The sequence below is a fragment of the Cupressus sempervirens genome, chromosome 2 (genome assembly GCF_028749045.1).
Source record: "Cupressus sempervirens isolate cs-2001-9-10 chromosome 2, ASM2874904v1, whole genome shotgun sequence".
In the NCBI taxonomy this organism is placed as follows: domain Eukaryota; kingdom Viridiplantae; phylum Streptophyta; class Pinopsida; order Cupressales; family Cupressaceae; genus Cupressus; species Cupressus sempervirens.
The window spans coordinates 733,166,690-733,310,868 of NC_143119.1; the positions used below are offsets into that span (position 1 = coordinate 733,166,690).

Here is a 144,179-nt window from a genome sequence, read left to right on the forward strand (position 1 = left end):
CTGCATTTACTTTCATTCTTTTTATATACCATTATGGTGGATGGTTTCATTTATTTTTATTGTACTTTGTATCATGGATTAGAGAAGGATGATGTATTTTTGTTTCTACATATGTATATTCTTTAGCCTTTCATACCCTGTGACATGTACAGTGGATGATTGAGCATTCTGAATTTCATTTGCCAAGAGGCATTAGGAACAATTGTAAATTATTATATGGACTTTGGCCTTTCTCTTATTCTTTCATATGGATGTGGTAGTGGTTAGACTTAGTATTAATTAAATTTTAATGTGATTCAACGTCTTGGGATCCTTAAAGAATGTAACCTAAATTATGTATGCTTATAGTTGATTGTATGTTATTGCTTTCGCTACTATGTGTTTGATGTGTATGTTTTACATTTCTTGTTAAAAAAAAAAATATTTGGCAAACTTAGTTAGAACTTTAGGTTAATTCTTTTGGATCCTTTGGTAGGGCATTACATCTGGTATCAGAGCCCAAGTTTCTATATTGGGAGTTCTGGGTATATTGGAATGCCACTAGTTGTTTACTAGTTGAAAAAAAATGAAAACTTTAAACTGTTATGTATATCATTTCAAACTGAAACTTGAACTTAAACTTTTAGTTGTATATTTTTCATACTTCAACACTTAGACTTCAAAACTGAAATTATATTTAAACCTAAGAATAGGCAAACTGAAAATTGAATTTAAATTATTTTCAAAACATGTATCTTTTATCTATGCTTTAAGATAGTATGCCTTTGATTTTCTTTGCAAGCATTATGTTATTCTTGTTTAGAGTGTTTAGGAGGTCTATTTCAGTATTTGTTAAAAGAATGAATGTTGGATCAATATGGTTTTCGATTTACTATTAAATCAAAATCATATTGCTCTAAGTGACTAAAAGTAGTATGTTTTATGGTTATTATAGTGCCTTGTTATTTCAGGTATTATTATAGTGTTCTCAGTAGAGTCATATCTGTTGGAGTTGAGGAAAGCCAACTTCGAAGACGCTCAAGATCACCTACATGCGAGAACCTGTCAAAGAGAAGCCAAGAAGAGGAAGAGCATGGAGTAGGGGAAAAATCCTAAACGAACATAAGAGCAAATATGCAAACACAAAAAAAAATGTATTTACAATATGCACAATAAGATATGTGATATGATATAAAAATACAAAGAAGGAGCCCAAATATAAAGAGCTCCAGGAATCTTCTAGAACAAGCTAGAAGATGCTAGGAGATAAGTGTGACAACTAAGTATACATCCACTTAAGGTGGAAAGTCCTCGAACAATGTGAGAGGATAAGTATGACTTAGGAGAGAACAAACTCCCATATTGTCAACAACTTATAACTAACTCCTAAATTATAATTAATAAATAAATGCATCTACCTAAGTAAGCTTAAGTAAATAGAATAAATAATTAGTAAATTAATTATTTACTCTAACACCCCCCCTTAAGTGCAACTAAGGGAAATGTCTTAAGCTCACAAAACTAAGAAATGCAGGAATGGGTCCCAGCAACGAGGCCATGTTAGGTACCCATGAACAATGCAAAAGATGCAACCTCTATAAATGGGGAAAGAGAGAAAACCACATGGGAAAAACCCTCCCCCAAAAAGAGGTAAGAACCTAGTGAAGAGCAGAAGAAGCCTCCAACTAGGGAAATGTCCCCTAAAATAGGAACAAGGAGTGATCATGAAGAAGCATCGCTGAAGCATGAAGAAGCCACAAATCTATCAACAAAGCATGTTGGAGTTGATGAAAGCCAACTCTAGAGATTCCCAAGATCACCTACATACGAGAACCTGTCAAAGAGAAGCCAAGAAGAGGAAGAGCATGGAGCAAGGGAAAAACCCTAAACGGAAATGAGAGCAAATATGCAAACACAATGAAAATGTATTTACAATAAAATGTGATATGTGATGTTATGAAAATACAATGAGAGAGAGGTCGCTTATAAAGACCTCAAGGAAGCTTGTAGAACAAGCTAGAAGGTGGTAGAAGAGAAGGTTGACAACCAAACACACATCCACAAAAGGTGAAACATGCTAGAAGGGAACAAACTCCTGTGTTGTCAACAACTAACCACTACATGCATTAAATACAAGATATTAAATAAATTCATTTACCTAAGTAAACTTAAGTAATAGAATAAATAATTAATACATCAAATCGCCTTGTACATAGGATCAACCACTGAATACATAGTTCACACTATCGAACCACGAATGCATTAGAACAATAGCATAACCCCCCCTTAATGCAGACGGGGTGTGTTGACAGGCAACTGAGAAGCTGGGCCAAAGTCTCGTGTAAACAAACCAAGAATGACGAGAGAGGGAAGAGGTACAGACACCTATGAAGACACGATCAAACTGACTCTGCATGGGCTAATGTCATGGAAGGGACACTCACTTAACAAAGGGAGAATGCCTAAAATAGCAAACAATTATCCCCCCCATGGTGCTTTATAAAAATAACGCATGTACAACTAACTCAAAATAACATTCATGACCCCTAGAATGCAAGAGTGGCACTTTATCTTAGTGCAATACATAAAATTGCTTCAAAATGATAGCTACAATGATCAAAATCGAAAACAAATTGTAACAAAACATAGTACAGCCGAAAATAAGAGAATCCTTGCCAGGAAAATGATCCTCGGGCCTAAAACACTCAAGATATCCACCATATAGAAAAAAAGCCAAAACTATGATAGAAAGAGCATAGGCCAAAAACTCAAGAAAAGAATCACATTTTTGAAAAGTACATAGAACTAGCTTTCAAAAAATATAAAGTTTTAAGAAAAGGGCATGGGACGCAAAAGGTATGCATGGCGGAGTCAAAAATAGGACTTCAGATTTCAACTAAAAAAAATAAGCTATAAAAATGCATCAAAATTTAAAAATACTTGCAGCAAAGTCTCTGTCTCGAAACTAGCTTTTCGACGCTTCTTTCGGATCGAAAAAATACCTCAATATGCTCATGTTATGGCCAAAAAATTGAAGGTAGGTCCAAAGTGACCCTGAAGGAGAGGTGCAAGCAAGGTCTGATGACATCATTCTGATGTTAGTAAACTGCTACATTAAAATTGATGGCCGGTCAACCATCATTGCAAAAAAGAAGCCATGTGGACACCACATGGCAAGACGGATGATGTGGTAGGGACCACGTGGCAAAGTGCCACGTGGTAGCCCTGCCACGTGTCACGTCTCACGTGCAGACTGGCTGTTGGGTGCTGACTGTGCATCCCTATTGGCACTGAGTCTACATGGAGCAAGGCGGCAGTAGACTGGCTATTCTGCCTAGTGGAGATGGCACTGCACTGGCAGAGGTGCAGGAGGCTAGGGGCGCTGCCTAGTCGTGGTGGCCGGTGGGTGGCCCGCCGGTGGCGACGGTGCTGCGGCAGCACGACCGCTGCAGGCGAGGCCATGGTGGCGCGGTGGCGGTGGCTAGGTGGCCACCCGATGGTACTATTTTTTATTTTTTTCGCTCAGAAATCCGTACGGAAATGGCCTGCAACAATTTTTTTTTGGCTCCCAGAGCTCTATCTCCAATATCGACAAGCTTTATATGAATCCTGACTACAAACGACCTTTCAAATCCAATGGCAATGTCTGTTTGGCCCCAATGTGCTCCAAAAATTCGTTGATCCTCAGATTTGAAGAAAAAATGCACAAACAAACTAGGGTTTGTGACTTCAAATCACGGCTTCAAAATTTTTCAACGAAGCAGCAGCAGGAAGGCTCTGATACCATGTTGGAGTTGATGAAAGCCAACTTCGAAGATGCCCAAGATCAACTGCATCACATAGTGGCATGTACTTGCCCTATTGTTATAACATTTATATAACTAATAAGTTCTCTAAGCATAATTTAAAATGAATAAATAGAATAGTGTAAAAACTCATTATACTCTTATTATTTCATTGATAGTTGTAAATAAATTTTACTAAGATGTATATACAATTTTACTCATATATATTCTTTTGATGAAAATAATCTTTACAAAGTACACAAAAATTGACCATGTTATTATTATATTTATTAAGATTTATTTGATTGTTTGTAAATTTGATTAACCAAAACTTGTGCATAGAGAAACTAAAACTAATACAACTATTACCATGTAATAGTTTTTTTGATAATTTTTTTTAAATGATTATTTTTTCCATATTTGATAAATTGAATTTAATTGTAAAATCTTGAAATTATTGAATACGTTTCTTAAGCAATATTCAAATTTCCTAAATATTATAAATTCTATATCTATGTTTTAATCTTCAACTTTTTTATTGTTGTATTTTCATTTTAAAAAAACTTATATTTACATTATTTAATGTTCATTCTACATTTTTTTCTTAAATCTCATCTCCTATCGGCACACTCGTTGCATGTACAAAAGCATGCGACTACTAGTACTATAATATTTTTAATATTTCATATTGAAATTATCTTAGTTTTGAAGGAGCCTAGACAATTTTGTTAGAAAAGAGAAAAATATGGATTTATTTTTATTTTTATGAAAGAGGTAGAGTAGAAATTTAGAAATAAGATTCAACAAAGGTATCTCAACCAACCAACCAAAAACAAGAAGATTAACAAAAGATTACAACTAACAAAACATACAACCTCTCAACCTATTACTATACCAATAAAAAATAAAGATGCTTGACAATGAAATCATTTTTATGTCACCTCTCTTTTGTTTGGAGTGATTTGTTATTGACCTCCTAATTTTATTTTTTTAGGTATTCAAGATCTCACATCAATAAGCACTACAACACATCAACAAGCACTACAAATCATATTATTATTATGTACAAATATTTATATAGTAATTAATGAAACCTTTAAATACACTATGTGTCACTTTTATCTTTAAAAAGTACTATGATGCTAGGCAAAATTTGAATTTTTTAAAGACGTATTTCTATATAGTCACTGTAAGCAAAACATTGAATAAAGTATATTAAATTTACTTAAAAGTTATATATCAATTAAACAAGAGCTCTGATCGAGCTTTAGTCCCTGCCTTATGTGGGGAGAATGAGGGTTATACATACCGCCAGATCTATTTTTTAGTTTAATCCATGGAACTGTAACATTGATTTCAAAAGTTGTTGCAATTTTATAGAAAAGGAGGAAGTTGAGGGTTAAAAAAAACTAGAACGGTGGAAGTTTTCTATTTGTATTTCGAAATTAGCAGATTTTCAAATTGCACAAAAATAGCACATGTAGCATATGAATAAGTATGTTGAGAAGACTGTATATGTAAAACTATCATATTCTATGCATTATAGAAGGAGTAATCTAATTTACATTGTTTGTAGTAAGGACGACTGTATCAAAAGAATAGGATAGTTTGACATTGATGTAAAATGTAAGATATGTTTCAATAATTATGAATTTGTGTTTCCCTAGCATAACTTCAAATATAGAAATAATTAATAGTATAATAATAAAAAAAAAAGTTTTATTTTAAATAACATTTAATGAAAAAACTATATTCATATGGTGTAATGTTTGATCATTTTCATTAAACTAAAGATAAATAATGTTTTTACAAATTATTATATACGTCACATAAATAATAATAAGAATTGATATTTGGTATTTTTCTGTTATTAATTTTATTCCGTCAAGAAAAATTAATATAGAAAATAAAGTAAATAAAAAATAGTTTTAAAATAAAATAAAGATATAAACATTCAAAATTTTTAAGATTAAGAAATTTAAAATATTTAATATTTACTATATAATATTTTAGGACTTTACTTCATATCAATAATTAAGATGAAAATTACAAATAGAAGATATGATGTTGTTAGGGAGGGTAGAAAATTAGAAGAAATGTTGTTTTGTTTGCATGGAGAAAAAGATTTTGGCGTCGAGAAGAAAATAAATTCAAATATTAAAAAAATATTGTTTAAAAATTAAACATAACATGTAAAAATTACATTTTTAATATATTTTGAGAAAATAACTATTATATTGTTTAATTTGAAATAAATATAAAGCATTTTAAATAAGTAATTATAAATAGAAAATATATCTAATTATTAATTTAGTCATATAATTTTAAAAAAATATTACTTCACTTACTAAATTTTTAGAGTAGGAGTCCCTGTCTATTGTGAAATAATTAAGTTCATAAATTTTAAGAAAACTATTACTTATATTTTGAAAATTACTGGACCAAGTAATAAAAATAAAAATATAAGTACAAATATTTTAAATTTATTCATGTATAGGAGTGATTAAAGCTTATAATTTGTAATTTGTTAAATATATTTTCTAGAACTCAAAAATATAATACAAATAAATTTAATTTGAAATAAATTATTTAAAATTTTATTATTTGTAATTTAGTATCTTGAAAAATAATTAAGTGAAGATTTTGGAAAAAAATAAATTTAAGATTTTTTAAATTATTAATCTTTAAAAAATAATAAGAACTATTATTTGTGTGTTACTATTTTAGAACTTTTTAGAATTTTAAAATACACTTATGGCATTTGAAAACTTTGCAATCTCCAAATTTTTAATAATTTGTGAATTAATGAACAAAAATAAATTTATTATTATATTTTATTGAAATATTTGATTTTTAACTAAATTTTAATTTAAAATAAAAATGTCTTCAATTGATTTTCTTAAAAAATAATTAAAATAGAATAAAATTTTAAATATAAAATATTTCAACACAATTATTAAGTATAATATAAAAGTAAATTATATTAGCATTCAACTGAGTTGTCATCAACCTCACTTGCATGGCACATAGGTGTTCTAGTACAGAGGCCCCTATTTCCTTTCCATTAATATAAATATAATTAATTATAACAATAATTACACTCATTATGTGACACTTTTTAAATTTAAATATACAAGATTTCTATGTATAGATAACTTGCAATTTGAATTCGATAAATGTTTTTTGGTTCTAGATTTAATTGTGATCCAAAACGTTGAATTTTTTTATTGTATTATTATATTTCTTTACAAAAATTCATGCTAAATTTTAATATAATTTATTAACTAAAATTTTCATTTAACTTATTTTAATAAAGTTATCTTATGGTATCTATTAAAATTAAAAGTATTTCTTTTTACAATAATAGAACTTAAATGCATCAATATCTAAACATTTTATTGAAATTTTCTAATCACAATTTTCCAATTTCAATTTCATTAACTCAAGATCAATAAAGAAACTTTCTATTTAATTTCACACTCAATGTTTCATTAAATCTAGATTTATTCCAAAAGGTATGTTTTTAAAAGAAGTTTCCAAATAGTTGAAAATTAACTCAAGATTAATAAAGAAACTTTGTATTTAATTTCTGTCATGCCCAAATTTTACAAGATAAAACTAAACCAACAATTTTTTTAAATTTTTTTTTAAAATTCTTTTGTGTCAAGTGAACTTAATAGTAAGGTATATAAATCTCTACTTGCTTATGAACGTTCTAATGATGAATGGTGACCAAATCATTTTAACCTATTTTAAAAATTTTTAGCTTAACCTTAGATCTATCATTTAAAACTAACATGCACCCACATATTAGACTTAGACACTTCCTTGATATAATTACAAAACTTAAGTCATCATTCATAATTCTAAAAATATATAAAATTCACAATCTAGTAAGGATTTTAAATAAAATTAAAATCCTCTTTAAAAGGAACAAATCTTAATATTATCTCACATAAATTGATAGTTTAAAACCTTTAAGTTAAAACTTTGAATTTATGACATTATGACATTATTATTTTATTATTATTATATTTAAAATTAGATTAATCTTAGTTGTTTTATCAAGCATTAGAACAATTATTATATCATGATTATTAATCAACACACCTCTCTCAAATTCTAACTTCAATATTTAATCTTCTAGTTGATAAAAACATCATTACTTTATAATAAATAAGATTACCTTACAGAAAATCAACCCACTTAAAATTACTTGCTAATCTGCAACTATTTAACCCACATTTTAAAATTTAATATTTCCATTCAATATCACCCCATCTTACTATATTTTAGTTTCTATATTTTAAGTGACCTTTTGGGAGAAAACTTGTTAGGAACATCCTAAAATGATCTTCAAGAAAACAAAAGTGTGGAGGGAAACTCTATTTCATAAATCTTCATTAGGTTTCTTTTTCAATTTCCTTTTTTTTTTGAAAGTTTCTTATTTCTCTTCTCATCTTGTTTTATGTGCTTAATAGCTAGCCTGATATATATATTTTTTCTTGTATGTTCTTTCTTATTTGGTTTGCCTTGTGTTGCAGATTTTATGGAGTGCTAGAAAGTGGAGGAGGCAACCCTTATTTTGTTCTTCTTCTTTTTTTCTTTTAAATAGGATCTTAAATCATTATGGCTTCCCTTCTGTTTCTTGATGCAGGTTGAAAGTGGGGCTTTAATGGAGGATTAATGGTATTGAACATCTAAATCAGAGAGCCATGCTTGTCCATGCATGCACTCTCTTTTACCCCCCCCTTTTGAATTTTTTTCATGGCATCATGATGCCTATATTTTTGTTACTGATTTGTATGCATGCTTGTAAGAGGGATTTTAATGGTTAAAATGTAAGATTAATTATTTTTTTTTTTACACAAAACTAACCTTAATGTTAAGACATAACCTATTTATTTTTACACATACCTATTTGCTTGAGTATTTCCTATGTTCTCACTTCACTCTATATAATTACACATGGTTTTAGCTTTACACATGGTTTCAGCTCCTTCACCTAGGCATATTCTCTTTTAATCCTAGGGGCATGTGTACATACATTCACCTTCAACCAAAAATTTGTATTTTACCTCCTTTCCCAACACTAGGTTTTTAGGTGGCATAAATCCCAAAGTCTCCATGTGCATATTTCCCAACTCCAACTCCCTCCAAATCTCTCTTTATTCCTACCCACGACTGCATACCCTCTACTTCCCAAGTATAGTCCCCACCTAGCTCACGTGAGCCTTGAGGAAAATTGAAATTCATAAAGTGGCCCATCATGGGCTCTTTCTCCCAAATTTATTTGTTCCTCCACCATGATGTGTTTGAGGAGGGACTAAACCTTTATCACTCTATTCAAGTCAGCTAATAGCTAGGGGAAAGGCACTGACAAATTAATGTCAGATGTTCAGGTTGCAATAATCCCAAAACATGTACGCCCAGAAGGAAAAGGAGACATTTCCAAAAGATGGGTTTCTTTTTTCATAATTTAATATGAAGGTGACTTGTGTTATATGCAAATATATGAATTGTCTTATCAAGGGGACGGGAATGTCTTGGTGAGCGGTCCTGACTTTATGTTAGTGAGCAGTCCCCTTTTTACGCCTCACCACATGTGCCAAAAAAAATGCAAGCGCCAAGACTTGGGAGGTTTCTTTTTTTTTTAATATATTGTGTTGCTTTTTGACCCTTTTAAACTTTACTTTCTTATAGGAAGATGAGCGCCTAGTTATGAAGTGGGAAAATATATGTTTTGTTTTAAGGCTTGATTCTTAGCTTATTATTAGTTTATCACCCTAGGATAAACCCTCTAAGTTTATAGGTTCTTTCTAGAAGCATCAAGGATATTCCTCTAATATTTTATTGCTCTGTATTATTGGCAAAATATTATTTCCTCCTTCCATACATTTTTCAGAGAGAAAATGTGCACATTTAGGATTAGAGTTCTAGTGGTGAGTTTCATCATAAAGTTATTAGGTTTATTTTCTTTCTATTTGAATCACAATTTAATGATTGACTTGATATTATTATCTACCTTGCAAATTAGTATATCAAGGTTAATATGTTAAGGTTACTTAAAAACTTTGGAGCATAAGCTTGCATCCTAAAATTTATTCCTACAAGTTAATTGCAAGACTACATCTATCTTACCTATTTCGATTTAATCAAATCAATTCAAAACACATCTGTAAGATCAATTCCTTATAATAAAACTTTCAAACTCATCTACACAATGGAGTTTTATTTTCTTGTAGAGCAATCATAATTGAGTGCATTTTCCACCTATGACTCAAGAATGAACATTACTCAACAATGCATAACCTTTTTTTTTTTTTGGGGGGGGGGGGGAATTATTCATTAAACTACTTATTGAAGTGGATCAACTTGTTGTGCAATTATGTCATCAAACACATTCATCTCTTCATGTCATTACATATGAATTCTCATCTTAACATAATGACCCAAGCTATACTTTCACAAGCTTTACATTTCTAATATGAAATAATACTTCAATGAAACAAATAAGATGTAGATTCCTCCATACAATGAAATACACAATGACTAGTTCTCCTTTAAGTGATGTCATCATAATGAGCAACTCCAAGATTTTCCCATGAAACCATTGAGCACAAAACCTGCAAATGCATAACAACAAATAACAAAGACCATGGGTGCTTTCCACCCAACCATAGGCCTCCAAAGAGACCACCCCCGCGCTAGGGGAACAAGGCTCAAACCAGGTTATACACATACATCACAAAATTTTGCATGAAGACACAACACAAAACACAATCAACACCCTTCCATGGCTTGCACAATGATTCACCATTGGAATCACAAAACGTTGGGTGAAGGTGGGCTATTCAAGGAGGAGAAATTCTAACATCATAATATCATATTGCTAATGCATTTTGCCTCTCAAGGCCACCACAACATAAACAACATATTGCCACTGCATTGCCTCTCAAGGCCTTCAAAACAACCATCTTCTCTTCATCCACCACACCTCCTTGTACCTCCCAAACAACAAGATTCATGGCCATGATGGAGCCCATGCTCCATAATAATAACAACCTCATCATGAGGTAAAAACAAAATTTTCTTTTCTCACTTGCAATGTCAAGCCCAATTTGTGCCCTTCACCCAAGGCTTCTCTGCCCTCCCAAGGGTGAGTGAAGCCTTCACACCCATAATCACAATCAACACTCACATTCAACAAGAACAACAACAAAACAAATGAAGAACAACAAAACAAAACCAAGAAAAGATCTTCATGAGCACAAGGCACATTCACTTCTCTACAACACAATGACAAAGATCATAATGCAACAAGAACACTACATATTCTCACAACAATACAATATCCATCCAAGATGCAAGACTTCCACTATAATGCATATTCCATTGACACACTCCTCATACTTGCAAATCTACTCTGCAATACTCAAGAATGAGAATGAAGCATGGTTTGGAACACTAACCTTGGTCCAAGCTAGGGTAAGGATAGTTGTAGTAGAGCTCCCTTCATCTTCCTCCAAAACTTATCTGTCTCTAGAATTAGAGAGTGGGTAGACACCCCACTAGTTTGGCCAAGACCCTCTAATAAAGCCTTCCCACTAACTTATTTTAGCAAAAACACTAAGCCACTACTTCTTACAATCTTGTCTCCTCTAACTTTTCTATTTTTGACTTAATGAAAACTCCAAATTCGAATTGATGGAAGAATGCATGGGTAAAGGGGCTCCCTAGGCTATCTAGGCACTCACATGATCAAAATTAGGTCCCTCACATGATGTACTATCATATGGGTAACTTATTTTCACATAAAAGACACTTTGAGACCACCTAATGACCCCTAAAAACCCTAGCCAAGTCCAAATTCGAATTTCCATTGATTGAGACTCCTCATGGCATTTTCTATGTGAGGTTAACTTGGGCACTACATTGGGGTTAGGTTTAGGTTAGGTTACTTCTTGCCAAACCCTGAATGACATGACATCTCCACATGGACAACACAAGTGTCAAATGACACACACAAAACAACACATTAAATTAAAAGTGACTTGACTCCAATAATACATGAACTAAGCTATTACACACATATACAATAAAACACATTACAATGAGGTTTGAATCTTTTCCACTGATTCAACCTTGGCTATGTCATGTTTGTAGTAGTTTGAGCCTTAATTCCCCCTTTAAACCCATGGTCAAATTCTTGCACACTAAACTCGAGTGTCAGTAGTCCAAGAAAATCATATAAGCATATGTAAAATAAATCATTATCTCATTCAACATTAGGCTTGCATATATTTCATCATCTCAAATTAACTTTCCCTTTCTTAATCATTTCAAATATAACCTTCAAAATATTAAAATATCAAAACTTAAATATCACATTCGACATTTGAGTTCCATACTTCATTCTTTTTAATTAAATTGCTTTTTCTAATAATTTCCATGTAAAATGCTCAAAATACTATAACATCAAACTTTACTTATCAACATAACATGGTCAATTTAATATTCTGAATAACTTCATAGTCTATTTTTATCATTGCAACAAGATGTTGAATCCACAACTATTGAATCCCTAGGAATGAGGGTTAGGTCTCAATGCATAACAAAAATTTATCTTTTTACTCTAATTTCCACTTTAAACATTACATTCTTACATTACAAGCATTTCCACCATTCAATTTCTATTAAAGAAATGTCAATAGCTTAAAACATGAATAGAATCGTTAAATGCATCAATTACGTCATAATATGCATAAGTAATTGTGGATCATCAAAATCCAGATATCAAAATAACATAACCCTACAGTCTCAAAAGTTTATCAATACATAGGATTAAAATCACCGTAATACAATTATCTCATTGGTACTATGACAGATTGGGTGAGGCCTCACAATTTCCCACCCAATATTTTATCAAATTAAGATTTGATTTGAAGGTTATATCTATAAAAAAAGTTTCAAAAAACCACTTCTCATTTGTCAAAGCTTCATAACTTCATTAATCCTATAAAAAAGTTCATATGATGGCACGCATATGACTTCAAAGAGAAGAAAAGATATCACGAATCCGTATGACAATGTCGGTGTGGTGTTAACAAAGCAGTCCAGTCGTCGAAGGCACAACAATTAAGGGAAGATTTGAAGGGGCGGCTAATGCCGTGGGATTCCATAATATCGTCCACTGACATAGACAGTTAAACTTTATTATAATATTCATTCGTTGCGGGAAGCGAGTTAATGCTTGCGTCGGTGGCAGTGAAACGTGGCGGAACGGGCCAATGAGAAGAGCTATGCGACACATGTCTGCTTTTGCTTAATTGGCTTAGTTAATAATAAACATTAGAATTGTATTATTGAGTTAGGATTAGTAGAAGAGTTGTCAACATTAACATGTTATGATGGTTAAGTTATCATATTGTTGTTCTTTCTATAAAAGTTCAAACTCTGTTGAGATTCTAGCGTTGAATGTTCAAATAAGGATAAAGCTGTCGTTCCTCTTATTAAATGTTCAACAAGATCCCCATTTATAAAAGTCTTTCAAAACAAATTGTTGACATCTTTAAACAAACAATTTTTTTAAAATTTAGTTACTTCAGATTCTCATAAGTAACACTTTTTAAATTAAATATAGATTATCAATAATAAAAAATTCCATCAATATATGTTGTTTAAAAACAATTGATAATATAAAATCTAAATATATAAACCATATAAGATCTTAAGAAAAAATAATAGAAACTTAATGTTTGCTACAATGACCTTGCAAGGCCTATGTAATAGATAATCAGACAATATAATGTTTTCAGATTGCTTCTAGCACAATATTCACCTAAATTGCCATAAATTTAATATTAAAAAAATTATAAAATTACAAAATTAAATATTTTTTCAAATATTCCTCTATTTTGATGACAAAATTATGTTAAGAACTTAAACATTGCTCCCATACTGCAATCTCATTGAAACTCTTTTTAACGAGTGGAACAATTTATTGCTGTTCCTGACGTTCTATAACGGCATCTTCATTAAACTGATTTTTCCTTTCATTAAACTCTTAAAACCCTAATCCTAAAAATTTTTATACAATTTTCAAACGTTACTCTTAAAAGAAAAAACCCTATTTTACTTTGCTCATTTGATGCGTCATTTAAAATACAACATTAGAAATTAAGAAACCCTTTTTTGCGGATTTTTTGCTAATCTTTTGTAGAGGATGCGTTGACTTAATGTTTATTATTAACGAAGCTATATATGGAGTTTCAGCTTTTGCGCATTAATTTAAGCTGGCCTCTGTAAATTTGTAGGATTCAGACTTATACGTCCGCGTGTGTTGAGAAATGGGAGGATTCAGACTTATACGTCCGCGTGTGTTGAGAAATGGGAGGATTCAGACTTATACGTCCGCATGTGTTGAGAAATGGGAGGAGAAATGGTGCATGTGTTGAGAAATGGGAGGATTCAGACTTATACGTCCGCATGTGTTGAGAAATGGGAGGAGAAATGGTACTGAAGGAAACAGGGGAAATGGCTGCTATTTCTGCATGTTGCGACTGGATAGGGGCATGTGTAAGGATTTACATATAGCAGAGAGGTAATTCTGACTTGTTTTCAAGAGCGGAGGCTAAATATAGCTTATGGCCTGAATTATTTAAGAAAAGAATTATTATCATATGAGCGGATTCTTCTTCGTAGCACAGGAGGAGGAGTTTTTCTAAGCATGGGAAATGTCATATTAGTGCTAATAGTATTCGCGTTACCTTCCGCCCTTGTGTGGATTTGGGTAACATCTTTCTGCTTCCATTTTTTCATTCTGGTTAAGTGATGTAGCCCTTCTGATAGCGACATAGGATCTTTATCTTATGCAATATCAACAAGACTTAAGTAAGATAGTTAGGGGACTCAAGAAGATGATAACTTTCCGACACGTCAATTGCATCATGGAAGCCGTCGTACATTTCTTCAGATGCACCATTGCTTGTGCAAGTCATAATGCCCAGGTGCTGTACACAATGCTGAGGGATTTGTTGTGAAATAATTTTAATTTTACTACTCCTATTTAGTTTTGTTCTCATAGAATGCTGGATCTTTGTGAACTAATTAGTATATTTAAATAAATGATATGTGGATTTTTAAAAAATAGTCATCTTGTATTTGTATGCTCTATACGAAAATTCATTCCTACTGTATGCCAAAACATCCCCTCACCCCGTACAAACTTAGTCCATCGTACACTCTACATGGCTGTATTGTACGGGTCCCATCGTACGTCAACACTCCCCCACACAGTAAGGTCTTCCTTACTCTAACTCTGTACACCCTCTTAGCAATCCCTTACATCGACTCTATTTCATACCATATGATCTTGTATAGAAATAATCCAACACTCATCCTTCTTGCATGGATAGGCTTTGTGATTTTTCAAACACTATGATCGCCGACAAGGTCAATGGGCCTTTGGAATATTACAGATCCATCGAACAAGGATCCCCTTCTAGTGAAGACCTTTGAACTAGTTGGAAAGTTGTAATGATCCATGTGACAAGAATCTTCGTAAGCTAAAATTGTGTGATTTACATGGGATTTTAACTCTTGTTTTTCCCACGTCTTAATAACATACGTGCACTATTGCCAATGAAATGTCATTCCCAACATTGTTTTAATAAATTATGTGTATTATGTTTTATGAAATTGATATAAGAGATCACTTTTTATCTTTTTTTTTTAATAACTTGAAATCATACATTGGGTGTGAGCAAGATAGATTTATTTATGTCTATCTGCAACAAATGCATATTGATCATACACTTGGGGGCCTAAAAGAATGAACAAGTATTGTTTATATTTGAAATTTGGAGCTTGTAACTCAATATTTTCCCTTTTTGGGTTTGATTGCTAATATTCAATTAATCAGAGTCATAGGATTTTATACATTAAATGCATTAAAAATATCACTAGAGATTTTACTTTGAAAATAAAAAAAACACCATGGTTGATGGAACATTTTGAAAGCATTCTATTTACAGAGCAATTGAAAAACTAATGTTGTGAATTGTACTTGCAAATATTTAAATAATAGGATTACAGAGCAATTGAAAAACTAATGTTGTGAATTTGTACTTGCAAATATTTGAATAATAGAATAGAGTAGTTGTGGGGCATTGAGGATGATGCTGCAGAATGTTTTCTCTTAAAATTTGTTTGTCTAACTATCCTATAATTTCAATATTATTCTCTCTTTTTTGCCTTTCATGTTAAACTTTTTTTTTTATATGTTATTTGTAATTCATGATTGTGTGCTCTCAATACATTGTTGACACCATTGCCTCACCTAAATCCAGTTTAGAGAGGATAATGAAGCTGGTTTATGCAGTTTTCTAAGTTAACAGATGAGATTTAATTAATAAATTAGGTAATTCATTTTCTACTTATATATTTGTTTGAGTGTACAACTACAAACAATTGGTGACAATAGGCCCCCTTTCATATAATAATGGTTACATCAAGGGGAAATTAATTTTTTACTGAATAGATTTCTCTTTCTCTATTGGGTGAAGTTTACATGAAAATGAATTTCATTGCAGCACATTGTGTAAAGGTGATAATAAATATCAGAATAATATTGTTGGTGGGGTAAAATCTTCTTCCCATTATGCCTATTTAATTTTTTACATTGGCTCTCATGTTTAATTTGACCCTACAACCGAGTAACCTATAATTTAAGTTTCATAGTCATCGCTCTATATAGTTTTATAAATCAATTTTATGTATTGATATTCTTTTCCTCAATGCAGAAAAAACATGTACGTAAATATACTGCTGTTTCAATTTTTGATATGGTGTTAGGTATATTTGAAACATGGGGTCGCATTGCATGAGGTTGCACATAAGGAGTGAATACAAAACAATTATCTGTATACAAAGAGACGATCTTATTATATTTGTCCCCGATTCTTTATTTTTAGTAACATAAAGTGAAATTTGGTTCATAATATTAATACAATGAACAGTAAAACTCTAACCATACAATGTGGATGCAATTTGTTTCATCACGATTCAGTTTCAGGAGGAACCCTACCATGTACAGTTTGGAACTTGGTGACTGTGTTAGAATTTTTTTGATACATTCTGGAGGCCAAGAAAATTTGGAAGTCCTGTAATTTTTTTTAGGATCTGAGAAGTCTGGACTGAATTAGACAAATCTAGCTTGTTCAAAATGTCTAAATTTGAGCTATATCTGGCAGGATGTGACAAAAATTCTTTGGACATACGTTCATCTTTAGTATGACTTAAAGTAAAGACATTTGAAACTTTCTATCAATTGCCATGTCATACATCCAATCAGAATTCCATGAAAAAAGGGAAGCTTGTGAAAAAACCTTGAATTGCATAATTTATCTGCATAACAAATCCCAATTTGTATTGAAAAGCAAACAGCATGTATATTTCAAATGGTACTAGTAGCAAAACACATACATAAATGGGCCTGAATACAGAAAGATGTAGAGAGTTGTGAACATGGAGGTGGGATATAAGTAGGTGCTTTCCAACATACGTGGAATAATGGGCTTCAATTGGAGCCAATTATGACAGTCAAGCTTGCATTTTTTATCAGTAAAATCAATCAGTTGATTTCTTTGGAGAAGTAAGAGCCATGAAGCAGTTCTTAGGCATCAAAAGTTGGAAAGCTGGAGAGAGATTGAATATTTGTGGCCTCTGTGAGTTGCCAGATATAAACATGCAAGAGTTTCATAAACACTAGGCTTGCTTTGTCTAAGAAGTAGCAATTTTATGAATATTGAAAGTAGGCGATTTTGAATAATTGGGCTGGTTTTGAAATATAGGTGTTAGTTTTGTCATGTGACAACAATGGCTGAAAAAGACCAAGAACTCTTCTACTTACTTTCCTAATTGGTTTCTAGAGACTTTGGGTATCCTAACTTATCACATGTAAATGTCCATTGAGGCAATTTAGAAGCGTTCAAGTTTAATTTTTTGAACCGTAGTATTTATAAGTTAAAAACCTACCATAGGCAAAAGAGCAGAGTTGAGTGTGTAAAAGAGCTGCTGTAGTGATCTAGAGATGGAAATAAGTTGTTTCAAATTTTCAAGCAATCTAAGATCATTATTTCCATTCAAGATAGTGGAAGGTTTGTTTTTAAATTTTACTCACTAATTGATTTAGTTTTCTCCTGGGAATTACATCAGATATATAAGCAAAATTGCATCAGAATTATGAGCAGAATTACAGTAGATTATGAGCAAATTTATAGGAGACCTTTCAAGTGATTTAAGGTATATATGGGGCAAAATTTTTAAAGAAGTTGAAGGCAGATTTCTAGCAGAACTTTCAAGGAGATTTGAGCAGATTTATAGCAGACCTTTCAAGGAGATAAAAGGTACATTTATAGCAGATCTTTCAAGTGATTTAATTCTGATTTTAAAGGTGATTTATAGGAGATTTGAGGTAGAGTTGAAGGAGATTTGTTTTCATGATGAGTATGATTCTCTTGTGTTACCAGTTGGTGCCTCTCAATAGAAGAGATTGGCGTCTCTTGCTGGGTTGGTGCTCAATGGTGGGGATTGGTGTATCCAGTGAGTTAGTTTCTACAAAGTTTTGTATGGACTGCTGTCTCCAATAGGTTGGTGCCTACAATGTTTGTAAGAGGAGTCTGTATTAACAATATTTTGCCATGGTTTTCTCAGGAAAGAATTTCCACATAAATCTTGTGTTCTTAGTTGCTGATGTTGCATGATTGATGATTATTGTGATTATCAATTTGGAAGAGCAAAAGATTGCCTTATACTGATTTACCACACCTTTAGTATAAGCATGTGCTCATCACTTTGTATATAGACATTTTTAAATTTATTTCTTAGACAAACCTCATACAATCCTCAAGTTCTGAATATAGCTAACACCATACCAAAAATTGAAATAGGGGTATACTTATGTGTGAATATTTTTGCATTGTGAGAAATAATATCAATACATATTGATATAATTGATTAGCACACTATATGAAGCGATGTCTATAATGCTTGATTAGATGTTTACTCAATTATGAAGTGCAATTAAATATGATAGCTAATGTAAAGGCCTAAATTGAAACAATTTTATAAACTTTTTACTTCATCAACATTGTTATCCTCATATTGAACTGTCACCATTATATTTGTGTGCTGTAGTGAGACGGATTCTCATGCAATCCTCACACAGTAGATAAAGAGCAATTTGTTTAGTAGAATTTTCGTTTCCCCTTGAGAATAGTTCTGATGAAGCTTTGGTAGTCTCTGCATCAAACACAATCTGTGACTATATAATTTGCATCCATGCAACATAATTGTTAACCATATATCACATATCTCCTATGCAATTAAAACTTGATCCAATATATGATCTCCTAACCAAAAACATAATTTCTTTCGGCTTCTAGAATGAAATGTGTAGAATCTTTGACCAAAACAATAAAGCGATGATAGCCAATCGAGAGTAAATAACTCTGATGTTGGCTCAACCAAAATATATCATTTATGGAAATGAATTCTCCAACCAATGCATCATACTGGTAAATCATTGCCAACCGCCCTGTTCTTCACAGAACTGTCAGCCCAATACTCAGAAATGAATATCTCCATAATGCAACCACTTCAAACCTTGCGATGATCGTATTAGACATAATCATGTGTACCACCATGCCCCAAAAGCTCATGCTGTAACTAAATCTGCTGATATTTAATTGGTCTTTCTGACTGCCTGAACACTGCTTCCAGTAGACTAATTTTTTTTGCAAGTGTAAAACTTCCAGTAAATCCTCTCAACTCCAAAATGACCATGAAAAAGAATATTAGTTGTTATCAATGACAACTTACCATGCTTTGCTAAACACTCTTGCCCAAACAACATGGGTGGCCTATGTAGACAAAGAACTTGTCTTTGTCCTCCCAATCATGTCTCAATTCTAAGCCATACATGATTGTTTCTAGTCTTTAGTTTTACTTCCAACAACCGACCATTATAGGGTTTGTAGAACATTTACTGTAGCTAAGCCCAAGGGCATTTTATAACACCCCTTGTTCCACAAGTGGCAGGAGTTCTTGTCCATCCAACATGGGGTGGCCTACTTAGATAGGGAATCCATCTTTGCCCACCCAACCGGGTCCCCTTACTAGCCCTTACATGATTGTTTTTATAGTTAATACTATAATATTGCATACCAATCACTTTCTTTAATATTTTAGATTGTTGTACTATTTTCTGAGTTCTATTCAAATTATACTTGGTCATTTGATTTATGCCGATTGGTTGATATTTGTATGAATGTTTGATTGATTGAGTGAATTCCTTTGATTGTATAATTTGAGGTATTGGTCAGTGATGATTAAGTGATTGCTGATAAGATGATTGACCAGTGATAACTTAAGGAGTGTTGTTTGATATATTGGCAAAGATGATTGAATGAACACCAATTTGATAGAAAGATGCTTGATTTCTTGATTCCAAGATGAAGGGATGATTGATGTGGATTTGATGATAGTTTTCTTGATCTTGTTTGCTTGATTTCATGATGGATTAATGATTGATGGATAAATGAAGGATTTCTTTTGATGGATTTATTAGTGATCCTTGAACACTTGGAATAAATTCTCTTGTTTACTGTATTGGTGAAATGTCTCTACCTTTTATAAGGATTGAGACACGACTTTTCATTGTTGCCTTTGGAAAAAAAAAAAATGTTATTCCCCAAATCATTTTCCCTTGGATTTCATCCTCAAATAAAACTTTATCTTCTTTATATCATCTAGTGTGAGGATGAGTCACATCTCTTCATCATGTCTTCCCTTTGCAATAGTTACAACCTTTCACAGTTAACACTTTTTGAAAGGGATACAATCCTTCATCATTTTCGCTCTTTGAGATAGACGACCTTTTATAATACAACCCTTTGCCCTTTGAAATAATTACTTATTTTCTTCCCCCTCCTATGCTCCCTTTAATCCCTCCATAATTCCTATGCTCCATTCTTGTTTCCTCCTCCCACATCTCCTTTAAAATGATTTTTTGCTATTCCTTTTGTATCTCATGTTTGAGGGACATTTATTCTTTTATAATTTAATTTTATTATTATTGCTTATTATTAATTCCAATTTCAAAAAGATGACATTTCAACGAGGATAGATTGAATTCCAAGCCCTTTTCGAGTTTGTCTTTATGAGAAACTACATAAAGTGATATAATTCAGTTTCATCTCCTTTATGAGCTCTAATAATCCACTTAGTACACAAATCTCACCCTTGCTGATGAGTTTCCATTAAATGCACACTGGTAGGTTCACAAGGGAGACAACAAAAATCCTAGACATCTCTATGAAATTCCTTTTCATGTGTAGAAGCAGCCCAAATAAAGTCTTAAAGAACCCTTGGAACTGGCCCAACATAAAGAGTGATAAATATGCATGTTATACATTTGTTAATAAGAATTTTTAAAATTCCTTGTTAATCATGAACAACGTGATAAGATTTGGAGATCTAAGAAGGGACCACAATCAAAAATTGCTGAAGGGTTTGTTCCTACTCAATAGATGGATCTTCAACTATAAAGATTTGTTAGTAATGGTTGACAAAAACTTGATGTTACTAGAATCTATCAACCTTCAAGTTTGTTTTCGCTTAGTTATAAAGTACTTGCTACCATCTTGGAGCACTAGCTTGCAAATTTCCTCGTTCTGACATCATAATACCATAAGGAATCAAAAGCAATATGCCCTTATTTAGTGGTGAAATTTCAAGTGATAAAGTGCTATGAAGGCCAAGTGCTTTTTTGAGATAACGATCTAGAACACTGTGTGAATTTTTTAGGCAACTCTAAAGATGAGGTTTTATCTTCTCAACAACATTGTCTACAGGGATTAGGCACAAGAAAACTGAATCGTCCACCTCAAAAATAAAATTAGCTTTGTGTTTATCCACAAAAGAACTTCTATTGATTCTGTGCACTTTGAAGATTATTCTTAAGTGACTTAAGGATGTCCCGACTCTCCTTAATCCAATCCTTGGCCTTGGGAGTTATGTTGTCTCCAAGTTCCAATTCTATGTAGATGTAGCATCATATCCATACAAGCTCAAAAATGAGTCATCCCAATCAACCAATGATAGGTGGTATTACAACATTGCTCAATTGAATGCAACAACCTAATCTAGGCCTTCTACTACCCCACAACATAATTGGGTAAATACCCTTCCACCCATTCGTTTGACCAACTGTTTGTGTATGGTAATTACTGCTTAGGGTCAGCTCTATGCCAGCCATCCTAAATAGCTCTTGGTGGAAGACATTGAGAAACCTATTATCTTGATAATTTACAATGTTATTTGGTAGCCCATGGGGTCAACACACCTCTATGAAGAACAACTTTGCAATGTGAGGTACCTTGTTCCTAGATTATATGGCAAAGAAATGTGCATGTTTGGTCAATTTGTCAATTACTACCTAGATGCCATCTCTACCATGCACTCTAGGAAGGCCAACAATGAAATCCATGGATATGCTTTCCGACTTCTGCTCAGGGATGGATAATGACGACAATACGCTTTCTTGGAAAGTATTCTTTGACTTGTCTTGTTGACAAGTCATACATTCACAAAGGCTCCAAAAATATTTCTCTCGCCCCACTCCATCTTCCTTTATGCTTTCCAAAATATTCATTTCCTTAAAAGACATGCCTCTTCCAAGGGAAGCAATTATCTTAAGGGTCATCACTGTTCATGAACTTAACTCCAAATGAACAAATTGGTCCCCTATGCATGAATTGATGCTTTGCTAAATGTTTGTTTGTTAATAAACATGATGCAATAGAGTCGCAGCCGTTTCATGTAAGATGAAGTCACACCTATTGGGAAATCACTAATTTTCATTAATAAGCTTGTCTTCTTGTTAATTGCCGTTGTTAACAAATTGCACCCTTTTACTGGACACTAACTATTTACCATTTTATTCCTTTAAAAAAAATCTAAAACAGATCGATGTATTATGGACATTCACTCTAATACTATTATTGTATATTGCTGCATTATTGAATACACAACATTGTATGTGTAATATTGCCAATTTTACAAATAAGAATGATTTTTGTCTTCATTTGGTTGGTGATCTTTGCTATTATTCTATGCTATTTCACTACGTTACACAGAGTGCTTCTCTCAATTGTGATTGCTGCCTATGATCACTATTTCCATTTTTAATATGGATCGTCGCATATTGCACTTTGCAGTAAGCTGTCATATGTATATATATGAAACATTGTTTTTTTGTTTGGATTGGATGGGAAAATCACAGTCTCCCCTCCTTGAATGTGCTTACCCACAAGCAAGATCAGATGTTCATGATGATACTAGGGTCTCAATTACATTGGTAGGTCGCCTCTACACATACTCATGTCTTGAACTTACAAGGTTTGTTAAACTTAACCATATTATTAAAAAAACTATCCATCATATCAGTTCTAAGGTTCCAAGGGTGGCAGCACACTCTGCTCATAATGTAGCTAGGTTGAACAAGGGCAACAACGGTCCTTTAGTAAGATGAGTAATCCAATATTGCACAAACTCTTTAGAAGATGGTCATTTGAGAAACCCAAACCCCACAATAATAGGCTTCTGAAATTTCATTATAAGTTAAATTATTTCCATAGCTGTTGAATCTCAATTGATTGAGTTAAATTAGTTCCATAGCTGTTGAATCTCAATTGATTTCAGGATTCCAAGTTTTCCAATCTATGGCAACCATCACGATGTTATAACGTGATTTCTGGAGGTGAAAATCTGAATGGTACTTGTAGAACCTCTTGTAATTAGCTTCCATAAAGTTGGCAATGGTTCAAGCCATTTGGCCTTGAATTGATTTTATCATTATGGGAAAACAATTGCAGTAATAACAATTTTATGTAGGACATAAACTGGAAGTGTTACTTCTCCTTTCCATTGAACTCAAGTGTTCAACATATGGTCTTTGAGCTATGGAATGATTCTTCTTCATTAACCTGATCTGAATTGCAATCTTTCGTAGTTTGATTGAAGAGTGATTGGTAATAGCATCACTATTGTTTGTCTCACTACTCCAAGCTTGTATCCACAGTTCTTTGATAGGAAATGTGCTAACGTCCCAAGTTTTATGTTCGTTTTCAACCTTATCATATGACTCCATAATAGCTTCTTTATTTGATTTGAGAAACAGATTATCATAGGTTACATTAGCTTCAACCTCAAACAAGGGATTATTAACAAGCTGAAAGTTATCCTTGTTTCCGAACCTATCTTTTTTCCAAATTTTATTATCTGATTTCTGCAGACAATAGTTTGAGTCATGGTGCTTCGCTATGTTTTTGATCCCTTAATCTCATCATTTCCTTCTTTGACCTCTTTTTTTTTTGAAGTGTCCAGTTACTACACTTTGATTTTCTATGTGTAAGGTTTCATGAGCATCTATCAACTTATCCATTTCTTGCTTATGTTGATTAGGCATCTCATGACATCTAGCTGCTGATCTATCTTTGCTTACTATGTTTGTTATCTCATCTTTATGTGACATTTCATTATTTATCTTCCTCAAGGTGATCAAATTGGACACACAATGACTTCTTATTTATTATCATTAGAAATGATACTCTTCTCATCCACAGCCACCAACTTGTTAGTGGATGCCATGTACTTATGAGGATGAAACGGGTAATTATGAATGCCATTTTGACTTATAAAATCATTAGTTATCCTCAATACATGATCCTTAAGATGGAGTAATAGCAATCTGATAATCTTCATGAATGTATGTACTCAATTTATTTTGATAGAAGAAACATGTGAAGAATCAACTGCTTCTTGTAATGCTTGATGATTATCTATTGATTCGTCTTTTTCCAAGGTTTCGTGACTTGCAACTGTCAAACTCTTTACGTTATCTCCCCTTGGTGCAACAACCTTCAAGGCCTTAAATGACTGATTATTGGTTAGATGAGTCTGTGCGTGTGTGAAACTCTTGATGCAATATTTGAATCATAATCATTCCTCTCTTGTACATTCAAGCGTTCATGCTTTCCAATTTTACTCCATAGGTCAAAGTAATGATCTCTATGCTCTTTGGGCAAGTGCTTCATCCTTACAGGCATATCGTGTTGTAATCCTTATCTATCCAATCCTGTTGAAATTGATCTTGTAGATCTACCAATGTGGGTTCATTGCTTTCTTCATGTTCCACTCAGGTGGGAATGTTAGTATCATCAGTATCGAATTTGTCGAATGCATATGTCTAGTTGGAGCATGATTACTGTTGGATTGATCTCCATTTCCTTCATGGCCTCCTTTGTTGCCATTACAGTTGTTATTATTGTTGTTGCTTAACATGGATTTTGTTAGTAAGTCCAACAGTCGAGCCATTCTTTCTTGACTGATTCTTTGCTCTGCCACTGTTTGATTCACGCAGTTGTTAATTTTTCCATGTCCCCCCATACCAGTTTCTTCTTGTTTGCTCTTCTTTGAGGAGGACTTGAATGTTATCTTTTGTAGTTTGGTGGATTTCTTTCTGTAATAGCACTTAGTTTCTTTATGATTCATAACCTTCAAAAGTTGGTGATATAGCTTGCTCTAATACCATTGTAATGTCCCTTATATGATTTCTTAGGATCTGGACAAATTCTTATAATGCAAATTGCAACAGACTTCTTTCTATCTATAACATACACACAACTCTTTAATTTGCCACAAATGAGTTTATGTAATGTGACTTGCTAATTTGTATAGTATCAAAATCCCTTTCTAATGAATTTGACAAGGAAAGATTGATCAATGCAATTGTCTGCTATCTTGATGTAAAAAATAATTCTGGTATAGTTCTCAAATCAATGATTGTATAATTGCTATATTATAGAAATTGTCCTTGATCAACAAATATTGATTATATCATCCTTATATCCAAATGCTCTGTGCAAGATAACCACTTATATAGTAGATATTGATCTGAAAAATGGATTGAACAAACAACTGCAATATCTGATTTAACTTTGGTAGGAATGTTGTTTATGAAGATTGTTCTGAACAAACTAATGCAAGATAAATGTTGATATGACAAGGGTTGATCTGATTATATATAAATAGGTTTTAAATATTATACTGATCTGAATTTGACAAAGAGTTTTGTGGTTCTTTATAAGAATCGAATTGATTACAAACCTAATTGCTATTATAGTGATCGACAATGGATACTCTTACCACTGTTCTTCATCTTTGTGAATCTTGCCACTGATCCTTGCTGCATATGATGGCTTGATATAACAGCCAATCCAAAATTCGCTATCACTGTCTCTGATATGATTCTTATAGCTTATGTGATGTTCTTATGAAACTGTCTCTGCATAACAATATCTTTTAAAAACATTAATCCATAACATAACAATATCTTTAAAAACATTCATCCATAACTTTAGTCTGTGGCTCGATCTGAGTACCAAGTTTGATATGAATATTATAATTAAATCTTCATATATATTCCTCTCACCCTCCATTTTCCTATATATCTTTCAAAATATGCTTTTCCTTAAAAGGTCTGCCTCTTCCAAGAGAAGCGATTACCTAGGGTCATCACTTTTCATAAACTTATCTCGAAGCAAACAAATCACACCTCTCCATATATTGCTGCTTTTTGAATGTTTGTTAATAAATACTGAGAAATAGAATTGTACCCCTTTCATGTAAGATGCAGTCACACCTATTGGGAAATCACAGGCTTTCATTAATAAGATTGTCCTGTTGCTAATCGCTTCTATTTGTTGCAGGTTCATTCTAAAGAAGCATACACATCTGGCAAATACCCTTAGCTGGATACTTTCAGCCTCCACTGCATCCGAATGGTCTCTCATAGTTGTGCCCGTAAAAGCCTGCACTTCTACCATCGCCTATCTACCTGCCCGTACAGTTTGACTCACACCTGTGTTGCATCCCTTGTATTGCAGGAACACCATATGACATTCTTGCTTAGAATCCACATACCTCTATACATAAGACCATACGACATTCTCCTTCCTGCCTCCCATGTACAAAGACACTATTGCGTACAACTTCCACAACCCAACAATATATGACTTATTACGAAGTAATTGGTAAATATTTGCTTGATATTAACAAAGACCGAGTGGTCAATATATACAAAATAATGAATGATGTTTCCTTAGAAAACAATCATAAAGAATAAAAACATTCTATTCTAGCGAATAGAAAACTAACAATTAACTACATGCAAACTAAATATTAGAAATATTCTAATATTTACAATAGATTACAAATAGATAACCATTAGATAATAATAGATGCTATTTATTATTGTAATACCCTCCCTTAATGATTAATCTATTTACAACACCAAGCTGTCCTTTGAATTTGACAAACTTATCAGAACCAAGAGGCTTGGTGAGAATCTTTGTAGTCTGATCTGCTGTAGAAACATACTACAAGTCTATTTTCCCATCTTCAACCATCGTACATAGTGATAGTGAACATCCACATGCTTGGTTCTTTCATGGTAGATTGGATTCCGTGCTAATTTGATAATGCCTTCGTTATCAACAAACAATGTGGTTGGTCCTATTGGTGATATTTGCATATCCCCAAGCATCCGACAAAACCAAACAACTGCACATCCTGCCTTAAAAGCCCCTTTGTATTCAACCTCTGTGGAGGAGAGAGAAATTGCCTGCTGCTTCTTATTGGTCCATGGGATGACACTAGATCCCAAACCAAACACATCCAAAAGTTGAATTTTTATTGTTAACAGAGCTTGCCCAATCTGAATCTATGAACCCATTGAGTCTAGGATTAGAACTCTGAGAGTAAAGAAGTTCATAATCTGTAGCGCCCTTCACATAATGAAGCACATGTTTTTCTGCCATCCAATGATCAACCTTGGGAGATGTCATAAAGTGTGAGATGTAGTTGACTGCGAAGTTGATATTAGGCCTAGTAGTAGAGAGGTAGACGAGGTTGCTTACTAGTTGCCTATATGTAGTATCATTGACGGGAGGAGAATAAGACTTGGGTGATAACTTGAGATCTTTCTCCATGGGTGTAGATGTAGGCTTGTAATCTTGCATACGAAATTTGTCTAATAGAGCCCTGGGATATTTGGACTGAGAGATGAATATACTTGAAGACTATTGCCAAACCTGAACACCTAGGCAATAATGCATGGGCCCAAGGTTAGTCATATCAAAAGACTGGCATAAACTTTGTTTGATTCCTTGAATTAAAGATATTAAACTGTCAGTGATGATAAAATCATCCACATAAATAATCAGAAGGATGATGTCACAGTCAATAGTCTTGATGTACAAATTTGAGCTCTTCTAGAAGCCTTGATCATTGAGGTACTTAATAATTTTCATGTACCATGCCCTAGAGGCCTGCTTCAAGCCATAGAGAGCTTTCACTAATCTGAGAAATTGATGATCTTTACCAACAACCTTGAAACCATGAGGTTGCGTCATGTACACTTCTTGTAGGTCACTATTTAGGAAAGCACTCTTGACATCCATCTGATGGATCTTCCAGCCAAATTGTGCTGCTATGTTTAGAACTAATCTGATTGTGCTCATCTTTGCAATAAGAGTAGAGGTCTTCTCATAATCTAATGCTAAGAAAAGCCCCTTGCAACTGAACGAGCTTCTTTCTTATCCAAAGTACCATTAGATTTTGTAAACCCATTTGCAGCCAATGGATTTCTTCCCTGGTGGAAGATTAGAAAGGACCCAGGTGTTATTCTTTAGTAGGCTCTAGTCTTCAGATTTCATGACTTGTTCCCATTTTGGAATTCTTTTAGCCTCCGAATATGTTTGAGGTGTTTGAGGTTCAAACCCATTGTGAACATTTGCCATGAGAGAAAACTTAACTGACTCTCGGAGCAATTCTCCCATCAATGAGCCCATCATCTCAAAAATCAACAAGTGTCTTAGCCCACCACTTAGGCCCGAGAGGAGAGTGACCAACATTAGTAGAAGGAGATGCTCTATGATAAAGTTCCTCGTTAGAAGAATTTGGATCAAACTCAGGTGAAACATCTACAAATCTGGGTGATCTTGTAGGAGAAGCTAGAGGTGTTTGTACAAGGATCATTGGAGTTATAGGAGCTGCTCGAGCCCTCCCATCAGGTGGACCTAATGGAAGCCTAACTCCCAAATCATGAGCCTTCATAGGATGATTTTCAAGATTAGGAAGAGGAGAAACAGGCATGAATAGTCCTTGCTACTCATCAAAGGCTACATCATGATTGTACAGAAGACGAGATGTCTTAGTGTCGATCAAGTGATAGTCTTTGTGAAAACTATTGTATCCATAAAATTGAGTTTTTGACTCTTGGCATCCAACTTGGTGCGTGACGCATCAGGGATCCAAACAAAAGCAAGAGAGCCAAAAATCGCCAGGTGGCTAATTCTGGGCTTGCGACCTGACCAGGCCTCTTCCAGAGTCTTACCTTTGACCGCCACTGTAGGTGACCGGTTCAAAAGATAAACTGTAGTGTTTGTCTGCTTTTGCCCAAAACTTCTTCAGAACATGTCTGTGTTCAAGCATGGATCGAGCCATCTCGGTGATTGTTTTGTTCCGATGTTGAACTGCATTGTTTTGTTGTGGTGTGTGGTTAACTAGCATTTGATATCATTAGTATCTAAGAATCTAGAGAATTCATTAGAACAAAATTCCCCCCACTGTATGACCTAAGAGTAATAATAGATTTCGCAGGTTCTTTTTCAACTAAAGATATAAACTTCTAAAATACAATAAATGCATCTGATTTCTTTTGAAGAAAATATACCCACATTTTTCTATTGAAATCATGAACAAACAACAAGAAATACGTGGACCCAAGAACATAAATAGTGGCCATAGGGCCATAGATATCGGCATGAACAAGCTGAAGTACTTGAGAAGCTCACCATGAATTGCCATTGGTGAAAGGTGTGCGATGTTACTTCCCAGCCTGACATGCATCACAAACTCCAAACTGTTCTAAATTTCTTGCGACCCGAGGACACACTCTTCCTGAGAAAGATAAGAGAGATAATGCACTTTTAAGTGCCCATATCGCTGATGCCAAAGTGTGCTAATAAAAGACCGCCAAGCAGCCATAGATAGAAACCAAGAATTACCAGAATCAATAAGTCTGAAAAGACCATGATCCTTAAGACCTGCTACACCAATAGATTGTCGCCTTATCAGTGATGGTACACTGATGTGAACTGAAGGTAATATCCAACTGTGGGGAATGTCACAACAACTAACTAACTGAGAGTAGATTAAGTTCCATCCTTGGAACCTAGTACACCAAAGAAAATGAGATTCCCCTCAGTAGACTGAATCTGAATGTTGCCTTTGCCGACAACAGTGTACTCTTTTCCGCCACCAAAAATAATAGAATATGAATAAGGCTGGTAGTTAGAGAACCAGTCTTAGCGGTGAGTGAAATGACGAGAGGTACTTGAATCAATATACCAAACAAACAATTTCACATGATCTGCAGACCTTTTAGCCATGAAGGCATAAAAGGGGATTCCGTTGGCTCGGTGTGCTTTGCACTATTTTCTTTGGGCTGCGAACTTGATTGCTTAGATTGTGCAGCTAAGGGTTTTCGACATTCAACCTTCATGTTACCATACTTGTGGCAATAGTTGCATTGAATGTTTTTTTTTCTTGTAGCCTTCTGAAGTTGGAGTAGAGAACTTTTGCTGAGAAGACTAGTGAGACTTGCCTTTATCCTTTTGAAAGGATTTAGCAGCAAAGGCTTTCTTTGTGGAGGTGGAGGTGGAACTGCTACTAGAGTGTTGTTTCTACCAATCTTGCTGAAACATAAGTGTGTAGAGATCTGTGAACTTCAAATCAACACTAGTAGAAGTGATGTTGAGAGTTTCAATAAAATGCTCGTAGGACTTGGACAAACTTTTGAGGGTTATGACCACAATGTCCTCTTCCTCCATCTTGTGTCCAATGGCAAACAATTGATCATGGATATCCTAAATCCTATTCAGGTGTTCATGGAGCATTTTCTGCTCATCCATGATAATAGAAAACAGAGTGTTCTTGAGAAAGAAGGCTTTGCTTTTGTTTGATGTCTCATGAAGTTTCTTTAGATGCTCCCATATCTCGATAGTTGTTTTGTCGAATGAAATTTGAGGGAGTTGATCATCAGGTATGGATAATTTGAGAAGCATTACCACCTTCCGATTATTTAGGTCCCATATATTCTGATCAGTACCCCTTGCAGTCGAACACTTTGTAACACCCAGAACAATCTGATCACTATTTCGATAGTCCAAGATTGCTAGTATCCGTTGCTTCCATGCGCTGTAATTCTAACCATTGAATTTTGAATTGCCTTCAAGCAGAATATTAGTTAGAGTTGCCATAGCTGAGTTTTTAGTGAAAAAGCATGAAGATCTGTGAAGGCACATACTTTGAGGCAAAAAAATGGAAGACCCAAAAAATTGAAGAGTTACCCAAAAGAGAGCTCGAAAAACCATAAAATTATATTTTGTCGGTTTTCGGATCCGTTGGCTGAAAAATTGAGCCACTTGAAAAAATCTGATGACAACCTAGTTGAGCTCTCAAAAAACCCACCAAGAATCTGTAATCAGAAGAATATTTCGAGCCAAAAATATAGGGTTTTCAAACAAAACCGTAGTCAGCGGCCATGGAAGGAAATAGATGCAAAAAAAGTAGTTGTTGGGCGTGGATCTTATAGAATATTATAAGATAGAATTTTAATAATAATTAGATAATACAATATTAATAAATAAATAATGATAATAAAGTTATATTAAAACTAATACTAAAATATAAATATAGGAAATAATGATTATTTAATCTATATTATCAATGAATAATTGCTATGATATTTTAAATTATTAAAAAATAATAAAATTTCAATAAGTAAATAAAGAAATAAAATTAAATACAAGAGACAATATTGTATAAAGTATGTTAACTTTCTAAATAGAATTTAATAATAAATACAAACAAGTAAATAAATAATAGTGGGGACATTACATTCTGCCCATCATTTTTGCAACCATATCTATTGTTATGAATTGAAGTTTGGCATTTAGAAAGAATGAGAATTTAGATCAGCAATATATTCCTTGTGTGCAAAGTGTTGGACAAAATTCTCAGGTCAAGTAATCAGGAAGTTGAATTCAAAATTGCTAGGGATATTGCAGTTTGATCTCCCTTGGATAATCTACTCAACCTTCACCATCTTCTTGCTAACCTACTTGATCTCTCGATGGTGCCTATTAAAATTCAGACCTTACAAGTTTAGGGGTAGTTTTGTTGGCGATCTTGGAGTTATATACCAGTATGTTGTGTTATTCCACTCTCCATGGTTGCAATCATTCTCATTTTATTGCCATTGTTATCATTGTTGTCATTGTTTCCATGGTTATCCTGACTTTTGTAACTCATTAGCTAAACCAACTGATGCTATCATCTAGCCAAACCGTTTAAAATCTCCATGGTACTAAGCTTCTGCTCATCATGTCTACCACCTATACTTATTCAGAATTTGAAGTAAGAATCTCTCTCTTCTCCAATAAGTGATAAACTCTGTATTCTCTAGACTCGTGAAACAATTTTAGACATACTTTTCTCACAACCCTCCAGGCTGGCAAGGTTGCTCTGATTTGATTGTAAATGCATGGACCCAAATTGCTATGCAATTTTTTTCACTTCCCTTAATAATTAATTAACTGCCATTTGATCAACAGTTAACATGATTGTTATTTGAAGAATTCTTGGTTGAGGCGTGCTATGCTTATTTTGGTAACATTGCCATTTATAACATTTGTAAAGTATTCATGGGACTTACTATTTCAAGTAAAAATTTATATGACAGTTTACATTGAGCAAGATACCAAGGTACAATGTAATTTGAATGGTGATTTTTCTTTAATAAAGAGTATATGTTCAGGGCAATGAAAATGAATTTTTGATCTTTGAAGCAGTAGGAAAATACTTTAGACATAGTATAAAATTCTCTAAGTTCTAATTTTCACTACTTGAAATGTCAATTAACCATAACAACATATTATCTCCTTTTTGATGTTAAATCACTATATTCTCCCTCATATTGGGCTGCAGGAGTTTACCACCAAAGAAAATACCATTGCCCAACTATATATTGATGAGGCACCTAGGGATGTGAGTTTAATTGCCCAATTAGGTTGTTAACCTCTCATGCCAACAACAACCACCCTTATTACCTAACAAAGTGATAGAATACCTTCAAAGCCAATTTCCAACTACATATGATGTGTTAAACATGTTAGAAATATTGACTCCTTGACTAAGATTCTGTAGGTCAAATAACTTGACCTGCTTTTTGTTCTCTTTTGCTTAGTTTTGAACAAAAACGATGGGTAGTAAAAATACTTATATTGCCACAACATCATGCAATAACTCATTGCCCAATTTTTGGTAGATTGGCGGTTGGATTTGAAAGTCACACTCACAACCACCCCACAAGTCTGAAATTACATAACAAACTGTTATTTTGTCTTTCTTGTAAATCTATGCAATGCTCTAATGATTTGTCTTGCCTGGAAGACTTAGCGAATTGCCCAATATATTAGTCCAAGCCTGAAATCTGTATGCTTTCACCTGTAACCAACTAGGAGGATAGTTTACCACCAAAACTGAGTTCCCTTAGGGTTTTGATCCAACAAAAAGCTCCAGATCCACAATAGAGGAAATAAACCAAGCATACCAAACGGACTCCCAATTATTCTTTTTATATTTACCTTCCGAAGGGCTTTTCAACTTCTTTCTTAAAATAATTTATTAAAGCACATTTATAGAGTGACTTTCTTAATTTCCCTTCTAATTTCACTCAAATGACTATTTAATTTGTTAAATTTAAGCTATTAGTAAATATTATTTTATTGGGCAACTTTTAATTAATTAAACAAATTGATTCCTTGGTTCCTTAGAAGTTTCCTACTAGAATTAAACAGGCTAAATGGGTCATCTTTGATTTTACCTGAAAGGGGACACTATAAATTCCCAACATTTTAATTATAAATAGTGTATACTATATTTTAAGATGTATGCTTTCTATTATTTTTTACTTGAGGCTCATATATTGGGTGTAAAGATGATTGATATATTTCCGACTCTCTACAATGAATGCATATTAATGATACTCCTGGCAGCCTATGATAATGGACAAGTATCTTTAACACTTTAAATGAGCTCTAACTTGGTTGTTTTGCCTTTTTTGGGTTTGATAGCTAGTATTCAATCAATGAGAATGAAGCAGAGTATTTTTTGTACATTTTAATGCCTTAAAACATCACCAAAGCAATTGTAAAACCAAATATAATGAAATATATCTACAAATATTTAAAGAACATAATAGAGAATTTGTGGCGTAAATGGTTCTGAGAATTTTTATCACAATTTGTTTGACCAACTATCATATAATTTGAACCTTGTTATCTATCCTTTTCTCCTTGGTTATTTGTCTATATACTATTTCTAATTCAATATTGTGTTTCTCTCATGTACACTATTGACGTCAATGCTACACCTTAATCTAGGTTTAAAGAGGAGAATTTAGTTATGTTTTACATTTTCCTAACTTGATAGATGATTTATATTAAGGGAGCTAGTTAATGCATTTTCTGCTTATATATTAAATTGAGTGTAAAACCAATTGGTGACTACAGGCCCCTTCTCATCTAAGGATGGCGACATCAAGAGGAAACAAAAGTTCTACTGAGGAAAATGCTCTTTCTTTGTTGGGCAATGCTTGTATGAGAATGGATCTCATCACAATACACGATATAATGATGGAAGCACAATATGAAGATGATAATGTTGGTGAGGTAATTGTTTTTCCTATTGCTCTAATTTAATTTTTCTTTACAATTTAGTAAATATCTAATATTAGTGTCAGATATGCCATTCTATGTAGTATTCTGAATCAGTTATCGATATTTTTTTTTCCATGATGCAAAAATATATGCGTATAGCCGTATACCTATTTCCCCTGTTTGAATTTTTGGTATGTTGGCTATATTTGAAACTGGGGGTTGCACATAAGAAATGAAGAAAACAGTTTCCTATACTCATAGATGATATTATCTTTTTCTTCCTTGTGTATTGTGTTTTGAAGTAACATAATTAGAAATGTAATTTCGCAATATTAATAAAATATGAATAATGAAAACGTGACCATACAATGTGGATGCATATTTGTTCCATCATGATTTGGGTTCATGAAATATTCTTTAATACTTTTGTAAGAAGCAAACAATTAGAGTTTGGACTGTGGTTACTATGTTTGAAAAAATTGATGCATTTGAGAGGCCAAAAAAGTTTGGAAATCAGGTAGAATTCTATTTGAAAAATCTGAACTCAATCTGAGAATTTAGGTGGTTTAAAAAATGTAGAATTCAGCCATACTTGGATGGACGTGTGAAGTTGTCAATGATGTTTTGGACTTGCGTGCACCTTTAGTATGATTTATAATAAAAATCCTTGAAAGAAAAATAATATCTCTCTCCATGAATTGCTTGTGTGATACGTTTGTCTATGTGAGTTTGTGACCATCCTAATGTGCAAGGAAGAACACTAGGTATCCAATTTGTTAAGTTTGTAGTTCAGTCAAATTGATATGATTGTGAGATTCATTATTGATGATAAATCATCTTTAGATAAATATTCTTATATATATATTGTAGATATATAATATACATAATAATATATATATATATATATATATATATATATATATATATATATATATATATATATATATATATATATATAATATGGTTATTTATATAATTAATATACTAACTATTGATGATTAACTATAGAGACATGTCTCCTCTCATATTTATGAGTCCTCAAATCTGCATTTGGAAAACATCAATTACAGTGGCCATGTTATTACATTTGTAGAAATCGATCCACAAAACTCAACATGGTATCAAAGCAGATTCAAACCTCTGGAAATCTTAATACTTGTTTTCCCTTTTGAATGAACTCTTTATCTCATTAAGATTTGTGGTATTAAAGAAAGATTAAAGTCCCCAACATTAGAAGGATGACCCATAAATATGCACAGAAAATGCTGAAAATATCAGGTCATCTAAGTCATAGATCTTGGCGTGAGACTCTTGCACGAATCTTCAGATGTATGTATTCAATGTTGTTTTTTGTAGGAATAAAAAATTGTCACTAATGTTTAAAGATAGTTCAGGCCAGGCAGTAGCTCTCGCCAGATTCTGATGAGTAAACTAGGTGTCAAACCCCGATAAGAAGTTATCAGGGTTTGAAATAGTTGTTGACATATCTAAAAATATCAATGTGGAAATAGAAACTTCAAACCTGATGCTAGAGCTCTTGGCAGGCTGCAGTTAACGAAAAAAGGTGGGGCTTCAGAGAAGTATCTCCCATTTTACCATATTGAGTAAATAAATAAATAAAACTGAATTCAATACCAGACATTCGCGATAAGTGATAGGCTTCATCAAAGACAATGAGCTTGGTTCTTATGATGACACTCATGGAATGAAATTTTTTTTTAACTATATGTGAAACTGGAATGAGCTGATGGTGCATACATAAACCATTAGTTGATGTACATTTTTGCAAGAAACATTGCCACAAAGACCAACTGCAACTGGTAGAAACATTAATCTGTGGTCTCAAATGTGTTGCTGACCAACTGTAGTAGTAAGAAGGGAGATTGGTGGAGTCAAACAAAATAATGTTGACACTAGACAAATCAGGGATAAGACTCAAAACAGAATACAAAAGCGACATCCACAAAGGTAGATCAAATAAGGTGATTGCGAAAAACGTTAAAGTGCAACAAACTTCAAAAATGGGGAGTCATTAGACCCCAAAGCATGTAGACATATGAGGAGGAAGTAATGACTTCCTAAGGCTTAGGCGGACATCGACAGTAATTTGGTCACACTATCATTTATAAATATATCTAGTTGTTCGTCATTATCTAATTGTATTACATTGACACTCGTAGACCGCTTTAGAGAGATATGAGAAGGGACATGAGTGCATAGTTATAAAGTGCTAGAGGCATCAAACTCTTAAATGGGTAATGAAGGTCCCACCATATACGTTGAGCAGATTCATTTTAAAAGTGAATGTTCTATGAAACATAGGCCTCAAAAAGTAAATATTGAAATTGTATATATCCTTGGCAGGTCCTTTTGGATTGATCACATTGTAACATTAATAATGTGCAATAAAGGAGGTAAAAGTCATTTCCGCAACAATCACCTTCTAAGGGATTTGGTCTAAGCATAAAGACCATGTTGTATATGGGTTTCATACAAGGTAAAAAGAGGTATGCAAATTATTTCAAATTAGTTTCTATGAAAAGGATACACACACACACACACATATCTATATTTATATATATATATAATTTTATATATGTGGTAATATTATGTTGAAAATATAGATTAAACATATATACATAGAAGACAGAATGTATATATGCATATATGTTCAATATATATATTTAAATTAGATATCTTGGAATAATGGGGATCATTCTCAAAGTAAGATTAGAGGGAATGGGGTTAGGTTATAATTATCTTTATTATATTGAAATGATCTTATTATGCATAATTATTATCCTTGGGTATTATTGTAATGGCCCTTGCCAATAGGCCACTAATAACCACTAATACAGGACTGTGAAATTTTCTCAAGCACTTGACATGCAAACTAAATACATTGCTGAAAGTAAAATGCTGAATAAAGGAAATTGTTGTGCAACAAATCTACTCAAATAACTGATGTAAAATAGTGCCAATATATTCATTCAATGATAACCAAATGCTTTTACATATGATATGCAATTTTCAACTCAAAGCCTTAGTTACCAGATTCGTGAATTAGACCCTGGATTCGAATTCGGGTCCGATCCGGATCCGGATTCGCAAGTGGATCCGTGAGGATCTGGGCAGGGTCCGTGATCCTACCTATGGATCTGTCAGGATTCGTGGCCCAAGGATCCTGATGGATCCATAGGCAGAATCAAGGATCTTGCTCATATCCTCAAGGATCCAAGCACGAATCCTGAGGATCCAGCACAAATCCATGGCAATACAAGGTCGGGAACAAAACCCAAAGGAAACCAACCTGAGGGTTAAAGGTGGAACAATGCTGATTATATCATTGTATTTCCCTCTATCTTTCTGCGGTGTAGTTCTGGTTACAAGATGGATCTCAGTAATCCTGTTGTGAACCCAGTTGCAGTTAGTTGTTGGTGCAAAACTTGGGTTGAAAGTTGAAACCCTGTCTGAAAATTGAGAAAACTGTATGAAAAAACCTCCTCTATTAATTTTATATCTGAAAATTCCAAAAGATGAACACAAAATCTATGTTGCAGGATTTGGAAGGTTCCAAGGATGAACCTGCTTTTAAGAATTTTTATATGGGTCATATCTGAGGTATGTTTGACTCAATCTCTTTTTCCTCCTATGACTATGGATAGGATTTGGGAGAGGTCTCCTATCCACCCAAAGGCTAGTAGCCATAGGCCAATGAAGTTGTTTGATTACATACATAACATGAGATGAGTGTTGCAAACTGTTTAGAGTAAGGTGTACCACTAGATGGATGACACAGTTCCCCAGCTCTACCCTAATATTCTTAAGGTGTAGCCATTATCTTAGGGTCTCACCCTAGATATTAGCAAGGCAAATAAAAATATATTCAAAATAAAAAATTTCAGCACCCAAAGAAAAATCTTCTGTGCTGAAAGTGATGTTAAGTTCCATAGATTTTCTATCCATAAATGTTTGCAATTTCACATTCTCATTACTGTTTCCTAGGACATAGGCAAAATGTTATTAGAAAAGAAAAAAATGACATTTTTCAACTTCTTCAAATGTGTACCCATCACCTTTGCCTGTGTAAAATTGACAATAAATAAAAAGGATGATAATATTCGTAAAATAAAGCTTTGATCTTGATTTCTAAATACAAAGAATGAATGCATGTAATAATTATTGATAAATTATGAAAACATAAAATCATGAATGTGAATGTTCTGATTTTTTTTATAATTATGAAAGTAGATAAATTATTAAGTATACTAGATTCATAGATGCATACTAGAATCATAGATTCATACTATGAAATAATTTCTCTTAGTTATATATATATATACACGAATCCTCTACGAATCATTATTGGAAAAAAAAAATCCCGAATCCACGGATACGATTCGCATGCCCGAATCGGATTTGTTTCACGAATCGGCAACTAAGCTCAAAGCATTACAACATAGCACATTACAAACAAACCCTTATTGGTTCAATGCAACCGAGAATTTCTTGCAACTACAAACTGAAATGAAAGAACTTGGATTGAGTAGATGTTGGAGACTGAATGCTAAAGACGAAATGATGAAAATGAAACTCCAACCTGCCCTCAGATTTGCTGACCGTACGGCCTGCAGGTACAGCCGTACATGTACGAACTAGTACGATACCTAGCAAAAATAGATACTGGGTTGAAAGGTGCCAAAAATGGTATAGAAATAATCGCCAAGCTCCAAGGAAAATTATCCCAGAAAATAAAAATCAAACTCCCAGCCAACAATTAGATATGAGCAAAAATGTATGTCCAAGTTGAAAATCAAACCTTGTTGGAAATGTCTAAATACCAAATAAGTCCAACTTGAAGTAGCTGAATACCACTTCCAAAGTGCAACCCTTCAAAGGATATTTCACCTCCTCAGTTATGCAAATCTTTAGGTGACTCCATTCCTAATGATCAAATGACAACTTGTAGACCAAGATAGCACCACAAATGCTCAAAGAGAAAAGTTGTGTAAACTCAAGTCTTGGGATGTCCAAATGAGAGGCCAAGCACTCTATTTATTCACTTTTTGAAGAAGCCACTAAGAACTTCTAGAAGTATCCATAAAATATTCTTATGAAATCCCTTTGTAATGCACTTTTATATAAAAAGTAACTTTATAAAATAAAAAGTGCGACTCAACTCAAAATTTTAATATTTTGGCCCCGTATAACACATAAAATAAAACTATGATAAACCCCATCTCTCCAAGAGCAAATAAGACCATCCAATCCCCAAATAATCATCAAAATGACTTTCACCAAAATCATCTGCCTACGAGAGTCCATGATAGGAAAATTCACTGAAAAATAACATGTCACTAAAAAGAGGACATGACAATTATAGTAGTCTCTTTCCTTTTATATTTCTATACGAGATATATACCTTGACCTCTTCCTCCAAGAATGCTCTTGTAGAAAATAAGAGGGAGATTGAGATTCAAAGGGAGTTTGTCATTTTAAGCAACCTTGAAAGAGAGGGAGTGGATAGAGGATATGATTTAGACAACTTTCTGTGATCTCGGTCATATTGTTTCAAAGGGAGTAAACCATGTTGAGATGGATTCTCTAGTGATTAATAAATTGTAGCAGTCAAGAGGACCATGATTCATGAATTTACCTTAGGTCTACATAATTTCAACATATGATATTCAACAAAGATATCAATTTGGAATACACAGATTGCAAGATGCACGCAATATAGGTTTAATCAAAAGATCAAACAAACACTGTTGCATGAACAAAAAATATTTGAGTTGTTGTGAGAGGTTAATGAAGATTTTAAGAATTCATTTGAACCATCTACAAGTCTCTCTTTGATAAATAAAACTCGGCGTATGAGTTGTAGATTCATTCATGTGGCACAATCATACTCAATCAAGATATTGGCGTATCATGGATAAGTTTAAGAAAAGGGAAGGACATGTTTGCTTCTACTGTTAATTTTAATGAATGTTTGGACCTTCAATGGATGAAAAGATCAAGTTGGAACTTACAAAGAATTTGATGTGATGCAAAAGTGTTCAACGATATAAGAGTGGGAATTTTACATTGTGGGGAGAATAATAACCAATGTTTCATTCCCACTTGAACCATCTTTAAAAAGGAGATGTTCTATGACCCTCATGGGAAAATAAGTACATGCTATAAGAGTTATTTTCCATGATTTTTTCCTTTATGTCTAAGGATGTTCTTGCAGGAAAAGAAGGTTGGTACTTTACACATGCTACCAAATATTGTGCAAACTCAATCTTATGATAGTAGCTCCAAAGATGCTAATGATCAAGATGGATAAAGTGAGGCTCTTGAAGAAAATATCTTTGATGATTGAGGTTATGAGATTCTTCTATGCTAAGGGAGTATGACACTTCTTTTGAAGCAACGCGAGAGCTTATAAGATTGATACTCAGTGGGAGTCTAAAATACATGTATGTGACTGCATGATTTTGATGGGCCTACTCCTATATACATCATGAGTAAATAACAACTTATCATTGAAGGTTGAAAGATTAATATCAGATTTAGAGAGAGTCTGAGAGGCATCCTTGGGTAAAGAGAGTCTCAAAGGGAGTAACTACAGGACCTGACTTCCTAGGATCATTGTTTAAAGGGAGAAATCTTGAGATGCAATCCTTTGTGGATGATATCTTCTTTACAAGAAGTTCTATGTGAGATTCTTTGTAATATGCTCTCGTCTATGAGAGAGAAGTCTGAGGTGAAAGGCTTTGTTGCACCCTCTAGTAGCAGCTGTGGTGGGTCTACCCTTTGACTTGGTTCATGGTGGATATCATGTGAGTTACTACATGATGTTGTTGTGATTATGTCATGAAAGGTGACGATCTTTCATTGATGTATATATTTAAGAGGGGAGCTATTGAAAGGTGATAATCTTATTAATAGTTGGACCTGTTATCATGAAAAACTTCATTAAATTGTTGTCCCAGAGTGCTAGAAGTCATGATAACAAACAAACAGAAGGTAACCATTGTAAGGTGGCGATCTTATAAATGGTAGACCTGTTATTATGGTTCTTTGGACCAGATTTTGTTGGACACCATGATAACCAATTTGTTATGGTTATTTGAGCCGGATCTTGTTGGACACCATGACATAGTCACTATTATAAAGCATACTTAAGGTGGTATTTAATCTTGTATTATATGCACTTCAATTCCCTCCTTGTTAAAGAGGGAGTATTGAGAAATTTACTCTCATTGTGAGTCGAAGCAAATTCTATATGTAATATATGTTAATATGTATATGTGCATGTTAATGGATTTATGTTGATATCCTTAAATATGTCATTCTAGGAATATCATACTGAGATGATATCTCTTCATATACTCAAGAGTATAATGTGTTCTATATCAATCCTCCCTAACTAAGAGGGTGTGTTAAGTTTGTAGTTCATTTAGATTGATATGATCATGAGATTCATTATTGATGATAAATCATCTTTAGATAAATATTCTTATATATATATATATATATATGGTTATTTATATTATTAATATACTAACTAATAATGATTAACTATAGAGACATGTCTCTTCTCATATTTATGAGTCTTCAAATCTGCATTTGGGAAACATCAATTACAATGGCCATGTTATTACATCTGTAGATATCGATCCACAAAGCTCAACACAAACCTCTCTTGAAGAAGGAATCTTCAAGTGTTGAACAATGCAATGATATCGTGTGGTCAAGTGAAGTGACCCCAAGGTTTATAATGCATACTAGCATCTTTATGGTGGACACATCTCAATTTTATCATGTGATTTGTTGATAATCATTTGGGGACCAAGTTTTTTGTGGAGGATATATCAACTTTCTTAATGTGAATGATATGGCTATTTGACAACAATTAAAAATAAATTGTAAATGGGATGGCAGCTTATGAATCTAAGCTCTTTCTACTTCCAAATCTACTAGTGCAAGACACTATTGATGTTGTGGTGAAACAAAACCAATCCTTGCTTCACCCAATTAAATTATGCTAACGAGGGTGCCATCTTCTAAGGGTGTGTGTATGATTTTAAGATTACTTATTCTCATCAAAACCATAAACTATGCAAATCAACTAAGTTACCAGTTTGGATGTGGGTTTGACAGTCGGGTTTGAAATTTGTCTATTTATTTTGGATTGAGGTTGGTTTCTTTTTGGGTTCGTCCGTACACAGACATATGTTGCAGCAAATAAGTTCATACACCACTATGCTAATATTAAAGAAAATTAGCAAAATACACCCCCACAAATATTAATGGTTTAGTTTGAATGACATAACAAAATCTCAAAATACCCAACCATATCATTGTTTCAGTTCAAAATCCAATTATGTCAACCAGTGTTCCAGGAGTCTGCGAGTCTGAGGTAGAGGCAGCCTTTCCGAGGCAAATGGCCTCTGGACTTTGACTCGGCCAAGTCTTGGTAGAGTCCACATGGACTCACCGAGTCAAGGGACTCTGCCGAGTCCTGAGCCAAGGACTCTCTTGAATTTTTTTAATTAATTTTTAAATTAAAAAAAAAAAAAAAAAATTTAAAAAGATAGAGATTTCTGGAAGGTGTTTTTTTTCTAGTGTATATTAATTTTGAAAATGATGTTGTGGTGTGTTAGGAATTTATTAAGAATTGAATCTTAAATCTTCAACTTTATATTTTGTTATTCAGTTTTTTTGTTTCAGAAATTCGCTGTTATACTTATGTGATCTATGCAAAATTGTGTATGAGTGTTAAGTGGCTTCTATTTATCTCAATTATTGTGTATTTGATGTTAATTGACTAAATGATGCATGAAAAAATCATTAAATCCTTAAAAATCTTTGAATCTCATGGGCTTTTCAATTTTCCGAGTCCTTGCTAAGTCCTGGTTGAGTCCAAGTCCGAGTTAGATTTTGACTTTCCAAGTCGGAGGCGAGTCTGATTCCTGTAACTATGATGTCAACGCGGCCTGTTAGTGTTAATTAAACTTATGATCAGACTGTAATGGCAATGGTTATTTGCAGATTTAGGGAATAATAATCTATATTTATCTTGCAGGTGATAATAAGAACATAATGGATATGAATCAAATCAATACTGAAATCTGTCAGTTAAGTCTGAATACAATTGGATCACTGGTCTTGATGTTCCGATCTGCAGAGATAGAATCATTTATCGATTTCAATGTCTTTCCTCTTACAATCGGTCAACATAATTATAGTACTCAAGGGGCTTAATCACGAACAAACATGACTGTTTGGTGAAGAGTCTTGTTGAAGATACATGATGTCTAAACTTAACTAATTCAAATGCCCTGATTATGATTGGGTGTGATCATACATGAAGTGAACTAGTAAGCATTATCGGGCATGTTAATGTGCAATAAGATAATCATTTAGCCCCTCGTCGATCTGATGAGAAAATAGAATTATTTGCTCAATCCATATAAATGCATTCAAGATCGAAATATTCAAGAATCTGCAACCTGATTTTAAGAGAAAGATAATCAAATATTCATACTTGATTCGATCATATTGATTTCAAGGAAAAATCTCTAAGAGTTTTATGAAAGAGTAGATCATATCAATGTGTATGCGTGTTAATGTATATCATTCCACATGCTGAACTGATATACATGCACACACATACACATATTTTTTGCTAATTTATATTTCTTTGAATTCTGACCGATGTTGCAGTTTCTCAACAGTTCCTCTTAGCTAGGGAAGATAACAAGGTATGAATAGGTTTAGATATCACCTAACATGTGATATCAAGGAGTATACAAAATATCAAGTCAGCATAATATTTGTATATCCTAGTTATGGTATATGCACTGACACCACGTCGCATGATGTTTACCATAACATGTAATGGCATGTCCATAGACATTATGTCACATAATGTCCACCACGATTATCACAATAAGACCATATTGATCTAGAATAGATATCAAGTCAGCATGATATCAATCAATTTGTCCAAGAGATATCAAGTTAACATGATATTTGTCATGATAGTGAACTTTGTAAATTCGTCACCTTACAATGTTGAACACAAGTGTATGTTATTAGAAAGATCATCACCTTTCATTAATGTACATAGGGGGCTTTAAAGTCACGAAGTCACTCACATGAGATCAAAAGTTTGCATAAAGTCACCATGGATTTTCTCACGTGGTGTCGCTATGGAATTACACACATAACATCCACCATGAGCCATATCAGAGGGTGGATCTACCATAGCTACTCTCAGAGGGTGGAATAAGGATTTTCACCTCAAACTTCTCACATAGAAGAGAGTAATGCAGCTTCAACTTTTTCTTAAAGAAGAATGCATTAAGGTATATCTCAAGAAATCACTGATGTTGAGACTCCTCCTTAGTACGGACTTCATTTTCCACAACTCCAAGCTTGTCTCAAAGAAATACACAAACTTCACTTTGGCTTGATGAGAATATTGGTCATTCGTGCTTCAGTCTTAAGGAATAGTATTGTAGGTGTTCATTTATGGTTTATGTTGTCGGTAAATTCTATATTGTAGTTGATGGGTAGAATTGTATCCGAACGGGTTTGTGACGGTTGAGTCACCCCTTCGGGAAGGTATATGTACACCGTCCGAAATGGACTTTGGATAGAAAAGAAAAGAAAAGAATTTGTATGTATGTAAGATAAGTAAATGTAATAAAGAGTCGAACACAAATTCTAAGTATGGAAGTGATAAAGAATAGTATTATTTAAAGAAGTACGGCCCTTGAGATTCATCAATATTATAAAGAGGAAATAAAAAACATTGTATGACATTTTCTATGAGATTGTACAAACAAATAAGGAGGGAGAATTGTAGCCGTATGATTGATAAAAGAAATAGACAAGACAAAGTTTACACCGTATGGCAAGAGTCAAAGGTTGACACTGCACATCGTATGGTACTGTATGACAAGCAATCCCTGTACGGAAAGGTCCCAAAGTTGACACTGTACGGTAAGTAGACACCGTACGGCTGGGAGATTACCTAGTAAGCATTGATGACCGTACGACCTATGGGTCCTAAGAACACTGCATGGCCAAAGAACAGACTAAAATCGACATTGTACGGCTTTGAGTATGGTCAAGTGAAGCATCGTACAACTTGATAGAATCACACATAGCAACATCGTACACTGTACGGTCTGTACGGACATAGGAGAAGACATTTCAGCATTGACGTACGGCTATACAAATACACTTGGAGTCAATTAAGAAGGCCGTGCGGTTGTGAGTAAAGAACTGTACGACAGCAGGAAAAGAGCATAAAAGATACCTTGCCAAACATTGTAAATCAGTATTCACTAGGAAGGGATTAGGCTGTACAGACAAAAGGACAACATATACACTAGAGAAGCACTATAGCAATACAAAAAGGAATCCGAGAAGCCGTAGCAAGAAAGGAACCCTCTAAAGGTTGTACCGGAGCATTAAGGCAATAGAAGCCGTATACCCTTTGGAAAAGTAACCGCACATTGCAAGAGAGCAGCCCTACCAAGGAGGAGCTGCACTTTTCATAGCTGTACAGTCACAGGAGGCAAGAGCCGTACGGATTAGTATTGCAAGAGAGGGGTTTTGAAACAGGTTTATACAGAGGAGTACCTGACATAACGGTTTGTATCCTATTCCGCAAAATGACAAAGAAGTGCTAAGTATGCATTCAATCAGAAAAAGGGCTTGGAGAAAGAAACTAGACAAAGATGCAACCATGAGTTAGAATATGTAGACATTGCCTTCAGGAGTTAAGGTAAGCGGAAAAGACAAGGGGAAACAAAGGGCCAAAGTACAAAACCAGCTAGATATACAACTAACACCGCAGAAGATAGCATTTGAAGGGTTGAATGGGCTAGAGTGCAGAAAGTGGTGGAATGAAAGTCCCAATGACCACCTCGTCAAAGAAAGCATACGGAAGGCACACGTAGAGTGGGTAATCCGGATGCTAGTCTTTTGTATTTGGGATTTTGAAGGTGTTCTGCATATCATGATTGAGGCATATGACAGGCATTCCCAGAGGAGTTCTTTTCCATATTTGGGACAGGACTTAGTGATTTCATTCTGGCCAACTGACTTCACTAGGGTATTCGACATACCAGGGGGCGACATAGAGAGGAAAGAAAATTGACAACAAGCCAAAAAAGATGACAAAGAGAGAAAATTGCAGTTGGTGGAATTAGTGTGCAAGTAACAAGCATAGCAGAAGAAAGATGCCCTTATTGACACTTCGAGGGGAAGAGGGTTGCGAAAATCAGACATCAAGGAAGGCCATTGGAGGTGTCTCATGGACTTAATAAAGAGTCAACTTATAGGGTCAAGTAGGGCATCAAACATCTCTTTTTTGCAGGTTAGTATGATGAACAAACTCATGAACGGGAGGATTTATGACTGGGCTTCTCTATTGGCTACACGCATGGATGAGTTCATGACATTGCGGCACAAAACATTTTACATGCCACACTATGCCATCGGATTTTTTTTGGAGGCAACTGTGAAGGTGATGCCAAACGAAAGGCTTGAAATCCAACCTAGCCCAATAGTACCTAGCGAGCCTCCAATAATGCAGTGTAGATATTTAGACACACCTGGAGGGCAAAAAGGTGTTGGTCAGAAGAGGATGCGGTAGGAGATAGATGAATCCAGAAACATGGATAATGGCCGGTAGGAAATGTCTTTTGAAGAGGACGAATAAGAGGAAATGGAGGTGGAGCAAGATGAGGAGGAAGACGACGAGGAAGTCGGGGTGATTACAGCAACCCCACTTCTCTTTTCGTGTCAGTTGACGGCTGCACTAGTGACAACTACACGATCTCTTACAGCACCACATGTACACACTATGGAAAATGTTCACATTCTAGGGGTCGGCCAATTTAGACAACCAGTGGTGATGACCCGAGTCACCTTAAATCCTAGACCACGGCCAACAGCAGGAGCATTTTCACAGCTAGTGGCCGCCCAACCCTTAGGAAGCCGAGGGACAACATCACTGGTAGATACACACACGGAGACACAACCATAGCTAATGGTTTAGCTAGAGGAGGGGAAGGAAGAACTAACTCCTATACCACAGGAGCATGGATTACCCCGGTCAGGTACATCAAGTAGTACAGTTGATAGTTACAGAGGGAGGACATAGTCAGGGAAGGGCATAGGAGCAGGTTCGATTAGAGGTGATTGGGACAAATGCAGTAGTCATGATAGCTGACACACTGTTGGATGATGCAGTAGATCAGGGTGCTGATTTGAACATGCTAGAAGCAGAGCACCAGGTGCCAGTAGCCGTATAGATTAGCTCATCGAGTCGTGCGAGTATCTGGGATGACGACTACTTTCCCCTGTTGCCAGAGGCCCTTCCATCCAGTCTCCCATGAGAGAAGACCTACAGTTAGAGGCAATATGGTTGAACAATGAGGTTGTTGAGGTTTCTTCATTGCCAGAGGTAGGAGATTAGAGTACAACGGCATCGGAGAAAGCAGAAAGGAGGATACGGATGAAGGGTCCTATACCAGTAGTAGAGGAAGGGAGGGAAGAACTAACTCCCGTACCATAGGAGCATGGATTACCCCGGTCAGGTACATCAAGTAGTAGAGTTGATAGTTACAGAGGGAGGACATAGTCAGGGAAGGGCATAGGAGTAGGTTCGATTAGAGGTGATTGGGACAAATGCAGTAGTCATGATAGCTGACACACTGTTGGATGATGTAGTAGATCAGGGTGCTGATTTGAACATGCTAGAAGCAGAGCACCAGGTGCCAGCAGCCGTACAGATTAGCTCATCGAGTCGTGCGAGTATCTGGGATGACGACTACTTTCCCTTGTTGCCAGAGGCCCTTCCATCCAGTCTCCCATGAGAGAAGACCTACAGTTAGAGGCAATATGGTTGAACAATGAGGTTGTTGAGGTCTCTTCATTGCCAGAGGTAGGAGATTAGAGTACAACGGCATCAAAGAAAGCAGAAAGGAGGATACGGATGAAGGGTCCTATACCAGTAGCAGAGGAAAAGGAAAAGGATATTCATTCATGCCTCATTGACATCACAGAGAAAAGCAAGCTCTTGGCAGAGTTGGTACTTAGAGAGAGACGATGGGTAGAGGCTACGCAAGAAGCTCGAGAGGCCATAGAAAAGGCTTAGGAGGAGATGGCCAACTGACTTGCCACCCAACAGATTGCATGGAAAACAGAGTGGACAACATTATTAGCATAGCTCGAGGGAGGCGTACAAGGGGAGCAGGAGGCAGTATAGCAACTTGCTGCTATAGGAGAAGGAATCAACAAAGTCAGCCCATCACCAGAAAGAGGCTGAATGCCAAGAGGTCACGATGATGCTAAAGGAGGTAGTGGAAGAGAACTCCTAGATCAGAGCTGATTTATAGGTCCATACTAAGCAAGTGTATCAGCTGCGACGAAGCCGGTGTATGCACTCAGGGACACATCATTCAGTTTAGTATTTGTGCATTAATGTAATTAGTTGTTATTTTTGAGTTTTCTTGTATTGTCATCCAAAGACGACTTTTCTTTTGGGGGGGATGACGTTGTCGATAAAATCTATATTGTAGCTGACTGGTAGAATAGTATCCGAACGGGCGCGTGACGGTTGAGTCACCCCTTTGGAAAGGTATATGTATACCATTTGAAATGTATTTTGGAATCATCATTGTAATCAATCACATCAAATATTGTAGTATCTTCTAAATACATGCGAATAATAAATACTTTTGTGTTGCATGTTCTTGTCTATTGTCCGAATGCATTAATAAACTGTTTACCCTGTATGGTAAACATTTTATGCATTCACATAAAGGCCTTTCACTTCATCTAATGAATCATAGTCCTTTGACTACAACCATTTCTTGATCACACAAGAATCTATCTCTTTATAGTCTACTCCTTTTGGACCAAGGTCCTTGAAGTGAGGTCCTCTACGCTGCTCCTTCTGAAGCAAAATGTCCAAGATCCTATGATGTCAACTTAAGTAGATGCTTTAGTTACTCACTTTGTCATAGAAGCTTACTATGCTTACATGATCTCAACCATGGGAGATATATTGATCCAAGAATGCAATTATTGTTCCTTTAAATAAGGATAAAACAACTTGTGAGAATAACACCTCAATCTCTTCATTCTGACCTTATATGAAAAATGGATTAGATAAATTTGATCTCTTGCTGGATGCCTTCTTGGATTCAGCAGAAATAATTCGTTCCACAACAAGCCATTGCTTGTAGTCCTTCAAATAACTTGCAGCTTCACCTTTGATGTGATATTCTCATAGTAGCCATGGTGAACAGTTCTATACAGTTTGTCCTTTGCATTCATTTTGGATTCAACTGAGATCTACCCATTGTAGATTCATTGCGCCTTACATGCTTGTACAACACTTAAATGTGGAAGGTTATTCATAGTGTTCAGTCTCTTCCAAACTCCAACATAGAGTCATCGCTTATTATTCGGTAGTTACATTTGAGACACAAACAACATAGGTTGTGATTTCCAACATGACGTGGCAGTGCGAACCTCTTAAATACAATCAATATATATTCCCAAATACTGAATGTGCATCAACTCTTGTGATGGCTTATAAGGTATCTCTGCAGACATAAAATATAGCAAATCTAATCCTCTACACCATCAAATCTATCATTCACAAGATTAGAGGTCTACTACCATGCGAGCATAACCAGCGATTTCATGTATGAGATTTAAGGTTTCTTCCAACACTGTGTTGTACTACAGCTTGTAGTGTTAAGGTTTGAAATTTATGACTGCAACACTATATTGCACTACTATGAGGTCTGAGCTCAGTGGCTCTAGCTTGGCTTTAAAGCAGTCTTATGTGAGCTCAACATGATCCTTAGAAGTAGTTGTTTGTCAAAAAGTCCTCTTTGCAATGTCAACAATGTTTGTAAGGTTCATTTTATATTGTTTGCGCCTCTATCAAATCCAGCAATTCATGTTGACTTAACTGGTGGCGGTTTCTCAGTCATACTTCGCGAAGATGTTATTTCTTATGCATTCCTTATTATCGGATTTCACAAGACTTTTAATCATCATGGAGATATTGATAAGAAGTCAACCTCTTCAAACAGATAATATTCATGTATGGAATGTATTGCAAATGACTGGCATGGAATGATCAAACTTTCCAACCCATACTCAAATTGACTCTTTTACAAAGAATCATTTAAACATCAGGGGCTCTGCTTAGCCTAGCATTAAACTCAGTTAGCAAGAAACTTCCTGTCACACAAAAGTGTCGAGCATTGCTAATGCGTACCAGTGATGGGATTCAACTCCCCCTCACAATCAAATGTATGGATTCATGACAATTTTATGTTCAGTATGGCTCTTATGATATAAGCAATGATAAAGATCCCAAATACTCAATTTTAAGATTATCTGATTACAACTACAGTCTTCTCAGGAAGAGAGCCTTCAAGTATGAGCTCCCCAAACTGCCAGTATAAAGATCATTATTACCTTCATCCTTCATGATGAGGCTCCATATAACATCAACATTTATCTTCATGTCCATGCTCTGCACTTCATGCCCACCATGATGGCCTCTCACTGGCAAGCCATCTATTTCATCAACCCATTTTGACAAATCAAGGCAACGTTTATTTGAGCAGCAACAGCCAAAACCTTTCTTAGCTAATGGATGAAATGTGAGAGCAAAAATGTCCACCCTTGTCTATTAGAAATAGTTGCACATTTTAAGGAAAGATGCTTGTCCTCTACCTCCAACATCATTTCCAGCAGGATGGCAAGGGCCTCTTGCACCTCTTCAATCCCGGGGATGCTAGTGCATGACTCAGAGTTAAAATTCAAATTTTGCAGAAGAATATCTTTACTTGGAGTGATCAAAAGATGCAGCTCCCTGCTGACAAGAAATATCTGTTTGCCAGTCATGCCAATCAAGAATAAGGTTGTTGGCACTTTTGTCCAAACCAATCAATAGTCACTGTCAGAAATACCATTTTTTCTTCTCCCAAGTAATATTCAGTAGAGGAGTTCAAACAAAATAACAAAGTAATATAGATCACACAGCTTCTTCAATAACCAGAAAGCCATAAGATTTCCCTCTTTTAGCAATAATCATCAATAGGAATCGTTATACAACCATTCACAAAAGTCCGATCTTTGCAATCTTCAATGTTTATTATAATGTCTGCATTGTGTATATCTCTGTTATATATTTTATAATCTAAAATCTTAATATATCTTCTACATTATAGGATATATAATCTGTGGTCTCAATGTTTATCCTTTGTGACCCATTGAAGTTCTCTGTAGTTATATTGAATGACATGTTAGTATACAATAGCCTAATATCTCAAATTTAATTTGATCTTCTTTTACCAAGGCTCTGATACCATTTTTGTGTTAATTAAACTTATGATAAGACTGTAATGGAAATGATTATTTGCAGATTTAGGGAATAGTAATCTATATTTATCTTGCAGGTGATAATCAGAACATAATGGATATGAATCAAATCAATACTGAAATCTGTGAGTTAAGTCTGAATACAATTCAATCACTGGGCTTGATGTCCTGATCTGCAGGGGTAGAATCATTTATCAATTTTGATGTCTTTCCTCTTACAATTGGTCAACATAAATATAATACTCAAGGGGTTAACCACGAACAGACATGACAGTTCGGTGAAGAGTCTCATTGAAGAGACACAATGTCTAAACTTAACTAATTCAAATGAAACTCTTTGATCAGATGTGAGCATACATCAAGTAAACTAGTAAGCCCTATGATTATCAGGCATGTTAATGTGCAATAAGATAATCATTTAGCACCCCCCACTCTCCCCCAATCTGATAAGAAAATAGGATCATCTTCTTGATCCATATAAATGCATTAAGGATCAAAATAATCAAGAATTTGCAACCTGATTTTAAGAGAAAGATAATCAAATATTCATACTTGATTCGATCAGATTGATTTCAAGGAAAAATCTCAAAGAGTTTTATAGCATAGTAGATCATGTCATTGTGTATGTGTGTGAATGTATATCACTTCACATGGTGAATTGATATACATGAACACACATACACATATATTCTGCTAATTGATACTTCCTTGAATTCTGACCGACTATAGTTTCTCAGCAAAGTCAGTCACATATCATCAAATAAAGCATCATCATTCTGCTGTTGCAGATTAGAAGCACAAATAGTGCCACTAGCATTAGTACTAGCAGCCTTAGGCCCAATCTTAGGATTGGCCTCAACATTGTTAAGTATATCATGATTGCCATCATCAATTGCAAGTGCATGAAAGTGTGCTTCCAACTCCGCAGACTCTTCTTCAACATCCCAATGCTTTGCCTCCCCATTTTGGTAAGTATCTTTTGTGTGTTGTGAGCCTCAAGTTTGAATGCACAAAGAACAAGTTATCTGCCTTCTTGGAGTTTGGTCAATTGTGTTTAATTGAGCGGATGGAGTATGTACTCGAGTTCCTCTTAGATGATGATGAACTAAGGGGATGGAGCTTGTTCCAAGCACCAAGCACTTCCATGAAGCTCATGAATGAAGCGCTGAAAGAATGTTTGGGTAAGTTTGTCATAGTATTGAGATGCTTTTTTGGATTTGATTGTTTACCAATTTTTAGATCAACATGTCAAATCACTCTTAGTGATCCATCACCAATATGAGAATAGTTGGAGGAGAAAAATGTTTCAAATAACACTCATTCTTCTCCTCCAACTATTCTCATTCTGATGATTGATCAATAAGTATGATTTGAGATGTTGATACAAAAATTGGCACACAATCAAATCTAGAAATGCATCTCAATACTATGACGGATTGTGGATACCTCTTGACATTTAAGTTTGTCATTGTTTACCTAGATGATATTTTGATCTTCAGTAGGACATTGGAGGAGCATATAATGCATATATGTAGGGTGTTTGAGAAGTTAAGGGAAGAGAAATTGTTGATTAATTTGAGGAAGTGCAGCTTTGTGAAGGAGTTACTATATTGAGAATTTCTAGTCTCAGCAGAAGGTCTAAAAGTGGACCCATAATTGGTGAAGGGTATTGGCTAATGGCCAACTCCAAGAAGTGTTATTGAGGTAAGATCTTTTCATGGTTTGGCTAGCTTTTACAAAAACTTTATCAGAGATTTTATCTGTGTTTGTGGACCCTTGATTGAAACAATAAGAAGGGATAGAAATTGTTTAAGTAGACTACATGAAAATATAAGGTATTTAAACTGTTAAAACATAAAATTACAAAACAACCTGTTTAGCACTTCCATATTTTAAGAAGGTGTTTAAAGTAGATTGTGATGATAGTGGTACTTCAATAGGAGTTTTTTTGAGCCAAGAAGGTAGACCTGTTGCTTACTTCAATGAAAAGTTAAATGATGCCAAAAGAAAATATTCTGTTTATGATCAAGAATTTTACGCTATAGTTTAGGCATTGAAGAAGTGGAGACATTATCTTCTTCCTAAGGAGTTTGTTAAATATACTGATCATTAGCCTTTGCAATATTTGAATAGTCAAGGAAAGTTAAATTAGAGACATTTGAAATGGGTTTAGTTTTTGTAGAGTTATACATTTGTTTTGAAACACAGGAGTGAGAAGTCTAACCAGGTTACTGATGCTCTTAGCAGGAGTCCAATTTTGTTGACAAAGTTGCAGACCCCAATTTTGATGAAGCTTGGAAAGCTTATACAGAACTTGTTACTCTAAACAGAACCAAGTGGTTGGATTTCATCATCTACGATGGTATGCTATTTAGAGGAAGTCAATTTGCATTCCAAGGAGTTCTACGAGGGTGAATCTCGTCAAGGAGAAACATAGTGGAGGGTTGACTGGACATTTTGGTCGAGATAAAATAGTTGCTCTGGTTAGTGACTATTATTACTAGCCACAATTGCAACAAGATGCCAAAAAATTTGTAGAGTTGCAGAATATGTTAGATGGCAAAAGGATCAAAGCAAAATACAAGGTTATATCAGCCGTTACTTGTACCAAAGAAGCTATGTGAGGATATCAACATGGATTTTGTTCTTGGTTTACCAAGGATTAGCGAGCACCCGATTCAATTTTTGTGGTGGTTGACATGTTTTCAAAGATGACACATTTCATTCCCTACAAGAAGACTAATGATGTTCATGTTGCAAAATTATTTTTCAAAGAAGTGTTGAGACTACATGGTTTACCAAAGAGCATAGTTTTAGATTTAGACAAGTTTGTTGGGTATTTTTGACACACATTGTGGAAGAAGTTAAAGACAGATTTGAAGATCAACTCATCACATCATCCACAGACTGATGGATAGACAGAGGAGGTGACCAAGAGTTTATGGAATTTGTTGAGATGTTTGGTTAGGGATAAGCCAACGAGATGGGATTTGATTTTACCACAAGTAGAATTTGCATATAATAATTTTGTCAAAAAGAGCACTAGTAAATCATTATTCCAGATAGTGTATAGAAGTAGGGTTATAAATGGTTCTGAATTAAGGAAGTTTGGTAAAGGAAAGATACGTAATGATGAAGTTGAGGATTTTGTAGAACACTTGAAGAACATTCACGAGGTGAGGAAACACATTACCAAATTGAATACACAGTACTAGGCTAAAAAAGATGAGAAAAGGAAGCATAACAAATTTCAGGTTGGAGATGAAGTCATGGTTCATTTGAGAAAGCAACAATTTCTGGTAGGAACATATAATAAGTTGAACATGAAGAAGTTTGGACTATGTAAGATATTGAAGAAGCATGATTTAGGAAATGCCTATGAAGCAGAGTTGCCCATTGAATTGAATATTTCACTAGTATTTAACATTTTTGATTTGAGAAAGTATCATGGAGGTCTTGAACATGTGGTCATAAAAGCACAATATAGTATTCTACCATCTACTTCAGCCACAAAAGAGTTTAAAGATATATTAGATAGTTGTGTTGGCAGAAGCATAAGAAACATGACATATGAAGAATATCTGGTCAAATGGAAAGGAAGACCTATAGAAGATTTATCATGGTTGATAAGGGAGGAGGTTAATCATCTTAGTTTCCCTTTTGAACATTTGAAAAGTGATGGGGCCAATTCTCAAATTACCCCAGGTGTTTGATGTAGGAGTATCTTGGGTGTAAGGAAAATCTTGCATCGCTCAAAAATATTTTTGTTTCTACCTTTTTCAATAAGGGTTGTTTCAGTCCAGAGTTGCTATTAGTGGAAACTTACCAATTTTAATAAGTTGGTTGTACGAGCTTAGAATGTTTAGATTTCATAGGTGGAGGTTCATCTTAGATATATCAGCCTGCCAATTTAGTTTCATTGCCATATCATCCGTATTGGTGAAGTTATTGAGGATTTTTGGTACAAAATCTTTGATCTCAATTTTGAAGGCCTCAGAGGCTCCAAAACAAGGCTGAACTCCAACTGATGACGCCTACACGATCGAGGTGTTGTAGATTAGGAGCTACCGTGTTCAAAAAGTGGTGATAATAGCCAATCAGAGCTACGGTTAAAAAGTTATGGTCTTTGGAAGTTGGACTACTTGAAAGTAAAATTTGAAATTGTTTTGAGCCGACTCTAATGTAATAAAATCTGAAAAATAAAATAATTTAGGGTTGGTCGGTCTCAAGAGTTGGGGGTAAATTTCTAGAACCTTCTTTGGCTTCAAACCCTGCTCCAAACCCGTTGCAAATTTGCTTCAAACCCGCCTCAAGTTTGCTACATATCGATCAAAATCAATTTGCAAGTGTTTGGAAGAGTTTTTGCTGAAGAAATGACAAATGAAATTGATTTGCGCCAATTTTTGCCTTTAATTGCTGTTATACAACTAAGACCGAGTTTATAAGAAAAACTCAACAAGTAAACGACAAGCTCTTGCCAAAAATTATGCAAGTTTATGGTGCTAGTAAAAGTCATAAAAACTTTCCAAGCCATAAAACTTGGCCAATTTTTGTAACTTGGAGAGTACTTTGCCAGTAGTCCATCTATGGTGGTGGCGGTAATACAAAAATGGGTGGCAACTAGGTCATTTCCTCTATATTAGTTTACCAGGTGAGTTTCATTGCCATACCATTTTACATTTACCCAATAATGTTTTCAAATTTTATTGAGTGCTTGAAAATTTTCTCCCCAACTTCAAAATAAAAAGCCAAACTATGAAAGTTTTGTCATTCCCAACCAATCATGAACAAACCACAGATTTGCCTTCCTACGTCTAGATGACTAGAAAATTAATATCCTATGAGACCAGATAAAATATTTTAAGACTGTAAACACTTCAATTTCTTGACTTCACAGGTTGGCAGGATAAATGGCTTTGATACCATTGAAATATCTCCAATAGATATTTACTCGATTTTTACCTCGATAATTCTTAGAACATAAACATATGTTATTACATTATACAACAGCAATACAACAACTTGCATTCAAAGATCTAATCTTAAACACAGTTTTACAGTTAGATTGGAATACTATGAAAGAACCTGTAAGCACATGTGAGGCACCTAATGTGATGTTTCCATGGACAATGGGTTTGCGTCCACTGCCTACCAGCACGAGGGTTTATGTCCTCATGCTGGATGAAACCTGAAGCTTTCCAAATAACTCGTGCAAGAGAGAAATTGAAGTCTGAATCATAAACCAAACATATATCCGAATGAATGAGTCTCTCTCTTTTTAATCCTCAAAGCTGTGACTCTTCGACTCCCTTCCTGTCCTTTCGTCTTATCCCTCCTTGTCACGTTTAGCCCACTTTATAATATTAAATTGACCTATTATAGTTTTAATTCATGCTCTCATAGCCAATTTTAATATTATACGAGTATGTCTTTAAATTTCCTGATGTCCCAAAAAGGGGACATTACACTCTTAAAAGCTGCTTATATTCTTCAATATATTTGCTAATAGGTTTGCAATAAATCATCTTAAAAGCTGCTCATGATCTTCAATATTTTATGCAATAATTCACCTTAAAGTCTACTCATATCTTCAATAATTTTTGATGATAATGTCTACTCTAAATCTGTTCTAGATGAGAATAATATTCAATGAATGCTTGATCAAAGAAATCCCTAATGATTGTTTTTTCATACATGCAAATGTGCCCCTACAGGGGATGCAATCCACAATGCTGGTCGGCCAACTTCTGATTTAAATATTTTATTTAAATCTTATTTGCTTGCTTAAAGTGGATGTTTAAACCTAGGGGGGTTGGTCATAAGCAGAAGAATTTAATTTAATTTATTTGCAGCACCCAAACTTAGCAACTCTTTAGGGTTCTGCCCTCTTGAAATAATATTGAAATCTTAGTTACTGGGCATTGCCCTTAAGGTGTCCCAAAAGTTAAAACTGTGCTAGGTACACGCAGGTATGGGTTTGCTTGGGGTTATGCCTGGGTAGGTATCCAGGAGACTATTATGCCAAGCATACCCGAGAGTATGCGAAGCCAAAAAGTAACAATTTTTTTATTTTATTTTTGACTTTGTTTTACATAAAATGCCCCCTTATTTTGTTCTCTTCACTCTATTTTCTCATCCTGCTCTTGCGATATGGTTGTTGTAAACAATTGATGCTTCTGTTATATCACTGTGTGTGAACAACTCTATTTTTCCTGTTATTGCAAATTGCAAGATATGGCATATGCACATTGTTTGGTTCATCTCTTTTAGTTCTTACATTACATATTCTATTCATCTGTGATTCTGCGATTTGTAATATCTGAGAATATATACCATTTGAATTATCCATTTTGTGGGACATTACTTGTAACATCTGAAAATTTATACCATTTGAATTATCCATTTTGTGGGACATTACTTGTAACATCTAAAAATTTATACCATTTGAATTATCAGTTTTTTGAGACATTCCTTTTAACATCTGAAGTATGTGCTGATGGGAATAAAATTAGCTTGAGCTAGTACACAATTTAGAGAAAGTACACAGACTTGCTTCTCCACGTTTTCATCAAGAAATGAAGCACTAAAACCAGTGGAAGTCAACTTCTAATCATCGCTTTGTGCTTTCTAGTGACCACTAGAAGACAGCACAGGGAATTTGCCTTCTTCAACTATTTGGGTTAGCATTGATGCACATTCATATGTTTTTTGACTAACCTAAAATGTTGCCTCCAATTTACATCCATTCAACATAGCATTGATTTGATTTGAGGATCATAAGCCCCTAATTTTCATGCATATCATTGCTGCCCTGCAAGGCCACCTTCACTCCCAAATCCCCACTAGTTGGTGGAATCTCTTGTTATATAAGAAATTTGTTCACAATGTGGGGGTCTGGTAGTGGATGGGCTCTAGGAGTGGATACCAAAATCAAGAACTTAGACAACTAAAATTATCACTATTAAATACCAATTGATAAAGATAAATATTAAATACTTAGCTATCAATTATCGGGTGCCATAAAATATTATCTTAATTTCTACCATTTTGGCATTTGGCAATGATCAATGATGAAGTATCATGCTATTCAATGTATTTAGTTCTACTATTCTGTACATTTGTTTAATATATATAATAAATAAAATTGCCTGTACCCATGTATCTGGTTCTCATTTCCGTCCATGCTTGTACCCATACTGGTGACTTAGATTTCAATGCATTTTTACTTTCCATAATTGGTTTGGCTCCAAGAGAGGGGTTGGTCACAACAAGAAAAATAATATTTTGCAATATTGAACCCAAAACTAAAAATGCAATTTATCTCCTTCATGCTTGATGGCATCTCAATGGTAGTGCTGTAAATTTAGCACAAGCTAAGCTCCTTCAAATATGCAATGAAATGCTCTTTGACATCAATGACAACAGTCCAACATGCATAAGGGACACCTTCATTCATTAAATCGTGGGCACATTGGGTGTAGTGAATGCTCATATGCAGGTCTGGATTCATTCCCAGTTGGTACGTTGGGATTAGCCTGTGACCTGAGCTTCAAAGGCAGCAATATTAGCCAATCATTCTTGGTGGGGATGTTCAAAGTTGCCTGTGATCGGAGCTTCAATGGCAGCAATATGAACCATTCTTTTAGGTTGACTTTAGCATTTACATGCACGAATACACTAATAGGCACGTGCTGGAACCTGCAAATCATTGTTTGACCGGGTGCATGACTTAAATGCCACTGTGTAAAATAAGCAAGGAAGCTAGGACTTTGCTCTACCTTGCTATTGCATGGATAGACTGCACCATTTCATAGCTCAGAAAAATAACATGTAAATATCTTTGGACTGATCTTTATCTCAGAACTATAGCATTCACTATTGCATCTCAAATATTAAATATTCAAGGGTTTATATCTGCATATTGTTTCTTTACATCAGTGGTTTATCATATTGTACATTTAATGAATGTATACGATTGTATTTTATTCCCTGCAATAATTTCAGTTTGAAAGTTGGAAAGTACATTACTGTTAAGAGCATATTTTATTTAAAATGCAATAACAAAAACTAAAAATTGCAAACAAAAAATACAGTGAAAGGAAACCATTGAACAAATTAGAAAATTATATAAACAAGATTTTACGGTCAGTGGACAAGGGAAGAGCAATTTTTTGAAAAAGTGGAAAAAAATTGGGCTTGTGATTTTACGTTATTGTTTTAAAACACTCTTGAACTGTGATTTTATCTTGAATTCTATCTTCTTCAAAGTTTTCTTAATACATGATCATTCCATTTTGGGGTCATGGGGTGACTTGATGACCTTAACAAGATATCCTTCTTTAATATCACTTTGTAAGTTATTGGTGGAGAGATCTTTTGATGTCAAATTCTACTACTTTTGGATGATAATGCCGCTAACATCATTGTAATAAGCATTTTGTGATTTGCATACTTACTATATTTATTATCTCTAGTGTCTATGTCTAACAACATTGTGTGTGATATTACATGCCTTATGGTAGTATCAATGGTGGTATCAATATCTGACTGGCATGTGTTGCTTGGTCTGTAGTTTGACCGGAATTTATTGTTTTACTAAACTGCATGTGTATTTGCCTAGAAATATGTAATTTTAAGGCATTAGTCAATTTTATGATGCAAGTTTCTTCTCTTTGTTTTCAAGATTGCAATTGTACACTTTGGTGGTTTTATAAATATACTTTTATTTATTTTTTAAGCTTAGCGAGTCCTACAAACTTCTCCAATGTGGATGATTTTCTTTATTACATCCTTCTGAAGTGTTTCCAGTCCTCTGTGTACAGCTATCTTTCAGGGGATGGACAGTTGATATGCAGAACATACTAAATACAAGAAAGCACGGTGATCTGGCTTTCCAAGATAAAGATTTTGGAGTTGCTATACTGTGGTATAATCGAGTATGTATATCCTCATTTGTTTAAAGTGATAGAGTAACAGAAAAAACCAGCTGTATTAATATACCGAGCAATGTGCTTTCATTTTAATAACATCTTAAGCTTTATTGAACTAAAATGTCTAATGATTAGGATTCTGTAACTGAGTTCATAAACCAGAGGTTATAGAATTTATATTTAAATGCTAATAAGTAAATGGAGCCAGTATGTATCTTCTGTAAAATGAAAATCTGAACATATTGAAGCATGCAAAGAAAACTACAATTGTGCATCTCATTGATGCTTATATAGTTGTCCTCATAGTAGCAAAAATCTTTCTCAGGAATAACTTGGAAAACCAAGACATTAATTTTTTCTTTTAAACCAACATTTAATTTGATAATGTTTTGAGTTGGGGAAATTGAAATTTGATTTGTTTTGGCAAAATAACTTGTGGAAAATTTAAAAACACTGCAAAAGTGAGCAATATGACTGAAATGCATGTTTCATGGACAAAAATTGCAATCCCTTAATAATTTTATGGTTATACAGGTATCAATGGTTTTTGATTTCATCACTGTGAAAAATGCATCCACAAATCAGGAAATGTGGCTATCCAAAATTCAGATTACTGCTTTGGATGAACCTGAATTAATTTTGATTATTTTATGATTTCTCCACCACAGTACTTGTCACCATAGATATTCCCCCATTGTTGGCAGCTTTTTTGTAAGATTTCTATAGTGCTGCACATTTTTTATTTCCTTCTCTTTTCAAACACCATTTTTAGGATACCTCATCTAAGTTATCCCTCTTGGACTCTCTTGTTTGGCCAACTGTTCTTTATGGCTCAGTGGTTTGGGGGCCTTCTCTCTTTGGATCTAACTGGGCCTCGATTGGGTGGGTTCAGACATTGTTGTTACGCAGCATCAGTAGATGTCACAAGTTCACTCCTCATAGTATCATCTTTGCTGAGTTTGGTGCTCATCGCTTCAGTCTTGCAACCATATTCAATTTGATCTGGTTTCTTCATCACCTACATGGTTTTGTGAACTTGGCTGGTGATCATGATAGATAGTCCTACCTAGCATATTCTTCTTCTGTTGCTATTGCGAGTTCAGATACTAGCTCTCATGCTCATTGCTGGTATGCTCAGGCATCTTCTCTACTAAGCTCGATAGAGATTGATATTGATTGTCTCCCTTCTTATCAGTTCTCATTGAATGCCCTTGCTCATCTCCTCCCATCTCGACAGGAGTTAAATGAGCATGTCAGACTTGATATCTACAGATAGTATATTACCACAACATGGACTAATCCTTAGGGTTGCTTATGGCCAAGGATGGCCTTTTATGCGGAGCACTTTTCGGAGATCAGTAATGGGATTATTGTTCATCCTAGTTACTTAGCTCGTCAGTGGTGTTATGCCCTGCGTATCTTTTTGGGGTCTTTCAGATTTGGTTCTCACTGTCTTTGTGCTTAGATTGATCATCATAGAGGTGAGCATATCTATAAGTCGTGTAATCTTGCTAAGGTCGAGATGGAGACTCACTTTATTTTCCATTGCCCTATCTTTTATGAGATAAGAGGGAGATTCTATTGTTTGTTCCAAGACTGTTCTTCTCTTTCAACCTTTTTCAACTATTCTGACTAGCGGTGTCTAGTGCTTTATCTTTAGGAGGCTACTTTGCTTCGTGACAATACTTTATAGTCACTACTTCCTTACCGGTATACCTTTGCTCAGCTTTTTACTGCCTTTTTCACACCTTTATCTCCTTTTCTCGGTATGAAAAGACTATCTAGTTCTACCAATTCTACTAACCATTCAAGATCTATCAAACCCTGCAATGGTTTCTTGCATCGGCGACACCCTTCTACAAGTACACAGAGACAGTACTGGCCTCCTCCTTGCTCACAGTCTTATCCTTCTGTGACTGATTTCTTTTTACCAAGAAAAGACTCTTAGTCTTTCCTTGGCCCTTCTCTTCTTGGTTCTTGTTATTTGCTTTTCTTGGACACTGTTTGGTGCTCTTGCTGTTGTCAGCTATCTAGTTGTAAACTCTCAGTCCCATAGACCTTTTGTTTTTGTTGGACATTAATAATTTTATCTTATCTCATCTTATCTTTGGTATAATGGGAGATACATGTTGATCTTGTTCCTACATTTCTTTTGGGTTGTTTATGCATCTTTTTTTACTCACTTTAGATATAACTATTTTATTTTTGTGTTCCCATTATGATTAGGAATATTTCTCATTGAGCATGCCCAAGCTCTCTAGGCCATGCAGGTAGTAAAGGATGTGGTATGATAGGTAATAAAGACTTTGGCAAGTAAAAATCGTGGTTCTTCAAATTATTGATGTGTTGAAGGGCTTGCAAGAGATTCATCTCTGTCACAATAAATATGGATCATTATTATTGTATTGGACCTTTGAAGCTTTTATAGACCAGACTTGGAGATGTTGACTTTTCCTGCTTGTTTACCACGGGCAATGATTTGTGCTCCCAATTATAGACAATCCGATTGTCACCCCCAACCACTGCATCTGCTTAATAAGGCAGATTGTATTTTTCATTCCCTCTATAATCAAGACAGGAATATTAATCTTCTTTTGAACAAATCAAATGGGATTCACAAAGGGACACCAGCCTTCCAAAGTTTGGTCCCCCAATTAATTAAATATTATGATAAAGTTGCCCCGCCCCGCTACAATATAATATGATAATTATTTTATTATTATTATATAATAATATGATAATCAAGGTTGCATGGGTACTGGGTTACTTGGGTACTTTGGATATGAGTATGAGTGTGGGTATAACTGTTTTTCAAAATAAGGAATGGGGGCACGTGGGTATGTCTAGTTTTTTTTAATATAATTTTGATATTTTATAGAATATCTGAAAATATGGGTCATGAGTCATCATGCCGAGCTTTCAAAACAAGAGTTCTGAAAATATGAGTCCTGAGTCATAATATATATGCTGAATTTTTAAACTTTAGATGCATAGCAAAATATGGACAAGAATATCATAAATCATATAATGACATACTTTTTAATGATAAACTTCTAGTTCTAACTTGAACAGTGAAAATCAGAAAAGTTTAGTATTTTACTATTAATCAATATTATATTGAAGTTTCAAACAGATTACATATTGAATTAAGCTAGATAAACAGCAAGCTGATATGCAAATGAAAAATTGAAACAAAAATCAGACATCTTAATCTACGTGGCAGTTTTTTAACATTTTGCAAAGGGACAAATTTGTGAGCTGACATGGTGTTTCTGGCTGCAATGTGTGTACCCAGCCAAGTACCCGGTACATGTACCATGGGTCTAGGTGTGTGTACTTGTGCCACCTTGATAATAATTGTATATTATAATATAATTATAATATCATATAATAAAATAATCTAATAATTAAATATTGTTATAATTATTGTATTGTATCACAATAATCAATATAACTATTGTATCACAATAAATATTTTTATTACAACCTTTATGTTAACTATGTCGGTTTGAAGGAATCCAACCATAACTACAATAACGTTAATACTCCCTCTTAGTTGTTGAGTAACATGGATCATTTTTTGCAAATGTACTAACATTGCCATTGTAATTGATATATTCCAAATGCAGATTTGAAGACTCATAAATATGAGAGAAGACATGTCTCATGAAGAGACATGTCTCTATGGTTAATAATGATTAGTTAATAAATTAATAATATAAATAACCATATGTATAATATATATAAGAATAGTTATTTAATGATGATTTTCCATCAAGAATATATCGCATGATCGAATCAATCCAACTGCAACTACAAACTTAACATAACTAGGAGGAATCCTTCTCGATAACTTTAGAGTTACAATGTCTAACTTGGCTAGTCTCAGAGGGTGGCTCCATGATGTCTGTTCTCATGAATTCAAAAGCAAATGACCACAAGTGCTCATAATGGAATTACTCAATGTGATTTCGTCATGATGTGTAGCATGGCTACTCTTAGAGGGTGAACATGCACAAACATGAAATTTCTTCCATGACATCCACCATACCTACTCGCAATGGGTGGATTTGTCATGCCTACTTGTAGAGGATGGAAAAGGTCCTAGACCTCAAACTTCTCCTAGAGAAGAGTGCATTACCACCTTGCCTACTCGCAGAGGGTGGCTTCACCTACTTGTAGAGCTTGGACAATGAGGTCTTGCACCTCAAACTTCTCAGAGAATAATGCATCACCACCATGCCTACTTGTAGAGGGTGATTCCACCATACCTACTTGTAGAGGGTGGACAATAAGGGCTTGTACCTCATACTTCTCCTAGACAAGAATATATTACCACCATGCCTACTTGCAGAGGGTGGAAGATATACCTCAATGTAGCACTGATGTTGAGACTCCCTCTCAACCAGAGCTTCATTCTCCACAATTCCAAGTTTCTCTTGGAAGTATGTGAACTTCACTTGAGCAAGAGGGTTGGTGAGAACATTTTCTGTCTGAACATCAGTGCTAATGTATCTCAATTGAATACCTTTCCTATACACCATATCTTCAATATGATCTTCACATGCTTTGACCTGTCATGAAATACCAAGTATCCATCTATTCAAGAATATCTATGTGTCCGCATAAAGGCTTTTTGACTTACACATAGGACCATCCAATGAATCATAGTCCTCTACCACAATTTCCTGATCACTAAAGAAGCCATCACAACATGGCCTATTCCCTTTGGTTCAATATGACCAAGATCTTCAGAAATCAAATGAAGCAGATCCTCTAGCTGCTCCCTATGAAGCTCAAGTTCTGACCTCTTGACACTTCATCCAAGGATGCCTCTAATGGATTGTCAGACTCCCTTTGAATGTTAATTCTTCCTCTATGAAGAAACTGATCACAATCTGTATAGATTCTTCCCCCTTGAGAGATGTCTCAAGGATAACATGGGCAGGTCCCTCTCCTATTTGAAGACAATCATCCTACTATCATGTCCAACAACATTTAGGTTCTTCTCAGGATGTACTGCAAGGATCTAGAGTCTATCATTCACCTTACAAAATGTTTGAAAACTTGTATGCTTTGCATATCTAGACTTATAATGCATTTACCACAATGTCTTCTGGATTGAGACATAATGTTTGCACATGGAATAGTGTGTGCATTGTTAATTTTTGACCTACAAGAAGATATAGAAATATAAATGCAAGACAAGTGCACAACACAATCAAAATATCCTGAGAAAAACAAACAACCCAGCCCACCAAAAATGTTCCTTTTATTGAAGTTTGCAATAGAATCAAATACAATGCCTTAGTTTCTTAAAATTCAAAGATAGAATATATGACTTCACTGAAATAAAACCGATATGAAGATCACTGCAAAGCTTATGCAGAATACCTAATCAAATTTTCAGTAAGAAACAGAGCTGTAAATGTATAAATTACTGATGATCATGAATACTTCAGACATGAAGCCGCCACACACAGAAGAACTCAAATAGGAAGAGACCACATAAGCAAAATAACCCTTTTAATCAAATATGTTGGAGAGAAAGGAAAGTGACGGAACCAATTCATAACTCCTGCAAGATAAAATCTTCAGAGTCCATGCACTATTGTGGTCTCTTAATAATATGAAGTATGCCATCCATGGTAGCATGAGTAAATAAATCTGACTTGGCAAATACATATGACGAGAGAGAGTCGATACTGAATAAAGCAACATGAGCTGGCTGCCACGACATCACCCATGGGCAAGTCGGATATGCAAGTGACGTGCTATTTAAATATGTTGAAAACCATCGAAGATAAAAGGAGATATAAGGAATAGACTGCCTTGAAGAAAGATAACAAAAATTATAAAATTGGCTACCATGGGAAGGAATACTAACAGCCCTAGTGACAATGAAAAGAGGACCATTGGGTGCCTTGATTGTTTCAACAAAATTAAAGGTAACGAAAGGTTGAAGTTGAGGTTTAGGTTGAACATTTTTAACTTGATTAAAAGTATGATTGACTTCAACTTTCCCATCATAAGCAATGTTTGTAGGAGAAGGAGGTTCCTTAGTAGCGTTGGTTGAATGAGATGGCAAAGGATTAGTGTAGATTTGCAAAGTCTGATTAGGAGGTGCAACTGAATTATTTCCATGATTAATATCAACATCAACAAATATAGGATTAGAATCAATAAGCTCTTGCACCACATTCTTCAAAGAAAGATATCTTTTAGTATCATGACTGGTTTGGCGATGGAATTGACAGAAAGATTTCGGATCAAAGAATCGTGAAGGTGGTTTAGATGGGTCAATTGGTTTGATAAGTGGAAGTTCCATCATGTTTTCTTTCATTAACTTCAAAATCACATTATGCAAAGATTCAGAAAGTGGAGTAAAAGTACAAGAAGGCCTGAAAACAAAGAACAAAGGATCCACACCTTTGGATACTACTGCGACTTGTTTATCTATAGTGCTGGATGATTAGTTGATTTTGATATACATGTTAGGTTTATGAGATGTTGGAATTGCATGTAGCACCACTCTTATGAATGGAAACATGAACCATTTGAGTGTTTCTCTCAAATTGACTCACTTGAAGTTGATAACAATGAAACACTGCAAACAATTGTGAGAAGGAAGAGAACTTAGTAAGCAGTAAGGAGAACCTTATCCCTAATGTCTTTTTGTAAATTAGAAACAAAATATGCCATATATCAATATTAGGAATAGGATAAAAATCTAAGCATGCAAATTCTTAAATCTACCAATGAAGTCACTAACTTTTTCTTTTACACCTTGTTTACAATGCACCAAATCTAGTAACATGGATCTTTTTTGCAAATGTACTAATATGGCCATTGTAATTGATATATTTCAAATGCAGACTTAGATCTCATATAAATATGAGAGGAGACATGTCTCATGAAGAGACATGTCTTTAAGGTTTTAATCATCATTTAATTTATATATTTAATAATAATAATTTGTATAATTTATATGTATTAATATATAATATAATATATATTATATATTATAATATATATAATAATATATATTATTATTACATGAATACGTATATATAGAAAGTGATGATTTACCAATAACAACAATGTATCTTAGATCAAATTAATTCGACTGAAGCAACAACTTTAACACTCTATCTTAGCTAGGGAGGATTTATATAACATGTTAAGCTCTCAAGAATATGAAGAGATATTATCTTAGTATGATATTCAATTCAGTATGAGGCTAAATATCTTAACACTCCCTCTTTAGCAAAGAGAGAATTAGAATAATTATAATACAAGATTTGAACACCACCTTAAGTGTGGTCTATGATAGATTTAAGTTATGGTGTCTAGCAATATCCAGCCTAAAGAATCATAGCAAATTGATTTTCATGGTGTCCGGAAAAATCCGACCCGAACAACCATGATAACACTTGCTCCAACACATATTGGTGTTAGGAGATAGACCAACTATTGATAAGGTTGTCACCTTACAATAGTTACCTTCTAGTTGATATGTTTGTTATCATGACTTCCAACTCTCTGAGACAACAACTTAATGAAGTCTATCATGATAATAGGTCTACCGTTTATAAGATCGTCACCTTACAATGGTTACCTTCTGTTTATATATGTCAATGAAAGATCACCATCTTTCATTACATACCATATGTGAAATAGTAATCACCATGAACCTAGTCAAAGGGTGGTACAAAGGCTTTCACCTTAATTTTCTCTCATAGAGAAGAATGCATTACAAGGAGTTTCACTTAGAACTTCTTATAGAGAAGATATCATTTACAAAAGATTGCACCTCAAAAATTCTCCCTCTGAACAATGATTTTGGGAAGTTAGGTCCAATAGTTACTTCTTTAGAGGCTCTCTTCCCCCAAGGATTCTTGTCAGACTCACTTTGAATCTGATATGAGTCTTCTGATTTTTTAGTGATAAGTAAATACTTCCTCATGATGCACTCAAGAGTAGGCCTATTAAATGCATGTAGTCACACACATGCATTTCTAGACTCCCTCTGAGTATCAATCTTATAAGCTCCTGCATTTCCATAGAAGAAGTGTCATACTCCCTCTTAATGTAGAAGGATCTCAATCATAAAATATTTGCTTCAAGAGCCTCACTTTATCCATCGTGATCATCAACATCTTTGGAGCTACTATCATAAGATTGAGTTTGTACAATATTTGGTAGCACGTGTAGAGTACCAACCTTCTTTTCTTGCAAGAACATCCTTAGACATAAAGGAAAAGATCAAGGCAAATAACTCTTATAGTATGTATAGGATTACAATAAATGAATATATAAATGTAAAAGATACAAGTACCTATCTGCCCATGAGGGTCATGGAAACATCTTCTTTTTAAAGATGGTTCAAGTGGGAATGAAACATTGGTTATTATTCCCCCCACAATGTAAAATTCCCACTCTTATATCGTTTGAACACTTTTGCATCACATCAAATTCTTTCTAAGTTCCAACTTTCTCTTTTCATCCATTGAAGGTCCAAACATTTATTAAACTTAACAGTAGCAGCAAACACGTCCTTCCATTTTCTTAAACTTTTCCAAGATACGCCAATATCTTGATTGAGTATGATTGTGCCACATGAATGAATCTACAACTCATACGTCAAGCTTCATTCATCAAAGCAAGACTCATAGATGGTTCAAATGCTTTGGCAACCATAACCATACAATTTGGATAGTTTGCCCATGTTGTCCATCATATAACACATTCATGATACTGGAGCTTTGTTAGACATTGACATAGGCTTCTTGTCCTCGATCCTTACATCGTTGATAACAATCACAAACTCTTTTTTCGTTGTCCAAAAATGAACAATACAATGAAATAAGAAAAGTGATTCTTTCATGCCTCGATATTCATAACACTTTAGATCATCTTTTAAGAATCTTCTTTAGACTTTGTAAAGCATGTTCAAAAATTTAATTGTGTGTATATCCTTCAATAGATGCCTTCAATAGAATCATTGTATGGTAAAGCTTCAAAGTGTGAATTTGGTTTAGAAGTAGTTCTCTATCTTGGTCATAAGATCTATGTGTAGAGAGTATGTGTGGATGAGGAGAAAATCAAGGCTATCAAAGAATGGCCAAAACCAAAGACTAACTCATTTAAGGGGATTTGTGGGCTTATGTAGCTATTGCACAAGACTTGTAAAAGGATTCTCAAAAATTGTGCCCCACTTACCGATCTAATGAATAAGAGAGTGTTCTCTTGGAATGAAGTAGCCCAACAAGCCTTTGAGAATCTAAAAGAATTATTGAGTTCTTGTCTCGTTCTCGCATTCTCTATTCTACGCTGCTATTTGAATTGGAATGTGATGCATCTAGAGAGGGCATTGAAACAATTCTCATGCAAAATAAACTTCTGTTTGAGAGTCACAATCTCACTACAATTAAAAGACCTCGTTTAGTACTCATGATAAATAAGTGTTGGCTATTATGCACACATTGGCCAAATTTAGGCAATGTTAGGTTTGCAGAAATCTGTGGTTAAAACAGGCCATAATAGTTTGCAACTTTTCCTAAGGCAAAAATATTGTAATAGATGCATTGTCTCGCAAGCCCTACTTATGTACCATAGTGGTTGTTGCAAAAGATTTCAAGAACACCATTATTGCTGAATATGCGAATGATCCACATGCAAATGATATCTTTGAGAGAAACCTACAAAATGAAAAATATAAAATAGTAGACAAATTCATTCTCTATAAAGGTAGGATATATCTTCCATAGAGGTAAAAAATGAAAGCACAAGTGACCAAAGATGTTACATCCCAAATTTGGACCTAATTTAAAATATAGCCATTGAGGTTCACATGAAGTCAGTTGACAATGAAATTTGTTATAATCCTGTGAAATGGTAAGATGGTTAGTCGTTATAATTTCATGTGAAGATAACATGCTAGTTGATTATTTATCACAGATTGACGAAATTGAAAAGGCAGCTAGTCGTTATGATTATTTATAACTTGTTATGATAATATGATTTAATTGCAGAGAATTCCTTGCAGGAAATACGTTGAAGGGGTGGAAGCATTGTTAGAAAAGAATTAGGCACAGGAGCATCGCCATCACTAAGCAAATTGGTTTGAAGGCCTAGCGACTTGAACATCAGGATACAATCGATGAAAATGTATGAGCTATTTAAATAAATAATTTGAGAAACATAAAATAATTAAGTTGAAATATAAAAACATACCTCAAGGGATTTTAATTGATCTTTCATCATATTATTATAATAAATATTTATATACGTGCATATAAATATAAAAATGAAATGACACCATTATATTATAATAACTTAATATAATGATATAACCCCATTGATATACTTACATGAACGTATGCAAGTATATATTATAATAATAATATTCATAATATAATAATATTCGAATTATAACTTTCCTCTTTTCTTTTTGAAACCAATTGAGCACTTGGCGTTTTTAAGTGCCAAGATATTCTTTATGTTTCAGAAGCCAAAGAGTCTCCTTAGACCTTTTGATATCTTGAGACGGGTGGAGACAAGGAGGCAAGAACTTTCATACCCAATTTATATTTTCATGGCACCCGATTGGCTTCTTCTCAATTCTGACTCTCTCTCTCTCTCTCTTTTATTTCTGATTTTCTTGCTTAAGTCGATAACCTGCAACTTCAATTGGAAAATTATTGCCGCCATAGCAATCAAGTTTTATTTATTATCTCGATTTCAGATTATGTGATTCATATATACTTGAGATATTGGTGCGTGAAGAACGTTTATGGGAGGCTGAATCATAGCAGCCTGCTAGGCACATACTACCTTATTCATGCTACGATTTTCCTATGATCACTTCCGCTTTCTACCACAACACTCAAATTCCTTCTTCTTAATATCTATATCCTTGCCAATACCAGTCTATACCTTTCAATAAATTCTTCCCACGATTTCATGCCCATTCAAATATTCTGTCAAAAATCGTGAAGTACTTTTATGTTGGAGCTGTGTTATTTACTTTGAAAGTATAGGTGTGACAAGTAGCTGAGCATTCAACAAGACATCATCTACAAATTATCTAGGTTATGTGGAACACTAAAATCCAATGTTTCTAATCTGTTTTCTTGAACAAATGGTGCAATAGCAGTAAACTACAGTATTTATCAGGATGATAACTTGTTGATATCTTGTTTTGATATTACATAATTGATTCTCTTTTAAGTAGATTTATTCATGGTAAATGAAAGCCAAATAACCATAAAATGAATTCATAAATCATTATGCCACTGGATATTATAATTAAACAATCAATTCTGAAATCTTTAAAGAACATAATCATGTAATCATAGATTGTGAAATGCTGGATGTATGTAATCTTGCTGAATAAATTGATAGAGCTATTTTCTCTGAGATTTCAATGCCTGGGACTCACTTGACTATATAGCCAAAGAAAAGGGTGAAGAGGCGAGAGAAATGAATTTACAATAACATGAAACAGAATCAGATATGACATAACAATGTTTATCATTTTTAGTTTGAATTATTTAATAGCTCATGCATGATCCTGTTTATTGTATTCTCCCATTGTCAAGTCGAGTGATGTGTTTAGATACCAGGATACTCAATGAGTAACAAGATGTTCCATGTCTATTTTGGTTAGAGAGGACCTTTCTTGTTAGATATTGTGTGGGGATAAAGTTATGGTCCAAGGTTGGGTGGTTAAGTTCTTGACAATGTTTCACCTCTTCCCAAGTTGTTGAATGTACAACAGACAAAGATAAACTATATGTTCAATTGTTTATCGGAAACAGGTATTTTTACTTTTATGATGAATATGCAAGACTAAAGTACAATTAATTGAGTTATATCATCGTTACAGTTATTTTACATTTAGATGCGAGAGATAGAATTATTTAATGGATTGTTATATCAATCTTTCATATATATGAATGATAAATTATGAGCATATCTTCTAATCTTATGTTATTGCCATAGTTAAGCAATCAGAAGGAAATGAATGATACAGTGGTATATGGAGCCCTAATTGATACAGTGGTATCTGATGCCCTAAATGATCCAATGGTAATTGAAGACTTAAGTGATACAGTGGTATTTGATGCCCTAAATGATCCAATGGTAATCAATGCCCTAATTGATATAGTGGTATCTAATGCCTTAAATGATCCGATGGTAATCGATGCCCTAATTGATATAGTGGTATGTGATGCCCTAATTTTATATAGTGGTGTTTAATGGTAATCGTCATTGGATTATGATATAGCAATATTGGATGGTAGTTGTTATTTGATATTGTTATAGTGGTATTTTTGGACTAACATAGGTGGTTGCAAAAGCATCCCTACAATGATTTCTTGGTTGAAATTCCATGATATGTGGATTTTAATTTCTATAGTAAATTCATTGATAGTGTTTTAAGTTCTTAATTAAGAAATTTTGTTTCATTGTTTTTAACTGTCAATCTCTTTCATATGAATGAAATTGATTTAACTGTCTTCTTATGAAAATGAAGTAATAACTATGTTTCTTTGAGTATGTTTGTTGTTAATTAAGACCTGGGAAAAGTGGATGTTACAAAAGAATACCATGATAATCTACTAGCAAGTCACCAAGGTTATTTTAGAACTTATAAACAAGGGAAAAATACTCTTCGAAGGGACTTAATAAACATATAGTGAAATATGCTCAAGAACGTATGACATGTCAGTGAAACAAAACATAGAAAACATATCCAGTTGGCCTCCTTCAACCTCTTTCTATATTGAATGAATAGTGGGGTAGTATCTCTATGGATTTCACAACAGGGATTCCTAAAGTTCAACGAAAAAATTGTATATATGTAGCTGTGGATTATCTAACCAAGCTCATTCATTTCATGGCCATATCCATAGAATACAAGGCACCTCAAGTAGCTAAAGTCTTCTTTAATCAAGTGTTTAGATTACATGGCCAAGAAAGATCATTAGCAATAGAGGAGACTGATTGATTAGCCAAATTTGGCAAGAGTTCCTCTTTGATAGGAATTGGATTGACACCCAACACAAGTTATCACCCCCAAATCAATGGTCAAACTTAAATTGTTTGTTGATGAAATAGCATCAGTCGGATTATATATGATTTGATGAATATATGTTGATATCTTAAGCATGTCATTCCAAGAATATCATATTGAGATGATATCTCTGTATAATCCTCCCTAGCTAAGAGGGAGTGTTAATGTTGTAGCTTCAGTTGAGTTGAATTGATCTAGAGTTAATTCCCAATGGTTATTGGTTTTTGATTAATCATCAATTAGACAAATATCTATCTATCTATCTATATATATTTAAAATTGTTAATAATGTCTAATGAAATTTACTTACCATAACCAATATTGATTAACATAGAGACATGTCTCTTCTACTCCTATTCATATTCATTTAGATCTACACTTGGAAAACACATAACATATAGATAGTGCCATTACATTTGCAGTGATCCTAAAAATCAACATGGTATCAGAGCAAGGCTGCAAATGCAAGAAGGACCTAGAAACCAACCAGACATAGGACAAAGAGAAATGTAATGGAGAAGGAAATGTATAATTTTTATTGATTGTAGAAGACACATCAAAGTAAGAATGTTCTCAATGTTCTTTATATTGTATCGGGTTAAATAATTGTAGAGCCCTATTTGAGTGGTATTGAAGTAACAGTTCCTACTGAGGAATGTCGAGACCTCCCAAAACATGGTGTCTTTCATATCAAATAAGCTGATTAAATTAATGGAGTCATGATAGAGTCTGTGTAATGAAGTGAATTTATGCTTCCTACATTTGAAATATGTTTAGTAAATCATTATGTTTCTTGGTAATCGATGTATGAGTAGTTGAAGATAATACAATCAAAAGTCCTTCCTATTATCGTGGAATACCCTGAAGAACCATAATGATATTTTGAAGTCCATTGTAGCTAATTTTTCTCATATTGGTTTGATGGAATGGTTATATGGTTGATTTTGATGATAATGTAATGGAGGAGAATCTGGTATGAAGGGGGAATGTAGACATGTAAGCTATATGCTTATGCTAACATAATGATAATACATTTGTATGAATTTTGATGCAAATGGTAATACTTTTGTCTGTGTCTCAATGGTAGATATTCAGATGCTCACATTTCAATCTCATGATTATGTTGTTCTTTGCAATCATCAAGGTTGGATATCACTACCATATATGTTTTAAGGAGGAGATGCAATGTGAAGGAGGTCACATCAGTGTCTTAACTCCACTAGCACTAAATAAATAATATAGAGGGAGTAAGAATCTAAAGGATTTAATCCATATGAAGGTTGAAGATGTTGAGCAAACAAAGCATGGGAGGCACACATACGAACATAGGCAGACAAAGCCTACACACACATGCAGATGTAGACAATGAAGTATAGGAGCGATTGTTATCTGGGCGAAGGAGGATGGATCAACGGGAAATTATATATAACACTTCATCAGATAATTAAGTTCCTTATCTCCAAGAATTTTCTGTTATCGAGCATTCTGGTTATGGGTCCACTACACTTCTGCTCCGCATTATGGTTATCTCTAAGATGCTCTAAGAGTGAGAGGATGACATCAATCCAGTGACAAGTACACATAAGTAGAAGATATAGAGACTGGGAGTTAGTCAGATCTTTAAAGGCAAGAAATCATCTAAGAAGTCTGAAATGTGGAGAAATTTTAGAGAATCTCTTAATATCTTCTCTAATACATTGTGTGCATCTTCATTTCTTATGGAAAATTATAACCTACAGATCTACAGAACATTTTACATTAACCAGTAATCATGCCTTTAACTACAAAAAAGAAGAAGATAAAGAAATATGCTTATAGGAATTGATGCAGTCAAAGTCGTTGGAATTGATACAAGTCAGAATTGATACAAGCTGAATAGGGGTATCGTTTTATCATGCCATTTCCACAGCCTATAAAGGTTACTTTGTGGCATGATAAATTCTTAATATAATCGTCCACTATCACTCATCTGGTTTGCTGGAATATATCTTTAGATAATTTTTTTTGTTGCCGCACCTGTTAGTAATCCTAAAAGACAAATTCCAGGTTGACATCGGGTCTTAAATATATGGCACAACATGACAAAGACGCTTTAAGAAAATGAATATGATCAGGTTGAATACTCATTACGAAGATTTGTTTTATTTGGAGCTCACAAGATTAAAGTATATTGTCGAGGCTTGAATTAGTTAATGGATTTTGTTAATAGAATGTAATTATGCATGAGGAAGTTAAAGGTGGTTTAGAATTGTAGGAAAGAACTACATATTCCAGGTATAACAAATGCTATGAAATTGATGTCTTCATAAGATATCTCACAACTAATATTCTACATCTGTAGAAATCATCATATATATAGAAATGGCGCTTGAAATTGATAGGAGTAGGGTTGGGTATGAGAATAAATAGGGACACATCAGTGAACTTGGAATCAGTGGTGTTTGTTTCAATTATCCAATCACCTTTCTATATAGTAATGCCTGATTAGCTCTAGAAATATAGTAGAACGCATATGCCAACAAAGGAGCACATTATTCAAATAGAAGATCACATCAAATGGAGTGGGTGGATCATCTAGTGAAAGAGGACTCCAAGAAACTATCGAGACCTTATTAAGCGCAGATAAGGAACTGACAAGGAGTTAAGACAAATTGATAGAAGCTACATAGAATAGTTTGGGAACTATATGTGTTTGTTGCTGGAGTTAACATTAAAAAATGCAATTTGATTTGGAGCCATTATTAGCGGACCCTAATCATTTGTAATGATAATAATGAAATCTCAAACAACAACTAATACGTTATAGTATTTTGAGATGATTTAATTGTGCTTTGAAAAAGTAACTATGATATGTGAAGAAAGCATAAATTGTTCACTGAGTACATGAAACTACTTAAATACAAATTCACAATGAGGAGATATAATGAAGTTATAAACAAATGGTGCTAATAAGGGGACATCAGAGTCATACCTAACCAATCTTGGAATTCAGTGTCGTGCCTTTGGTGATTTTTGCTTCTTTGTTCCATATCATTTATTAAACTGTTGACTTTAAGAGCACACCCATCTATAAAAACAACATGGTGTCCACGACATTGACAAAGATTTCTCTATTTTGTAGAATTGGACAATGAAAAGAATTAGAACTGATAAGAGGTTGGTGCAAGAACTTAAGCTTCAAAGGGAGAAACTCGAGGATTTACCTCAATTGAGTGTCAAATAGACTAAGGTTTTGAGACCTATTAAACAAAAACAAGTCTGTCATATCTGATGTGATGCAAAATTGTTCAACAAGATAAGAATGAAAATTTTACATTATGGGGGAAATAATAATAATGGTACATTCTCATTGTTTAGAGGCATTTTCAAACTTGATGCATATGAACCTTCATTGAAGCAACTTGTATTAAGAATGTTGATGTGCAGGGATATTCTTCCAAGAAAAGAAGAATGATGCATTAGGAATGTTGTTGAGTGATAACATATGGGAGTATGAAATAAAGAGAAGACAAGGGTCTCTTTCATCGAGAGGGAGCAAACTGCGATGGAATTTTGTTCTAAGATCAAAGATTGGTCATTCAGATGATCTTATGGCAGTAGTTGAAGGGTGAGTAACTAGAGGATTTACTTCAGTTGACATCGAAGGATCTTGGACATTTTCTTCAGAGAGAGAATTTCCAGGTGCAATTCCTTGTTAATGAGTTCTTTATGAAAGAAAAGTTCGAAGTGAAATTCCTCGTAATACATTCTTCTTTGTGAGAGAGAAGTTCAGGTGAAAGCCCTTGTTCCACCCTCTGACTTGGTTCATGGTGGTACTATTTTGCACATGTGGATTATGTCATGGAAGGTGACGATCTTTCATTGTTGTATTTGTGAGGTGGCTATTGTAAGGTGATGATCTTAACAATAGCTTGATCTATTATCATGATTGACTACATTAAGTTGTTGTCTTGGAGTGTCGGATATCATTATAGACTATATTAAGTTGTCCCAAAATGTCTTGGAGATCATGATACTACATTTGTTGTTCTTGAGTTCTTGATCTATTATCATGATAGACTTCATTAACTTGTACTCTTGGAATGTACCGAAGATCATGATAACTAAAAGATTACAATACACTATATTAAGTTGATGTCTTGGAGGGTGCTAGAGGTTGTAATACTTGTCATAATAGATACTAGTTTGTTGTCCCTGATGGAGCCCAAATTTGTATCTCCATCTGTGAAATTATGTTGGAAAGTTATTTTTTTGTGAAGAAGAAATGATAATTAGGAAATTATAAGATCCGATCATGGAATGAAGGATACTGGACTAAATGCATCCAAGTGTGCAAATACTTTTGAAGAACTCATTGCAAATTTACAGCAGACATTATGCTGGATGCATAGCAGATTGGAGTCAGAATTTGGAACAATCATAAAAAGCATTCATCTCATCAATTTGGTTGCAGACTTTGATAAGACTCATATGGAAAATTTGAGCATTCTAACATAGCGGATATGAGCCAAAAAATGAGGTACTGATTACCAGATTTATCAGAGCTTTCAAGGCAGAATTCTGAAGAGTGTTTGAGTAGATAAGTGGCCTTTTGATCAGAGTTGAGGAAGCTTCACCCAACGTGTAAAATTTAGAAATAATTAGAATATTTTAAAACATATTTGTGAGAAAATATGCAGGCTATTTGACAAAAGATATGTTATTGTATTTGCAAAAGAAGATGGGTAAATCTCTAATTATACTAGAACCAGTGTTCTTGAGGCCAAGCCACACACTATTTTATACTACAACAAAGCAGATGAAAAGAAGGCAAAAGCCACATTTTAGAATAATATACTCACGTATAAGTGCTATAGAGAATGTTTAACCATGTAGAACAAGAACAAGTATGTCTTGTTGAACTCAACGATTTTGTTGCACATAAAATGGAAGAAACATCAGACTTTGAAGACGGGAAGGATTGTCATCATTCAATATGACAAGATGTTTTCTTTGCAAAGGCCTAGATAATGGTTGCATGGTTATAAGATTTCAGCGATATCCTCCATGCACTCACGATGTATTTCAAGTATGAAAAAGTATCACATCATCTTGCATATTGCTTTGAAAAAAACGAGAGCATCAAAATAATAGTTTTTACACAGTTGCAGCAGCTTTGTACAATAATGATGAAGTTAATTGTTTGATGGTGCTACCAAATGTTTGGTATAGAGTATATATTCTTGAAGTCTATTCTTCATCCGAAAGAGGCTACAAGAGTTTCTGCGTTATCTACTTCCAATTGTTAATCTGAGTCTTGCTTAGAAAAATTTGAGTCTAATGATGTTGTGTGTTTGTTGCAGGTATGCAATAAAGAGGAAGCGCATAGAAGTGTTATCTATGAAATTCTTTCAAATCAGATTTCACATCTAATCCTTATGAAGGAATTATCCTGTGCGGAGAAGATCACTCTGGAACCAAGCAGAGAACATCTTGCTTGAAGATTATATGAGAACTTGAGAATTGCCAATTGTTAGCCGACTGGATGGTTCCGGCGGTATTTTGTATTCTATAGCTGACAGGGTGATGTCCGGCGGTATTTTTGTATTCTGTAGCCGACGTCGTCGGTAAACAGTTTGTAGCGGATAGAATATGTGGCCGAAGGACTCCTTCGGGAAGGTTCGGCGGTAGTATTTATATCCCTTCTGGGATCATTGTTTACCGTACAGGTAAAGGAAATGAACGCATATAGACAATGAACATGAATAGCAGAATAATATTCGCAATAGTAGATTATTGATGCTTTACAATGATCCCAAACGGAATATAAATACTACTGCCAAACCTTCCCGAAGGAGTCTGTCGGCCACAATTATTCTATCCGTTACAAACTATTTACCGCCGGACCGTCGGCTACAGAATACCGAAACACCGCCGGACCGTTGGCTACAGAATATCAAAACACCGCCGGACCGTCGACTACAGAATAGAGAAACACCGCCGGACCGTCGGCTACAGAATACAGAAACACCGCCGGACCGTCAGCTACAGAATACAGAAACATCGCCGGACCGTCGACTACAGAGTACAAAAACACCGCCAGACCGTCGGCTACAGAATACAGAAACACCGCCGGACCGTCGACTACAGAGTACAGAAACACCGTTGGCTAGAGAATACAGAGACACCACTGGACCGTCGGCTACAGAATACAGATACACTGCTGGATTGTCGGCTATAGAATACAAAATACCGCCGGAACCATCCAGTCGGCTAACACCATCACCCCCAAAACGTCTCCGGACGACAATTACAACATATCTGAGACAAATTAACAAACAAAATATATCATCAAAGTGACTACAACAAGAAAAATCTGCTTCTGTCACATTACTGTCACCTTCGTCCCGTGCCTGTAGCCTCTGCTAACACAACACTGCCTCCTTGATGAAGCTGACCTTGATAGCCACCTGTGCTGCTTTCTCTGTTTTCAATTCCTCGATACCCTGAGCCAAGTGTCGCTGCACTGTCTCCAACTAGATGATCAACTCCTCCCGAGCTCTCTACGCATCCACCAAGACAGCCTCACAGCCAACACCTGCTCCCACTGCCTCTGGTACACAGAAAGTCCATGCCTGCAGCAACTTAAACTGTTCTCAACTGGTCAGACTCCCACGATTGATATCCGCCACGATTGGGGGTCTAGGGGGCAACGCCCCCGACGGGGTTGAGGGGCAGCGCCCCCGCGGGGTCTTGGGGCAGCGCCCGGGGTGCGCTCCTTGTTGCAGTACAGGGCGGGGTCAAGGGGCAGCGCCCCTCGCTGCCAAGACCAAATTAGCACTTCGAAACCCACACAAAAATGCACGGAACACACCATTTCTGTCATTATCTGCCGATTCTGCACTCTTTCTGGCAACGACGGATGTGTCTCTGTTTCCCCACGGAAGTCTTTTCCCTTGCAGCGCGGAGGAGAAACTTTGACTGATGGAGCTGAATCTTTTAATTACACCCACGGCCTATCTTTCCTTTCTCGCGGTCTATGTTCTCCTCCCCGTGGCCTTTTTTCTCCTACCCGCGGCTTGGTGGAGAAAGTTTTCTCTTTGTTTTTTTCGTAAGAAAAAAAATTGTGCCCGTGGACAGCTGCCCGTGGGGCTTTTAACAGCCCATGGACAGACTGTCTGCGGGACCTTCCGCCAACCCTCGCGGTCTTCTGCCTGTGGGACTTACACTGCCCGTGGGACTTTTCAGCCCGCAGGCCTTTCTGTCCATGGCGCGGACAGCAGTTGCCCGCGGAACTTTTCAGCCCGCGGGCCTTTCTGTCCGTGGCCCTTTTTTTTTTTTTTTTTTTTCAAATATATATATATATATATATATATATATTTTTTTTTCAAAAAGAAATCAAATAACAGAGGTACCTCCAGGCGTCGCCATTCTGTAACGACGACGGAGTCAGCTGGCCATCCTGTGACAGCGATGGAGTCTTCCTGGCACCATATATTTTGAATTTGAATCTGTTGACTGCCGGAGGTATCTTCTGCCCGTCCAAAGTTGATAATCTGATCGCTCCATTGTCGCCGACCTTCCGAATTCGATATGGTCCAACCCATCTGCCCTTAAACTTTTCCACTTTGATTTCATTCTGACCGTCGTACGCCTTACGTTTGTTCTGTGCTGCCCCCGTCGCCCACTGTGCCTGCAGTTGTCACGCAACTGGATTATTTCTTTGCTGTCGGTGCCCTTCCACTAAATTTATGCTGCAGTGTAACCTTTTCTTTCCGCGTGGTCCATTCACCATGTACCGGACAATGGGATTTTTTCGTTTTTCTGTGTTCAGATTGTATGTTCTTTCCCTCAGCTTCAGCCATGGCAGCTTTTCCTTCTTCCACTTCCCTGCATTCCTCCAGAGATTCGTTTTCCTCCTTTTTCTCATCTTCGTTGACCCTTAGCATATTACAACTCGGAAAGAGTTCGTAGTCTTCTATCTGCCAGTGGTAAAGGCCATTCACCGAGTCCAGGTCATCGTCATTCGATCCTCCATCAAGTCTCAATACTCCATCCGGTTCCATTTTCCTCTTTCCTTCGTCATCACGCTCGCCTTCACTGTCAAAATCTGACAATGCTGCCTCCTCGCTAACTATTTGCGTGTGCAGGTCAATTATGAATCTTTTGCCTCTGCGCTCCATTGATAGGGTATTGCGTTTCCAATCATGTTTTACTTTTGCTTGCACCAACCAATCCCGTCCCAGAATAGCATCATAGCCTTTTCTTTTTAATGGAATGACCACAAAATCCAATAAAAATGGTTGCGTACCAATTGTTACCGATTGCGCTTTCAAAATTCCCAACGGTTTGATTCCATGTTGGTCTGCCGTGAGCAACTGAAATGCAGGTGGCCACAGCGTCGGTTTTCCCAACTTCTTCCAAGTATCCTCTAGCAACACATTCACGCCGGACCCTCCGTCAACAATTGTCTCTATCAAAACATTTCCCAAAATCCCCATCTCGACGACCGCCGGATGCCGTCCGGATGTGAGTGCCAGCAGCATTGGGTCTGTTGTCATCACTTCTCTACTATCCCTTCCTGTGTCCTCCGGTGCTTTCGGAAACAGTGTATGATTCAGAATGGCCGTCCGTAACTGGGGCATTGTGAGGAGGTCACTTATCTTGATCGGTATCTCCGTTTGTAAGATCTGTCGTACAATGTTTTGTTCTACGAAGTTCTTTTCCAAGGTATCGGTGATGTCCTTCAACTGAGATGTCCCTGTCGGCGATGCCTTTGCAATTTCCGCTTGCGCTTCCCCCAATTTTCTCTTTTCCTCCGCTTGCCTCCGTGTAATTGCTAGAACCTCCTCTACCTCCGTGCCGACAGTGATTAAGTTTACTCCAGACTTTGGACACTTGGAATCTTCGTGATCGTCGGGTCTGCACCATCTGCATAATAATTTGGGTGTGTTTGTCGCTGTACAATCCCGCGCAATATGACCCCACAAATTACACGCTCGGCATTGAACGATCGGCCGTCCATTTGCATCATACCGGGTTCAACTTCGGCTTCCATTATTATTGTTATTATTTGCATTGTTGTTATTTTGCCCTCTACTATTATTCCTATACCCTTCGGATGTGACACCATCAATGTTTGCATTTCCGATACTGCCCGACAGGGAAGCCTGCTGCGTAAGAAGCACCTACGGAGATCCTCTTGTCTTCATGTTAAAGGGACAATCCTTTGTCGAATGGCCCATGATCTGATAGATGTCACAAAATTGGTTCTTCGGACACGATCCCTTAGTATAACCGTCGGTCTTACATTCCGTGCACCACAGTTCACTACCTTTTGGCTCCTTCTACATGTTTTCAAACTCCTTCATCATTCGAACCATATCCTTCTGTAAGGCACGAACCTTTTTGCTACTACCTTCGTTGTCGCTACTATCATCTCCGTCAGGCTCGTTGTCATCCGAATTAGAGGAGCTAGTTTTCTTCTTCTTTGTCTTTTGCTCACTTTCAAGGTCTAGTGCTCTGTTATACGCGTCCACATATGATGACGGTGGCACAATATTCATTTTCCTTCACAACTTCGAGCGTAGGCCGTCGACGAACCATCTTTTCTGCAATCTGTCCACCGGCTTGCTTTCCATTTTGTTTATTAAGTCTTTTAATCTCCTGGTGTAGACACGGACAGTTTCGTGCTTCCCCTGTTTGGTATTGAAAATCTTCGCGACAATTTCATTATCATCCCGCAAGAGTTTAAATTCTGCCAGGTACTCCTTTTTAATGTTATCCCAGGTATCCAGCTTCTGTGGATTCGTATCCGAAAACCAATCAATCGCAACACCTCGTAGGGTTGCCGGAAATTGCCTGGCCCATTCGTCGGCATCTGTGATTCCATTTGCCCGCCAGATCGTCTCACATGTCTTACAATGTCGGAGGGGGTCGACTGTACCATCGCCTTCAAATTTCGGCAGCTTTGGGTCCTGCCATAACTCTGCACTCCCACACCGGCGGTCGGCACTCCCACACCGGCGGTCGGCACTCCCACACCGACAGTCTGTACTCCCACATCGGCAGACTGGTCTCCCACATCGGCGGTCTGCACTCTCACACCAGAAGTGTCGACAGCTGGAACCCTTGGTGAAGACGGACGATCCTTCAAAATTATTTCCCGCGGAAGTCTATCCTGGACGAAGAGGTCACTCCACGCTCGTGCTCCGTCGGCACTGCGAGCCGTGCGAGTTGATGCTCTCCCGTCTGAATTTTCTTCCCTCGGCGAACACAAATTCAAGAACTCCTCCCGTGCTTCTTCCACCGATTCCACCCGTTGTCGAGTCTCCTCCAACAATTCCTCCGCACTTTGGTTTCCATCGGTAATCTTCTGGAATCTCCTTCGGCGTTCGGCTTGCTGTGCCAGAATTAAATTCTCTTGCGCAGTACGGATTCCATCTTTTCCCTTCGCCTTATTCCGATCCTTGTTAAGCTAATTTGGCATTAATCTTCATTCCCCCCACCTTCCAGATTCATAAGGCAATGGCGCCAAATGTTTACCGTACAGGTAAAGGAAATGAACGCATACAGACAATGAACATGAATAGCAGAATAATATTCGCAATAGTAGATTATTGATGCTTTACAATGATCCCAGACGGAATATAAATACTACTGCCGAACCTTCTCGAATGAGTCCGTCGGCCACAATTATTCTATCCGTTACAAACTATTTACCACCGGACCGTCGGCTATAGAATACCGAAACACCGCCGGATCGTCGGCTACAGAATACCGAAACACCGCCGGGTCGTCGGCTACAAAATACCGAAACACTGCTGGACCGTCGGCTACAGAATACCGAAACACCGCCGGACCGTCGGCTACAGAATACAGAAACACCGTCGAACCGTCGGCTACAGAATACAGAAACACCGTCGGTTACAGAATACAGAAACACCGCCGGACCGTCGGCTACAGAATACAGAAACACCGCTGGACCATCGGCTACAGAATACAAAATACCGCCGAAACTATCCTGTCGGCTAACAATCATTGTAAAGCGTCATTCATCTACTATTGCGAATATTATTCTGCTATTCTGTTCCATTATCTGTATGCGTGGTTTTCTTTACCTGTACGGTAAACATTTGGCGCCGTTGCTTTATGAATTTGGAAGGTGGGAGGAATGAAGATTAATGCCAAATCAGCTTAACAAAGATTGGAATAAGGCGAAGGGAAAAGATGGAATCCGTACTGCGTAGGAAAATTTAATTCTGGCATAGCAAGTCGAACGCCGATGAAGATTTCAAAAGATTGCCGACGGAAACCAAAGTGTGGAGGAATTGTTGGAGGAGACTTGGTAGCGGGTGGAATTGGTGGAAGAAGCACGGGAGGAGTTTTTGAACTTGTGTTCGCCAAGGGAGGAAAACTCTGACGGAAGAGCATCAACTTGCACGGCTCGTAGTGCCGACGGAGCACGAGCTTGGAGTGATCTCTTTGTCCAGGATAGACTTCGCGGAAAACAATTTCAGAGGATCTTTTTTCTTCACCAAGGTTCGCAGCTGTTGACACCTCCGGTGCGGGAGTGCCGACCGCCAGTGTGGAAGTGCTGACCACCGGTGTGGGAGTTCAAATTGCCGGTGTTTAAAGCATTCTAACCAATCTGCTATAAGCATCCTGGGCTTAAGTGTTTTATTCAGGAGTACGTAACACCTGGTTTGGTTTTGCAGAGCTAGAAGTGCAGGGGATTTGGATCGCATCGATTGATTCCATCAAGTTGGCCATAATCGGTTTTGATATAATGAACACTCAAGGACAATCTTCACCATGCCCAATGTAGATTGAAATTGCATTGAAAGAAAATTTGATGCTGGAGATTTTATTTTTTTAAGGCCACAATTGTATAAGCATACTTGAATCAAGGCCAATGAAGTAGAAAAGTTAAAGCCCCAAGTTTATAGACCATACAAGATCCTAAGAAAAATAGGCGAGGTAGCCTATGAGTTAGAATTGCCTGAGAACAATAGAATTTCCAATGTTTTCCATTCATCTCAACTTATGAAAGTCCTTGGACAATAAATTTCTCCATGTATAGAGTTATGTCCACTTGATGACAAGGGTAAGCTGATTTGGGAACTAGAAAAGTTCTTACTACTTAGTATGAGGGGAAAGAGATTGAGGAATAATACCATTCTCAAATTCCTATTTAAATAGAAGGGCTTACCTAAGGAAGACACTACATGGGAAGGAGAAGAAATCTTCAGTCATCCAAACTTGAAATTGCTTGTGGAGAAGCAAATTTGGGAAGGGCAAATTGTTATGACCCTTGATTTAACCTAGTGCAGCAACAATCATCATATTTGTATAGGCCCAATCACTATCATTCAACAATTAAAAGAGGCAATTATATAAACCTTACACCAACGACAACTAGTTATCAGCAGATGATGACGTGAAACATCTGACTCTCGCAAGTAGCATTACCAAAGATTTTTGAAATGACTATTATAACCTTCTATTATAGCAACACGCTACAAAGAAATTACTGATAGTTGATTAAGATAATCAACGATTGGTTAAGCCATTGATGCAGTCAGTGATGGAGTGTGCATCAGCAATGGAAGGAAGGAAGTTAAGGTAGAGACAGTTAACAATGATGGAAAATAAATATGTTGAGGAGTTATGAAATTACCAACAACAGTGCTTATAAAGTGGTTAATCAAGATTACTATGAAAATGATTTTCTATGCAAAGGTAGGATCTTTAGGAATACTATCTAATCATTGGCAACAGATATAACTCTTCCCATAAGTTGTAAGCATCCAAGTAGATTTAATGGGCATTTAAGTCATTCCATTGGGCATCAAGGAGAAAACAAAACCAAATATGTATCAGCTGTAATCAGAAATCAAATTGAATTATGTCTGATTGCTATCAAGTATTGAGTAACAGCAAGGGGTATACTGTAACCTATGCATCACTAATGATTTGTGGAATATTAAGTCAGGATTTTATTACTGTATCATTAATATTGGTTTTAAAATGTATATGTATAAATATGTGTGTGCGTGTGTGTATATATATATATATATATATGTATGTATGTATGTATGTATGTGTATGTATGTATGTATGTCTGTATGTGTATGCATGCATGCATGCAACATTTTATTTTATTTGTACATAATACACAATATATTAATAACTATTCATAATCTATTTGAAATTAATGCACTCCTAGCCTATTCCATAATCGCTCGCTATTGCTCCTTAAGAGTATAGGTTAGTGTTGTTTAGGGAAAGGTGGATTAAATCCTTGCAAGGTAGGTGAATCCCAAGGTAGGATGCGGACAAAGTCTAGGAGCCTTGGGGAGCCTGCCTGTAGATTGGTGTCAGTCACACTATGACAAGTAAATCCCATTCTCTTTAGGGTTGATGATTAGTGAATCCCAAGGTAGGATGTAGACAAAGTCTAGGAGCCATGGGGAGCCTGCCTGTAGATTGGTGTCAGTCACACTATGACAAGTAAATCCCATTCTCTTTAGGGTTGATGATTAGGAGAGAAGTAAGGAATTGGGGCCTAAGTTTGTTAACTATCGAATGTATAAGGAATCCTTAGTTGTTTCTATCTATTTATCTATAATATAGCATTATACCTTTAGGTTTTTTTTGTTTTATATATATTATAACTTGTTTATTTCATATATTAGTTTTCTACTCATTTTTGTTTATTTTAAATATTATTTGTGGTCTTAATTTTGTTTTTATTTTATACAATTTATAATTAGTTTTCTTTCTTTTATGTTTCTAGTTGACCTGGAGATTCTCTTTTACTTTTGTCCTAGTTGCTGATTCACAGCATCATTCCTTGATTCATAAGCAGATTCGTTTTGATGCAGACACTGCTGCCCTATAGATGTGTGCAAGATGTGCATCCTAGGCACTTGGATGCTTTGATGCATGCAAGAAGTGCATCTTGGGCACCCAGATGCTCTGTATGCATCCAGAGAGCTCCAGGTATCGAGGCTGTGCTTCTTGCATGCACTAGAGGGCAGCCATGAGCTTCCACAAGCATCCGCGTACCCAACATCCAAATTGATGTTTTTTTATTAGGAAAAACAACTTAATAGCATTATGCAATGTAATTTATTTTGCAATGTAGAGTTTGATAACCTAAGATGTTGAAACTTGTCAACTTTGATTACTGTTTATGTTCAATCTAGCAGCTGCTTATATTCAAACTAGCCTGATGTAAACCGGTTGCTTACTTTTTGGAGCTTGTCAATTTTATCGCTCAACTTGGAAAGTGTTTATATGTAGACAAGGCTGATGTAAACAACTACTGGAATGAGTACAATGTCTTCAATTTAAGCTGTTCTAGATAATTTCTACCATTTAGATGTATAATGAAGAGTGGGAGATCGGGATGGGTATTTTGTATAATTCAGAATCGTATATCAGCCTGATTGGATTACTTCCCTTGTGCCATTTATTGCCTTTTCATGTGATTCAGTTGTGCTAGATCTATTACTTGGCTAAAACAGCATATTTGAATCTTTGACTTCTTTTTAGCGTCTAAATCTAGACATATTGTGCTTTATTGGAAGTTGATTCATAATCTATAGTTCAAGGTTTAATGCCCATTTAGCCAATATAAACCTTCGATAAAAGGTGAACCTTATAATTCTTTATTAATGATAATTTATGATGTTGAGCAATTTCGTAACCATTGTAAAGGCCTATTATTGTTTCAAATCTAAGTTGCTAGTGTGGTTATGGTATCAGAACCTAGTATCTATGTGTGGGCAATTTTCTTGGGTTTGGGTTTGCATGTGTGTATGTGTCTCTGACTCTATATACAAACACACAAAATTTAAATAAATCTTTCGAATTGTAGAACTAAATCATTTGATTGTTTGGTACTTCATCATTGATCTTTGCCAAATGCCAATGATAAATATTAAATGCCAATTGATAGTTCATGTTGAAAATTGATGATCAGATTTATTTTAATTTAAAATTAAATCCTTAAGTCCTTGTATTAGATTTATATGTTAATATATATAAATGGTCTCAAAATATGTTTTCAATCAATATGTAATATCTTTTCAGTCAATATGTATATTGAATATGATTAATATTCAACACTTGCATAATTGCACCTTACACCTTTTGATGTTTATTATATAATAATGGTAATAGGTATTTTTGACTTGTAAGCTACCAATAATAATCTGCAAATCGACCTACAACACAATTGTTGTCGAGAAAATCTATATTGTAGTCGATGGGTAGAATTGTATCCGAACAGGTGCATGACAGTTGAGTCACCCCTTCGGGAAGGTATATGTACACCGTTCGGAATGGACTTTGGATCAGAAGGAGAATTGTAATCATCAATGTAATCAATCATATCGAATATTGTAGTATCTTTTGTATACATGCGAATAATAAAAGGAATACTTCTGTGTTACATGTTCTTGTCTATTGTTTGAATGCATTAATAAACTGTTTACCCTCTACGGTAAACAACAATGATACTTGTAAGCCACCGATGTCGCTGTCTATTGTTTCACCGATAACAATAGAAACCCTTTTTGTTGATATGCTTTGTATATATATCCTTGAAGTAACCGACATGTATATTGAATATGATTAATCTTCAACACTTGTGTAATTGCACCTTACACCTTTTGATGTTTATTATATAATAACGATAATAGGTATCTTTGATTTTTAAGCCACTGATAATAATCTGCAAATCGACCTACAACACAATGATACTTTTAAGCTATGCATGTCGCTATCTACTATTTCACCGATAACAATCGAAACCTTTTTTATTGATCTGTTTTGTATATATATCCTTGAAGTAACCGGCATGAACTCTGTTATGTAATAAGTGTGTGAGAGGAGTGGGGGGGCAAGTACTATGGGGACATGACCTCTACGTGCATCCCTACATTCAATCGACACACCAATTGGGTGGATACAATCACGATGCTTTAATATCAACCATGCTCGGTCAACGTGGGTTCAACGCAAATCCCTTTGGCACCTAAGGTCCACATGGCATGACATTTGTACATTGAATATTTGATCACAAGCAGAACAAAGAAAACATCCGCTCGACTTAGTTGTCCAACGAGGAGATGATCAGGTGAGCATTTAATCAATTAACATCTCACACATAGGCAAGCCCCTTATAATGTACCCAAGCCTATGTCTTATGTCATAGAGAATAGTGCTAGAAACTATGTATAGTTTAGTTTTTATAGGTATAATGTATATATCATTTATTAAATATTATAAATATAAATATAAATAAATAAATAAATAAATATATATATACACACACACAACATAATAAACTATATATTCATCTAATTAAATCAATCATATTGAATCATCATCCGATGAAAGCTATATCATTAACACTCCCTCTTAGCTAGGGAGGATGATACTGAGATGATTCAAACACAAAAGAATGTCATAAATTACCTCAATTGAGAGGATATCTCTAATCAGAAGTTTTCTACCATTTGATATCACATTTGATATCAAGAGCATTGGCCTCCTAGGATATCGACATTCGATATTCACCAATTACTCAAAAGTTTTGATATCACAAATTACTCAAATTTTTTTATATCACATCTGATATCATGAGCATTAGTCTCCCAGAATATCAATGGTATTAACCAAATACTCTTTGAGTAATGGGCTTCCAAAATGTTGAGATGAAAGATATTCACCAAGTACTGTGAGTAATGGCTTTCTAGAACATCAAGTCGCATGATATTCACCAAGTGCTCTGTGTAATGGTCTTCTAGAACATCAATTTGCATAACATTCATGATGTAGTCAAAAAATGTTTACAAGGTATGGGCATACCCATTCTCGTAATGCTTATTGTAAACATCCACCATGCAAAGTATAATCTATCATGATCTTTATAGACATCGTAAGATTAAGTTATTGTAAGATCGTCACCTTTCATTAACTTCTGCCAATACAAGTAATGATCATTTGGAAGTCGTCACTTCCTCATGATGTACATAGGGGTAGGCCCATTAAAATCACATGGTCATGGGGTATATTCATGAATCACACTCCTCTTGACTACTACAATATATTTATCATTGAAGAATCCATCTCAACATGGTTTACTCCCTTTGAATCAATATGACCGAGATCATTGACGGTTGACTGAATCATATCCTCTATCTGCACCCTCTCTTTCAAGGTCGCCTCTAATGAAATGTCAGGCTCCTTCTGAATTTTTCTACCTTTTCCTACAATAACATTTTTTGAGAAAAAGATCAAGGCACATAGCTCTTATAGTATGTATAGAAATATACACAAATAAATGTGATTTTAAATTTTGATTTATATGAAAATATATTACAATAATTTGGTATTTTGAGACTCCATCTTAGAAATTGTTACCAAGGCAAATTTACTTTAAAAACATTTCACATTTATTTTGCAATTTTGATGACAATGGTAAGCAAATAGAGAACTCCCTCTCAATCCAATATTTCACGTGTGATGAAAATTGAAGTTTCTCTAGAATGGACATCTTTTTGAATCTATATTCGAATTGGTGATTGGCAAAGGATGCTTGATGTTGCAGTCTATCAGGACATTAAAATGCCGAGTGACCATAGTTGTCACATCTAAAACACTATATTTTAGAGTAATCTATCTGTTTCCTTTTCCCTTTTATTTTAGGTTTCTTCCTTTTATCAACTTGGTTTGTGAGAATTTGAATATCACCTTTAGTAGAAGCATCATCTTGAGACATTAGCATGCATTCCTCTTGTAGGCAGTCAGCCTTTTTGGTTGAGCAAGTTTAGGAAGCTTGGATCGAGCTTATATTCCCTGTCTAAAATTTTTCCATGATGGTGGTAGTCCTTTCAGTGTTATCATGGTTAATTCTGTCATCATATATGTGACCAATTTGTAGAGAGTTGGTTCCTTAGTTTTGTTATCCTTGCAAAATATGAAGCAATGGATTCTCCTTTATTCATTTTAATGTTGGAGAGTTTGTCTTTCAATGTGAGAATATTGGTAGTATTGTTTATCTCAAACATTTCTCTAAGTGTTTTGAACATTTCATGTGCTGTGTCTAGTTCTATAATAACGGGAAGTAGATGATCCTTCATCTCGTCCACTAGTAATTTCATAGCTCTAGTGTTGTTTTTTCCCATTTATTCAATTCGTCACTCCCTTTGGTTGGTGGGTCTGATTTTTCCATAAACTGTTTTAAATCATGCTTCTTCAAGATCAACATTATGCACAATTTCCAAGTTGCAAAACTTGAGTCACCTTGAGTTTGTCTTTTAGTCTCATACCATTCACCATTTTGATAGATAAGGAATTTTGAGTGCACTGGATAAATAAATCTGATCAGGATTGTCTCTTAGACCCGCTTTGATACCATGTTGAAAATGAATGATCAGATTTATTTTAATTGAAAACTAAATTATGAAGTCGTCGTATTAGATTTATATGTCAATATATATATATATATATATATATATAAATAAAAATGGTCACAAAATATGTTTTCAATCAATATGTATATTGAATATGATTAATATTTAACACAAATAACACATGCAACTGCACATTACACCTTTTGATGTTTATTATATAATAATGGTAATAGGTATCTTTGAATTGTAAGCCACTGATAATAATCTGCAAATCAATCTACTACACAATGATACTTGTAAGCCACCAATGTCACAGTTTACTATTTCACCAATAACAATAGAAACCCTTTTTGTTGTCTATTATATAATAAGTGGGGGGACAAGTACTATGGGGATGTGACCCCTATGTGCATCCCTACATTCAACCGACACACCAATTACTAACAAGGTTTGGCAGATACAATCACGATGCTTCGATATCAACAATGCTTGGTCAACGCGGGTTCAGCACACATCCCTTTGCCACCTCAGGTCAACGTGGCACGACAATCGTACATTAAATACCCAATCACAAGCAGAACAAAGAAACCATTCGCTCGGCTTAATCGTCCAACGAGGAGATGACCGGGTGAGCATTTAATCAATTAACATCTCACACATAGGCGGGTTCCTTATAATGTCCCCGAGCCTATGTCTTATGTCATAGAGAATAGTGTTGGAACTATATATAGTTTAATATGTAATAAGAAATAATTAGTATAGGTATAATGTATATATCATATATTAAATATTACAAATATAAATTTATAATACATATATGATACAAATATATACAACAGAGTAAACTATATATTCATTTGATTAAATCAATCATATTGAATCATCATCTGACAGAAGCTATAACATTAACAGTTCAGAATTTCAATCTTAAGTCATATGTTATATAATAGATGTCTAGGTTAATGATTCAAATAAAAATCATTACATTTAGAAAATGGAGAATCAAAAATAGTAATTGTCTTCTATCTTCATCAAACATTGAAAGGATTTAGAAGAAAATCATCATCCATTGCATTTGCAACTGCTGCAAACTCAACATCATTTGATTCCAAAATAGTGCCATTTTCCTTTTATGCACTCATTTGCAAAAGAACAAGATACAACCGCAAAACCACTGTCAACTGTCTTCAAGCATGTATTAAAAAATTGGACAGTTTCTACATTGTTTTTAATCTCTATATTTACAAAATTACTATATGCAAGAGGACTAATTTAATGTGTGTCAACATTGCAATTGTGTTCAAAGAGGAATAGTTTTCAGTTTGTGGAATAATTCACCACCATCCATGATTTTGTTGATTTAAAATAGGGTATAGCACAGGTTGATGGAGGATATGTACAAATTACAGACGACCAATCTAACCATCACACTATGGTTTAACATAAGCAAGAACAAATGAATATACAAAGTCAGCAGAGCGCATGATGAATAAGGGGTATGCCCCGGTATGCACTGGGTGCACCTTGGACGTGCTTGGTGTACACCCTGTGCAAACCCAGAGTGTCCTGGGCTTGCGAACCTGAACACATGCATGCCCACACGTGGTACACGGGTTCATACAGCATACCCTGCAAGTAAGATGAAAACATATATAACTCACTCTAAAAGGATTTGGAAGAAACTATCAATTTAATATTTGGTTAATGCAAGTAGTCCTAGGCTGTAACATCCAATCTAGGGCCATGTCTTAAGATAATACAGAAATGAACAGAACAAGAAAAGCATACATGTTTCCTACGTAAATAGCTATGGACTAATAACAGGGGCATTTATTATCCAAAGTTGTATAGCTATTGAGCTCCCAGCTACCATAAGTCTCCCAATATATTTTAGAATTATTTACTAAAGACATGGGACTCTCTTACTTAGTCTTTGGGCAAAAGGTAAGATCTTGTTTAAAATGAAAGTGTTGAAGAGGCAGTTGAGGCAAATGGAGATGCCCATTTATAATTGTTCTACTTACATTTTGCATTGTCAATATTAAAGGAATCTGTGCAAATTTGGCATATCAGAATTTGTAGAGAATGTTACTTTTCCTTTGAGAGATTATATTTTCTGTCTTGTTTTACTACAAAAGGAGGGATGAGACTGAAAGGATATGCAGGTTTTAACATGGTTTAACCACACTTTTGTGGGGTTTAAACTTTATACAAAATAGAAATAATAATAATTGATATTACAAAAACTATCATATATTACAATCTTTTCTCTTTCAACAAATAACATTAGTGGCAGAACTGCATAACTGTTTACTGCATAGATTAATTGATTGATGCACACAGACAATAGATGGAAATAGCAGAACTTATTATTATTCGCATATGTCAAAATAGTACATTATGCTCCAATGATGATAAGATGCTTTACAATGACCCAAGAAGGTGTATAAATACTATCCGAAGAACCTTCCCGAAGGGGTCCGTCGGCTACATACAACATGTTGCTACATAACAAGAACCTTCCCGAAGGGGTCCGTCGGCCACATACAACATGTTGCCACATAAGAAGAACCTTCCTGAAGGGACCCGTCGACTACATAACAAGAACCTTTCCGGAGGGACCCGTTGGCTACATAACAATTTCTACCGACGGCATCATCCCCCCCCAAAAGAAAAAGTTGCCTCCTGACAACTACAGAACAAAACTCAAACAACTAACTACAACAAGATAGATCTGCCACATCACTTTCACATTCATTCTGTGCTTGCACCAAATTGGTCTCCAACCCACATTGCATCTGTAGCCACAATATTGTCTCTTTAGTCAAGCTGACCTTGATAGCCACCTGTGTTGCTTTCTTTGCTTCCAACTCTGGGTCCACTGAGCCAAGTGTCGTTGCACTGCCTTCAACTGGATGATCAACTCCTCCTGAGCTCTCCATGCATCCACCAAGACAGGTTTACATCCAACACCTACTCCAAGTGCCTCTAGTGCACAAACACTCTATGCTTGCAGCAGCGCCAGGTCTCATCAATTGGTCAAACTTCCCACAACTGATATCCGCAACGACTGGGGGTCTAGGGGACAACGCCCCCGGTAGGGTCGAGGGGCAGCGCCCCCGTGGGGTCCTCGGGCTGACGCCAAGACCAAACCAACACTCCGAAACCCACACAAAACTGCACGGGACACTATTTTTTGCAATTTCTTCTAATCCCACACTCTTCCTAGCAACTGCTAATGCTTCCCCTTCGCTTTGGCATCATCAGATACTCATTCTAAGCATTCTTGATATGTTGACTTTTTTTTTTTTTAAGCTCTTCTACTTCCTCTTTCCTGTAGACCCATTCATTCCGTACGGCTACCAGGCTACAGGAGAGGCTGGTCGTATCAAGTATCCTATCCCTCAAGGTTGATGCCTTTAAAATCTGTACGCCAATTTCGTCTTCAATATCCATGGTAGACTGGGGTTGGATGTTCAAATCCATACGACGCCTAGTCTTTTCCAAATCCGTACGGCAACCTGTTCTAACAAATTGAATCTTCACTTCCTTGCTTGGGAATCCGTATGGCTACAGTAACATGAGAGCTCAAACTCCGTACAGTGATTCCTTCCAAAAACCTGCACAATGCCTAAAATCGTACAGCAACAATCTTCAGAAAACTCGTACGGCAACTTTTATTTAGAATTTGTACCGTGCATCTTCCTTTTTAAATCCGTAAGATGAGCAGCTTTAAATCTCGTACAATGATAAAAAATCTGTACGCTGGTCACGATTTAATGAAAAATCTGTACGGTATATATGCTCTAATAAAGCTGTACGGTAAGTGCCTCCAAAATCCATACAATCTCCCAAAACTAACTTTAAAAGACCATACAAGCTGAAAGCCATACGGTGCATTAGCTTCACAAAACCCTACGGTGGACTTTCATTCTTTATTCTCTTTATTTTTTTTATTTTTATTTTTTTATCCAATCTGCCCTTATCTTCCATATGTACAATATTTACATATATGCACTATGTACAGTCATTTTTTTCTCAGTATTTTGGCTACGGAGGTGCGTTACTTTTTTCATGGCAGACATTCAACTTCGACCTATTCACTGCATCGGCCACTTCCTTTCCGTCTAACATCCATAGTTTTATTACTCCATTATCACTCACTTCCTGAATCTGGTACGGCCCGACCTATTTCACTTGAAACTTGCCTGGGTTGATCTCGTTCCGTCCGTCATACCTCAACGCCAATTGTCCTGGTTGGAACTTGTTCAATATCAGGTGTCTAGCGTGCCATGGTTTGCACCTGTTCTGTGTCAGCTTTGTGACCCCTTGTGTCTGCAATCGTCGCTCATCAAGTTTATTTAAGGTACACGATCTCTACACCTAATTTTCCATGTTGCCCAGTTTGTTCCCGAAGCTCGGTACCATGGACTCCGTCAGCTGCCCCTTCTGGCCATCAATAACACCTGCAAATTTTACTGAACCCTTCCTCCTTGTTTCCTATGCAAATCGTATGATGTGTCTTCCTTGTTGCCGACACCTTTCTGCTATATCTATGGGTCGACGTAACATGTCCTTTTTGCGCAGTCGCACGATGGAATCTTTCCTTTTTATGGGTTCACACTGTATGTTCTTCCCTTCATCTTCAGCCATAACCGCTTTTCCTTCTTCGGCTTCTTTGTGTTCCTTTGGACATTCATTTCCTCCTTTAGCTTCACTGTGTTCTTGCGGACATTCATTTCCTCCTTCAACTTCGCTGTGTTCCTGCGAACATTTATTTCCTCCTTCGGCTTTTCTGTGTTCTTTTGGACATTCATTTCCTTCTTCTTTCATACCTTCGTCGACCGTTAACATATTAAAGCTCAGAAAGAGCTCATAATCCTCCACCTACCAATGAAAAAGGCCGTTCAATGAGTCTAGATCATCCTCACTCGAACCTCCTTCCAGTCTCAATATTCCTTCTTCATTAGGTTCCATTCTCTTCTTCCCTTCGTCATCCCCTTCCTCTTCACCTTCACCTTCGCCTTCAGAATCCGATGACAAGGCTTCTTCACCAACCATTTGAGTGTGTAGATCGATGACAAATTGCCAGCCTTTACTTTGGAGTGACAGGGTGTTCTTCTAGTCATGTCTAACTCTGGCCTGAATAAGCCATCCGTGGCCCAGAATGGCATCGTATCCTTTTCTCTTCAACAGAATCACGACGAAGTCTAGCAGGAACTGTTGTGTGCCAATCATCACTGGCTGTGCCATCAGGACGCCGAGAGGTTTAATGCCATGTTGGTCTGCTGTGAGCAACTCAAATTTAGGGGGCCACAACGTCAGCTGTCCCAACTTCTTCCAGGTCTCCTCGGGTAAGACATTTATGCTGGACACTCCGTCTATGATTGTGTCTACGAGAACATGTCCGAGGATCCCCATCTCGACGACCGCCGGATGCCATCCAGATGTGAGGGCTAGCAACATTTGGTCTTCTCTGCTTGCAACAATTTCCTTCCCTTTACCTTGTTCTCCTGGTATCTTCGAAGCTGGTGCCATATTTGTGAGAGCGGATTAGAGCTGAGGCATCGTAAGAAGCAAATCATTTATCTTGACTGGTACCTCTGCAAAATTTTTTGTACAATGTTCTGTTCTGCGCAGTTTCGTATGGAGGTACCAGGCGTGTCCTTCAGGTGTGCCATTTCTGCCTGCGTTGCTTTCTGGATCTCTGCCCGTGCTTCCTCTAGTCTTTTCTTTTCTTTCGCCGGGTTGGGGTACACTTTTGCTTGCTACTGCGTAATGGCTAGAACCTCTTCTTCGTCGGTCCCGACGGTGATCAAGTTTACTCCAGACTTAGAGCACCTAGCATCTTCATGATCACCAGGTCCACACCATCTGCATAACAACTTTAGTGTGTTCGCCGTTGTGCACTCTCCGGCGAAGTGACTCCACAAATTGCATGCGCGGCATTGGACTATCGGCTGGCCATTCGCATCATACTAGATTCGACTCCTTCCGCCATTATTGTTGTTGTTTCCATTGTTGTTGTTATTGTTTTGACCGCGCCAATTATTTTTGTATCCACTTGATGTAGCACCTTCCGTACTGGTGTTCCCGTTTCCTCCTGACGGGGAGGCCTCCTGTGTCAGAAACACTTGCTGCGGTGTTCTTGTTTTCAAATTAAAAGGGCATTCCTTTACCAAGTGTCCCATAATCTGGCAAATCTCACAAAATTGAGATTTCGGGTATGATCCCTTCGTATGGCCTTCTTTCTTGCACTCCGTGCACCATAGGTCATTGCCCTTAGTCTCCTTGTTCATGTTTTTGAACTCCATTATCCGGAGCATGTCCTTCTGAAGAGAACGGACTTTCTTGCTGCTACCTTCATCATTGCTATCTTCTCCTGAAGGCTCATCGTCATTTGAATTGGATGAGCTGGTCTTCTTCTTCTTCTTTGTCTTCTTTTCACTTTCGAAGTTCAATGCTCGATTGTTTGCTTCAGTATATGTTGATGGTGGCACAATCTTCATCTTTTTCCGCAACTTCGAGTGAAGGCCTTCAGCGAACCATCTTTTCTGGAGCCCATTTGCTGGCTTATTCTCCATTTTATTGATTAAGTCTTTCAACCTCCTCGTGAAGACCCATACTGTTTCATTCTCCTTTTGCTTGGTATTGAATATCTCGGCGACGATCTCATTATTGTCGTGCAATATTTGAAATTCTATGCAAAACTCCTTAATGTTATCCCAAGTGTTTAACTTCTACGGATCTGTGTCAGTAAACCAATCAATCGCAACACCCTGTAGGGTGGCTGAAAATTGTCGGGCCCATTTGTTCGTATCTGTTATGCCATTTGCCCTCCAGATAGTGTCACATGTTTTATAATGTCGAATTGGATTGGCGGCTCCTTCACCATCAAATTTAGGCAACTTTTCTTTTGGACCTGCGATTATCACTATATGTTGTGAGTTTTGTTGTGTACCTGCGCTGTTTTGCACTCCCGTGTTGTTCTAAGCTCTCGTGCTATTTCCAACACCCGTGTTGTTTTCAACACTTGCGCCATTTTTGACTTCCGCGCTATTTCCAACACCTGCGTTGTTTTCAACACTCGCGCTTTTTTTGAATTCTGCGCTGTTTGGTGAAGAAAAGGTTTCGTCAACCGAAGCTGTCCGTTCCGAAAGTATATCTCAGACGAAGAGGTCACTCCACGCTCGTGCTCCCTCGGTACTGCGAGCTGTGCAAGTCGATCTCCTTCCGTTTGGATTCTCTTCCCATGGCGTATGCAGGTTCAGAAACTCCTCCCTGGCTTCTTCCACCAACCCAAGCCGTTGTCGAGTCTCCCTCAACAATCCCTCCACGCTCTTGTTTCTGTCGGCAATATTCTGGAATCTCCTTTGGCGCTCTGTCTACTGTGCCTGAATTAAGTTTTCCTACGCGACGCGTATGTCATCCTTTTCCTTCAGCTTATTCTTATTCTTCTTCAACTGATTAGGCATTTAATTTTCATTCGCCTGCTTGCGTACCAGGTCCATCGGGCAATGGCGCCAAATGTTTACTGCATAGATTAATTGATTGATGCACACAGACAATAGATGGAAATAGTAGAACTTCTTATTATTAGTCGCATATGCCAAAACAGTACATTATGCTCCAATGATGATAAGATGCTTTACAGTGACCCAAGAGGGTGTATAAATACTATCCGAAGAACCTTCCCGAAGGGGTTGGTCGGCCACATACAACATGTCGCTACATAACAAAAACCTTCTCGAAGGGACCTGTCGGCTACATAATAAGAACCTTTCCGAAGGGACCCGTCGACTACATAACAAGAACCTTTCCGAAGGGACCCATCGGGTACATAACAATTTCTATTGACGACAATAACAAGGCTATATGCTTTAAGTTATGGATACTTCAAATAAACAGATGGTCCTCTCTTTGCTCTTAAGATCTACTTGACCAATGCTAATGTTGGCAGGAGTAAGCCTATTTCACATCATGATACACAGACTTTTAAAGTTGGGATGTTTATCAAACTCTAGTAGTACAGGTGGATATTGTTGCCGTGTCAAGCTCTTTATAGGTTCCTGGTATGGAATGTATCTTGGGAATATGAAAGAAAGCTCACAAACAATTGTAAGCTACTTGTGGACCAAAATTCTATGGAATGAGTTAGAGATAACTACTAAAGATGATAATGAAAAAATTAAAATAGACATAATAATAATGTAATCAGTATCTGATCTGCAAGATAAATTTATGGTTAACTACTAATGAGCACATACAACTTAATGAAGAATCATTTTATACCTTTAAGGACATAAAAGTAATTTGAGTGAAACAATACCACAATGGTAAGACACAAGAACTTAACCTGAGAACCTGAATTCTGACATAAAACTCCAGCAATAGTGAAGAGTGCAGCATCCATAGAGAGCAATATAATCTAAGGAATATTGGGAACACAACCAGCTTGAAATTTCATCTTATCTGTTCTTAAGATCATTACAACCACTCTTTGCTACACATTTTCAAAACTATATATTTTTTGTGACTTAGTATTGAACCCATGAACTGATGCAGGAGCATGCTTGGGTCATTGGCAATATTGCATTATCCAAACAAAATTTCCTTTCGGTTTGCATGTTTATTGTTCATTTGGACAGTTTTCCTGTTGTTTTAGGTTGTGATCGATCCTCCTAGCTGGTTATCTTATACGATCCTTATGGGGTGGTCTCAGCATCATGGAGATCCTATGTCTAGCTTCACATCTTGTTCCGAGATTTCCAGATAAAATTATCTTATGATTGGTCTGGTCCTATATTCGCTTTCTTGTTCTAGTGGCCAGGTTGGCGAGATTCGGCTTGCAATGGGATTTCACAACATGCGATGCTTATTGGTGCATTGTTCTATGCTGTTATACATGTGGCAGACCCTCTTGTATGTTTGCATGACATGATTTATCTTTTTGAGGGTGTTCTTATGAATTTGGATCCTGACCTAAGTGTTGCAATACGTCTCCATTCTCTTGTGGATTGTTCATTGGTAAGCCAACTTGTGGCTCACAATCTTGTATATAAGTAACACAGTTGTTCTTGTTTAAGGATAGGGAAAGAGAGAGAATATCTTGAGGGATAGTTTCAAATTTTGTGAATAATCAGGCCTGTATGTGTGAAATGTAAAAAGGTTCGTGTCCTAAATCTGTAATCTGCATTTGCAGGCCAACTTGATGAAAAATGAAGTTCCTATTTCCTTATTGGTTGGTGTTATTATAGCTTTGTGTTGTTATTTCTTCTGTGATGTTTCTAGCTGCAAGATTGGTCATCTCCTTTTGAGGGTTCTGCGAGCTTGATTGCATCATGAACTCTACAAGAATACAAAAAATTCAACTCTGATCCTTCCCATGTGATTCCTAAATGTTTACATATGTTCAATAAACTTGTAAAGTCTAACTGAGAATCCCCAAAATCATCAGAAATTGAAACCAAGATGTACTTGCAAGTGTTCTTGGGCATTTCCTGCTGTTTCCAGATACATGACAAAATCACCATGTTGTACAGTAACAAAACCACCTTTTCTATAGAAAATTCCATCTTGACGAACCAGTGTTTTTTCACAAGTTGCTGAAATTTTATTTTTTCTTCAAATTACTTACTTCTGAGACATGCACCTGATTTTTGTGTTTTCCTAACTGTTTTCCACTTATCCTATGAAATTAATGGACCATTTTTCTGATCAGTATAAATGACCGCAATGCTTCTCAAACACTTTGATCCTAAACATGTTGAGTGTAGATTTTTTGTTTTAGGGTCTTTAATTAATTAAGTGAGCTACCAACCAATTTAATTTTAGAAAAATATTCAACAAGACACCTATGCAGAAACCAACTAGTTCTAGGCGCAATTGTTTGTAGGAATTATTTGTGCCTTAAAAGGATTGTCATACCATATTTACTTGGTTTGGAATCCATTAGTGGGGTGTTGATTCATTCGCATGTCTGATGCTTGCCTAGCACAACTAGCAGTTATTCTGTATGCTTCTGTTTTCCCTCAGTTGTCATTGAAGCCATTGGGGTTTACAAAAAGCTTTCCTTCATTTGAGTTTTAGTTTCTTAAGAAAAATCTCATTCTGAAAAACTGAGTGATTTTAATATGAATGCTCATGATTTTTGAGTCAATTTTCCTTGCCTTGACCTATTTGAACCATCTGACTGTTAGTGTGATAAGGTTATATTAATGTTCATCTACTTCAATGGTCAAGGGATCATACTGGAATTTCTATTTTTAAATCTATTTCCTTTGAATGCCTTTTGTTTGTGATGTTTTTTTAAATTTCTGCAATGTTAGTACTTGCCTGACATTGTTATTAACTTTGCATTGAGTTAACATTGCATTGTGTTTTTTCGTATTTTGTTTTTTCAATTGATTTTGCATTGTTATTTCAACGGCATTAGGTTTGTTCTAAGGTCAATGTTTAATTGTTTGCACTTTTATTATTTTTTAATATTTTTATAATTATAATTATTATATTGTAATTATGTTATAATAGTTCTATATTTTTATTAATATATTTAAAAAAAAATTATTACTTATCAATAGTTATATTATAATATTTTATTAATTATGTTTTAGAGAGAGAGTTTTCATAGAATGTTGTTTGATGTTTAACACATAGTAACGAGGCTTTGGGATATTAATAGAGTGGATTTTTTATGTTTTGAGACTACTATTATAATGTTTTATTGAAACTTATAATGTTGTTCTACTACCGCTCTCTTATAAAAATAACCTAGAAAATGTTTTGAACCATGTCCCCTACCATCTCCCATCCCTATCCCGAAACACCATGGAACACAGTATATGTTACATGTTGTAAAGGTGAAAAGTGAAGCAACGGAAAGGCTCTCAATTACTTCACATTTTGTCAAGGGAGTTGTGACCTTATAACTCAAAGGGGAACTAAGGGGATAGATTCTTTCAAGTCCATTTTTGAGGTTATTAGATTCATGTAGATTAATGCAATCCAAATGATGAAGGAGCACTAATGAAAACAAAGATCTAATGTTTATAGAATTAGAGAAAGAATGCAAGATATTTAAAACCCTAATTGTAGAAATTGTTTACCGTACAGGTAAAGAAAATGAACGCATACAGACAATGAACATGAATAGCAGAATTATATTCGCATAGTAGATGAATGATGATTTACAATGATCCCAGACGGGATATAAATACTACCGCCGAACCTTCTCGAAAGAGTCCGTCGGCCACAAATATTCTATCCGCTACAAACTATCTACCGATGACGTCGGCTACAGAATACAGAATCATCGCCGGACTGTCGGCTACAGAATACAAAATACTGTCGGACCGTCGGCTACAGAATATAGAAATACCGCCGAACTGTCGGCTACAGAATACAGAAACACCGCCGGACCGTCGGCTACAGAATACAGAAACACCGCCGGACCGTCGGCTACAGAATACAGAAACACTGCCGGACCGTCGGCTACAGAATACAAAATACTGCCGAACCGTCCAGTCGGCTAACACCATCCCCCCCCAAAAAGAAAAGTCTGTCTCCTGATGACTGACAAAATATCTTGATAGCCACCTATGCTGCTTTCTCTGTTTTCAATTCCTCGGTACCTTGAGCCAAGTGTCGCTGCACTACCTCCAACTGGATGATCAGCTCCTCCCGAGCTCTCTACGCATCCACCAAGACAGCCTCACAGCCAACACCTGCTCCCACTGCCTCTAGTACACAGAAAGTCCATGCCTGCAGCAATTTCAACTCTTCTCAATTGGTCAGACTCCCACGACTGATATCCGCCACAACTGGGGGTCGAGGGATTCTGCACTCTTTCTGGCAACCACGGATGCGTCCCCTTCCCTTTGGCATCATCTGTCACTCATTTTGAACAACTTGAATCTGTCGTCGTTTTCTTTTTTTTCCTTTTTTTTCAAATTTTTTTTTTTCCTAAAAGAAATCAAATAACAGAGGTACCTCCATTTTGCCTCCAAGCGTCGCCATTCTGTAACGATGACGGAGTCAGCTGGCCATCCTGTGACAGCGACGGAGTCTTCCTGGCACCATATATTTTGAATTTGAATCTGTTGATTTTCGGAGGTATCCTCTGCCCGTCCAAAGTTGATAATCTGATCGCTCTATTGTCGCCGACCTTCCGAATCTGATATGGTCCAACCCATCTGCCCTTAAACTTTTCCACTTTGATTTCATTCTGACCATCATACGCCTTACGTTTGTTCTGTGCCACCCTCGTCGCCCACTGTGCCTGTAGTCGTCGTGCAATTGGATTATTTCCTTGCTGTCGGTGCCCTTCCACTAAATTTATGCTGCGGTGTAACCTTTTCTTTCCGCGCGGTCCATTCACCATGTACCGGATAGTGGGATTTTTTCGTTTTTCTGTGTTCAGACTGTATGTTCTTCCCCTCAGCTTCAGCCATGGTAGCTTTTCCTTCTTCCACTTCCCTGCATTCCTCCGGACATTCATTTTCCTCCTTTTTCTCATCTTCGTCGACCCTTAGCATATTACAACTCAGAAAGAGTTCGTAGTCTTCTATCTGCCAGTGGTAAAGGCCATTCACCGAGTCCAGGTCATCGTCATTCGTTCCTTCGTCAAGTCTCAATACTCCTTCATCCGGTTCCATTCTCCTCGTTCTTTTGTCATCACTCCCGCCTTCACTGTCAGAATCTGACAATGCTGCCTCCTCGCTAACCATTTGCGTGTGCAGGTCAATTATGAATCTTTTGCCTCCGCGCTCCATTGATAGGGTATTGCGCTTCCAATCATGTTTTACTTTTGCTTGCACCAACCAATCCCGTCCCAGAATAGCATCATAGCCTTTTCTTTTTAATGGAATGACTACAAAATCCAATAAAAATGGTTGCGTACCAATTGTTACCTGTTGCGCTTTCAGAATTCCCAACGGTTTGATTCCATGTTGGTCTACCGTGAGCAACTGAAATGCAGGTGGCCACAGCGTCGGCTTTTCCAACTTCTTCCAAGTATCCTCTGGCAACACATTCACGCCGGACCCTCCGTCAACAATTGTCTCTGTCAAAACATTTCCCAAAATCCCCACCTCGACGACCGGCGGATGCCGTCCGGATGTGAGTGCCAGCAGCATTGGGTCTGTCGCCGTCGCTTCCCTACCGTCCTTTCCTGTGTCCTCCGTTGCTTTTGGAAACAGTGTATGATTCAGAATGGTCGTCCATAACTGGGGCATTGTGAAAAGGAGGTCACTTATTTTGACTGATATCTCCGTTTGTAAGATCTGTCTACAATGTTTTGTTCTGCAAAGTTCCTTGCCAAGGTGCCGGTGATATCCTTCAACTAAGATGTCCTCGCCAACGATGCCTTTGCGATGTCCGCCTATGCTTCCCCCAGTTTTCTCTTTTGCTCCGCTTGCCTCCGTGTAATTGCTAGAACCTCCTCTACATCCGTGCCAACAGTGATCAAATTTACTCCAGCCTTGGGACACTTGGAATCTTTGTGGTCCGCACCATCTGCATAATAATTTGGGTGTGTTTGCCGCTGTACAATTTCGCGCAAAATGACCCTACAAATTACATGCTCGGCATTGAACGATCGGCCATCCATTTGCATCATACTGAGTTCGACTTCGGCTCCCATTATTATTGTTATTGTTTGTATTGTTATTTTGCCCTTTGCTATTATTCCTATATCCTCCAGATGTAGCACCGACGGTATTCGTGTTTCCGCTACTACTCGACGGGGAAGCCTCCTGTGTGAGAAAAACCTACGGAGATCCTCTTGTCTTCATGTTAAAGGGGCAGTCTTTTGTTGAATGGCCCATGATCTGACAAATGTCACAAAATTGGTTTTTTGGACACGATCCTTTAGTATGGCTGTCGGTCTTACATTCTGTGCACCACAGTTCACTTCCTTTTGGCTCCTTCTGCATATTTTTAAACTCCTTCATCATGCGAATCATATCCTTCTGTAGGGCCCGAACTTTCTTGCTGCCGCCTTCGTCGTCGCTGCTATCATCTCCGGCAGGCTCGTCGTCATCAGAATCAAATGAGCTAGTTTTCTTTTTCTTTGTCTTCTGTTCACTTTCAAGATCCAATGCTTTGTTATACGCGTCCACATATGATGACGGTGGCACAATTTTCATTTTCCTCCGCAACTACGAGCGTAGGCCGTCCACAAACCACCTTTTCTGCAATCCATTCGCTGGCTTGCTTTCCATTTTGTTTATTAAGTCTTTCAATCTCCTGGCGTAGACACAGACAGTTTCGTGCTTCCCTTGCTTGGTATTGAAAATTTTCGCTACGATTTCATTATCATCCCGCAAGAGTTTAAATTCCGGCAAGAACTCCTTTCTAATCTTATCCCAGGTATCCAGCTTCTGCGGATCCATATCTGAAAACCAATCAATCGCGACACCCCCTAGGGTTGCCGGAAATTGCCTGGCCCATTCGTCGGCATCTGTGTTTGCCTGCCAGATCGTCTCACATGTCTTACAATGTCGGATGGGGTCGACAGTACCGTCGCCTTCAAACTTTGATAGCTTTTCTTTGGGTCCCGCCATCACAACACTGGAGGTCTGCATTGTCACACTGGAGGTCTACACCCCTGCACCGGCGGTCTGTACTCCCACACCGGCGGTTTGCGCACCCACAACGGTGGACTGCTCTCCCACACCGACAGACTGCACTCCCACACCGACGGATTGCTCTCCCACATCGGAGGTGTCGACAGCTACGAACCCTGGTGAAGAAGAAGGATCTTCTGAAGTTGTTTCTCGTGGAAGTCTATCCTGGACGAAGAGGTCACTCCACGCTCGTGCTCCCTCGGCATTGCGAGCTGTGCAAGTTGATGCTCTTCCGTCTGAATTTTCTTCCCTCGGCGAACACAATTTCAAGAACTCATCCTGTGCTTCTCACACCAATTCCACCCGCTGCCGAGTCTCCTCCAACAATTGTTCTGCGCTCCAGTTTCTGTTGGCAATCTTTTGAAATCTCCGTCGGCATTCGGCTTGCTGTGCCAAAATTAAATTCTCTTGTGCAATACGGGTTCCATCTTTTTCCTTGACCTTATTCCAATCTTTGTTAAGCTGATTTGGCATTAATCTTCATTCCTCCCACCTTTCAGATTCATAAGGCAACGACGCCAAATGTTTACCGTACAGGTAAAGAAAATGAACGCATACAGACAATGAACATGAACAGCAGAATTATATTCGCATAGTAGATGAATGATGATTTACAATGATCCCAGATGGGATATAAATACTATCGCCGAACCTTCCCGAAGGAGTCCGTCAGCCACAAATATTCTATCCGCTACAAACTATCTACCGATGACGTCGGCTACAGAATACAGAATCATCGCCGGATTGTCGGCTATAGAATACAAAATACCGCCAGACCGTCAGCTACAAAATATAGAAACACTGCTGGACCGTCGGCTATAGAATACAGAAACACCGCCGGACCGTCGGCTACAGAATACAGAAACACCGCCGGACCATCGGCTACAGAATACAAAATACCGCCGAACCGTCCAGTCGGCTAACAAAAATTGCAAGCAAAGAAGTAAGAAGAAGCTATGATTTACAATTAAAGACAATAGATTTTAGAAGGTAAATTTACTGAAATGAATGAAACAAATAAAAGACTAACCTTAAAAGGTGAATGGAAAATTGGACTTTGAGTTTTTGGCTTCCATATTGTTTTTGGTAGCAAACAAACCATCTTTTGGACAAGAAACTTTGAGATATGCAAAATGTAGAAATTGTTCAGCTCCAAGATAAAGATGACTTTTAGGGATAGGGAAGAAATGCGTCCCTTTCGAGGACAAAGATTATTTTTTGGGACAAGGAATAAATGCCTCCCACCCCTTCTGTGTCCAATCATGAAATTGGTTTCAAATCTCTAGTATTTGACGAAATGGGTATCCAAATCTATACTTTGTTCTGCTTTCCAAAACTTGGAACTTGCAAAAAAAATGTTTTTGTTTTGTTGATAGGGGGTTTGCCTTGGTCAAACCCCAGTTTAGGAATTAACCTTGAAATTGAATTCGAAATAGTAATTGCGAAGTTGGAAATGTATAGCAAATGAACAAATTAACCTTACAAGAGTAGGATTTCTCAATCGAATGCAATGAACTCACTTTACCAAGTTGATTAGGTTATGAGGATGTGAATGTGCTCTTGAATCAAATCAGATGTAGAAGAATGGTAAATGTTGAAACCCTCTCTTGATGACAAGCTCCACTATTACCATTGGAGGAAGCTAGATCTTGAAAGGTTGTGGTATGAGCATGGAAGATTGATGATGAAACCCCCAAATGAACTGCTTTGAAGCTCCTTGAAAAGATCTTGAATGCAAGAAATCTCCTCTCCAATGGGTTGCAAAAGGATCTCCTTGAATGCTCTTGAAGATGGTTTGAACCCTTGATTGCTTGAAGGCTTGAATGCTTGAGCACAAGTATGCTATCAATCATGGATTATGGATTTTCAAAATAAAGAGGGAAGGCCTCCTTTTATACCAAATCTTGAGTGTACACTTGAGAGAGCTGATCCAGAAAAGTATTTTTGATTCCTTTCCACCACGGATCTAGTCACATTAATAGAAATATTTACTATGGATTGACTCAGAGAAGACTTGAATCTCAAAATGTATTGGAGAACCTATGGATTAGTTCTGGAGGCACCCAACCTACTGTGTAAAGGGCCCCTACTCTCTATGGGCGGTTGAGACCAAAGTGGCAAACAAGTGTGTAACACATGGGAATCTGCTGAATAGTTGAGCCCATTCTTGAGTTCCATTAACCTTTCACATCCTCGCACCACAGAAGTAATAGCAGCAATCATTCCTAAATTCATACAAGAAGATAGAAACTTTTCTAAAAACTTATTAAAATATTTAAAACAAATATATCCCATCTTTTTAAAATAAGTCTAAATCATTTTGTATTTTTATAAAAAATATTATAAACTAGAATACTACATTTACACATAATAAATTTTTGTGCTTATTAATATTTTAGAATGTCATATATACAAATTTTTAAAGATAATAGTATTTTTGTAGCCTTTTTGTTGGAAACAATTCTTCAAATTGTATATTGCCATTGATGTTACACAATGTCAGTATTAACCGAGCAGTCGGGCAATGAAGAATTTGCAGTATGAACGAGCATATTCAGTATCAACCAAGAAGTCAGGCAATGAAGAGTATTCAGTGTTAACCAAGCAGTCGGGCAATGACAAATATCCAGCTTCCAGTATTAACCAAGTGGTCGGGCATCAGAGGACTTCCAGTATTAACCGAGTGGTCGGGCATCAAAGGACTTCCAGTATTGATCGAGTGACAACAAATTACACTTGTTAATTATTTAACTAATTGAGGTCAACTTGTTAGATGTTTAATCATTATTTGAAAAGGTATTCAAGCCGACTTGACAAAGCTTATGATATATAAGAGAGATCAAGAGGTCTAATGTAAAATGTGAGATATGTATGATGTGGAATAGGATGGATATGTGATTGAAGAAAAAGGAAGAGCAGGCAAGTGTGGAAGATAAGCTGCAAAGGATATTCTGATCAAGTATGGATCTAGAAGTCAAGCCAAAATAGAGATCTGAATTTGCAAAAGAAGTTGCTTCATAAATCAGATCAAATTAGTGTTACCTTCTAACCATTGTAGCAGTGAAGAAATCTCTTAACATAATTCACTTAATAGTCAGACTGTAAATCCTTTAACAAGGTGACATTCAAGATTGAAGTGTTTGAAGACCTCTAACTAGGCCACTCCTAATAGGGTGATCTAAATCCTCTAACAAGGTCATACTTAATAGTATGTATTGTAACCTTTAACAGGGTTGGTGCAATATCCTCTCTAAATAAAGATTTAAGATTAAATCATAAATTATATCCATATTTATTTACTAAGTAAATGGTCAATAAAAGATATATATAAACTATTACTCAATATATAAGATCGTCCAAGTCGCTAAATAAAAACATTTATAATAAAATTTCCTTGCCACTTTAAATAAAAGGAAACATAATAAGTACAAATCATTCTAAACCATTTTTCAGCCCATTTTATAACTAAACACCATATTAAAAGATGGGCTTCCAAACACGTCGAATGATGATAGGGCACGACCTATCTTGGTGTGTTGGTACTATAATGCCAATCGAGGATATAAGTAGCAGATCAAAAAGTAGAGAGGAGATATCACCATCGAATAGAAAATAAGGAAAATACATGCATAATAAAAGGAGGGCAAGCAAGATATAACCCCACCAATGGGCAAAAGGGAAATAATTACCCAATGAAGAAGAAACTATTTAAAGGGAAAACTATATGGAACGATTTCCATTCAATTGGTAATATCCATGGCTATTAGAATTGTGCCCCAATTTTAAAGAATCTAACAAACAAGGTTATCCTACGTGGATTTAGAAGGAATTATACAAATAATATAAGGAGTAAAGTATTAATGCTAAAAAAACTGAAATTCTTTGGGGGGGGGCTTAATTTGACCATAGAGGAGTAAAAGGGGTGTTAAGGAGTACATAATTAATGCCAAAAATCAAGCTATATATTGATTTTCATATTGTATATTGATGGTAATATTAATAATATTATATATTTAGATAAATAATACTAATATTGAGTATTTATATGAATAAAGTTGAATCTTTATGTTATTTTTTAAAAATGGGATTACTATTATTAATTACAATATTATTATTAGCATTAGGGATGATTTTCTTTTGTAATATGATTATCTTGTATTTGAGAGGAGAATCAAGGATGTAATTAAGGAGAGGCTAGAGTAAATTCCAACCAATTGGATGTATCCCAATAGAAGGTGGGGGTCAATGTTCTATAAATCTTTGTGAAACAGACTTGGATTTGTAAACATTGAGGGAACACCTATTGAGGATTGGTGTCTAAGCAACTTGATTACAGCTGAAGTCTCCTCCTTAAATATAAAAATAATTTCTAACAATAGCATTATCTGACTTTTTGACTAAATAATTATCAATTATGACTATCCCAAAAAGTGGACATTACAGTTGGCTCCTAACAAGGCTCACTTCAGAAGAGTGAAAATATTGTAACTAGTTGCATGGTGGTTTTCCCAAATTAGGTTTCCATGTTAAATCTTGGTGTCATCTGTGTTAATGTTATTTGCTTTATGCTTTATGTTTCTTCAAGTAAGTTACTAAAGTTAACATAGATTAATTTTCATAAGGCTGCTTTGTTAACCAAGTTACAACAAGTTCTTAGTTTTAACCGAGCTGGATAAAGAATTACATTATCAGTGAAAAGTTTGATTTGACATTTGGGGACAAGGAATTGTTTTGTGGTAATTGATTTACCCCTCCCCTCTAGTTACTCTCTTCATTTCCAACACTTTTGACTTGTATTGTATTGAAATTTGACTTAATGTTTGTGTACTTCAATGCTCAAAAGATCACAACGCAATTCTGTTTTAAGCTTATTTTCGTGACATTTCCTTGTTTTAGCCTTTTGACTTGTATTTGCTCCCAAAAAGAAAGCTCTATGAATGCCACCTCAATCCTTGTGCAAAGGTTACAAGTAGCTGCTGGGTTTTAGAAAGAAAAATTCCATAATTAACTTTTGAAATAAATGAACTGTAATAACAACCATTTGACACTAGGTGTATGTAGTAGAACACAGACATGAATATTAATATTCTAAAGATTAAGACATTTTGGCAACTTTTACTCATATGAACAAGTTTTGATAAGCATTTCTTGAATAGATAACTCGTAAACTTTAATTGAAGGGATGGTTTTGCATCTACAATTTATGAATATATTTGACATTTTGTTTTGGGATACAGGTCATAGATTCTCACCTTTTGGAGTCACCGACAGTTCATGCAAGACGGAGTCTAGCGTATCTTTACTGTGGTCTGCCAGAGCCAACTCTTCTAGATGCAATGAAAGCACATTGGTTAAAACATGATTGGCCCACTGCATTTTACTTGCAGGCTGCTGCCCTCATCAAACTTGGAATGCAGGACGATGCAGCTGATATGTTGGAGGAGGGTGTTGCTTTAGAGAAGAGAAGAAAGAATCTTAAATAAGTTGGCTCTTGACATGAAATGATGACAATATACTTATTTTGTTGGATGCTTATCTGTAAACAAGAGATCAGAAATGATGTATGTTTCATTTCTCGATGTAACAGCACCACCCCCAATTTATAGCTTAGTCATCCATACAAAATTATTGTAAATAACTATCCAATTCTGAGAAGTCAAAAAACTGTCAAGAAAGTAAAAGAAAAAGTCATTATATGGTCTGTCAAATATGCTGTTTTTGTATGTAACTATGCTATGCCAATGTGTCACAGCTTTGAGGGATGTACTACATCAGAAGTAGACATTGCACACTTACTATAGCAGGAAAAACCAAGCTACATGTTTGCTATATTATCGACTGCCTTCTACTGCTTCAGAAAAGATTTCTGTCGTTTATAAAAATCTCTGTTTTATGAATTCCAGCTATATAGTTATTTTGCTACATAAATACTTTCATTATGATGTCCCACTCGTATTCTTTTGTGCAAGTAAGTAATTACGTTCTTGCATAGTTAGCATTTCTGTATAACTTATTGTCTGCAGTGTTCTGACGTAAATTTCTCTCAAAGAACCAAAATAATGTAATCGTATTCTTCTCTTGTTGAAACCATGGAATAACGTGCTGGCTGTATTTTGAGTGACTTTTTTTTTTTTTTGATCAAAACAATACCAAGTGAACTGTGATTCAAATCTAGTTACCTCTTCTTTATTGTTCTCTATTCAAATATAAAATAAAAGTGCGAACCTGCTAAAATCCTACACGTAAAAGCAGCTAAATAAAGAAAACAAAATCCCGCAAAAAATATTTGCTTCATTGAAACTGTAAGATACTAGCCTCCATGTTCTTTGAAGTTTATATACTATGTTAAAGAAGTATTTCCTCAAAAAGGACTGAACTACTATATCTGACCCAAACCAATCTTATCAAATCCATGGAAACAAGGATAATTTAAGTGGAAAGCTATTGCATTTAGCCTAGTAAATTATAGACGGTTCTAAGATTAATGCGAGATTTCTGAGCTATCTCAGTATTAGAAATAATGAATATCGGATCATTAATCGCCTTATCATTGTCATTGTGCAAAGATGAGTCAAATCGATCAAGGTTGAATTTATGGCTGCAAATTTGTCTCAAAGCTACAAACATGTCCTATATGATCTACATACAAGTTTTCATTCATGCCTTACCATAATATCTTGTCTCCATGCTCTGCTTAAGTCAATTCAATTTTTTGTTTAATTATGGAAAAATGAAAATTTAGAATCTTTTTCTGTTTTTGTGTGTAGCTATTTTTGAACAAATAAAAATAAGCTGTGGAAAAAGAGGAGGCTAGAAATAATCATTAGTTACTTATTGAAAAAAGCGACCCATGTCATCACCATTGTTTTCTCCTTCCTTTTATTTGGCTACAATTTAGTTCTCAAAATTATTTGCAATAGAACTAATTAAAAATTTGTTGTAAAGTAATATTTGAAATGCTGCTAAAAATTAAGTAGCAAACATTCTGATCCATAGGGCTACCAACGCCACAAAAAAGGAGCAATCGCTTCTTGCAAAATTAAGCTAATCAGCAGCATGGGGGCCTGCTCTAATGGGACAATTTGCTTTGCTCTTTTTGGATATCAAGGGACATTTTGATAATTAATAACGAACATAAGTAGTCAACTTCTTCGAAGTGAACTTCTCTAAATTGAACAATGGTAACAATAACATTAATCTACAATTACAAAAGCATCTTGAGAATGATGATAAAGTGTTGATCTTCCAGGTGTGATTGATCTTCAATTACAGAAGTGCTTGAATGTTACTAGGGTGTAAGCATGTGAATGTGAGGGGCTCATGCATAGAAATGTGTTCAAGGTTGGTGGATAATGCATGCAAGGGGCTTTGCTCAAAACTATACTATTTCTAATATTCTTATGTATTCAAATATTTAAAATAAATATAATAAATTGAAACCAATACATATATACACTTCAATATTATATGTTGCTTGCACTTTAAAATACATGTGAATCATAGAATGATCATGCATTTAGAGATATGTAGTGATAATAAACACGCCTCCAAAGTTATCACCATGAATTCCTTATGAAGCAATAGAATCTGATGTGTTTTCCCTTTAGGCATGTATTCTCCATGGGAGGAGTCTCTATTTGTACAGGTAACCATTTACATATATAAACATAAGAATATTAGTGATAAGACATGTCTCCATCTAAGCAAATATTCACACAATTATACACAGATCTAATCATATAAGCATTTTAAATAAAATAGTAAATTGGTACATGGTGTAATGAAAATATTAACGCAACTTTTATTTGATAGAAGATATGAATAAGATAATAAACTATGAAGTGGGAAAGAAAATATTACAAATGCAAAAGATAACACCAAATTTATCTAGAGGAATTCTTGAAGAAAAAGGTTGCCACTAAAGAGATCTAAGTTAATATTAATCTCAAAGTAACATATACAAACACAATCACATATTGAAGAATATCATTAAAGAATCTTATAATTCCAAACATATATGGGTAGATAAGTAATATATAAATAAAATTCCTATTCACACATAGGTATCTCATTTTGTCCACTCTATATGTTTGGAGATCATACATTGCTAGTGTTCTCTTTAGTGGCAAATATTTTTTAATTGGCAAATTTTGCTCATTGACCAACATCGGTTTAGCAATTTTTTCACATATGTGGTACTATGTATTGCCCCAAGTTTACCAAAAATGGGTCACACCCCTGGGACCATTGTCGTAGGATTTATGCCATCAACTCTCCTTTTGACACAAAATAGCTAGTTAAAAATATATTTTGCATGTGGCAAATTAAACACATTCGCCTATGATTTTCGAAGTGAAACTTTTTGGACGACCTCAATTCACCAATGGTTTTACAAAATGTTTTAGGAGAGGGACGACATTTGCCCCACAAATATACGAACGTACGTCACACACTAATTCAATTTTGCCAACTATATTATGCATGACCATATAATGGACGAACCATAATCACCTTGGAAACTCCATAACACATGTTTTTATTATGCTAGCTTCACCAAATAGTTTGTATACACTATATTATTCCTGTGAAATTTGCAGAAAATGAGTGGTTAAATACATTCATAGATCAATAGGTTGTCTAAATCCCAATCAATAGCAAAATCTCAATTTCACAAACTGCTGAGATCATTGCCGAGCAAGTCTTGAGTGCGGCGACTGCAATTTGGGCAAAGGTGAGTAAATTGGACCCCTATATATTTGTTCTCCATAATTTGAGTTCATTCTTATTTAGTAGATACAAGTTAGACTGTTAGTGGTCAGTTATCACTTGGACCAGTACCACTAAGTCATGTAGTAACTAGGGAGACCTAACACATCTATATTATATAGTGTAGGTTGTACAACCAATAAATACTATTTAGATAAATATATGTAATAAACTATAGTTGACTGTCACGTTTTGAACTTGAATTTTTTGGCAGCCTATATTTCTTGGGAGATGCCAAACATGAAAAAGGGTAAGAGTCCTACATGTGGTGCAACCCAAGAAAAGCTAGGCAAATACACTCACATAACCTTGTGATCATATTTTAGTGGCCAATATCAAGAAGTTGCAACATCACAAGTGCATCTAGAAGATTCCTAACCACTGCCAGTGCCATTGGCACATATTGAAGAAGTTGGCAAACCTGATATCTCTGATTACGATGAACTTGAAGAAGATGTTCAAGTAAATACCCAGAGTAGCCAGAATAATATAATTAACTTGGATGAGAATTCCAAAGATGGTGATGGTGCATGACTAGGAAAGGGAAAAAGGAAATACAAATACAAAAATTGATGCAAAATTTAAAAAAAAATCAGAATTGAGATTTATCGATTAGGAGTTTTCAAGTAGAATGGGTCTCAAAGTATTCATTCATTGAACCTGAGTGTAATCTAAAAGAAGGTGAGCCTCTAGTAGAATGTAGATGTACAATATGTACAAGGATAAGTAAAAAGGAAAAGAGGCTATAAATAAAAATTGACACCATAGAAAAACAAATAGGTAAAATTTATGAGAAGAAAATCATAGATGGAGTGGAAAAATTAGTGACAAGATGAGAAATCAAGAAGGAATGTCAACATGCTAAAATCTTAGAATTTCAGGGGAAAATACAGATGAAGAAGCAAAAAACTCAATTGAACCTCTTCTTGGAAAAGCAATGGAAGTTGAAGAAATGGGTAAAGTTCTTTAGTGAAGTGTTGTCTTCTTTATTTTGAGAAAAGGGTGTGCCATGACAGATTACCCATCGTTGAGTGATTTATTACACTTTCTCAAACTTTGTTATTATCTGAGGAGTTACTAGTTAGTAAACAATGGATGGGAATGAGCAAGTTGTCTTGCTAAGGTTGAAAAGGAAAATATCAAAGAAAAAATTATAGAGTCAATTTTCATTGCATTATCTTTAGATGAAGTGAGAACAATAAACAATACTTCTTGGGTATGTATGCATGCATTTCTATGCTATCTACAGTTTTGTCCACCAACCTAATCTACTAATTGTTGTTAAAATGAAGGATAATTCAACAATGGAAAATATATTTGAACTAGTAAAGAGTTATCTAATTGAATAAGGAGGTATAGTTGAAATGATGATTGCCCAAAAGTTGGTGTGTGTTGGAGCATTTGGAGCTTTAGTAACGCAAGGCCACAATAATTGTCTTGTCACAGTGTTAAAAGATTTCCTTGCACCAAGCTACATTGTTGGAATTCATTGCATGACCCAAACAACGAATCTAGCTTTTGGAATTGTCAGCAACTCTTCAAAAACATACAAAGTTGAAGTTATATATATATATATATGTGTGTGTGTGTGTGTGTGTGTGTGTGTGTGTGTATGTATACACACACACACACACATGTGCACATTTATCAAAGTTCTAAACGATTCACGAAATTTCATTAGTTTGTCGAGAGACTAACTAATGAGAGAAAGCTTCTTAAGGATAATGATACCAGGTGGATCTCTTTGGATGGACCAACTCATCGAATTTTTTTTGAACATCCATCATTGCTTGTTACAATGGAGTCAACTCACGACGATCAAGGTGGTCAATGGAAATATGGTGAGCTACTTTAAAGGTTAAGTAATGTAGAGACTTAACATTAACAACCATTCTCCCCATGCTAGAGGAAATGAGAAATATAATGAATAAGATCCAACCAAGATTTTTTTATATTGTAAAATATAATACGTTGCATAAAATGACATGCACGACCCTTGATAATCTCCATAGAAACCTAGATTCATTTTCTATGGATGAACAACTTTAAGGGTGGATAAGAAACACAGATTTGGATAATCCTAATAACTTTGTAAAGATTGAGCAAAGGGGGACTTATGTGCCAATATATGGGGTGTTGAGATACCAATGCATTGTTAGAGTAATAAGATATTGCCTTATTAATTAAATCATTTTGATTTAATTATTAAGTCACTTATTATCTTTAGTTTACTTAAGCTAAACTTTGGGCATATAATAAGTAATTATTTTATTAATTATTATCATGCAACTTAGGTTTTACCTATTAGGGTTTTGATATCCTTTTATAAGGATTGATCTCTTTGTAATTAATTCAATTCACTTTTGATTAGAGCAATCACTCTTTTTTCTCATCAAGAATGTTTCATCTATGGATTTGGGAATTCCACCCTCCATAGATTTTTCTTCTCTCTTTTTGTGACAGATGTTTGCATGCAGGTGATTTGCGAGAGCTGTTGAAGTTGATTTTTCATCAACTTCAACATAGTATCAGAGCTCTAGATTTTCATACCCCTATTCTATTTATGAGAGGTTTGGCTTGGATTTCAGGTCTATGCATTCCCTTTCAGATGGTTTCATTATTCAGAGTTTTTTTGTATTGGATCTAGGGGGTTCACTTTTCTTAGTGCACTTTGAGCCCAAACGGACCTCATTGTTGAGCTTAAAGCACCCCAAAACTCCTATTTTCATATAGAATTTGTCCAATTTGGACATAGTTGGAATTTGAGGCAAAAAAAATATTGCTTCCAGATTGGGCATGTTTTCAAAGGCAACAATTTTGTGATTTTCGACACGAAAATTGAGTTTTTTTTTCAAAAGTCAAATTTTTGGTACAGAACTTGTACACTTCCCAAGATAGTTTCTTGTAAGACCTTACATGCTTCTCAAGATAATTTAACTAGTGGGAATGTTTCTTGAGGCAATAATTTTTAAATTTTTCCATTCTAGGTCTTTTTTCACCTGCATATGGTTTTTTGGCTGTAATTTTCTCATCTGGACTCTACTTTTCGCAAATGTGATATCGTTGGAAAGATGATTTCGAGCTCGTTGTGACATTGCAGTTTATTTGGAATTTTGATTATGCCTAGTTTTCAGTTTATGTAGTTAAAGTCATAGGTTCTATTTTGCACTCTTGGAGACATTGAAAATATCTATTTTCTAGATTTAGCTTCAAGCACATCTTATTTAGTTTTTTACTTTTTTACATTGTAGTGGATATCTTGGGTGTTTCAAGTCAGGAGATTGATTGTTTACTTTAGATGATTTTGCATGCGTTGTACTATCTCTTGTATCAACCTTATGTCTCTTTTGATCTTTGTTAACATCTGTTTATAGTATTTTTGCAAACACATTGAGATAAATTGCCACTCTATTGCATTTTGGGATCTTGCACATCTTTTTGTTTTATTGTACTCAATCACACTATATTATAAAGTACCTTGGGGGGTTTCATGTTGGCCATGTTCACCATCTTCCTTTGTCAAGGGAGTGTTCATTCCACGACATTAGCCTCATGATGTGTCAATGACACGTGACATTGTAAGTGTTTGTACTTCTTTTCCACTCTCAATGTTCCTAGTTTTTTTCTATAGGAATTATTGTATTCAGTTTCAGTGTTTATGTCTTACCTCTCAACATTATAGGGGGGTTATGTTAGTTCTATTTCTTTCTTGGTTTGACAAAGTGAGCTATGTATTCAATATTTGATGCTATGTACTAGGCGATTGTAGTGGCTAAATACTTATGTATTTTGGTGAGATGGATCATTTACCATATACACATTCTTTCATTCCTTATTTGGGAGACCATGAAGATACTTTCCATCTTCGATTGATCATCTCTTCAAACTTATCCTCTCTACCTAGTCATGTTCTATACTACAGAGGTTCTTCATATCATCAATTTGGCAATGTTTGTAGCTTCATGTTTTAGTGTTGTTCTTCATGATCATCTTTTGTTCCTATCTTCTAGGACATTCCCTATTTTGAAGGCTTCTTCAGTCCTTTACTAGTTATTTTAGCATTCTTTCCATCTCTTTTTGGAGTAGGGTTTTTCCCATGTGGTTTTCTCTATTTCTCCTCTTTTCATAGATTTGGTTGTGCGTGGGTATCTCATCAGGCTTTGTTTGTTGAGCCCAGATTTACTTTCAGCAGTAATTTGTAGGTGTTTAGCTACTCTTAAGTTTACCTTAAAGGCCGGGGGGTGGAGACATGTTAGAGTAATATGATATTGCCTTATTAATTAAATCATTTTGATTTAATTATTAAGTTGATTATTGTCTCTAGTTTACTTAAGCTAAAATTTGGGCATATAATAATTTATTCTTTTATTAATTGTTATCATGCATCCTAGATTTTACCTATTAGGATTTTGATCTCCTTTTATAAGGATTGATCTTTTTGTAATTAATTCAATTCACTTTTAATAATCGAAATCTCTCTTTTTGTATTCAAGAATGCCTCATCTATGGATCTAGGAGTTCCAACCTCTGTAGCTTTTCCTTCTCTCTTTTTGTGATAGGTGTTTGTATGTAGGTGATTCTTGGGAGTTGTGGGGTTGATCTTTCATCAACTTTAACATGCACTACTATGGAAGGCCCGTGTTCATGAGAAAAGGGAAGGAACCCACATATCCAAAATTAACAATTACAAAGGAAGTGTTTGAATAAGTTATTGAGCTTGTAATAGTTTTTGTGAATGAAATTTCTTATAATATTTCCTCATAAATTGGAGTTTACGAAATCCTAAAGATTTTAGAGATAACTTATTGATTTTGATAGATCAATTTTGTAAAACCAAAGAAATCAATGGGGTAATTGTAAATGGAGTTTTAGATGAATCTCATTTCAGAAAGAAGTCACATTGTTTTGCTTTTACAATGAAGGAACAATATGATCTTATGTGGAACCCTAGAGAAGAAGGATCAATAACCAAAGTTTAGATAAATCTAGTACAGAGCGAAGTGTTGTGGGATTCAAAAATAGAAATTTTCAAGCTTACTGAGTTATGTTTGACCATGATATTGGGGTCTATGGAGGACGAGAGAGTTTTTAGTGCTTTGGGGTTCCTAAAGTCAAAGGTAAGAAATAAACTAGACAAGAATTGAAAAATTGTCTAAGGTTGTATACATCCAGATATGAAGTGAATAATTTAATTACAAAAGGGCATTAGAGCTATTGAGGAAAAAATGTCAAATAAGAGGTTTGAGAAACATTTCAAACAATGAGATCACTAACTCAAGTAGTGGGAGTGGTATTGGTAGCATTGATGTTGAAGCTAAGGATCAGACAAGTGAAGGTATGCAGACTAGAGATAACATGGAGCATAATGAAGGATTGTTTGAACTTGAGGGTGAGGAATATGAAGATTTGTATGATGAGATGTTGTGGCAAGTCTAACAATTATGGTATGATGTGTCTTTATATAGCCTAAAATTGAAAAGACCTAAAACAACATAAATTTCAATCAAACAACAAAAATTAAAGACAAAATCAGATAAATGAGGAAAATAATAGACTTTTAAATCAATTGCAACATCAAATAATTTGAGTTATTAATTAATTAATCAACTATCAAATTCAAAAAGGACAAAAGTCACTTTTAAAGAGGAAAGTCAATTCATAAAATCAAATAAAATGAAAAAAAAAGGAAAAAAGTAAAGACAAAAGTTGAAAATAAATGCAACATTTAATAAATCAACAAAAAAACATTTATCCTCTCAAAAGAAAAATTCACCTTTTTGGACTAAAGAATTGAAAATCCCTATTTATCCTCACATTCCAAATCTATTGGATTGTTCTTTTTGGGGTCTTATGAGATATTTTTATTTTCACCATTACCCGTAGTAAAAGGTAAAATCGAGATCCTTACCCTAACCCCTTCTAAAATCCTATAGATAGAAGGGAAAATCAAGAGGGAAAAGACCCAAGTTTTATGCATCCATACTATAGGCATATTAGAGCTATCATTTTGATCATCCATTTAGCATTAATGTCATTTTGGTGTCATTCTAGCATCATTATGCACTCATTAGCATTACTTAACATTGTTTAGTCTCATGCATGCACTTATTTTAGCATTTTACATTCTTATCTTAGTATTTTCATATAGATCTCATATAGACATTCATAGATTTGCATCAATAACATACTCCCATTATAGAATCATCATTAAAATTCTAGTTTGAGAGAAATTTTAACAGTTGTAGTTAGGGAAACATGAGATGTTTTTAGAGTCATTACTTGACAATTTTTTCTTAGGTATAGATTAGTTCATTGTTATTCTGATTGAGCTCTTCACCAAGGTCTCATGAATACATGATTCCAGTGTGTACAAATTGGCACCCTCCATGGGGTTGAGTTCTAAAGCCTCATTGATCTTTAATCTTTCATTCTAATCTTTGAATCTCATTGTAGATCTATGTGTTGCTCTTACTTCTTGTGCAAATCTAATTGATTGTGGGATTAACAATGTTTGGGAAGAATCATAACTAGAGCAGAAACCTTTCAAAGACAATTTTGAACGCACAAATATCAGGTCTGAGATTTATCTAACATCCTAGCACTTCCATATACTGTTTTAATGCTTTTACATTGTCTTATTACACATTTGAAGTGTTTTGTAATGCATTTGAAGTATTTTGTAACATATTTGAAAGATTAAATAATGCATATACAATATTTTCTAGTGCATTTAGAAGTTTTCTAATGCATACACATCATCCTCTAGCACATTTATAAGATTATATAATGCATTTGAGTAATTTTATAGTGCATATGTTCATTTCTTTAGTGCATTTGATCAGACTCAAAATTTATCATATCTAACTTGTAGATCTAGTTTCTAGGTGTTTATAGGCCTCTTCTGAATTGGACAGGAGCTCCCAGGTCACTGAACTTGCAAGAAAGGAATGAAAACAATAAAAAATGTGCCTAGCCTTTATTAGCATCAAATCAAGTAGGCCTAAAACTCTTGTCAATTAGATTGTGACATTTCAAAGTTCACAATGTAGCATAAGTAAGAAGTTTGATTTCCTTCATCTACTTGGGAATATGCCTATGCTCTTAACTCTCTAAGTTGATTAGAATGCCAGACCTTTCAAAAGTGTCAAAAGGAATCAATTTGGGAATGAACAAACACATAGACTAAATAAGAGCCTCTTGTTTTCCTAATTAAAGTCTCGTAATTGAACATCTTACTTGTTGTGTTTGAGAAGTTGGAAAAGTAGGGATATGCTCTCACCCTTTTAGGGTGATCAAACTCCCAAAACTTCTTTCAATTTTTTATTTTTCATGCTCTTCCATAGGTAGTTTTACTTAGCCATAGATAGGCATAACTCCTAAGATTTTCCTTAGCAGGGTTAGTGAGAGGGAAAGCCTTCCATCTTTTATTCCTAATCGAATGCAAGCTGTTTGTGTTCAAAACATAGCCTTCCTCTAGTAGTCTTGAAAGATATTTTTCCAAACCTCCCTTGCATTGGTGAGAAGCTCTCTTTCACAAATAGGTAAATTCGAACATAATCAAATATGTTAAAGTAAATAATTAATTTATTAATTATTTATTCTATTTACTTAAGCTTACTTAGGTAAATGCATTTATTAATTTATTATAGTCTAGGAGTTTTTTATAAGTTGTTGAAAATACGGGAGTTTGTTCTCTCCTAAGTCATACTTATCCTCTCACATTGTTCGAGGACTTTCCACCTAATGTGGATGTATGCTTAGTTGTCACACTTATTTCCTAGCATCTTCTAGCTTGTTCTGGAAGATTCCTCAAGGCCTTTATAAGCGGTCTCTCTCTCTTTTTATTTTCATCATCAAGGCATATTGTAAATACATATTTTCTTGTGTTTGCATATCTGGTTGTCTCTCATGTTTGGTTAGGGTTTTTTCCTTGCTCCATGCTCTTCCTCTCCTTGGCTTCTCTTTGACAGGTTTTTGCATGTAGGTGATCTTAGGCATCTTCGGAGTTGGATTTCATCAGCTCCAACAAAATAAACCATAGAACCTCCTAGTCACTAGCCTTAGCAAAACCATTAATAGGAAACCATTTTCTTTACATTCTAGAGTTGTGCGTGGAATATTTGATTTTCATTTTCAATTGTTGTGCTTGAAAGTGCCTATTTAATGCGTGTTAAAGAACCTCAAATTACAACAACATCAAGGAATCTTAGACACAACTACAAACTAACCCTGAATCATATACAAATGTTGCAATATTGTTAAAAATAGATAATACTAAGAGGGGGAGGGGGGTGAATCAATATTATACAAAATTTTTCCCACAACTGAATATTGTTAATTACTTTATAACTTGCATATGAAAGTAAAACAACAATTTTGAATAATAAATATAACCATGCACAAAGAGAACTCATAAAGAACTCATAACACCATTTATTTGTTAACTAGGGAAAACCGACCAAAAGAAAACCTCGATGGGGATGATACCCATTAGATGATTCACTAAACAAAAAAATCATGTTAAGGATATTGACCTTGTTAGGATTCTATGAAGTACATATAGTGTCCTGAGTCCTTATTAGAAAAATAGGCCCTGTTAAAAGCCTCAACCCTATTAGGAGTTGCTTCAACTCTGTTAGGAGTTAGTAGATCAAATATAATGTATGCAAGAAGATCCCTCTGCCCCAACATGCAATAAGCAATAAAGTTCTTCACAAGTATAGGTATACATACAATACTTTCTCTCTGCTAAAACTTGTACTTGATCTGATCATATGGTAGATTTTGTATCACATAAGGCTCACATATCTTTCAACCTATCTTCACAATAGTTTGCATGTCACACATCCTACACAATATTTGCACAAGATAAGATCTTTACTTATATCTAAGAAGTTAACAAATCTCTTCTCAGTCAGCCTTTATGTCTTCACACACTTGACTTGGTATAAGATCACTTATGGATTAATGTGTATAATGTTAGCCCATTATGACTTAGTAATTATTTTGTCACCAAAATAATTCGTTAAATTGTACAAATCATATTTTTGATATGCTCTATTCTATTCTATTAAATACCTAAACTAGTAAATCAACTGTAACTTGCATCATATTGTATGTACACATATGTGCAGTGACTTACATCATCATGACATTGTAATATATCTATCCTCAACTGCACATGTGCTAACTCAAATTGAACAATTTTCTAATTCTAAATACATAAATGAAATACTAAATGTATGTTGCCATAAATAACAACACTCTAGACACCTAGCTGACCATATTTCCAACAATCTCCCCCTTTGGCATTGATGGAAACATTTAGGAAAATTGGCTAATTTCTAAAATGATGTCATACAAAACATAAGCAAATTTTAAAAAGTAGCTACAAAAATTGCCTTCAAAACAAAAAATATTTTATTCATGTTTTGATGGATCATTACATTCATCATCACTCCTTACAATGGTATATAGGTATACTCCCCTTACATATACAATTTCCTTACATATACTTCTCCCTTAAACATCATAAACATATACAATTTTCCTTACACACTTCTCCCCCTTTGACATCAATGGAAAAGGTGTCAAAGCTATATAAAAAACTATGTAGCCTTTTACTGATCAACTTGTTATTTTGGAAAAGTAGTTTGCATAAAAAAGTTTCAGTCCCTCAACTTCTTTCTTCCAATTCTCCTTAACTATGTTATAGATACTAATGAGTGTGCAAGGTGCATATGATGCCACTTCTACAGCGGTCAAGTCACTATAAGAAATTTTTTCATAGGAGGCCTTGGCTGCAAGACACTCCTCCAATTGCCTCTGCAAAATGTTAATCTTAGGTGAAAATTTCTCTAAGGGTAGAGAACCTTTTGATTACATTTTCCTTATTAGTCTCTATGCTTCTAATTGCATTGTGAATCTTCTCTACTTCAGTTCCAAGATCTTCAATGTTGGCCTCTGGTAACTGCAACCTGGTGGTGAGTATATGAAGCTCTCTCATTTGACCCTTGATTTGATTCTCAAATTCTGATGGATAATTGTATGATAGTGCACACTTTCCATACAACTTATTTCCTTCATCAATGTTCTTTCTAAAATCATTGATGCATACATCTAATGACTTATGTCATTTCTCACATTTATGCCTACTATATCAAACAATGATGTGTCATGCTTGACCTGTGCTTGTGCTAAAGCAATTTCAGATAAGGTTGTGAATTCTTCATCAAAAGACTTCACTAATTAATTATCCGTAGTCTACAAGTCTAGATTTGTGCCAGTTGTATGAGCTATCTTTTGTACTCTCTCCAAGACTTCTGATAATATCTTCTCCAAAGACTTAACTAATTTATTCTTTTGGAGCAATTTTCTTAAAGAACTCATCAATCCTTTTTTATCATCATCATCATCAAATAACATTGCTACTATTGTTGCTATTGGAGTTGTTGTGGGAATGAGTGTAACTAATTTTAGTTCTGTACTCTTCTTCTCTTCCTCAACCTTCTTCCTCTCTTCTTCTAGTCTTTCTTTCTTAGCTTTTTTTGTTTCTCCTCTTCTTCTTTATTTGATTCTTTTTCTTCTTCTTTCTTTTTCTTTTCTTCTTCTTTCTTCTCTTCTTCTTCTTCTTCTTCTTCTTGTTTCTTCTTTTTCTCTTCTTTCCTCTTCTCTTCTTCAACTTTTTTCTTCCTTTCTTCTTCTTCCAATCTTTTCTTCTTTGAAATTTTATTTCTTACTTGTTCTTCTAGTTTCTTTCTCTCTATATTCCTCTTCCATTCTTCTTCTTCATCTTCTTTATTAGAGCTAGTATTTGCCAACAGTTGATGTTCCATAACCTACAAAGGGATTTTCTTTTGCATCAATTGTTATGTGTGTACTATCCACTTGCATGGATTCAATACTCATAACTATGTGAGGATGTTTCTTGTTGTGTCTCTTCAACTTCTTCTCCTTAAGTGGGAGTGTTGGATTCCAAATAGACTAGACTATTTGGTTGTGGCTACACACTCTCCTTCATGATTGGAGGTACTGAAGTCATGTGTTTCACAATGTCTTCCTCCATTTCTTTCCTTACTTCCTCATAATTTATTCCTAGAAGAGGAATATCTCTTATTTTTATTCCTTAGTAGAGGTTCAATGCCTTTCAAACTTGTAATGAATATAACTCTGAACATCTTCTATATGAAGCACCTTCAACGAGATTTGTGAAAATGCTCCTAATAGATCATATACTAAAGAAATGAATGGGTGTTTCTTGGACTTATACCTCAACCTATCACTTACATCATATATTGTCGGACTTGCCATATTCTTAATTGTATATATTAGAATTTTAATCCAAGCTTCATAAAATACCTTGAAATATTATGTTTAGGGCTTCTGCAACTTTGCACTTCAAACACTTTTATTCACACTTGAAATCATTGTCAAATCACTCTTAAATCACTTTAAACTCTTTGCATGACCAAATGGTACTCACAATCTTGTTCACAACCTTTAATTCACTTCAAATTGGACTCCGCATTAAATGCGCATCTACCACAAATTCAAAAACTATCACTGATCACTGGTAAGCTTATTTTCTATCTTACATCTTCCTATGATCATATTTAAGCTTGCACACTCGACCATAGCTTCCTCTCTATGTCTTCTAACTTCTACAAACTGTACAACTTCTAACTCACTCTTTAACATTAGTTCTGATTAACTAATGCTCCGCCTTTACTACAAATGCTTAATTCAAATAGGATACAAAATTTATAACTTCAATCTCTCATCAGGTACATCAAAATATTTTTCCTCCAAAACTATATAAGAACTTTTTGGATCCTTAGCTTTCACAAATGCTTCATTGAATTCATCAACATGTTCTTTCATTTATTCCTTCTAATTGTTATCATTCCTTCTGTCATTCTTATTATGTTTGCTTCTATAATTGCAATTCATGTTAAAGTTCCTTTTGTCAATTCTACATAATCTTGTTTTGTATCCAAAGTTATTACATAACTAACATATAGGTACATTCCTCCTTTGATTGGTTCCATTTTGACTATTAGGTGCTCTACAATTCCTTGCAATATGTCTAGGATTCTTACACTTGTAACATACAAATTGTTTCCTTTCTCCATTGGGTTTTTCTCCATCATTAGATCTGCTTAGTGATCTTCCTCTTTCATTACCTAGAGGGTTAGGGTTCCTAAAAATTCTACAATTTTCATTATTACCATCAAACTTATGTTTTTTAGAATCTATTGCTTTATGTCCATAACCATGACAATTATAATAATAGATATTAGTAATAGGTTTGAAAAACTTACCTATGTAATCTCTTTTCATATGACCAACTTCATTTCATATGAAACATCTACCTCTAAACTCATGTTTGACTTCCTTGGGTGGTTCATCTTGCTTAGGTTTATCAACTTTCTCTATTTTCTTAGGCTTATCATGTTTCCCAAGAAAATCAACTAGTTCAATCTCTTTAGATACTTTAGTAGTAATGCTTGATTCAATTTTAGATCAGATTCTTTAGGGGATTCAACAACAGGATTTTTTGGCAAATTTCTCTCCAATAAGGTAACCAAAGCCAGTCTTATCATAAGAAGGTCTTTGGTGAAATATTTGTTCATCAATTTTCTCACGACTAGAATAAAATTTCTCTAACTGTTGCTTAGCTTGCATCAATTTTCCTTTCATAATGGTATTGCATTTTTCTAATTATGAATGCTCAATCTTAATAGAATCTAATTCAGATGTTACTTGACTTAACTGGGATCTAAGGTTTGTATTCTCAGATTTCAGATTAGATTCATTATTATTGTCATTTTTCTTAAGGGTCAACTTAAATTCCACAATTTTCAACTCATGCTTCAAGATCTCATTTTATTTCTCTAGATTTCCTACTTCATCAGTGTTACTAGTTCGCATATTTGATTCCTTAGATTTTTTTAGATAATCTATCTTATCTTTCAATTTACCAATGTAGACTTTTGCATCTTCATATCTATTTTTCAAGTTGTCTCTTTCTTTTGTAAGAAGATCAATTTGTTCAATATCTTCTTCAAGATTTCTCTTCAAGTGTTCCATATCTATAGGGATCTTACTCAAGTTGTTAAGCCTCTTCAAAGTAACTATGCTCTGATACCAATTGTTAGAAATAAATAATACTAAGAGGGTTGGGGTGGGGGGGGGTTTGAATCAATATTCTACAAACTTTTTTCCACAACTAAAAATTGTTAATTAATTTATAACTTGTATATGAAAGTAAACCAAAAGTGTTGAATATTAAATATAACCATGCACAATGAGAAATCATAACACCATTATTTTTTAACTAGGAAAACCCTGGCCAAGGGAAAACCCCTGGTGACGATGATACCCACTAGATGATTCACTAAACAAAAGAATCATGTTAAGGATATTGACCCTGTTAGGAGTCTATGAAGTACATATAGTGTCTCAAGTCATTGTTAGAGGACTAGGCCATTTTAAAAGCCTCAACCCTATTAAGAGTTGGTAGATCAAATACAATGTATGCAAGAAGAGCCCATTGCTCTAACATGGAATAAGCAATAAATTTCTTCACAAGTATAGGTATACATACAATACTTTCTCACTGCTGAAACTTACACTTGATTTGATCATACATCAAATTTCGTATCACATAAAGCTCATATATCTTTCAAACTATCTTCACAATAGTTCGTATGTCGACCATCTTATGCATTATTTGTACAAGATAAGATCTTTACTTATATCTCGCAAATTAACAATTCTCTTCTCAATCAGCCTTCATGTCTTCACACGCTTGACTTGATATAAAATCACTTATGGATTAATGTCTATAATGTGAGCCCATCATGAAATATTAATTATTTTTCACCAAAATTATTCCTTAAGTCATACAATTGATATTGTTGATATGCTCTATTCTATTATGTTAAATACCTAAATTGGTAAATCAATTGTGTAAGGAAACTTCTTGGTAATAAAGAATATAACTGTATCCACATAACCCATAATAGATCTTAAATAAATACGAAATTAAAATCCACATGCAAGAGAATAAAAAACATACCCATAAAATGTGACACAAGGTATAACTTGGGAAACCCTCATTGAGGGAAAAAAGCTAGCCTCCAAAAGCATCCATCATCATGTATTATTCAACAAAAAATACCATTGCATCCACATTTAATATTGGGCATTTAATTCTTTTCCCCAATATTAAATAATTACATGAAATATTTTTACAATGTTACAATACAACTCATCAAGAGTATTCCGTGAGAATATTTACATGTTGCAAATCCATCTAGGCACAACATTACATAATAAAATATAACAATATTATGAAATGTGTGCAACACCTATTATCTCAACAAATTGTACCTTCCATTGTACTATCTGTATACATCTGTGCATTGACTTACATCATCATGACATTGTAATATAGCTATCCTCAATTGTGCATGAGCTAACTCAAAGCTTTTTGTTCATTTTTATTACATATGTCTTTGTACTACTAAAAATTGTCTAACACTTAGAAAATTTTCTAACTCTAAATACATAAATAAAATACTAAATGTATGTTTTCATAAATAACAATACTCTAGACATCTAACTGACCATATTGCAAATAAATATAACCTGAAACAATGCATCACCTTACTCTTTTAAGGCATTTGCAACCTAGAATAACATATTTGAACAATAAAACAACATATTTGAACAATAAAACAACATATTTGAACAATAAAACAATGCATTTGAGCATTAAAGAAGTGCATATGCATTTATAAAAATAGTTTCACATTGTAGAAGAGTTTCTAACATACCATAAAAAAATGCATCTGATCAATTAAATAACGCATTTGAAGACCTCTACAATGCATTTGAGGGAATTTTTGAAATAATGGCTATTTGCACACAAAACATCCATAAACTAAAAGAATATTTGGATACCCTTTTCTTCCTTTAATACACTAAAAATTTGAGGAACTCGAAAAGTGACCAATATCTCTAAGATCAAGAAATAGTTTTTCACCATCCTTGTCATTTAAACGACCCTATGTAGGTATCTTATCCAACCAACATTATCACCTAAGCCTCATAAATCAAGTGAAATACAAAAGGACACACACACATCCTTTCATCACTTGAGCTCATGAAGCTAGATCTGACCACCATTGGTATTGCTAGAATATACTCAAAAGATATCTTAATACTTCATCATAACTTGGTCTGAACAAAAACCATCCTCATAACATGAAAGGACAAAAGGATTAAAGGGTTTTTATTCACCTCTCATGCCATTGAGTAAAACTAGTGTATGTGCTAAAAAAAGGAACCACAAAGACTACCCATATGAGTAAGTGCTAGAATAGAAAAGAAAAAAAAGACACCTACACAATCCTCAAGCACTATAATCCTATATTACCATTGATTGCTTGTCAACCACCATTTTCAAAGAACCACCCCTATTTGAACACCAGAATCCAAAACCCACTAACAAAATGGGTTCATCCCATATCTGGTATGGGAACAACCTTGACTTAAAGATTAAAGACTTTCAACAAAATGTAGAACTTGTTGATATAATGGAGAAACTATCATAATGACATAAAAAATGGTACTTGTTATCATTGGCACAACAAGGTGCAAATTTGCTCATAGATTTTGATATATCTAACCTTAGAAGGGATCATGAAGATTTGTCCTTAGAGGTTTGTTACTGAAAAGCTCCAAGACCTACAAATGGAAATGGAAAGGATGAAACAAGGGAAAGTCCAACTAGCCAAATTCAGTCTAGAGAGGATATTTCCTCTCCCCTTTGATCGAAGTGTCATCTTGACACCTTTTCCCCAAAATATCAACTAACAAAATATGAATAATATTTTGGTACATGTGATTCCCAATATCACCTTCACCAATTCGATACTTTAAGTATGAAATTCATGCATGATATGACATTCCTTATGCATCTATTTCCTAGAAGTTTGGGAGGACAAGCCATTGAGTGGTTCTCAAAGCTTCCCTCCAATATTAAGTCATTCAATCAACTAGCTTTTATCTTTATTGCACAATACTCATATAACATTGAGAGAGAGTTCACTATGATTGACTTATATAACATGAAACAAATCCCAAGGGAGTCTTTCAATGTTTTCTTACAAAGATGGAGGAATATCTTTGCCAAATATTATCAAGATATCCTAGACGAAGAGAAAACTTATATCTTCATCAATAACCTCTTCAAACCTATGAATTATGGGCTACAACTCCAAGGTCCTAAAGATTTTAAAACCACATTAGAAAATGTAGCCAAAGTGGAAGAAACCTTACTAAGAAATGATATTATTAAACTATCAAAAGATGGCAAAGGTTTCTCCAATAACTCCCTATAACCACATAATTCATCTGATCGGTCAAATGATAAACATAAATCATGGTGGATAAATAACAATAAAAGCATGTAAATGATGGGGTAGTAGAAGAAAATATCATTAAATATCAACTTTATCCCTCCCCAAATAAAAAATATCAAAGCGTCAACAACACCGACGTCCCTTCTCCCCAAGATACACAAAGGCAAGACCATACTTGACCAATATATTGTCGAAACTATCGAAAACATGAATGCTAATGATATTCATATGGGGGATTATTGTAGAAACATGATTAGATAATTATCATGATGATATGTTACATTCATGACTGTGTTTGTCATTGATGTCAACATAGCAGTTTTCTATGGTATCTAATAGAAGAATAGTGGAAAGATCAAGTTGGTATGGATACACAGTTGAGCATTTTCACTAAGAGAGGTTAAAGGAAGATACTGCTAACTATCTAGTATATATAGCTAACCTTGGAAACATAAGATATTAATTCTAGAAGAACTTATGCAAGTTTCAATGACGATTATTTTGAGATAGATTTTACAGAGGCATGTTTTGGTAAACTTGTTATATTTCGTAGCAAATTTGTTGTTCTAAGAAGTCAAAGTTAAAGATGTGAAGAAGACATTCTGGAGATGACATAGCTAAGATCACTCATCATAATGTTACATGTATGGAAAGTTATTCAAGTTACAAGGTGAAAGATTAATATTATCACTAAGTGTAACATGTTCTTAATGTGCCTTCTACTCACCTTCTTCACAAAGACATAGTTTTCAAGTGGGATAATCAGTATCAAACAACTTTTGAGATTATCAAGAATTATCTAATGAATCCACCTATCTTGGAGCCTCATATGCCACACAAACCTTTATTGTTGTATATCTCCTTGATAGAAAAATAAATAGGATCCCTCTTGGCACAAGAAAATGACCAAGGAAAGGAATGATACATCTACTTCATTAGTTGAATATTGGTTAAGTATGAGATCAACTACACTTTCATTAAGAAGGCATATCTAGCAGTAGTCTTTTCGTTCCAAAAATTATGCCACTACCTCCTAACAAACAAGGAAAAACTTAGCCAAAATTGATCCTCTCAAGTATCTTCTTAGAAGAGCAATGTTAATAGGAAGGATAGCTAAGTAGGTGATGATTCTAAGTGAGTTTGACATAGAGTATGTTGATAGAAAAGCCATAAAATGACAAGCCATTGTAGATCAGTTGGATGAGGCAACCCTAGAAAGCTCAAATATCATCTTAGTAGATTTTATGGATACACATATCTATTAGACAAATCTAGTTACATGGAAGTTTTATTTTGATGGATCATGTACACATCATGGTTTAGGTACAAGGACTTTATTCATCACACCTGTAGGCATGACCATACGAAAGTCATACAAAATATTGTTCCCATGCACTAATAATATGGAAGAATATAAAGCCTTATTTCTTGGTATTACATTAGCCTTAGAATGGTAATTGATGGAAATAGAGGTCTATGGAGATTCCATGGTAGTCATCAATCAGGTGAATGAAACATATCAAACCAAAGATGAAAAATTGCTACCTTACAAACATTTCTTTGATACTCTCAAAGCATGCTTTGTTTAGATAATATTTGAGCAAATTCCTAGAGACAAGAATAGGGTGGCCGATGCTATCACTACTTTGGCCTCCTTACTCTAGCTATCAAACCAACAAGAACGATATGAGTTCTTAGTAGAGGAGGTGGTTCAACCTATATTTTCTCAACCAGAATCCCACATTGTTTTCCTCTTAGACACTCCTAACTCCCATTGGTATTTCTCCATTTTTGCCTACTTATGTAATAACATTATGCCTTCTAACCTATCACAAAACCAAAAATAAAACTTTATCTAACAAACCTCACATTACAAATTGGTAGTTGATACATTGTATAGGAAAGGTCTAGATGGCACTTTATTTAGGTGTCTAGAAACTTACAAGTCTAGGGTTTCTCTGCAAGAGGTTCATACTGGTGTTTGTGGGTCACATTCCAATGGATTCACCCTAGCCAAAAAATCTCCTTAGAATGGGCTATTTCTAGCCGACCATGGAAAAGGATTCTATCAACTATGTCAAAGCTTTTAAGAAATGTTAGGTCCATGGTAATATATTTCATGCACTGGCTCAAGAACTCAACCACTTAGCCACACCATGGCCTTTTTATCAGTGGGGTTTTGACTTGATAGTTGTCATCAACCCACACTCCTCTAATGGACACAAGTGGATTATCACATCAACATAATATTTTACCAAATGGGTTGAAGCAATAGCACTCACAGACGCCATCGAAAAAAAAATCTCTTTGTTTATCCTTAATCACGTAATATGTTGGTTCAACATACCTCATGATATTGTAACAAATAATGTATTGTATTTCAAAAACCAAATAGTTGACGACCTGTGTGAAAAGGTCCACATCATTCACCGTTCCTCATAAATCTATTATCTCCAATGCAATGGCCAAGAAGAGACCACCAACAAAAAATCATCACCATCATCAAAAGAACTATTAATGACATTGGTTAGGACTAGCATCTACAACTGAATCCTTCACTTTGGGCCTATAGAACATGTGTTTGAATGCCTTTGGGCGCAACCCGTTTCTCTTTGGTCTACGAAAGTGAAGCAATTCTTCCCATAGAGGTTGAAATCCCATCTTTGAGAGTCACCTTATGTGATGTTATGGAAGATGAGGAATATAGAGTGGTCCATTTAGAACAATTGGAATTCCTAGAGGAACATCATTGCACAACCCATGAACAACTCAAAGTGTATCAGAATAGGCTATCCAGAAAGTATAACAAGAAGGTGGAGCCTCGTGTTTTCCAAATAGGAGACTTAGTCCTTCATGGAAACCCTAAAAACTAGGCAAATCGAGAAAAAAAAGGAAAATGGGAAGCCAATTAGATTGGCCCTTATATCATCATAGAATCTTTTAGGATAGGTATATACAAACTTTTTGATTGTGATGGAGAAGAACTAGTAGAACCCATTACCATCACCCATCTTAAAAGATTCTACATCTAAAGCCACAAGGAACCACCTCATATCTGAAAAAAAAAAAAAAAAACCATAAAACATTAACCAAAAAAACAAACAAACAAAGGAATTTGGTGTAAAAGGAGCGAGAGATACCACCTTTAGGCTTCCCTAACAACACAAGTCCTTCAATGTGAAAATACATTAGGACATGGATACAACAAAACTATCCACACCAATTTTTCTTATTTGTAGCCTTTCCATTGCATATCTTAGCATTACCTAAAACAATTAATAGGACACCAAACAAGAGGGATAGCTGATGCCACATTTCAATCAATTTTACACATACCACATACCCAATTGAGAAACACTTGTGGGTTACAGTTCAGTGGTTTCTCATCATTAGAAATAATTCATTGTAGAGACAACCAACAAACATAAATAAAGGGAAGGTGAACAAGTTAGAGGAAACATGGAGTTTGATTATGTTTTATGATATCACAGGCATGAATTATAGGAACAATAATACACATCTCAAATATCTATCACTACCAAAAATCCAAATATCCATTTTAGCCTCCATAAACTCCATTTGTATCTATCACTACCAAAAATCCAAAAATCTAGCTAGCCTCCATAATTCCAACTATATCCCTAAGAGCCCCCTTTTAGCCTTCATTAATGCAAACATGTTCCCCAAAGCCCACTTTTGGTCCCCTTAACTCTTTATGTGCTCTAAAACATCCCTTTTAGCCTTCTTGCCTACCTCGATGATCTCCATGTTCTAACAAATCTCACTTCCTTCCTCCTTTTACTACTACTAGATCAAAAATCATCAAAAATAGTCTAAAAATGTAAAAAATAATCAAAGACAACCAATACATATAAAAAACTATAAAAAACAATAATTTTTTTTTTAAAATAGTCAAAAAATAGTAAAAAAATAATAAAAAATAATAAAAAACAACCAAAAAAACCATAAAAATCATTAAAAATGATCACAAATGCATCAAAACTATCACAAAAAAATCAAACAAATCAAATAAGAGATATAAAACATGACACAAATATTATCTTTAATTTGACATGAATTATTTTTATATTTTTTCAATCCAATGATCCATTGATTTCATGTCGAGCTGGTGTATGTCTATAATTTTGCTCCTTCGAGATAAGTTTATATACCTCAACTGATTTTATATGAAATCAATGGTGAGCCCCCCTACATTGAAAAATATTTAAATATTTTATGACATTATCCTTGCCCTATTACTTCCAACAAAGACAACAAACAAGTGCATAAATTAATTAAGAAGTAGTGTTGTTATGTCTTGACACATATATGGGGGGTTGGAAAAATTTGGCACAACATGGATAGCTAAAGACATTTTCCTTGGTTCCTCTCATAATAATATCAAAAGAAGTTTTTCAAACTTATTTATGTTACAAAGACCACAATTGATCTAGCACCATTCAACAAATATATCAATGGTATCCTGAAACATCCTTGTGATCTCATTTCTCATCTCTATGATTTAGGGACATGTTGGTAATCATGGCATCACTTAGATTGCCACAGATATCTATTGCACTCTTTCATCACCATCTAGTTAAGCCACCATTCTGATCTTCACTAGCAATACTGCTAGCACTCTTATCAATCTGGCCTACTTCACAATCATAAGAAATAATCCATGAGATGGAATGCCACACCACTTGAACCCTTAACCATTGGAACCAAAGGTGGCAAAAAATAAGTAAGCATTTGCAAGACCACAACAACCTCCCCCACCTTATAGAGGCCCAAACGTCCTTTTCAACTCCCCTTTCACCTTTTTCAAGCCTCAAATGCCTTTTTCTAGGCCTGCTTAGTGAGACATTTTTGAAGGCCTCATAGTGCCTTTTCAGGCCTTCTGACACCTTTTTTGGGCCCTAAAGTCCCTCTTTAGGCCCACACACCTTTTTAATGGCCCCATAAATATCTATCTCGATGCACATCTAGAGAAAATCCTAACTTTAGCCCTAACTTTTCTATAAAGGCTATCAATATACATAGAATTTTACACTCCAAGTTCTGACTACAATTCGTGGTTTAGCACTTCCTGCTTTTTCCACCTTGTACACTTTAGTTAATTTTTTACACAATTCTATGCTCATCTTTCATTGAGAGCCCACCTTAGCATTTGGTTATCACACATAAGTGAAGGTTAATCCTCCTCTAAATATCTCATTGCTCACTCTTTTTGTGGAGTTGAATAACCTTCCACAATTTCAAAAATACCAAAAAATCCATAATAGTTTCAAAAATACCAAAAAATCCAAAAAGACTAAAAAATACTAAAAAAATCCAATCCATTTAAATGCAAAAATATCAAACATAAATGACAATAATAATCAGAAACTTTCAATTAATAAGACTTAGCATGAGTGCTAGTCACCCTTTTTTGTCATAAACAACACACTTTTTATTCTATTATGACAGCAAAGGCACAATTACATCTAAAGCAACATCTAATAGATTACTTATTCTGGGCTCCCTTAAGGAGGCGACATGTTAGGATTTCCTATTGGGGGCATTTTCCTTAGTATAGTCCTAAAAGATAAAGCTCCTACTGTGGATCCCCCTTGCACCCAAAAAACATCCATTGGTATTAGGAACCTCCCACTACATAGTTGAGCACTGAACAATTGTATAAATTGTATATCCATGAACTGGGTCTCCCATCAATGCTCCAATGGGATTGACTGATAATATAGCCCCATATAATAGGTGGCTTCCTACTATAATTTTGTAGTCCTTTGCATATCCATGAACACATTGTCTACCAACTTGTTAATACCCAATATAGTGATCGCTCATTGAACCACACCCTACTCCTATTGCATTTGATCAATCTCCATTCTCTAACGCTCCACATCTATTTTTTCTCACTCAACCACTACTACAACTACCTCACCTTTACCTCACTAGCCACCAAGCACTCTTGTAGCTGCAATGACATGTTGTTTATTTTTGACACTACATCCTTAAAAGATTTTGATTGCGCCTACAATAACACCAGTTCATTCTACACACTTTCCAAACCCATTTGTGCCATCCTCAGCAAATCCTATAACCTTTGTGTCCATGCTCACTCAGCTTAGATACCCACATCATTTCCCTTTGCCTGTGATTGTTCCACCTATAGCTTAGCTTCCAACAATCACACTCGTGCCCATTCAGTATTCACCACCACTTGGAGCCATCTGGCTTTTGATTATGCTCCATCCTCACGAGCTTTATTCATCAAACCCAAAAAATATAACTTCTTTTTCTATATTTTCTACTTGAACTCTCTCTATGACCAACATTTTTTGCAATTCATCCACTTCACTTGTTGCTTGTGCCCCACCCTCTACCTCTAGTTGTGGCTCCACCACACCCAATACGCCCATCTCTCTCACTTGTTTAATTTTGTATCAAGATTCTAAATCTACTCAATTGACTCATTGCACTTTTCACATTACCCACAATGACATCCTTCATTTCTCTCTACACTTTTCCTATAGTCTTCTCAGGTGAGTCCATCTCTTGCACATTTGTTGATGCTTTTGGCATGCTTTTTTTCACCCTATGAGGACTACTTTTCACTCGCATCATAGCATTGCCACCCAATTCCTCCTACAACACCTATTGTACTACATGCCCTAACAACAAAAATAATGCTGACAAAGGATATTTTTCCACACTGACTCTCGAACCCCTAGGATGTGCTTGCAGTAACCCTACCTGAATTAACTCACCCTCACAAACAAACATTTGGATCTTAGGCTGATATGCTAATTCACTTGACGTATGACAAACACTCTTTGTCTTTCATCCTTGCCTCACCCAACCTCCCTGACTAAAATCCCCCATCTCCACCTCCTACTATGACTACTTTGGAGAACCCACCATGCTTTCAAACTCAAACTTCCTTGATCCCTCATTATTAACATCCATGGAGGAAGGTTATTGTTGATAAAAAAAAAAAGGCCATACCAAGTAAACAAATCTCATCTCTCCAAATGGATTAACATCATCAGGTGTTAGAGAAAGCTTGAGCTTTTGAGGTTCTTCTTTAGAGTGTGGCCACTTTTATTCTATTTCCATAAATGATGAACCATCTGTAGGCATTCAAATAATCTCATCTTGACTTATATTGTGTACATAGTAATCCATAAATTGTCTCAAGCTACTGCACCTAAATAATTGTTTAAGATGTGGAATAATGGGGATGTAACAAGGAACCTTGTAAGACACCTTTTCTGTCACTTGATCATCTTGATATCTACTCATATGGCATTCGGGGAATTATATTGTATTTTTTTATTCTTTATGATAAATAACATGATCTTTAGGACAAGCATCTATTGCTTGATACTCCATTCAATTTTGTTTCATAGTGTCACATGATTCTCAGTATGAGCAAAGGAGAACATTTGATGGTGGTAACAAATAGTCACCTATCAATCTACACCAAAAAATATAAGTCATTAGTATGAATGATCTTAAGGGTAAATATTTCACCTTTTAATGACAAATCTTAGCATATGTGACATTGTTATGCTAGATAAATCAATCCTAACCTTTAAATTCACTAACAACAATACAATAGAGAGAAGAGTAGATTGGGATCCTTTGTAAAGGGTCATGTTTTCCTTCTCAAGTAGAGGTATATCATGGACAACCTCAATGTCATCCTTATCATAATCATCATCATTAGCATTAGCACCAACACTAGTACCAAATGTGTCATGGATCAATGTATTTGTACCATCATCTTCAAATGTGGTTTCTAGCACATGATCACCATCTTCCATGGGATCATGATCTTCTTCTTCAACACTCACACCTCTGTTTCCTCCATATTCACACTTCCATGTTCCTCCATATTCACACCTCCATGTTCCTCCGAGATGTGGTGGTCCATATCACATACTACCCTGGGAAGATCAACCTATGTAAAAATGATGATAATCAAACCCCCATTTCATGATTCATGTGTATATTAATTATGAAAATAATATAACAAACAACTTACCAATGGATGATAATCAAACCCCCCTTCAGTGTGACCATTCTCCCTATAATGTCTCTTACTTGTTTTGAATTTTATTCTTCTTGTCTTCAAGTTATTACAACTCTTGCAAGGACAATAACATTTTTCATCACCTTCTCTTTGAAAGTCAGACAACATTCAAGAGATTGTCTCCTTATTTTGATCAAATTCATTGTATTATCTCACACGATCCTTCTTCACATGAATACTTTATTCTTGTATCTTTATTGAGTTGGTTGTACTTAATGTTTATATCTATGCATATGGTTTTAAAAGAAAATTTGGTGTAATTAATGTGTATATCTTCAAAAATATTAGACATATTGTACTTAATATTTATATTTGCACATACAGTTTTGAAAAAAAAATTTGGTGTAATTAATGTTTATGTCTACAAAAATATTGGACATGTTGTACTTAATGTTTATGTCTACACATATGGTTTTGAAAGGAACATTTTGGTGTAATTAATGTGTATATCTACAAAAATATTGGACATGTTGTACTCAATGTTTATATCTACACATATGGTTTTGAAAGGAACACTTTGGTGTAATTAATGTGTATATCTACAAAAATATTGGACATGTTGTACTTAATGTTTATAGCTACACATATGGTTTTGAAAGAAAAAATTGGTGTTATTAATGTGTATATCTATAAAAATGTTGGACATGTTGTACTTAATGTTTATATCTACACATATGGTTTTGAAGATGGTAGAATTATTTAACAAGGTATTTCTTCACTGAACTGCATTAAAATCACCATGTATTTCTTTAGTGAACTGCATTAAAATGTGCCTATGGGCTATAGGGAACCTAACATATAAATACAATTTGACCATATGGTGTCATTTGAGTACTTTTTATTGTAACTATAAGTTTTTTTTTAATTCACAATAAGTAAGTTGGAAAACTTGATATAAAGATAAAATATATTTTGTCTATTTTATCACTCTTTCTTCTTCACATTTCTCACCCAATGATCCCATCTCACCCCTATAAATATGCTCCATTCATAACTCCATCTACAGTATCAACACAACTCCCATTTCATATTGATTATTTATTTGGACTATATTTCTCCTATTCATATCCCCTTACACATTTGATCATTTGAGAAAATAAACTATTTGATTCCTTCTTGTATTCCTAAAGAAGGTCGTATTCGATTTTATTGTTGTATGAACTATGTGTGGAGATTTTTAATGTGCAGGTCATTCATAGAATCATCATGGATTTTTGTGTTGGAAGTTCTTTGTGTGAGTGTTTCAGTGTGCTTTTGTTTCTCAATTTTAGTTTGCTAAATGTATTTATCTGCCATGATTGATGTGAGGCATAAGCTATGCAAAGCTTGAAAATTTGTCTTCCTTGATGGGACTATTTGAGTACTATTATATTCAATTCTTTTTCTCTATAATTTAATCACTAACCCCACATTAAATTCCACATTCCCTTCTCACAAAATAAAGTTATGCAAGTATGTCTACTCTTGTCTAACTTTGGATCTTTGCAAACTCCATTGAAATCTTCCAAAATAGTAGCTGGTACAAGATATTTTAGAGCTTATACTTGACTTTTAAACTCCATTTCCCCTTGAAAGAGTCTTTCATGACATTTTTAATGTTTATTTTTATTTTTTTAACCTTTCAATTAAATGATACATGCCAACTCTTAATTGAATGTGGATTATTAGACTAGTAAACTTTATGGTTGACATCTAATGAATAAGAATGATATGTAGGTTTAAATCATTTAGATGAATTTCCAAGGTTCTCAATAACATGCCTTTGTGGCTATCTTTGATTACAAATCATAGAATGATTAATAGATTGTGGGCCAATAAGTAAAAGAAGATAAGAAATGTGCATGCACAATCATATATTGAAATGGTCCTTACTAGTAACCAATTGAAATAAACTGAACTATGACAGTTTATTGAGTACTTGGTATGCCACTGTTAGATGGGTTTATCTTGTCTCAAACGATTTCATTACCTAAGATGGTTATACAAAAATGCAATGATAAATGAAAGATAAATAATATTAAACTTATTGTAATTTGCAATAATTACAGGCCCAGGTATCAATAACAAGCTTACAATACTTGTAGCAATTTGGAAAGAATAGAAATACCTGATAAAATTAATTGATTCTAATGATCTATTGAGAACCTGGATTTGTTTATGCCCTAGCCATGGATTCTGCTGTTGAAACAGATGGAACCAAATTTATTTTAACTGTCTATATTAATCTGGCTGGGCGTCTCTGCCGTGCCGTCTAGAGTTATATCTTCCTGTTTGTGCCCTCTACCTGTTCGTTACCACTGCAAAAAATTGTATTTGTTGCCGTCCCTTGGATTGAGAATAACTGCACTCGCTCAACCACGATCTTGATCACCTGACCCGAACTGTATTTGTCATTTTTAGAATGTGTAATAGCTGGGGTTTAAATTGCGTGACAATTTTATTTCATCATCCTAGCCTGAGTCTCGCTTCCACTCCTCCACAAGACAGATTTCTAGCAACTCTTGAGCGTCCCAACCAATACTGTTACTGCTACTGGCTATGGATGAAAATGCAGACAAAAATCATAGATTTATTAGACAAGGTCACGAATGGAAATTTTGTAGAAGCCGTCATTTTATCCAAATGAAGTGCTCAAATTTGTGTAGCAGTCCTTCCAAGCTCTGACTCGACTTTCACCAATTTTTTTTTTTTTAATAATTCAGTGGACAGTTAATTAGCTATTCTTGCACAATTCAAGTTGTAAGGGTTTCCAAATTGGCCTTAGGCCACAAATCTCTGCTATGTTGAAGTGACTGCAATATCACCTCCTGATTGCGATAATTCGGGTGATATCTCACACCCTCAAAATCGCTTATCAATGGGAGTTTACGTTCCCAAAGATAACTTGAGAAGTTGCAGACCAAATGACTACAAACTGCTCCAACTAAAGTAGAAGTCGAACCCACAAAATTGCTTGTTCAAATGGGTGCGTCATGTCCTCTGTTTATTCACTTTTTTGAGAAGTCACTGGAAGCTTCCAAAATTGTCTTTACCAATATCTTATTATAATGCACTTTTTATTATTAATTAACTTTATAAAATTAAATAAATAACTTTATAAAGTTAAAAGTACAATCTCAATTTGACATTAGAACAAGTAGGCCCCACTTACTAAATTATAACTCTCTGAGAGCAAGAATGTAATCCTCTGGAAATAGAATGACTCTCTCTCTCCAAAATCATTTGCCTACGAGAGTCAATAATAGGCAAATCCCCGATAGAAGTTATGTCGCTAGAAAGGGGACATGACAGTCCGCCCTTCCTGAAATTGCTTGTCCTCAAGCAATCTCAAAGCTAGATGCTACAAAATTGTTTCATTTTCCCAAGTGGCATCGTCAACTGGTAGATTTTTCCATTTAACGAAATATTCTCTGATTACCCTCCTGTGGAGCTATCTTTCCCTACTTTCCAAAATGAATTCTGGCACTAAGATTAATTTCCCTTCATCATCCAAGGGAGGCAATACTGTAGAAGGTATCACATTCTGTCCCAACGCCTTTTTGAGGCGCGATACATGAAACACATTATACACTTTGCTATTTGCTGGAAGCTCAAGCTCATAAGCCAATTCCCCTATTCGCATGGTGATCCTGAAAGGCCCATAATACCTAGGCTTAAGCTTCGCTGACCCACTCTTTTTGAGAGTAGATTGTCGAAATGGATGAAGCATGAGGTAAACCATGTCATCCACCTCAAAGCTCCTCTCTG

General features: G+C 35.4%; 1 protein-coding gene across 3 annotated transcripts; it reads left to right on the top strand.

Moving 5' to 3' along the window:
* Positions 1-13,734: 13,734 nt before the first annotated feature.
* On the top strand, positions 13,735-113,035 carry LOC149575471 (serine/threonine-protein kinase BSK1-like). 3 transcript variants are annotated; one of them, XM_089812227.1, is made up of 4 exons: positions 13,735-14,773; positions 34,526-34,684; positions 60,919-61,032; positions 112,376-113,035. In XM_089812227.1, the coding sequence occupies exons 1-4, from the start codon at positions 14,636-14,638 to the stop codon at positions 112,619-112,621; spliced, it is 657 nt and encodes a 218-aa protein (XP_089668353.1). In that variant the 5' UTR covers positions 13,735-14,635; the 3' UTR covers positions 112,622-113,035. The 3 variants fall into 3 exon arrangements, with proteins under 3 accessions (XP_089668353.1, XP_089668355.1, XP_089668354.1); XM_089812229.1 differs by having other exon boundaries at positions 14,265-14,367; XM_089812228.1 differs by lacking the exon at positions 60,919-61,032 and having other exon boundaries at positions 14,533-14,773.
* The last annotated feature ends 31,144 nt before the right edge of the window (positions 113,036-144,179 follow it).

Excerpts from the sequence above, each read along its gene's own strand:
- LOC149575471 (XM_089812227.1), top strand. The coding sequence starts at position 14,636 with ATGCAATATCAACAAGACTTAAGTAAGATAGTTAGGGGACTCAAGAAG. Across the intron at positions 14,774-34,525 it reads GTGCAAGTCATAATGCCCAG|GCCCCTTCTCATCTAAGGAT; the intron begins GTGCTGTACACA and ends TGGTGACTACAG. Across the intron at positions 34,685-60,918 it reads AAGATGATAATGTTGGTGAG|CTATCTTTCAGGGGATGGAC; the intron begins GTAATTGTTTTT and ends CTCTGTGTACAG.